The 122102-nt window shown below is 41.0% G+C and overlaps 8 protein-coding genes and 1 non-coding gene across 18 annotated transcripts; 5 read left to right on the top strand and 4 right to left on the bottom strand.

Moving 5' to 3' along the window:
- The first annotated feature begins 3589 nt into the window (after positions 1-3589).
- Positions 3590-5778, top strand: LOC133504572 (alpha-N-acetylgalactosamine-specific lectin-like). Its single transcript, XM_061826962.1, has 6 exons — positions 3590-3656; positions 3753-3771; positions 3907-3989; positions 4064-4201; positions 5025-5133; positions 5221-5778. Exons 1-6 carry the CDS (start codon positions 3594-3596, stop codon positions 5295-5297), a joined length of 489 nt encoding a protein of 162 aa, XP_061682946.1. The 5' UTR covers positions 3590-3593; the 3' UTR covers positions 5298-5778.
- A 2145-nt stretch (positions 5779-7923) lies between these two features.
- Positions 7924-9480, top strand: LOC133504569 (galactose-specific lectin nattectin-like). The gene is made up of 6 exons (XM_061826949.1): positions 7924-8027; positions 8120-8144; positions 8222-8307; positions 8444-8578; positions 8960-9071; positions 9238-9480. The coding sequence occupies exons 1-6, from the start codon at positions 7971-7973 to the stop codon at positions 9318-9320; spliced, it is 498 nt and encodes a 165-aa protein (XP_061682933.1). The 5' UTR covers positions 7924-7970; the 3' UTR covers positions 9321-9480.
- Positions 9481-20134: 10654 nt separating this feature from the next.
- Positions 20135-22983, top strand: LOC133494527 (galactose-specific lectin nattectin-like). The gene is made up of 6 exons (XM_061808449.1): positions 20135-20221; positions 20315-20333; positions 20399-20484; positions 22047-22181; positions 22494-22605; positions 22786-22983. The coding sequence occupies exons 1-6, from the start codon at positions 20135-20137 to the stop codon at positions 22866-22868; spliced, it is 522 nt and encodes a 173-aa protein (XP_061664433.1). The 3' UTR covers positions 22869-22983.
- Positions 22984-29394: 6411 nt separating this feature from the next.
- Positions 29395-46359, bottom strand: LOC133504552 (galactose-specific lectin nattectin-like). 4 transcript variants are annotated; one of them, XR_009796017.1, is made up of 11 exons: positions 46169-46359; positions 41216-41278; positions 41065-41092; positions 40860-40945; positions 40524-40658; positions 39630-39726; positions 39303-39462; positions 34840-34950; positions 30624-30738; positions 30160-30234; positions 29395-29690 (listed from the first exon to the last, which is right to left on the bottom strand). XR_009796017.1 is itself a non-coding variant. In XM_061826925.1 (8 exons), the coding sequence occupies exons 2-8, from the start codon at positions 41435-41437 to the stop codon at positions 39383-39385; spliced, it is 543 nt and encodes a 180-aa protein (XP_061682909.1). In that variant the 5' UTR covers positions 41438-41464; positions 46169-46308; the 3' UTR covers positions 39210-39382. The 4 variants fall into 4 exon arrangements, 2 of the variants coding, with proteins under 2 accessions (XP_061682909.1, XP_061682891.1); XR_009796016.1 differs by lacking the exon at positions 29395-29690 and having other exon boundaries at positions 30018-30234; XM_061826925.1 differs by lacking the exons at positions 29395-29690; positions 30160-30234; positions 30624-30738; positions 34840-34950 and adding an exon at positions 41384-41464 and having other exon boundaries at positions 39210-39462; positions 46169-46308.
- LOC133494520 (galactose-specific lectin nattectin-like) lies at positions 30600-31877 on the top strand. Its single transcript, XM_061808436.1, has 5 exons — positions 30600-30665; positions 30792-30908; positions 31047-31181; positions 31511-31622; positions 31795-31877. Exons 1-5 carry the CDS (start codon positions 30600-30602, stop codon positions 31875-31877), a joined length of 513 nt encoding a protein of 170 aa, XP_061664420.1.
- A 4599-nt stretch (positions 46360-50958) lies between the features above and the next one.
- Positions 50959-73573, bottom strand: acss2 (acyl-CoA synthetase short chain family member 2). 2 transcript variants are annotated; one of them, XM_061826885.1, is made up of 19 exons: positions 72974-73573; positions 72346-72541; positions 69220-69311; positions 69030-69133; positions 68887-68959; positions 68241-68316; positions 67897-68002; positions 66371-66418; positions 64449-64586; positions 62150-62320; positions 60095-60228; positions 59890-60022; positions 59771-59827; positions 57640-57720; positions 57449-57557; positions 57285-57353; positions 52623-52799; positions 51531-51605; positions 50959-51462 (listed from the first exon to the last, which is right to left on the bottom strand). In XM_061826885.1, the coding sequence occupies exons 1-19, from the start codon at positions 73098-73100 to the stop codon at positions 51335-51337; spliced, it is 2094 nt and encodes a 697-aa protein (XP_061682869.1). In that variant the 5' UTR covers positions 73101-73573; the 3' UTR covers positions 50959-51334. The 2 variants fall into 2 exon arrangements, with proteins under 2 accessions (XP_061682869.1, XP_061682878.1); XM_061826894.1 differs by lacking the exon at positions 66371-66418.
- Positions 73574-75923: 2350 nt separating this feature from the next.
- On the bottom strand, positions 75924-80651 carry LOC133504534 (microtubule-associated protein RP/EB family member 1-like). The gene is made up of 7 exons (XM_061826876.1): positions 80486-80651; positions 79201-79342; positions 78553-78698; positions 78248-78449; positions 78050-78159; positions 77799-77951; positions 75924-76803 (listed from the first exon to the last, which is right to left on the bottom strand). The coding sequence occupies exons 2-7, from the start codon at positions 79319-79321 to the stop codon at positions 76759-76761; spliced, it is 777 nt and encodes a 258-aa protein (XP_061682860.1). The 5' UTR covers positions 79322-79342; positions 80486-80651; the 3' UTR covers positions 75924-76758.
- A 1842-nt stretch (positions 80652-82493) lies between these two features.
- Positions 82494-120303, bottom strand: LOC133504520 (DNA (cytosine-5)-methyltransferase 3B-like). Of its 6 annotated transcripts, none has more exons than XM_061826836.1 (17): positions 119745-119839; positions 111929-112094; positions 111012-111074; positions 110011-110133; positions 108012-108347; positions 106710-106754; positions 106537-106616; positions 103909-104021; positions 103652-103835; positions 102431-102515; positions 100461-100606; positions 99324-99414; positions 99103-99251; positions 98937-99022; positions 98053-98122; positions 96502-96623; positions 82494-83486 (listed from the first exon to the last, which is right to left on the bottom strand). In XM_061826836.1, the coding sequence occupies exons 1-17, from the start codon at positions 119823-119825 to the stop codon at positions 83279-83281; spliced, it is 2148 nt and encodes a 715-aa protein (XP_061682820.1). In that variant the 5' UTR covers positions 119826-119839; the 3' UTR covers positions 82494-83278. The 6 variants fall into 6 exon arrangements, 5 of the variants coding, with proteins under 5 accessions (XP_061682820.1, XP_061682831.1, XP_061682803.1 ...); XM_061826819.1 differs by lacking the exon at positions 119745-119839 and adding an exon at positions 119840-120298 and having other exon boundaries at positions 82495-83486; XM_061826828.1 differs by lacking the exon at positions 119745-119839 and adding an exon at positions 119840-120291 and having other exon boundaries at positions 82496-83486; positions 110017-110133.
- On the top strand, positions 85879-85951 carry trnai-gau (transfer RNA isoleucine (anticodon GAU)). The gene has a single exon. It is a non-coding gene; the product is annotated as a tRNA-Ile (tRNA).
- Positions 120304-122102: the final 1799 nt, after the last annotated feature.

The raw sequence follows: 122102 nt of genomic DNA, 5'->3' as shown, positions 1-122102 counted from the left end.
TAGAGGCAATGTATACACATGCCTGTTAATAATAGAATAGTTTTGGGCGAAATTGCTGACGCGGGGATGGGAGGGATTTGTGTTCAGCCACGTCATGGGCCACACCCCTGCTCTCATTGGCAAGTGTGTTTCAGTGTCTTACTGCCTTCACAAGTGAAAATGCGAATGATTCTCAAGCTATGCTTGCTTTTCAAATTTGTGTTGTTGGTGGGGGAGAGGGGGAATAGGATTATAAAATGATGGCTTTGTGTAACTAAAGAATTGTGTCACTTACGTGATTGATGCGTAAAGATGTAGGCAGGAAGTTACATTATCTGTAATGTTCACTTTTTTTCCCCAAATTTTGGGGCAATAAGCAATTGCCACTGACAGAGAGCAGGAATATGTTGGTCCATCCAACCCACTGGTTGTCTTTCAAAAGCTGGGCTCACTATTGGCCCAGCAAAATCATGGGGGGAGATGAGGGCTGGCTCACTGCACGGGACAAATATGTATGCCCATATTTAATATCAGTAAACCTTTCTCCGGATAGTTTCACACAAGTGCCACAAACTTGAATAAAACACATTGGAACTGTTTTAAATTGTATTAGTTTCCTCTCTGCTCTTTAGCTTTCAGGTCATGAAATACGATGTAATGAATTAAAAAAACAAAAGAGAATTGTGGGGAAAAAAATGTCTCCTTTAAAACAAAATTTTGTTTGTGAATACAGCAACATGAAAACCTTAGTTGTATGCAAATGTGCAACATGAAAAAAGTTGCTGGATCACCTCAAGAGTGACGCAGGTCCCCTGCTGGACCAACTGCAGTTTGCCTACCGAGCAAACACGTCAGCGGATGATGCGGTCAACATGGGACTGTACTTCATCCATTACCACCTTGACAGCGTGGGGACCTATGCAAGACGAGACCAAAAGAGAGACCTTTGCAATTTAACAACAGCAAGATTGTGAAGTGACGGGATGTTCGCTGTGCTCCTTCAAACGTCAATGCGGTCATCCCTTTGTCCTTTTCATCACGAAACTATTACAATACATGTTAACGTGATTTTTTTCATATTATTAGTTTTTGCACACAGCAATGAGCGTGGTTTTGACACGTAGGATGTTGTTGGCTTCCAGAAACCAAATAAGTGACATATCAAACAATGAGCTGGTGCACGCCGATGGGAATGTCATAATTGTCAACCTCCACCCAGCTGTATTATCTTTGAAGGTGTGTTCTGCGTGGTGACGTTCGCGTAATTAACAGAGACGCAAAGAATATTTCCTGAAAGCCAGGAGCGCCGCTCTGTTTACTTCAAACACATCGCCAAATATACTTAAGACAACCGCAATGACTACTTCGTGCGTTTCTATCTGACCTTTTACAGATTTGGGCAACACCCACCAACAAACAGGGTTGACAAGAGGTCACTGTTTATGCTCTGATTGTGAATTTCAAGCAAAATTTTTAAGACAATTAAGAATAATGAAAATTTTTATATACCTTATCCCAGAGAGCTTCTTGGAATGGTGTCTGTCATAAATGAAGGCCATTTGGGGCGCCTTAGGATGCCGAAAAAGTCACAATTTTCTGCCCCAAAATCACTGTGGCCTCTTTGAAAGAAAGAAAAAAAAAGTCTGTCCACTGCATGAATAATTGTGAATATAATTATCATACATTTGCTTGCAATGAAGCAATGCTTTGCTCTGCTCTAGATAACATGACAGCCACTTAACAGGAGATAGCACAAGAACAAGAACATCTAATCATCTGAACTGTTAGAACCAGGAGCACCTGTTGTCTATTAAAGAAATGATTATAAACCTGACCACATATGAACTCAGTAATCTTCCACACACATGCACACACACACACATGAACAAACATAGGAGTTTCCCTGACAAACATTCAAATTGGTTGGACGTGTCGGTCATGGCTTTGACCAACTGCTGAGAAGGAATTCACCCAAATGAGCACCGATCGGAAGCAAGGAGACTAGACAGAATGGGGTCACATTTTGATCATAATTTCAAGACTCTGCTCAGAAAAACTTAATCACTTCTCAAGCTTTCGCATAGGCTACTGTATCTATTTCTCCTTGTCGCCATTGAGAACTTGTTTTATCTTTGAACAAGCCTAGAGTTAAATAAAATTCCCAATAAAATTTCAAAAGCATTACTGTTCCTCAGCATAAAGTACCCTAATAACAAAGTTGAATATCCAACTTTAACAACTCACGTCAACTGCAAAGATGACAGTGAAGGCTGAGCACTATATATCTGAATAAGCTCGAAATGAGTTTGACGACATACGGGACATGCAATTAACCCAAAACTTTTTTTTTTTGCAAGGTTCCCTTACCAGAAAGATATCCACCAACTTTGTACGGATCTTTGCTGCTTGAGAGGGATCCTGTTGGGGACCCTCACGTGTGTTTATGCAAAAACTAGTGATTTATTTGTCACGAAGCGCGATTCCAAGAGCGTCTCAGAGGTAAATATGAAATCTTTACATTTGTAGACAATAAATCTACTTCAAACTATGTTTACGGCTGAAAATTGGGCAATAAAAAAAAGAGACTTCTTTAGTCCTTCTTTACTGCCAATTTTGCCTAAATGCCTTTGCGATCTTACCAAATTCTGAAAGTAACCCTCAAAAGCTCATAAGGAAGAGGACAGTTGGCCCAAACCTGTGATGAAAGCTTGGAAAGGCAACATGTGTAAACTGTTGTGTTTTCAATCTGGTTTGAACCATGAAAAAGAAGCAAATTGGGTTTTTTTCTGAACATCAATAATCATAATGACGACAAACGATCAGAGTGGGCATTCGCCCCTGGCTTCTGTATGAGAAATTTCAGACTCTTTCAATGAACCCAACCCTCCATTCTCTCGCCTAAAGTTGTGTTTCTGAACAAAAACATACTTTTGAAATGATGACGGGTTCATTAAACTGGATTAGCAGCATACCAATCAACCATGCGCTTGGGTGTGTCATCAATTAAGGAGGGAAGGGTCTTAAATGCCTTCTATCGATTAAAGTGTTTTATACTTGATGAATAATACTGACGTGACGCAATTAAGTTGACCAATTAAGTCAGGAGAACATTTCCTTGTACCACCCGGCTTTTTATCTTGTGCTTCTTGTTTTATTAATGTCAATGTCACCTTTTCATTTGATGAAACAGGAAGTATAACCCGAAAAAAGAAACCTTGACAAACTCAACTCTCATTTAGACTTTAAGGATAATTGATCAGGTAGATATCATGTGAAAAACATGAAAAAAAAAACAGACAAAAAATGTGATGTTGTTGAACCAGAAATAAATCTGTACAGGTGCAGTTACTAACCTGAATGGCTTCCAGAGTGGAGGTTGAGAACTCGTCCGGTGTGTCATGTGACATGGTGACGATTCAGGTGTTTAACATTCCAGGGCTGTGTCAACCTACTGTATAAAAAGGACTGCTCGTTGTCATTCGAAGCATCAACCATCACCACTGCAAAGGTAATTTGACTCAACTTGACTGATTTTCAAAGACCACTTCACATGATGTGGATCAGACTGTAAATGATGTTCAAATGAAGAACTGCATTCTTCTGTCATTCCACAGATGGCTTCTTCTCTGCGCTCGTTGGTCCTCCTCTGCGGGATCTGTGGACTGTTGGCTGGAGTTGTAAGTCGAAAAACCTCACCTTAACCCAGAAATGTATCGTTGCTGTCGACTTTGATCATCATCACTGATTTGCTGTCTGGCTCTTCTTTTTCACAGTCGTGTCAAACCATAAAAGGTTGGTCGCTGTACCCTGATCATCACATTTGTATTCCTGCCTCACTTTTCTTCACCATTGAGTCCTGAGGCATCTGACGCCAGACCGAGTTTGATTTGACTTACATCTTCTAAAAGGGTTAAAATTGTGTTGCAGGTTTCTGTCCCAAAGGCTATACACGTTTGAATGATCGTTGCCTCATCTTCGAACATGAACCGAGAACCTTTGCTGATGCGGAGGTTTGGAAGACTGTCACATTTTTGCCGTGTCAGTTCCATCTGTTGATTGATCACTTTTTTCTTTCTCCCATCAGCGTGTCTGCAACATTCTGGGTGGGAATCTGGTTTCCATCCCCAACGGTGTGGAAAATGCAGTCATTATCGAACTGATACGGGATGGATCAGGAGATGACTTCAAAAACACTTGGAATGGATATCATGATACACTCTTGGTAAAATATTGATCAGTACCAGGGCCAAGTCTGCGTGACTATTTGGGGTGTGATGACTTGATTTTCAAAAGTCTCCTTCTAAAATTTGATGGAACTTTTTTGATCTTGAAAAACACCATTTGGTGAATGACCCAAAATAGAGCGAGCCTTCCCACAAATGGATACTTCAAGTTCGAGTTCAAGTAACTTTATGGTCAAATATGTAAAACATACATGGCATGCAACATACCTGAAATAGCATTCCTCTCAGACCTGCGGTGCCGTGATAAACTAAACAGATTCAATATATACATAAAAATAACTGAACAAATAAATAAACAGCTCTATAAATTATAGTGCATAATCATCTTATTAGCTAATAGCTACACAATATGCAACGTTACAAGCTCCTGCAGAGTCAGCACAGACACATAACATCATAACAATCGTATCACTTGTTTTCAGTAAAACAATTTTTGCCACATAGAAAATGAATGTCAATTCAACTCGATCTTGTCAGCAAATTAAAGGAGAAGGTTTGTAGAGTTGAATGTTAGGACTTTGTGAGAAACAAGAAATATCGCCCAGTAGCACCTACAGATGGATGCTTGTCAAATATCCATATACATGCAGATATGTATATCCAGATATATTTGGGAGTTCAACTTCACGTTTCTGATAACCTGACCTTGTCCTCCACACTCGTACCTTTGACTCTAGTATGACATCAAACATGAGTTTCATGATGATCTTGTACCATTAAGCTAATAATGTTGAAACATAATGAAGGGGTTAAAATGATCTCCAGACAAACAAAAATCCAAGCAGTCTTTTCCTTTACCAGGAGGGTAACTTCGTCTGGAGTGATGGCACGGCTGAAGATTTCACTGACTTTGCGCCCACACAGCCAGACGACACGGGAAATGAGGATTGTGTGGAGATTCGGGCCGATGGTAAAAAATTTATTTCTTGATTTTGTTGTTGCTATTTAGAAATTATTTCAATTTCCAGAGGGTTTAATGTATTTGTTTTTCTTGCAGATGAACAGTGGAATGATGTCGACTGCACAAATGAGAATTCATTTGTTTGTGCCATAGATGTGCTGAAGAAACACTAATCAGGCCATCACATCTTCTACCAAAATGTCTTTCCTACCATCTGGATGATAAAATACTTCAGGGAGAACCTTCTTATTTCCAGATCTACTTTCATAGCCCTTTTCCCATCACATTCTTCTTCTGCACCTTTCTGAGATAATTGGTTGTGGTTAGTCAAAAAAAATAATAATGAAAACTTACAAGTTGGGACTAATAAATGATGGAAGTTGTCTACGCATCATAAACGTGTCTGTGCATTTTGCTTTTCTTAAAAATCTTCAAACTTGGTTGACATGAAGTTAAGCTCAGCTTTACACCGCAGGTCCAAGTGCGCGGTTCTGATGTATGAAATGGCATTTTTTTGACTGTGTATGTCAATGTACAATACAAGTGACACAGATTGTGTCCCATATGACCGTCAGCAAAGGCACCTCTGCCTTCTCTGACTGCTTACACCGCGTATGACCTCAGCTTGAATAAAACTATGCCTAACATCATGTCCTTGTCCCGGAATCCTGCATTTGGGCCCAGTCCCGCACCAGAGGTTCTTGACAGGATGTAATATTGTCTCTATGGTGCCTCAGTAAACTCTGAATTCTAATGGTCCATGCATTCCATTTTTCTGCCAGGAGGCCTGAAATCAGCTCACTGCAATTTATCGAGCTTATCATCGTCAGAGCCTACCTCTCCGCTCCCAAACCAACCCTGTCAACAAAACAAAACAAACATGTGCGCTCACAAGTAGTGAAATTTGAGTGAAAATTTTAAGGGGGGGCGGGGGGGGGGGCTTTGAATGCATCTGTACCCACTGTATAGTGGGAGTAGACGGCCGAATCATGGCAGAGGCTCATGTGCATTTCTGTTTCTTTTTTTAGTCGTACTCAAAAAGTCAGGAAACTTCAGCTGGTGGACAAACGGGGAACTGTTCTAGCCCGTCCCAGTAGTGAGGTGAAAAAAGTGAACGTGACCCCCCCCCCCTCCCTCTCGCCTCCCATATTCACAAAAAGGAAAGACCACATTTGGGAAAAATTCAGGTGGGATAAGGCAATTCAGTCAATTTTTAAAAGCTAGAGGAAAATAATGAAATCTTTTGTCTCACCAGGTGAGCTAATCTGCTATTTGGGGAACATCAACTGACCAACACAGAAAATTGTCTATGCTATGCTAATGAGTATAACTTGGATTGATGACCTGATAGTGTGAAAACAAACTTGCTAAAAAAAAAAAAAATCTTTACGGGTGGTTTCTTCAGGCAAAATGCAAATACATTTCCATTTTTATTCAAATATGATACATGTAAACATGAAAGAAGGCTAAACAGGGTCTATTATCATCATCCTCGGTTGCTATGTGGTGACATCTTGTGTTTAAAAAGAGACGTCGATGACGAAAGTCCCGACAGGTTATTTGAAACACTGCCTTGCCGAATGTGGACGTTAAACCTTCACCGAATTGAGAACCGGCTCTCATTTACAATGCCACCATGCAGTAAGTGTAGGGCTGAGTGTTTTGCCCAAGGGGATATCAACAGGGATGGGCAAACAGATTTTTGTAAAAATCATATACTGTATGAGGCACAGTATATTAAAAAAAAAAATGGTTAACCCCCCACCAATACCACCCTCCACCCCTCGAATTTTTGCTTGCAAGTTATCGCTGGCAGTTGTTAAACTTGCCAACATTTAGTTCAGCTGCTGTCGGTTGGATTAAGTGAACACAGACGTTTTCTAGGTGTTCAGCTTTCTGTCTGTTTTATGCTAGCAATAAGGAAGTATATGAGGGATTAAAATGATTGGTGGTTAGTTCGAAGTCGGATCACAAGCCGTTCTGTTTTTTTTTCTTTTTTTTTGATGAACATTCCTGAGGTCAGCCTTTATGACTTTTTATCACAACAATGGCGTCAGCGATTGTTTTTAGCGTCCAAACAAATTAAAAGCCATCAATTTAAATTAATGGTTCAGACACTTGTTTAAGTTACAAGAATCATGACACAAGAATAAGTTGACGTCGAAAACAATAAAAGCACTCCTTAAACACGGAAATAAGGAATGGCATGTCTCTTTTTTTTTTTTTTTTTTTTTTGCTTTGGCAGACTATGAAGTGTGAAATAAATTCAACCGCTACTGTCATCTAGAATGCTAAAACATAACACACACAAAGTGCTCTACTTTTTCTGTAACATCTGCCATATTTTACAGTTGGGAAGTTCAGGGTTGAGGTCGGGGTTGGGGTTAAAAAAAAAAAAGAATCAATGATAGACCCAAGGAGTATAGCACATATGAACTCTCACCCAATTCTCTCATAAAGTACTTTCAGGACCAACTACATACTTAGCAACATTCAGAGCTAATGATACACGTTACTACCAAACCAACTTTGATGATGCCATTTTTAATTGTTTGGGTGTGGTATTGGAGAAGAGAGTCAACATTCCACTGCAATTGCTTGGAACATATCTTCCTTATCATGTGACCTGGGCCACAACATTCCGAATTCTCGAAAAGGTATAAAAAAGTCAGTCTTCGTCATACTCCTCAGAGATTGCAAAGGTAAGTGAACAATATTATATCTTACTTCTCTGAACACATCTTTTTCTTGCTTACATGGTCATGTTTAAACCTGAATTTTACGACACAAATCCAAACCAGTAGAAGCCAAGAATAAAAGGGATTCTTCTGACTATCAAGGCACAGATGGATCGTCTTCACCTGTTGTTCGTCTTTTGCGGGGTCTTCGCACTGGCCCAAGCAGTAAGTCCAAATATGGCGACTCTTTATAAAAGTTTTAAGTTTTGCTCTTTGAACTGATATTTCGCGCGTTTTATTCTTGTTATTATCCATAGGGATCGAGAAAGTCATCAAAATCATGTAGGTAGCTGTGATGAAGTCCTACTTAAATTTCACATCATTACAGAATTGTTTCATGCCCAATAATTATGTTGCAGTCAATGACTGCCCTAAAGGCTGGACTCAGCTGGACAATTACTGCTACATCTACCAAAATGATGCCAGGACCTTTTCAGATGCCGAGGTACGGAAGACCTCCACACAGCATTTGTGTACCGCAATAAAAAGGCCTTCTAACAATGTTCTTTTATTATTCAGTAAACCTAGTGCAGCTATTTCGATGCAGCTATTCATTAATGTGTTTTTTTTTCCCTTACCAGAGCGTCTGCAACGTTCTCGGCGGGAATCTGGTCTCGATCACCAGTCTCAAGGAACATGCGCTCGTAGTGGAGCTGATTCGGCATGAGGCCGGTGCTGTCGTTGACACCTGGATTGGAGCTCACGATGCCGTTGAGGTGAAACAGTGACTTGTACAAAAGTTTGGTTTGAATCAAGTCACTTGTGCTCACTAGAAGTGTTTTGTTTTATTTTTAACCAAATAGAAAAGGGAATGTGTAATCCAGACTCAATGTTGTCACCAACTGAAAGTGTAGAGTCAAGTGTCTTCATTAGAGCAGTTCTAGCACTTCTTGAGAGAAACCATTGCTCTGGAACATGTCCTCAATGTCCACCTAGAGGGTGACACCTGTTAAATACCGCCAACAAAGACTGAAACTGATTTAAATTTGTTCGGACACCATTATCCCACACTCCTAAAAACATTTGTCTCACGTTCTCCACACTGTTAGCTCATTTTGTAGGTGGACTCCTTTTACTGATGTGACTTTGTCTTACAGGAAGGCGAATTCTTCTGGACAGATGGTGAAGTTTTTAAGTTCACTAACTTTGGTCCTAACCAGCCTGACAATAACGGTGGAGTCGAAGACTGTTTTGAGATTGAGGGAGACGGTTAGTATTTAAGCCGTAATTTTTTGATTGAGGAATATAGCATGTGCAGCATGTGAATACGTTCATATTGGTTCATAGGTATTTGGATGATGAATACAAGAAGAAAATTTAAAAACTGCAGTCTGCGAAAGTGGCACACTTATCTCTTGTTTGGGTTTTGTTGCAGACTCCCTATGGGATGATGATGAATGCAGCGAAGAGAACCCTTTTGTTTGCAGCAGAGCTGTGGAGAAAAAAGATTGCCATTGATAAGGTGTCAAATCTTCAAAAATGTTGTCTTTCCTTCCTTAATCACTTAATCACTTATCTCTTTGGTGTCTTTCTTTTTTCATGATCAGGTTACTGATTAATGATTGCTTGCTGTTTAAACAATTTCCATGAGTATCTTTTCAATAAATTGTTGCATTCTTCTGAGCATGACATTGTGTTAGTGTATTACTGTATTCCTTTCCTCCACACCAACTGGGGGTTTACTCGAACTCAACTGAACAACATAAGTCTTCTAAATCAAAGCCCTAAAGGATCCCCCCAAAAAATAATAAGTGCTGGATTGATAGGCACAGGGTGTTATGTATGGCCATGCTGGCTGTTTATGTTTTCAAATCAATCAACCAATCATTCAATCAATCATTCAATCAATCAATCAATCAATCAATCAAAACTTCATTTATACAGCACTTTTCATACATGGAAAAAGGAGAGCAGAGATAGATAGATAGATAGATAGATAGATAGATAGATAGATAGATAGATAGATAGATAGATAGATAGATAGATAGATAGATAGATAGATAGATAGATAGATAGATAGATAGATAGATAGATAGATAGATAGATAGATAGATAGATAGATAGATAGATAGATAGATAGATATACAGGGAGTCCTCAGTCTACGACTGAGATCACAGGACACTACAGTAGCGACTTAACTCGAATTTCGGCTTAAGTCAGATTTCATTGTTAAAGTCAGAATTTACTATGACCGCTGGGATTGGTTTCAGCATTCTCGTGTCCATCGTAAGGATAAGCGTCTTAGAAATGGATGGGTGTTGGTACGTCATGTAAAAAAAACAAAATAGATTAAAGTTAAAACTATACGATACTTCACTTACTATTAGGGAAAGGAGGCTGGGATGGTGAAATGCAGCCCTAAGGGGGCACAAACCAGTGCAATCTGTATGCCGGTCCCAAGCCTGGATAAATGCAGAGGGTTGCGTCAGAAAGGGCAAACAAATATGAGCGTTCATCTAAAGAATCCCATACCAGATCGGTTGTTGCCCGGGTTAACAACGCCCGCCCCCGGCACTGCTAACCTGCAGGGCGTTGGTGGAAATTCAGCTACTGTGGGTCGAAGACAAAGAAGAGGAGGAAACCGGATCCATCGTCGTCAGAAAAAGCGGAATGCACAGAGCCTACAACTGAGTGTAGGGACTTTGAATGTTGGGACTATGACAGGAAAAGCTCAGGAGTTGGTTGACATGATGATTAGGAGAAAGATTGATATTCTGTGTATCCAAGAGAGCAGGTGGAAAGGTAGTAAGGCTAGAAGTTTAGGAGCAGGGTTTAAATTATTCTACCACGGAGTAGATAGGAAGAGAAATGGAGTAGGGGTTATTTTAAAGGAAGAGCTGGCTAAGAATGTCTTGGAGGTGAAAAGAGTATCAGATCGAGTGATGAGACTAAAATTTGAAATTGAGGGTGTTATGTAAAATGTGGTTAGCGGCTATGCCCCACAGGTAGGATGTGACCTAGAGTTGAAAGAGAAATTCTGGAAGGAACTAGATGAAGTAGTTCTGAGCATCCCAGACAGCGAGAGAGTTGTGATTGGTGCAGATTGTAATGGACATATTGGTAAAGAAAACAGGGGCGATGAAGAAGTGATGGGTAAGCACGGCATCCAGGAAAGGAACTTTGAGGAACAGATGGTGGTGGACTTTGCAAAAAGGATGGAGATGGCTGTAGTGAACACTTATTTCCAGAAGAGGGAGGAACATATAGTGACCTACAAGAGTGGAGGTAGAAGCACGCAAGTGGATTATATTTTGTTCAGACGATTTAATCTGAAGGAGATTACTGACTCTAAAGTAGTGGTAGGGAAGAGTGTAGCTCAACAGCATAAGATGATGGTGTGTAGGATGACTCTGGTGGTGGGTAGGAAGATTAAGAAGACAAAGGTAGAGCAGAGAACCATGTGGTGGAACCTGAGAAAGGGAGAATGTTGTGCGGCCTTTCGGAAAGAGGTGAGACGGGCTCTCGATGGACAGCAGAAGCTCCCGGAAGACTGGACTACGACAGCCAAGGTAATCAGAGAGACAGGCAGGAGAGTACTTGGTGTGTCTTTTGGTAGGAAAGGGGAGAAGGAGACTTGGTGGTGGAACCCCAAAATACAGGGAGTCATACAAGGAAAGAGATTAGCGAAGAAGTGGGACACTGAGAGGACTGAGGAGAGGTGAAAGGAGTATATCGAGATGCGACGTAGGGAAAAGGTAGAGGTGGCAAAGGCTAAACAAGAGGCATATGAAGACATGTACACCAGGTTGGACACGAAAGAAGGAGAAAAGCATTTAAACAGGTTGGCCAGACAGAGGGATAGAGATGGGAAGGATGTGCAGCAGGTAAGGGTGATAAAGGATAGAGATGGAAATGTGTTGACTGGTGCAAGTAGTGTGCTAAATAGATGGAAAGAATACTTTGAGAAGTTGATAAATGAAGAAAATGAGAGAGAAGGAAGAGTTGAAGAGGACAGTGTGAAGGACCAGGAAGTGGCAATGATTAGTAAGGGGGAAGTCAGAAAGGCACTGCAAAGGATGAAAAATGGAAGGGCAGTTGGTCCTGATGACATACCAGTGGAGGTATGGAAGCAATTTGGAGAAATGGCTGTGGAATTTTTGACCAACTTATTTAACAGAATACAAGTGGGCGAAAAGATGCCTGAAGAATGGAGGAAAAGTGTTCTAGTTCCCATTTTTTTAAGAAAAAAGGCGATCAGAGCTGTGGGAATGATAGAGGAATAAAGTTGATGAGCCACACAATGAAGTTATGGGAAAGAGTAGTGGAGGCTAGACTCAGGACAGAAGTAAGTATCTGCGAGCAACAGTATGGTTTCATGCCTAGAAAGTGTCCCATAGATGCATTATTTGCCTTGAGGATGCTAGTAGAAAAGTACAGAGAAGGTCAGAAGGAGCTACATTGTGTCTTTGTGGATCTAGAGAAAGCCTATGACAGAGTACCAAGAGAGGAACTGTGGTACTGCATGCGTAAGTCTGGTGTGGCAGAGAAGTATGTTAAAATAGTACAGGACATCTATGATGGCAGCAGAACAGCGGTGAGATGTGCCATTGGTGTGTCAGAAGAATTTAAGGTAGAGGTGGGACTGCATCGGGGATCAGCTCTGAACCCCTTCCTGTTTGCAGTGGTAATGGATAGGCTGACAGATGAGGTTAGACTGGAATCCCCTTGGACCATCATGTTCGCATATGATATTGTGATAGGCAGTGAAAGCAGGGAGCATGCAGAGGAACAATTGGAAAGATGGAGACACGCACTGGAAAGGAGAGGAATGAAGATTAGCCGAAGTAAAACAGAATATATGTGCGTGAATGAGAAAAGTGGAGGGGGAAGAGTGAGGCTACAGGGAGAAGAGATAGCGAGGGTGGACGACTTCAAATACTTGGGGTCAACAATACAGAGCAATGGAGAGTGTGGTCAGGAAGTGAAGAAACGGGTCCAAGCGGGCTGGAACAGTTGGCGGAAGGTGTCTGGTGTGTTATGTGACAGAAGAGTATCTGCCAGGATGAAGGGCAAAGTTTATAAAACAGTGGTGAGGCCGGCCATGATGTACGGATTAGAGACGGGTGGCACTGAAGAAACGACAGGAAGCAGAACTGGAGGTAGCAGAAATGAAGATGTTGAGGTTCTCGCTCGGAGTGACCAGGTTGGATAGGATTAGAAATGAGCTCATTCGAGGGACAGCCAAAGCTGGATGTTTTGGAGACAAGATTCGAGAGAGCAGACTTCGATGGTTTGGACATGTTCAGAGGCAAGAGAGTGAGTATATTGGTGGAAGGGTGCTGAGGATGGAGCTGCCAGGCAAAAGGGCAAGAGGAAGACCAAAGAGAAGGTTGGTGGATGTTGTGAGGGAAGACATGAGGGCAGTTGGGGTTAGAGAGGAAGATGCAGAAGATAGGCTAAGATGAAAAAAGATGACACACTGTGGCGACCCCCCTAACGGAAAGAAAAAGAAGAAGAGGCTGGGATGGTGAAGAATGAAGTCAGGCTGCACTCAGCTATTGCTACGCAAGCAAGTGCAGGTAGCCGTTGCTAGCAGTAAATTCCTTCTCGGCATCCTTGAATTTCTGTTCTTTCAAAGTTAAGAAAATACGCTGTGCCTTTTACCTTAATGAACATGAAGCTGATAGTAATCCTACATTGATTTGCATCCTCGATCCATTAAGTAAGTAATCTTTCCATTTCGGCAACGATCAAAGAACGTTACTTCGTTTTTTTTTCCTTCACAAAAAAAGCTTCGTGATATAACTCATTGGGGTGAAAATCCCCCCCCCCGATGTTAAGCTTTTCTTTCAAGTGAACCAGAAATGCTAAAACAGCTTTCTTCTTTGGGGCCATAATGTGTAAAAAGGTGGGCAAAAAGGGTAAATAAACACATAAGCAATATGCATCAGCAAAGCAGAAACACAATGGTGCTGGGGCCATTATGGCGGATAAGACAGGGGTGTCGTAAAGTTGAAACGTTTTAAGTCAAGACCGTCATAACCTGAGAACTCCCTGTATATCAGAAAATTCCACATAACTATGTAATTGCGTTTGTACATACACTACATTTGTGTCTGTCTTATGCAAACAATAAGGAAGTATATGAGGGATTAAAATGATTGGTGGTTAGTTCGAAGTGGGATCACAAGCTGTTCTGGGTTTTTTTTTTTTTTTTTTTTTGATGAACATTCCTGAGGTCAGCCTTTGTGACTTTTTACCACAACAATGTGCATTAACGTCAGCTATTGTTATATATATATATATATATATATATATATATATATATATATATATATATAGATATATATATATATAATATATATATATATATATATATATATATTTATTATTTATTTATATGTGTGTGTGTGTGTGTGTGTGGATATAGATTATATATATATTTTTAAGAATCTTAAAATATCCCATTATGACAAAGCAAAAACATTTTCAGACAGTTTGTGCAAATGTATAGAAAATATAAACATGTAAGCTTAATAAATCCATCAGTATTCACACAGTTGGCTTACTATCTGTGTCGGCGTGCCTTTGACAGCAATCCCAGTCCCAAGTATTCTGGGATGTAGGAGCTTGGCACACCCATTTTGGGGGCATTTTCTCCCACTCTCCTCTGCAAATCATTCAAGGACAGTCGGTGCACAGACATTTTAGCGTCTTTCGAGTTGGAGCGCTGGCTGGGTCACGCAAGAACATTCACCTGAATGCGGACCTTCCTGCAGCAGGGAAAAAAAAACAACAAAATAAAACACCAAGCATCACAGTAGGGATGGTGTTAGCCAGATGATGAGCAGTGTTTCTGGATGAGGATGGATGAGGATAAAGAGTTAAAAGGTAGAATGTTAACAATAGTAAAAGGACATAAGAATATGAGGTTAAGATCACTGCTGAATTAAATCATAAATATATTCACTGAATAAAAGCATACTCTAGCCATCCATTTTCTGTACCTGTAAGTTATTCCAATGAAAAATTGTTGCAGGTTTCGAAAAAAAATATCCATTTAAAGACTTTGCCTCACAGAATGATTTGTGACTTTATCACATAATAGTGAACACATATTACCAATAAATTAACCACAAAGGTCCACGTCACCACCTGCCAACACATCCACGATCGCCTCCGTAACTTTTCTTAAATAAGCAGTCCATCATTACACGTGCCTCCGCCTGTGACCCAAGTCCAGCTCCTCTCAATTCAATACAATACATGCAGTATAATTCTCAGTTCATCATCTGAATTTTGAGATGATGAACAATGGACATCTTTTGCGTGGAATGTAATCAGTCACGGGTACCACTAGTAGACAAGACAGTGATACTCAAAACATCAAAAGATACATGAACTGTGCAGACATTTGTTTAAGTGACAGTAATCGATTATTGTCATATAAGAATAAACAGATTCTTGAAACGGAATGAAGGTCTGTTATCATTTTTTGACAAACTGTGAAGTTTTAAATGAAACCAACCGAACAAACGTATATTGTAAAACACTAAAGCATTACACAAAAAAGTTTTTGATTACATTTTCCATAGGGTTGAATGTAACAATCTCTTTCGTCATTTTAAGTACTCGGACTTTGCTTTTACTTTTTGTTTTGTTTCATCTGCTGAGTGGTAACTGTGTCCAGAACTGATACATTTTGCTTTTACAATTATCAACAATAAAGTCACAGGGAGAGGGTAAAATGTTAGAACTGTGCCATAAAAAATGTTTAACATTTTCAGGAGTAACATTAATTGGACACGCTAAATTGCCCCGAGGTGTGGTTGTGAGTGCGACTGTTGTCTGTCTTTATGCGCCCTGCGTTTGGCTGGCAAACAGTTCAGGGTGGACCCTTGTGAGGATAAGCGGCAAAGAAAATGAATGGATGGATTTGCAGGAGGAAGACAGCACTTCCTCACAGTCCACTCTGAAATGTTTATTCGATTAAAACCTTGAGCTGAAAATAATCAAACAACAACTGAATACATACTGACAAAGCCATAAATTATGATTAAGTCTAGTCTGTATCCTTTCTTTTTGTGTAAGATGAGTAACATGTTCATTAAAATTGGTTATTAAGATATATGTTAAAATCACGTAAAATTGGAATTTTTTTCAAATTTGTCTGTGGAAGATTGACAGCAGGTCCGACAAATCTGAGTTGAATGATGGCAATCTTTTGGGTCGTTTCTATAGAGCTCGTGCACATTACATCACCATTTTCACGCCACCATACTGCCAGTCAAACCCGGCTGATCTCCAGCTGCAGTTAAACCGGAGCAGATTTTTCAAATTGCCCAAGACTCTTTGTGCTATTGGTTGTCATAATAGACGAGACAGATATTCAAAGAGATCTTTCTATAGAATACCAGCTGAAAAGACCAGAAAAGATCGATGGATTTTGGCAATTAAATGGGATGGATGGTGCCCAACGAAATACAGTGAAGAAAATAAGTATTTGAACACCCTGCTATATTGCAAGTTCTTCCACTTAGAAATCATGGAGGGGTCTGAAATTTTCATCGGAGGTGTACAGCTGCAAATAAGTATTTGAACACCTGAGAAAACCAATGTTAATATTTGGTACAGTAGCCTTTGCTTGCAATTACAGAGGTTAAACATTTCCTGTAGTTGTTCATCAGGTTTGCACACACTGCGGGTGGGATTTTGGCCCACTCCTCCACACAGATTTTCTCTAGATCAGACAGGTTTCTGGGCTGTCAGTGAGAAACACAGAGTTTCAGGTCCCTCCAAATATTTTCTACTGGGTTTAGGTCTGTAGACTGGCTAGGCCACGCCAGAACCTTGATATGCTTCTTACGGAGCCACTCCTTGGTTTTCCTGGCTGTGTGGTTTGGGTCATTGTCATGTTGAAAGACCCTGCCACGACCCATCTTCAATGATCTGACTGAGAGAAAGAGGTTGTTCCCCAAAATATCACAATACATGGCTGCGGTCATCCTCTCCTTAATACAATGCAGTCGTCCTGTCCCATGTGCAGAAAAACACCCCTAAAGGATGATCCGACCACGCCCATGCTTCGCAGTAGGGATGGTTTTCCTGGGATGGAGCTCATCATTCGTCTTCCTCCAAACACGGTTAGTGGAATTATGACCAAAAAGTGGAGGTGGACGTTTAAAGGCGGACTAACAGGTCTTTGAGGGTCAGAGTTCTAGCTGATGCACAGGTGTTCAAATACTTATTTGCAGCTGTATCACACGAATAAATCATTTAAAAAATCATACATTGTGATTTCTGGATTTTTCTTTTTAGATTATCTCTCGCACAGTGGACATGCACCTACGAAGAAAATTTCAGACCCCTCCATGATTCCTAAGTGGGAGAACTTGTAATATAGCAGGGTGTTCAAATAACTATTTTCTTCACTGTACATACCCCTGAGTAGCGATCATTTCATTTCAGATAGGAACTATTCTTCTCAATCTCAAATAACCAAGAAGTATTTATAATGCCAAATTGACTCATTTGAGAACAATGTATATTTAAAAAAAATGTCGGAGAGAGGTTTACGGAGGTCGCAATATGCTTCGGTGTACAGAGGAGACAACTTCCTGCCCTAATTTTTTCCAGTCATTGTTAATGAATGTGAGTTTGTGTAAAACCAGGGGTCATTTATCTAAATATTGGTATTTGTATTGAAAAAATCCAAGTGGGTCTATCATTATGTGGGATTTATTCTTGATTGGGCAGCACGGTGCCTCAGCTGGTAAAGCGTTAGCCTCACAGTTCTGAGGTCCCGGGTCCAATCCAGGCGGGTGTCTGTGTGGAGTTTGCATGTTCTCCCCGTGCCTGCGTGGGTTTCCTCCGGGCACACCGTTTTCCTCCCGCATCCCAAAAACATGCAACATTAATTGGACACTCTAAATTACCCCTAGGTGTGATTGTGAGTGCAACTGTTTGTCTCTATGTGCCCTACGATTGGCTGCCAACCAGTTCAGGGTGTACCCCGCCTCCTGCCTCCAGCACTCCCGTGACCCTTGTGTGATCTAAGAAAATGAATTAATGGATGGATTATTGATTGAGAATAGATCCATCAACAAAGTACAGTAAAGCCTCGGTTTTCGAACGTCCCCGTTTTTGAACAAATCGGTTTTTGAACGAAAATTTAGAGATTTTTTTGCTTGTTTACAAACGAAAATCGGTACTGTAACACCGCTGAAAAAACCCGGATATAACATATTGCGTGCGGCCAGACCAGCTGACCCACGACCCACTTTGTTGTGAGTTCCCACGGCGCCGAAAAAAAACAGAAATAAGATGCTGTGCGCGGCGCCTTTCACTTTTACCAGTTTGCTATGTGGATGAGAAATGCTCTGGACTTGGTGAGGCCTTCAGGTTGTGGAAATTCCCTTCAGATGTTTTCTGCTAATGTTTCTATAGTCATCGATTGGGTAAGACTGAAGAACAAAATGCACGTAATGTATATTGAGTAGTTAGGAAGGCGGTGCAAGCGGTGACAGACATGAGTTCTTGTACTGAATCCAGGTTTCGCAATGGTTGCTTGTCAAGTGTGTGACTGTGTGAAACGTAACATATGCACCCGGACAATACCTACTGTGCTATTTATGTGAAAGCCATCCACTGCCAGGGACTCATTTTGGTCCAAGACAAGTTTGTCAAAGATGATTGTAATTTTTGTTTGACTGGCTAATGGTTTGGGTGTGAAAATAGCCCGGAGTCAAATATTTTAGTGTGCACATATGGGAGGTGGGGGGACTCACTAAGCTACACACGTCCTTTTAGCTTTTAGTCATTATGTTCCATGTTTTCTTTCATTTCTATTTATTAACAACCGCTGATGGTCCAGTGCGAGGATCTCCAATTAAAATTTGAAGAGGTCCAGTGGAAAAGGACTTCTTAGGGCAACAGCTTGGATCTCAGTGTTTCGATTTGCATAACTTAACCAACCACCCGTCCGTCCGTCCGTCTGTCCATCCATCCATCCATCCATCCATCCATTTACTTATTCTATCTCAGCTGACTGGACGAACTGGTCACAAGCCAATCGCAGGGCAGGTACTGTAAAGAAAATAAGCATTCTTATCACATCGCATTCACATCCTCATCTGGGTACATCTTTTTGGTTTTCAATTAACCTCTCACACAGGGTGAAGAACATGCAAAGTCCACACAGGAAGGTCCCCGCAACCACCAACTCGTGGCCAATCGTCAGGGTGCCTCGGGCAGGTCTGTGGACCACCCTTGGTCCCTCGGCATGGGACGTGTCCTGTCCACAGGGTTTCTGTCGGGTGGACCCCTGGTCTCAGTTCTGTCCTCGATTGATTGGGTAGGGTCCTTAACCTTCACGTTGCTGGCACAGAAATTTTTCGACATTTCTGCCAGTCTATTTGCATGTTCAACGATGTGCATGCATTTGCATGTTTTGGTAGGTACACATGCTTGGTATTCTTTCAACGGGTGTGGGACTACTCACTTATTGGAACTTGTAATTCATGTACGTATCCGCAAAGTAGTTATGTATCCTCCTCACTTATACACTCGTTCAAAATTTTCCATAATCCTCTTAGTCAGTCCCACCACATTTCAGGTTTATAGTCTCTAGTGGTACAGTGGTACACACACCTGACTTTTGTGAGGGCAGTGTGGGTTCGATACCCGCTCAGTGATGGTTTTGATATGTGTCTTGCGTCTTCAGGGTGTAGTCTGCCTTTTTCCCAGAGCTAGCTGGGATAGGCTCCTGCTCTCCTGTGACCCTTGTGGGGATAATGGATGGAAACTCAATAACTGTTCCAGCATAAAGGAGATGCCAATTCTCCACTCTGCTTGATCTAACAATCAAACGGGACACAAATGGAAAATAAACAACATTTTTACTGATGTCAGTTGGGCTAGGCAGACAGACAAGACTCTGAACAGGATACATAGTTTAGAAAATGGATGAGTGGATGTTATTTTCCCAGCAATTGAGCACAGGTGGTTCCTTGCTTGGTAAGGAATGTACCACATCACTTGAATGTAGTGAGCTCGTTTAACGTGTTGTGTGACATTGGATACGACATTCCAAGACTGTCGACCCAAAGTATAAAACGTTTGCTGGTCGTCATCTACAGCATCAAACACCAAGGCAGCAAAGGTAAGATTAGTCCTACATTATATGTACATTTTTTCCCAGTCACATAGTATGTATATATGTGTATATATATATATATATATATATATATATATATATATATATATATATAATTCTGACACACGGTCTGGTGGAAAACTGCTTTTTAACCGCCTGATCTAGTAGAAACCAATGATGATAAAGAGTCATTCTGTTGTGGCGCAGATGGCTCATCTTCACTTGTTGTTGGCCCTTTGTGGGACCATCGCACTTGCCCAAGCGGTAAGTCCAAATATGACTCTTCATGTTTCCTGTTTTGCTCTCTCAATGATAACAATAACATTCAGACCCTTCTTCTTCTTTGTGTCTTTGCAGAGATCCAGCAGCAAAAAAGGTGGGTACTTGTGACTCATTCCTATGCATGTTAAACATTACTACAGTGCAAAAATTGTGTTGCAGACGGTAACTGTCCTAAAGGCTGGACTCAGTTGGACGAGTACTGTTACGTCTTCCAACATGATCCCAGGACCTTTTCAGATGCAGAGGTATGGAAGTATTTTTGCACAGCAGTTGTGCTTGTGAACACCAGTGCGTGCGTGCTCAATGTATGAAAGCTCACGAATACGTTCCAGTTTTTGGGAGAACGTGAACTGAATTTTGTTGGTTTCTGGCTGATGAACGTTATTGGGAACACGCTGATTCTGACATCTGTGAACGGTTTTCGAACAAAAGTTCAATTTCATTCAAGAGCGTCTATTTTGCCAGGGATCGATGTCATATTTTGCAACCGCCCTTCATGCGTACATTCGGCGGGCACGTCACGGCAGTCTGTGTGCGTGAGGTGCGTTCTGCGACAATTAGCGAAACGTAAACATTTTAAAAATTGACTACTAAGAAAATTATGATTAATATCAGAATGCATGAGTCACTGATAGTGTAGCGGTACACACGCCTGACTTTGCTGCGGGCAGTGTGGGTTCAATTTGCGCTCCGTGATGGTGTCCATATCTGCCCTGCAATTGACTGCCGACCAGTTAAGGCAGGGGTGCCCAGACTTGTTTACCCCAAGATCTACTTTCCAAGCAGCTACCCTATCACGATCTACAGCGAGGTTTGGGCATCGCCGCGACTGCCGTGGAAAAAGCAAAAGAAAGACCGTAAATAGGAGGCCATGTTAAAAATGTTATAGTGTTCCGTGCGCCCTCATTCATTGTGTCCTGCAGAGGGCAGTGTTACCCTGACCACGCCTTTGTGGGCGTGCGATCGACGTATTGCCCACACCCGAACCAAGTGACGAGACGGATGATGGGCTGATGTCTTTTTTTTTTTCTTTTTTGGCAAGCTGACAGGCGATCAACCAAAACTGCCTCGCGATCGAGATCCACACATTGCGCATCCCTGAGTTAAGGGTACAATTAGCCTTTTGCTCCAAGTTAGCTGGGATAATCTACAGCAGTCCCACAACCCTTGTGAGGATAAGCGACTTGCAAAACGGATGGATGGGTATCAGAATGTTTCAATTAAAAAAAACTGTGTGATTACACTGTCATAATATGGAGTTTATTTTGTTTTGTAATATAAAAATAGATGAGATCAAATATTTTGTCTATATAGTGGACAAGAATTGCGAGGAATGCAAAATTTTCAATGTCCTCCCAGCCGCGTTCCTGTCGCACTCTGTTGTGTGTTTTGTTTGCACATTGAGGACAGAAGTACTGCTTTTGTTTTAATTCCTCATTTTTAAAAACATAACTGAAACAAAAACGTTTCTTTTTTAAATTGTAGGTGAAAGCAGCAACTGGCAACAGTCTGGACTAAATTTTGAAAGAAATAGCCCATCAGCAATTTACAGTATATGAACTATGAAGTACTTCATTTTTTAACTTTGTTCAAAATTTTGAATTATGAACTATGAAGTGAATTAGTTCATTACTGCAACCGTGAAATGAACTTTTAACTTATTTGTGTAGAAAATGAACAATCCCAACGCTTGTGTATACAAGTTACTGCAATAAAAATCCCTGTTATCATGTACATATATTATCACGTAAACGCAGCGCAACTGTATTAAATGCTGCCATTTGTTATGCTTTTTACCACCTACCAGAGCGTCTGCAATATTCTTGGCGGAAATCTGGTATCGATCAACAGTCGCAAGGAAAACGCAATCATTGTGGAGCTGATTCGGGAGGGGGCCGGTGCTGTCGTCGACACCTGGATTGGATTCCACGATGCCATTGAGGTGAAACATTGATCAGTAGGAAAGTTGGGATTCACTCGAGTCACTTGTGGTCATTAGAAGTGTTTTTTTTTTTTTGGGGGGGGGGGGTTTGCCACGTAAAAAAGGGAATGTGTGCTCCAGACTTAATCTTGGCACAAATTGAAATCGAGGAAGTGTAGAGTTGAGTGTCTTCATCAAAGTAGCTTTAGCATTCTTGGGAACATGTCCTCTAGCTCCATGTGGACCCGCTGTTAAATACATGTCAATTATTAATGTCAATTAATTCATCCATCATCATGCCCTCAAATATTGCCGGACGTGAATGTCTTACAGGAAGATGACTTCGTATGGACCGATGGTGAAGTTGTTAATTTCAGAAACTTTGGTGCCAACCAGCCTGACAACGCAGATGGAGTCGAAGACTGTGTTGAGATTGAGGAAGACGGTTAGTTTGGGGAAGGAGTGTCCTGAAGGAGACTAACATTTATCTGGATATTTGATGGAATGTCTTTTTATAATGTTGAAATGTATAATAACACCATTATTTTAAAAAAACAAAAACAACATGCATATTTTTTGCTGTGAAAGTGGCACACTTATCCATTGTTTGTGTGTTTTGTTGCAGACTCCTTGTGGGATGATGATGAATGCAGCGAAACCAACCCATTTGTTTGCATCAGAGCTGTGGACAAAAAAGATTGCCACTGATTAGACTTGTTACCTTTCAGTCTTTTTTGATCATGTCTTTCAACTTCGAGACAGTATCTTTGCTATCTTTCAATGCTTACTATCCATCTGATCAGCCATTAAATCTTCCATCATATCCATGAAAACTTAGAAACAATGTCATAATCAGGCCATTGATTAATGATCGTTGTTTATTAAGTTAATTTCTGTGGGAAATTTCTGTTCAATAAACTGCTGAATTTTTCTGAGCGTGACAATATGTTGGAGTGCCATTCCTTCCCTGCGCACCAACGGGGGCTTGACTCGAAATCAAATCCACAACAGGAGTCATCCAAATCAAAGTCTTGACGGGGCAGAAAAGATCGATGCTGGACTGATAGATCCGCTTCTGTGTGGCCAGGTTGGCTGATTATTTTTGCAAATCAATCAGTCAAACAATCAATCAAAAGTGTATTTGTACAGTAGTTTTTATCCATCCATTTTCTTCACCGCTTATCCTCACGAGGGTCGCGAGGAGTGCTGGAGCCTATCCCAGCTGTCAACTAGCAGGAGGCAGGGTACACCCTGAACTGGTTGCCAGCCAATTGCAGGGCACATAGAGAGAAACAGCTACACTCACAATCACACTTAGGGGCAGGTTAGAGTATCCAATTAATGTTGCAAGTTTTTGGGATGTGGGAGGAAACCGGAGTGCCCGGAGAAAACCCACGCAGGCATGAGGAGAACATGCAAACTCCACACAGGCAGGGCCAGGATCGTACCCGGGTCCTCAGAACAGTGAGGCCAACGCTTTACCAGCAGAACCACCGTGCCGCCCAATAGTTTTTATTCAGCTCAAATTGCTGTACATCATGATAACAGAGAAAATTGCCAACTGCATGTATAGAAGCACATCCGCGCCACACTTGCTATTGCATTTTCACAAATACACACTCGCATCTGCACATGCTTTAGAGTAATAAAATAGAAGTAAAAAAAGTAAAACAACAAAGTAAAATAAGGAAAGGAGTTGTGGTTCTTAATGGTCCATATTTCAGTAATAATTTGACTGAATGTATTTTTTGCTCAACATAATAAAATTGGCAGTCATTTTCAATAATTATTGAAAATTAACCATTTTTTGTCAAGGTCCTGCCGGTCCAGCCCTGGCTGTGCGGGTTCCCACGCTGACGCGCTGATTGGGAGGTGCACACCTGGGCCACATGCTGGATGATTGGCTCTGGTGTATATAGGACCATGGGGACGACTGGTCCTGGGCCAGATCGTTGCAACTCATGCCCCGTTCCTGCACTCCCGTATCTCTGATCGACAACCTGTCTGTACCGACCTCCGCCGGTTCTCCGACCGGCCCAGTAAGCCTGACTCCTTTGACACTCCTGCTTTCTTTGATCGATCTCCCGTGTACCAACTCCTGCCTGCCCGCGGACCTTCTCTCTATGCCCGACGTCCTGACTACCACTGCTGCACCTGACTGCCTGCCCGATCCCCGACCATGGAACAATAAACATTTTTCCCGAATTACCTCTACGTCTCCCGACTCCTACATTTGGTTCCTACCTCCGAATCGATGGGTCGCGACATTTTTTGCACATACGGTCTCGGTAGATGTCAAGTGGGCCGGACCATTAAAATTATACCATACTCTGCTATAAATAACCAAAATATCATGTCTTTCCTTTTGGTTTTGGTTTTGGTTTAACGAAGCACGTGAGCATGAGGAAAATGTTGTAATTTAATGAACATTCCTTTTACAAAACATTTCATGAAACACGTCAGATTTCCTTCGGCAAATGTGCAATTTACTTTTATCATTCACATATATGCATTGCAACTGATCCCATTGATTGTACAAAGGCACAAAATTTTAACTAGTAATTGGTATTGAAAAATATAGGGATGCACTTTAAGATTAACCCAGATTTATAAAGAAAGGAATTTTTTAAACCATTTACATGTGCATATAAAATCTAAATTTAATCCCTGCCTACACCTTACAAACTAAGGAGAGTGCTCCTAAATGTGTAAAGAAGAAAGTATTCACACTTCCTGTAAATGTGTAAACTTCATACATGAAACATACATACACATACAATGTATACTGAAAATTCACAGAGTTGCATGAACAGGAGAAGTCCACCATACTTGTTTGTAGTGAAGTTGCTGACTAACATTCAATTGCATATTTTTTAATCACCACAGTAAGGATTCATCTCTACAAAGGTGTATTTTTTCAAAGCAAACAGCATTTTCAAGGAGTTAGTCTAGTCTGGACTTGTTTTTGTTCCTGATACTTGGCATCTTTTGGCCTGTACAAGTGCATCAATACCAGGTGCCATATCCTGACTAGCTGTCACTTTCAGAATGTCATTTAAGTGCTTGTTTGGGAGCCTTGAATGCATGTTTTGTTATATTGATATTCATTATTGAGAAAATGTGTTCATAAAGGTCGGTTGTCCCAAAGATGCACAAAACTTTTAGCAGCCAGGGCTGTTAATTTGGGGTACCCTGGTAGAACATACTGATAAAAATGTGTCCAGACCTACAGAGGCAAATTAGCCCTTCAAATCTGCATCACATTGCAAATCAGTTATTTCTAGCTGGATTTCGACTGGTAGATCAGAAGCTTTAACTGTGAAAGGTTGGCGGAAAACTGAAAATCCAGTCTCAAGTGGACTAAATACCTAAAAAACGTTTCTCAAAATCCCCAGTCATCCTGCAATCTTGTCTTTGTACCGTTTCACATCCGCATCAGGTCTGGTCACACACACGCATCTTTCAGACTGGGGAAATGAGCAGGGTCACCACTTGCCAGTTGTGTCTCCCAAAAAGTCAGCTTGTATGTTGTCAGAAAATTGCGTGACAACTTTTTTGCGGCCTTGCAACATTTTGTTCAGATTGTTCAAGTGTTCAGTAATATCCACCAAAAATGCAAGGTCCTGCAGCATGTGCAAGAGTGGTGTGGCAGAGAAATATGTTAAAATAGTACGTACATGTATGAGGGCAGCACAACAGCGGTGAGATGTGCCGTAGGTGTGTCAGAAGAATTTAAGGTGGAGGTTGGACTGCATCAGGGTTCCACGTTGAGCCCGTTCCTGTTTGCGGTAGTAATGGATAGGCTGACAGACGAGGTTAGACTGAATTCCCCTTGGACCATGATGTTCGCAGATGATATTGTGATCTGCAGTGAAAGCAGGGAACAGGCGGAGGAACAATTAGAAAGATGGAGACATGCACTGGAAAGGAGAGGAATGAAGATTAGCCGAAGTAAAACAGAATATATGTGCGTGAATGAGAGGGGCGCAGGAGGAAGAGTGAAGCTCCAGGGAGAAGAGATAGCAAAGGTGGAAGACTTCAAATACTTGGGGTCAACAATACAGAGCAATGGAAAGTGTGGTAAGGAAGTGAAGAAACAGGTCCAAGTGGAAGGTGTCTGGTGTTTTATGCGACAGAAGCGTCTCCGCTAGGATGAAAGGCAAAGTCCATAAAACAGTAGTGAAGCCGGCCATGATGTACGGATTAGAGACAGTGGCTCTGAAGAAAGAACGGGAAGCAGAACTTGAGGTGGCACAAATGAAGATGCTGAGGTTCTCGCTTGCAGTGAGCAGGTTGGATAGGATCAGAAATTAGCAGAATTAGCTCATTAGAGGGACAGCCACGCAAAAAAGCGAGATGAAGACCAAAGAAAAGGTTGATGGATGTTGTGAGGGAGGACATGAGGACAGTGGGTGTCTGAGAGGATGATGCACGGTATAGGCTTAGATGGAAAAAGCTGACACGCTGTGGCCACCCCTAACGGGACAAGCCAAAAGAAAAAGAAGAGGAAGACTGTCGGAATACGGCTTTGATGCTAATGCTATTTCGCTAGCAATTAGGTAGCTGGGTTTTACGCTGCTTCACTGACTTGTCGACTCTGAATGAAAGTTGACTGCTGTTTCCTCAGACCCGCCTGCAATTTGTTGATCTTATCTCTCCTCAGTTGTCCTTGCAAGCAGTCATATTTTTCCCTGTGAAGAATCTTGTAGTGGTGTTGAATATTATATTTCTTCTATGCCAAAACTTGCTTCAAACACACCAAGCACAAAGGTTTTCCGTGCATTTCTATAAATAAATGAGACGTGGTCCATTTTTCATTGAAAATTCTACAGTCTGTATCTACTTTTCTCTGTTTGGATAATGACATTTTGGCTAATTAGGCTGTCGGGGATGGGTAGAGACGAGGGTAAAAACAAAGTCGCAACAAGCAGCAGATGGCGCATTGATACAGTCTGCTGTGTTGGGTGTGACCAGTGACAGAATGAGAATGCTGTTGTCTTCTACTCTGATCAAAACAAGTGGATAATCCATGAATTGCATTTTATTAAAAATGTTTATTCTGTGTCTTTTCTGCATTTTTTCACTTTTAAATTATCCTGCAGGCCTGATCGAACTTCCTTGTGGGCCGGTTCCAGGCCGTGGGCCAGCATGTTTGATCCCCCCCCCCCCTCTTCACCCCACCCCTCGGTGTAGTGGTACAGACGCCTGACTTTTGCGTTGATTTTCACTCAATGATGGTGTTGATATGTGGCCGGCAACTGGCTGGTGAGCAATTCAGGGTGCAGTAGGCTCCAGCACTCCCGTGACCCTTGTGAGGATAAGCAGCTTGGAAAATGGACCACAATAGTCAGTCAGTAAAAGCTTTTAGAAAACCTTCTTTTCATCACCCAAATCACTTCCTAGTTCTTTCCTTGATTGATTGAGCGGGGTCCTTCGCTTCCAAGTTGCGGACACAGAAATTCTGTCAGTCTTTATGTTGTGTATTCACTTGCATGTATCGGCGGGTACACACCCCTAGGATTCTTTCACTAGGTGCGGGACGACTCACTTATTGCAACAAATAATTCATGTATACCTGAACTCCTTATGAATCAATACACATATAATCTCGTTCTAAAGACTTGTATAGAGTTGTATCACAGAAATCACAGAGGAAGCTCAAAAACTCTAGGGACACAGTAAAACTGTTCCATCATATCATGGATGGAGATTCTCCATTCTTCTTGATCTCCAATTATGTTCCGGAGAAAAAAGTGTTTGCAAACATTACCATGGAAGCCTCAAAAGTTCGGGCAAGCTTGCAGGCCGTGTCAACAATCCGCATACCTTCCAGTGCACATTTGAATGCACTAAGTATGCGTTGGGTATTGGCTATTTTCCTGAGGAGGAACCAGCCATCAGCTGTTTCCCTCATCAGGATTTAACAAGGAGCCTCAGTATTAAATTTCGATTCAGTCCCAGCTAACACAACGAGAGCGTTTAACTGATCCAGGAAATCGTCTTTGGCCTGTGGGTCCAAGGAGCAAGTGCACCAATGAGCCCCAAACTGTGCTCCAAAACGCGCTTCCATCTCTCCGTCTTCAGTTCACTTTGCAGAAGAGGATGCTCATTGAATTTTCAGCCACTTATGTAGATCCCGAATCAATAATCATCCAAAACACTTGTAGGTTTACTTCGAAAATGGTGTAGAACTGTTGCGCCAATATGTAGTATGTAATTAATTAACCTGCTTGTCTGCATTATAAATTACGAAATGTGGGAATTCAAGTCTCTTATCTTGATCAACAATTTCCCATGTCATTCGCTATCCTAATTGATGTTTTATTTTCTGTTTTTTTGAGTACCTTCTGTTTGTACTGCAACACTGAGTGGTTTGAAAGGCTCCTATGAATAAAATGAATTATCAATGATTATCATTATTAATTTGACCGTGGACATTAAGTCTGTTTTCCCCATTTTCTCTCTGCTCTGTGGCATTCTCTCTATGATTGTTAAACTTAAATTATCCACCTGTAGCCAAGCAAAACTGCCATGACGGGAAATTGAGTGGTTGCGTGTCAGGCGTGTTTAGCGACTGTGAAGCATAGCTCATGAACTAGTGAACTGCCACCTGCGCTCTTAAACAATTCTTTAAGGACTAATTATGGTACATACTAACGTCAAAGCATCTGCCGGCAGTGACTCACTTTGGTTCAAGACAAGTTTGTCAAAGATGATTGCAATTTTTGGTTGTTTTACTGGTTTGTGGTCTGGGTGTGAACTGCACATACAGGAAATAGTGAACTCATCAACTCAAGCAAGTCCTTGCATTTGTTTGTCATTATGTTTTGAACTTTTGCACATTTACAGTACTGTACATCCACTTGTGAGTTCTGGTCGCACTTGCTGACTGATCAAACATGAGTCTCAATGATTCTTTGTCTGTACTATATGTGCCCTGTGATTGACAGGCGAAAAGTCCAGCGTTAAGTCCGCATTTGGCAGTATAACGAGGCCTTTCACATCCAGATAGACTCAAGTACTGGACTTCAGTTCACATTTGACAAAAAAAAAGGCTGAGTACTCTTTTTCATTCAGGCCATGTTTTTCCTGTGTTTTAAAACAGTTGCAATTATCTGAAAGCTTAACGAAGTGTACGTAACATTTTCCCCCTGTCCACTCAATATTTGCCTCTGGAAATTTTAAGTATTGATGTTATTCACGATAAAGTCTGTTTTTGCAAAAATTCTCTCATTTCCTGAGCCTGTGTTACAACAGTCAAATCACATTCTTATTGCTGGGGGCCCACCAGTGAGGACAGGCAATGACTAAATGAGAGAAAAAGATAATAGAGGACAGAAAAATACAGGACAACGTGTGGGAAATCAGAAAGGCTGTCGAGGGGTGTAGTGGGATGTTTATCATGTCCAAACACCTGTAAAAACCTGTGAGTTGATATCTGAATATAACCTGGGGATTTTTTTGTGTGTGTGTTTTTTTTGTCCTCCCAGCACATGCAATTAAAGCCTATAGGGCGTCGATGGAACTTGTCTGTGAATAAAGAACATAACACAAGCAAATTAGTCGACTGGTGTACAGGGATGCTGAGCGCGGTCCCCTCCGCCTATAAGGCGGGGCAAAGCCAGGGAGACTCCACCCACGTCCCAGGACCCAGGGCAGTCCCCATCCCAACCAAAACACCCCAACACATCCCAAAATAAAGTCCATTGGCAACGAACCAGTGACCACCCCACCCAGATCAATTCCATCCCCAGGAATCACACCCCACCCAGCACCCCCACTGTTACCACCCCCAAGAGCACTGGGACCCCAGCCATAGACAGTGCTCAACAGCCGAGTCAGCCGGCAGCCGAAAATGGTCACAACCCCACAATCACAAACCCGCAATTCCCCACGACCTGACACCCGTCATTCACTCACCTGACGCTCCCGCAGTAACATTGGTTCATTTTTTACTCAGTGACTGTAAGGAATGGGAGTATAAAAGTTTGTCTGTCACCACATGTGCCTTGTGATTGGGGACTGCAGGGGAAGGTCTGCATGTTTTCGCCGAAGTCCAGCCGGGACAGGCTTCCTGAACAGATTAACAAATAGAAAATGATTTAATTGGTATTCACTTCCCCAATCGATGGAGCAAATGTGGTCCTTTGTCTGACTGAGGATGGATTAACTTAAACACACTGAACTGGTTTTACGTGTCATGTGATATGGAGGGCACAACATTCCAAAACTGTCAACCCAGCGTATAAAACGTTTGGGGGTTGTCATCCTCAGCTTTCAGCGTTGAGACTACAAAGGTAAGATGACACAATTTTACATCCCACTTTTTTCCCCAGTTATATAATTTTTTTAATTATCATTCTGACACATGATCAGGCATAAAGCTGATTTTCAACCACATTAGTTAGTAGAGAACATTGCTAAACGATTCATTCTGACATGGGACAGATGGCTGGTCTTCACCTGTTGCTCGCCCTTTGCGGGATCATCGCACTGCCCCAAGCGGTAAGTCCAAATAACATTTCACGACTCTTCACCCTCTGTATTAAACATGGTGCTCTTCGCCTTCACAGAAGTCCTGCGAAAAAACAAGTAGGTAGCTGTGATGACGAATATTTAGCATCGCTACAGAATTGTTTCATTTGCACCAATTATGTTGCAGTCAATGACTGCCCAAAAGGCTGGACTCAGCTGGACAAGTACTGCTACATCTACCAACACGATCCCAGGACCTTCTCAGATGCAGAAGTACGTAATACCTTCACACAGCAGTTGTGTATTGCAATTAAAAAAAAGACCTTTTACATGTTCTATTATTATTATTCCAAAAACCTAGTGCAACTAGGTCAAGGCAACCATTCGTAACCATTTGTTTTTTGCCATCAGAGCGTCTGCAACGTTCTCGGCGGGAATCTGGTTTCGATCACCAGTCTCAAGGAACATGCACTCGTTGTGGAGCTGATCCGGGAGGGGGCCGGCGATGTTGTTGACACCTGGATTGGATTCCACGATGCCATTGAGGTGAAACGTCGATCAGTGCAAAAGTTTGCGTTCGATCAAGTCCCTTGTGCTCATTAGAAGCGTTTTTTTTTTTTTGTCATGGAGAAAAGGGAACGTGTCTTCTAGACTCAATCTTGTCACAAGCTGTAGAGTTGAATTTCGTCATCAGAGCAGTTTTAGCACTTCTTGGGAGGAGAAACCGATGCCCTGGAACATGAATACATACAATGTCAATTTATTCAGACATCATCATCCCCTCAATTGTGACCAAACGTTTTTCTCACATGCTCAGCGCTGCGAGTGCAGTCTTTAGACGTTACTCGCTGTTCAAATGTGACTTTGCCTTACAGGAAGACGACTTCGTATGGACCGATGGCGAAATTGTTAATTTTAGAAACTTTGGGGTTGGCCAGCCTGACAACGTCAATGACCTCGAAGACTGTGTCGAAATTGAGGGAGACGGTGAGTATGCGCAACAATTTTTCTGAAGGAGGCACAGCGTTTGTGTATCTGATGAAATGTTTTTTCACATAATGGTTGAGCATGTTCTTGTATTTAAAATTAAAACTGCAACATGCATTGTCTTTTTGAGGAAGTGTCAGGCTTATCTGCTGTTTGTGCGTTTTTTTCGCAGACTCCTTGTGGGATGATGATGAATGCAGTGATGCCAACCCTTTTGTTTGCAGCAGAGACGTGGGCAAGAAAAAGTGCCATTGATCAGACCTTTTGCCATTACAGGAAATCTTTTTTGATAAGGTCTCGAGACAGTATCTGTGCTATCTTTCCATGTTTAATATCCGGCTTATTAGTTGCTGTACGTTAGGCAAGTTTCCATGAACATATTTTTCATTAATTCTATTTTTTGGAGCATGACAATATGTTGGAGTGTTATTTCTTTCGCCGGCAACACCATCACCACCTCCTCCTGGACAGCAACGTGAGAAGGTGGCGACACCATCGCCGCCTCCCCCTGGACAGGAACTTGAGAAGGTGGTGGCACCCTCGCCACCTCCTGGATGGGAACATGTGGACTTGCCCGTCGCCGCAGGAACAGGGGACGACCATGGACCGTTCGCCGACAGAGCAAGAACGGGGAGCGACCGCGGACCGGTCGCCACTGGTACTCCAGGGCACGGACGAGAAGCGGCTGTGGGGACGTCGCCCACTCCTGGACAGCAACGTGAGGCGGCATCGAGCCGGTCCCCACTGCCACGTGAGCTTGCAGTGCATTCGTTGAAACAGCAGTGTGGGCGTGGCACGTTGGCAAATCCGTTTCCAGGGCAACGTGAACGAGAGTCGGCAGACAGTCAGTCGAAACTGACACGTGGGCGTGTCTCGGGAGCGGGTCAGTTCCAACAGCATAATCAGGCTGCATGAGGCGCAGGTGTGCACCTCCCAATCAGCGCATCCGCGCGGGCACCCACCGCCGCTCCAGCACAGCTCGTGCTGGAGCGGCAGGATCATGACAATGAGAGAAACATTTTGAGGATTGATGAGAGTAAAATTGTTCTTTTTTTGGTCGCAGACAATTTGTGAGATGACCTCCAAACTCTTTGTTCCAAGCCACAGTACACAGTGAAGACAGTGAAGCATGGTGGTGCAAGTATCATGATATGGGCATGTTTCTCCTACTCTGGAGTTGGGCCTATTTATCACATACCAGGCACCACTTGTCAAAATGCTTCAAGAGGTCATGTTGCCTTATGCTGAAGAGGACATGCTCTTGAAATGGATGTTTCAACAAGACTACAAGACTGCAAAGTCTTGGTTCCAAACCAACAAAGTTAATGTCATGGAGTAGCCAGCCCAATCCCCTCCCCGGACCTTAATCCAATCGAGAACTTGTGGGGTGACATCAAAAATGCTGTTTCTGAAGCAAAACCAAGAAATGTAAATACATTGTAGAATTTCGTCAAGTAATCTTGGAGTGGAAAAACAGTTGAAAGGTGACACAAGTTTGTTAACTCACTTGTTTGATGTGGGAATAAAAAAATATATACTGAAAATGTGGATTACCGTAATTTCTCGTGTAATGCACAAAATTTTCCAAAAATATTTTCAAAGTCAATAGTGCATTATATTTAAGTATAGATTAAAAAGAAAAAGAAAATCACATTGTAGTCATATACAGGTAGATCGGGTGGTAAAAAAAAACAAAAAAAGGTATACAGTTACAAGTTACATTTCAATATGATATTCAATGTCTTATGTTACGCATTTAAACGTATGACGATAATTTGCGCTGCCAACCTGTGATTCCTGACCTGCACGCGAGAGTTTGCCATTTTACGATGAATAGTGTCACATAGTTCTTGCTAATGGACCAAACATCAGAAACGGCTGCCCGTGAGTTTGTTTTAACTTAAACTATGACCAAAAAATGTCAACTACAAGGGCTACCTATGCATCACTCCTGCCGAAGAAGTGGCAAACTGCAAAGAAGCACAACACTGCGCAGTGGCTGAAACGAATGGGAGATTGTGGACGAAGACGAAGGAGAAAATGATGTATCAAAAAGCATATTGAAGAATTTGGGGTTGTGGGAGGGTTGCAGTTATTGAAGGGCGTTATTGGCACTATTAAAGGGCCACTGCCATGAAATGCATGATTTTTAGTACGTTATTAATGGAAAAAAAAACCAGCAGCCGGTATGGACCCATCTGTTTTTTCACCAGAAAACATGATTTTGATATATATAGCTTTTTGTAACTCCCGCCATGAAAATCCTCTCGAGGGATTTGTTTTCAAGAAGAAGCAGGAAGTGGCATACGGGGCAGGCGCGCCCTCTAACGGACTCGTTTGTTTCTATTAGTTTTACCTGTGGGAAGGTAGCTCGCTATTCCTTCGTGTTAGCCAAAATGCCGCCTCGTTACATTACTGAACGTTGCTTGAATACTCGGGAAGATGGATTTACCCTTCATAAATTCCCAAGAGACCTGGTTCGTCGTGAAAAATGGATTGCACGGGTGCAAAGGACGAGAGCTTCGTGGGTTCCAAATGACAGGTAGGTGTGTATAGTTTCTTTCGGCTTGTCCCTTTCGGGGTCGCCACAGCGTGTCATCTCAGATGAACGCACATATGTTTGGCACAATTTTTACGCCCTTCCTGCCGCAACCCTTCTCAGGGAGTATACAGCTACAAAAAAAAAAAAACCATAAGTCAGGGGTGCGAAATGTGTCGATGTGCGCATGGGAAGGCTTCTGTGGCCGCCGGCCTCGTCGACAAGGCTGAGCCAGCCGGCGGCCTCATCGACAAGGCCAGGTGGCTCGTCGCCGCGGTGGCTCATCTCCGCTGCAGAACTAAGCGTTTATAACCGCTGCACGGAGGTGGATCGGGCAGGAAGGTGATTTGGCCATGATCCAAATATCATCTAAATATGGCTCAAAACAATAGGATAATAATAAATATGACATCCCACAAGTATGTTGTCAAAATCAGAATTTCGAAAAGTGACACACATGAACAAGGCCAGAGTATAATATAAATATAATAGTAATAGGTTTTGACTTACGGCTCCAGTCAAAAGTCCACAAAATCCGAAGAGAAGGAACAAGGAGCGAAGGGTAAATGCCATCAGCGCAATGACAGGAAGAGACAGTCAATATCAAAGTTAACCTTGTATTAGAATAAAAACCTTGAAAAAGGAGTTTGAGAAGTGTGTAATGTGTGCAAACGCTACCTTTGAACTCATGATCCTTAATGCTGAGGATGACTGTCCGCAAATGAGCACCATTCCTCTTTATATTAGCTTGTTACAGCTCTGGAATATAGTTCGAGGCAGTCATGTAATCTGTGAATTAAAAAACACATTGAACATGATGAATCGTTTCTCTGAAAGGTTGGAGGGTGGTGTTCGAATAAAATGTTCTCTTGGTGTTATAACCTTGTATTTCAGTCTCATTATTGTCCAATGTTTGATTTGACAACATCACCAAACCTAACCACCACAAGATTAAACGCAATTAGAGACTTGAACTCATTATCATCCTTTGCTGTTTGGAATCAGGGCTCAACATTAACGATTGCCCGACTTGCACGATAAGCATCTGCGGGTAAGTAAATGTTCGGCACGATTGCCTGACCGGGGCAAGGGGAAATTTTCACAGAAATATCATAATTTCACATTTTACGCTATTTACGCGAGTCAACGAGTTCCCCCCTATTTTAAGCCCTCACTTTTTTCTTAAAGTAAATAAATATTATCAAACATGAGTATGGATGCTGGAGCAAAGAAGAAGACAGAAACCTATCACTTTCACTCGTAGAGGGAGGCGGACTTTTTTTTTTACGATGTCATTTTCGAAGCACTTACCTCACCTGCCAGTATAGTGAAATGTGAAAGGGCATTTCCGAACTGTTTTTGGAAAATTTGAAGCAAACTGAGAATGAGAAAAGTGAACAAAGTATAATCGCACAGCAGTCACTTTTCACACAATATAGTTCAACGGCGAAAGCCGCAACCGAAGCCTCGTTCCGGGTTCGTCACATCATCGTTAATAACAAGAAGTCCTTCCAAGATGGAGAGATGGTAAAAGAAGCATAGTTGACTCATTGTTCCGATCTTATAAAAATAAGGCGGAAATATTATCTTCAATAAAATCTCTGCAGCTGTAAAGGAGTACAGTGACATGGCGCTGTGAAGCCATGGCTGATGTGTGGAAGGACATTGGAGATTGTGTTTCTCACTGCAGTTAGACGAATCCACTGACGTGAGTGACACAGCCCAGGTGTGCATTTTCATTCCTGTGGCGTTTAGTGACCATCAACGTGAACTCAGATAGTTACAAAAAAATGTTTAAAGTTAATTATGTTGTGTAGTATTGGCTCATACGGTAATGCAAGCCACGCAAACATACATTCATACATAAAGAAACTTCAAAATAATTTAAAATAAATATGTTTTGCATAAAAGTATCTGGAAAAGTTAATGTTGAGCCGTGTTGCTAATCAACCAGACAATCCAAACAGGACACAAGCAAAGACAACAAAAGCAAATAACACAATTGCACGCAAATTCAGGTGCAATTTTTCCCTTCATAATTCATGACAGACAGTCCATTGTCAATTGAATGCAAATTTGGTGTGCCACTCACCTTTGTCACTACAAGCAAAAATTACCAACCCTTGCAAGCAATCATCCCAAAAATACCTCCAACTTCCGGTCAGTTGTTGAACGGAAGCATTTTAGAGTAGCATGTGAGAACTAGAAGATTTGCAACGTGTCATCAGGGTTTCCATACATCCATCCATCCATCCACCCTTTTTCTTAGCCGCCACTTAGGCTCACAAGGGTCGCGGGGAGCGCTGGAGCCTATCCCAGCTGTCAAGGCGCCAGAGACAAAACAGCCACACTCACAATCACACTTAGGGGCAATTAAGAGTGTCCAATTAATGTTGCATGTTTTTGGGATGTGGGAGGAAACCGGAGTGTCCAGAGAAAACCCACGTAGGCACGGGGAGAACATGCAAACTACACACAGGCGGGTCCGGGATTGAACCCAAGACCTCAGAACTGTGAGGCCAGTGCTTTCCAGCTGTACCACCATGCCGCCTCATCCGGGATTATTTCAAGTCAAATTAATTTCAGTTCACAACAGAAGTGATCTCAAGGCACTTGACACATACAGCACGTCAAGAAGGTTAAAGTTGTGATTCCCAAAGTGTGCTGCGAGTCCCAGCCTGCAGTCAGAACTGCAGATAAAGACAGCATGGCCACGTTGCCTTGAGGGCTTTTTGCTTCACGACTGGTCAAATGTCACTCGCGTGACTATAGGACACCGTGTTAGGGACCAACAACTGCCCTTCTGCTCAAATAGTGTAAATAGTCGAAAGAGCAGGAAGCGTGTCCATGGCTACCGGCGCTACCCAGAAAGGAGGAAAATCTGGGAAGTTCAATTTCTACAGGAAGCCTGGAGAGCCAGCAACACTCGCCCTTCTTGTGTGAGGTAAGACAAAGTTTCAGGTGAGAACAAACACGCCTACGTGTACTTTAACTAAATACCAAAGTGTAAATACATACTGTATACTGTGTACATACAGTGGACGACTTTTTAATCATTTATTTATATGTTACTGCTGCAAATAAGTTTTTGAACACTTGGCAATCACCAAAAATCCTGGCTCTCAAAAAAATTCAACCTATAGTCCACTTCTCATTCTAAATTCGAATCACCTCTTTGAGATCATTACCTGTCCACACTACACAATCAGTAAGACTCCAAGTACTAACATGGCTAAGACCAAAGAGCTGTCCAAAGACATCAGAGAAAAAATTGTAGACCTCCTCAAGGCTGGAAAGGGCTGCGGGGTGAAGTAGGTCTTATGCCCATATTTAGTCACGACTCCATAATTTCCTCATGTCCTCAGCTCTTGCCAGATGTGTCCTTGAGCACGAGACAACTTTAAAACAATTCAGTGCAATTAATTCAATCAATGTCATATTCTCAGTGTTTGTGCCTTTAACTAATGTGTGAATACTTTTGTCTTAATTTTATAATTATCATTTTGTAATTACACATGAATAGTAATGGAAAATAGCACTTTCCCACAACTCCATTTTATGTTGCAAGCGGAGCAGGATTTGCATGACTTGAGTGGCGACTGTGACTTTCATTCCCACCTCCACCAAATAATTCCAGTCATGACAGCTTTAGAAAACACGCACAATGTTAATTACAGGGCACACCTTTGAAACAAGTGTGCAATGGAAATTTCTTTTCAATCTTGTTTGAAGCATCATTAGTGTCTTGGAGGCTGAGTGCCATAATTTTCTATCCTATTGTGTGTATGTGTGTCAATCACATGTTGGAATTTTTTCCTCTTCATTAAGGTCGGGTACCAACAATTTTTTCCCACATTTGCACTGATATGGCAGAACTAAAGCTCTGGAGATGTTGCATTGCATCTCTGGCAATCATGCTCCTTTGCCCACCACGTCTGCTCTTTTCTCCGACAAAAAATCCCACACATAATTGAGACTGACAATCTTTATTATTATAACAAATTAATTATAATCGTGGTACTAGGCCCACAAGACAATGATACTAGAATTTTCCATTGCACATGTGAAATAAAGGTGTGTCCTGTTATTTGCGTCACTGGTGTCTTCAAAGCATTTTGGGGGGTGTGAGAGGAAACCGGAGTGACCGGTGAAAATCCACGCAGGCACGGAGAGAAAATGCTAACTCCACACAGGCATGGTCGGGATTTGAACCCCGGTCCTCAGAACTGTGAGGCCAATGCTCAAACCAATTGCTCCACCGTGTATAAGTATTTTATTTTTCTGTTCATCGAAAGTATGTATTTGCTGTAGTATCCATGCCATCTTCATATAGTTTACATTCACATAATATACAATTGAATATATCTGGGAATGCCCTACTGCATATTTTGAACAGAGAATTTAAATTGAATTTTTAAACAGAGGGCCAGTCTCGCAAATACCAAACTTTTTCTATAATGAAGGCAGAAGATTCATCGAATTGCTAAGACTCAACTCATTTTCATGTGTTTCAAATTTTCGTGATGTTTCCCATTTTGTTATTAAATAGTTAAAACCCAGGACAGAATTACGACAAAAGTTATTCTTCAAAAAATAATTGAAGTAAAGTTTTTTGTTTGGTTTTTGCAAGTTTATTTATTTTTATTCACCATAGACCTCAAGAAAATTTTGTGGAATTAAGTATTGCGCATGAGTACATATGTTTTCTCTAAGCTGTCAAAAGTTTGGCTCCTCCTCCATCCCCCACGTTGCCTTTTGCTTGTCCCTCACCCTCGCCCAACGCCAAAGGTAAATGAGCATAATTTTTATTATCTTTACATTTTGTACTTTGAATGCTTATTTTTGGCAGGGGATTTGGAACGGATGAGGCTATTTACATGTAAAATGCGGTTCTAACGAAAAAATTCACAATAGGAAACGACTTCCGGAATGGATTAATTTCGTAAGTACCACTGCCCATTGGTGAAAATGAGTCAATAAAAATGACGGTCTTCGTGTCTTTGAAGTGGAATCAACTGAATATGACATCCACACCAAGAAGCTTTATTCCATAGTAGATATATAACAGCAATTAATAAATGACAATAAAGTGATCTGGGTTGCAAAAGTGGATATTTTGTCATAAACTAGAGAATACACACCATTATAAGGTTTGATGTTAGAGCAGCAGACGATACTTGAGAAGGAATTGTTGCGGATGAGATGACAGTCGGCCAGGCGATCAGTACTCGCATTGGTCAGCATCTCGGGCACAAACAAATCTGTTGGTGTCACTGCAGCTGTCATTGTCCCAGAGACCATCTAGAAGCAAACACAAAACAGTGAAAAGATCACCATGAAAATCCTCTTTTCAACAATGTGTGTCAATCTCATCCTTGTTAATTATCCCAACTGCCAAACTCATCGTTATATATTAAAATCAAATATGCCAGGAGCTGTTTGCCCTTTTAAAGTAATGACATATATACCGCTGAATTCAAGCTCAATGCAATCTCCATCATCGTCGTCATTGTTGAAGGCTGTGAAATCAACTTCTGAGCCATCAGTCCAGAAGAAGGAACCTTCCTGGAAGTCAGAACAACGCGTGAGTCCACTTTATTTGTCCAGCTCTTCATCGAAAGAGTCACCAAAGGCTGCCAAAGATCAACCACATCCCCTTCTCGAAACCTCCCCATTGGGAAAGAAATAACTCAAAGGCCCATTTGGGGAAAACAAAACTTTGAGATGAGACCTCAGATAACTGCAACCGAAAATGAAACACATGCTTATACGTTCATATCAACATAATACATCACACATTATCCTCATTGAATTTTAGTCATCTTGATGATGACAACAATAAACATCTTCTCTCACCAGCTGATGCTGAGATTGTTGTTCAAGCTCTTTTGTGACATTTATTATCACTCGGCCTGGTCTTCGTGAAGACTGTTCGAGTGCCGACTAGAACTATGAGAATCGGTCACCTTTCTTATTTACAATCTTCACTGCAAAGGGTACTTAAAAAAAACTACTCAATGGCCAGCAACCTTGCATTTTAAAGCACTTCTTTTGGCAATGTTCAAGATTTAGATGGAAGGTTTAGATTTTTTAACTATTTTTATAATCAAGCTTTTTATTTGCCAGTAGAAAAATTGTATGTGATTATTTCTAGTTTACAAACTTTAAGCGTAACAGCAGTGCTATCATCCGAGGAATGCGCAGCCCGAACACGATCAAATTGAAACTATGAGATCCCCATTCGTCCGTGTTTCAACAGCACAACATCTCAGCATTGACATGGTCGTGCAAATGTCTCTTAAAGCTGAAGCGTCATTAGTTATTGGGGGTTGTTAGTTACTTGCTTGAAGAATTTCTTTCACCTCTATCGCCTCGTGTAATCCCAACCAAACGTCATCAGTCGAATCAGAAGATGCCCGAACCAGTTCGAGAACGACAGCATATTCCAAAGCGCTGTGGACCGAGGCTAGATTCCCACCGAGAATGTTGCAGACGCTCTAAGAGAAGAAAACAACAACACAATAGAAAAAAAACACAAAAAAAGTCAATGTGACAGACAAAAGATTAAAATAGCTAAGGCTTCCAATTTCAACAGATTATGTACAAAATTCATACATATTGATCCATAACACTTAGACAATGAAGTGACAAACAGGTTTACAACTACATAAATGTTGTAATGTCAATGTTTTGTATACCTCTGCATCTGCCAACGCCCTGCGTCTATCTTGATAAATGAAACAACGGCAGTCCACCTGAGTCCAGCCTTTAGGACAGCAGTTTTCTGCAGTAAAATTGTTGTTTCAGGGAGAAAGTGAGCTGCGTTGATTAAATTTAGTATCAAATTCTGGAAAAAAAATAAATCACAAACTTGTCATTTTATTTATTGAGACAGTCACCAACCTTTTGCATGATCAGTTGGTTTCGACCACTGTCAAGAGGAAAAGTATGTTGTCAAAATCTGAATTTTGAAAGGTGACACACATGAACACGGCCAGAGTATAATATAAATATAATAGTCGTAGCAATAGTAGCGACTGAGGTTTTGACTTACGGCTCCAGTCAAAAGTCCACAAAATCCGAAGAGAAGGAACGAGGAGCGAAAGGAAAATGCCATCTGCGAAATGACAGGAAGAGACTGTCAATATCAAATTTAACCTTGTATTAGAATAAAAACCTTGAAAAAGGAGTTTGAGAAGTGTGTAATGTGTGCAAACGCTACCTTTGAACTCATGATCCTTAATGCTGAGGATGACTGTCCGCAAATGAGCACCATTCCTCTTTATATTAGCTTGTTACAGCTCTGGAATGTAGTTTGAGGCAGTCAGTTCATTTGTTAGTTAAGAAATTACAATGAACAATGACGAACTGTTTCTCTGAAGGTGTGGTTTTCAAAGAAATGTTCTCTTGGTGTTGCAATTATAGATTTCAATCTCATTAGTCTGAAGTATTTGCTTTGACAACAACAGCACACCTAACCACCACAAGAGTAAACGCAATTAGAGACGTGGTGATCATCCATTGTTGGGTGTTTTGAGATCAACTTGAAAATCCAACCAGGACACAAAGACAATAAAAGCAAAGAATACAATGGCACACAGATTCAGGTGCAAGTTTCTCTTCATGATTAATAACACAGTCCATCCTGATTGTAACAAAAAGTTGGTGTGCTACTTCCAGTCAGTAGTTGAACAGAAGCATTTCAGAGTAACATGAGAGAACTACATTTGACGATGCGACGTTAAGAGTTATCAGGGATTGTGTCAAGTCAAACTAATTTTTGCAGCACCAGTTCACAACAGAAATGATCTCAAGGCACTTGACACATGCAGCAGGTCAAGAAGGTTAAAGTTGTGATTCTCGAAATGTGCTGTGAGCACCAGCCTTCAGTCAGAGCTGCAGATAAAGAGAGCACAGTCAAGTAGGCATAAGGGCCATTTGGTTCACGATTTGTCAAAAGTTAGTCCCGTGACTATAGGACACCATGTTAGCGACCAACAACTGCCCTTGGCTCAAATAGTCTTTCTTTTGGCTTGTCCCGTGAGACGTCACCACAGCGTATCATCTCAGATGAACACTCATCTTTGTTCGCCACATTTTTTATGCCAGATACCCTTCCTGACGCAACCCATCTTGGAGAGCGGAGGCCCCAGTGAGAAACGAACTCATGACCCCTGCTTTACCAAAACAATGCTCTAACCACTGAGTTATGGGGCCTACTCAAATAGTCTAAATAGTAGAAAGAGCAGGAATCATGTCCATGGCTACCAACGCACCCCAGAAAAGAGGAAAATCTGGGAAGTTCAATTTCTACAGGAAGCCTGGAGAGCCAGCAACACTCGCCCTTCTTGTGTGAGGCAAGACAAAGTTTCAGGTGAGAACAAACACGCCTACGTGTACTTTAACTAAATACCAATGTATAAATCACTTTTGAGTCGAGGTAGCTGCTCTAAAATCTCCAGGTAAGACATTCCAGAGTCCTGGAGCCCAAAGACAAATTGCTCTATAGGGCGTAGACGTCAAATTCACAGCCTGCACGGCAATTTTGTCATGGCTGCAGGTCAACGTGACAATGGGCCACACAACAGCATCAACCAAACATTTGCAGGGAGTTTTGCAGCGTCCTCTAATTTCAATAAACTCCGTGTGAACTCAGTGTCTGTGTTGTGGGAATACAACAGGCGGCCAATCAGGGAACCATTTCAAAGGCGCCACTTGGCTTCTTAAGGACCTACTTGCTAGTATTAAAAACTGGTAACTGTTTCCGCAAACTGTCAAGCTCTGTTTATTGTTGTTTGAATGTATACGCCTTGCCGGAGAACTTGCAGTTGTGTCAATAGAAATGTGACGCAAAATGTGAAAATGACTACTGAACGACAACAACGAAAAGAACGTCAACGTAACACTCCTTTGATCAGAGGCAATGAGGTCTACTCGAATGCTTTTCAGATTCTTATGGAGCGAGTTTTCACGTACATGTTTTCTGTTACGTTACTGTTTAGTTGAAGTTTTGACAAAGATGAAAATGTTTCTTGTGGTTATGATAGCACAAATCTGACTGCAAAAACATCTTCAGCTTTGAAAATCACACATTTATAGGATTTGGACACAAGGGAAACTGTGGAGTCAATTCACTTTTATTATTCGTTTTCTATTAAATTTGAAGTAAAACGGACAACACGTTTGGTCTCATCGTGACCTGGAATATGAGATGGCTTGAGCACAGGCTGCCATTGTATGTTGTCTAAAGGTAGCTAGCTTAGTTAGCTTGGTGGCAACTATTGTGGTACGAACTCAAAATCGATGGATGTTTGCAATTTCAGTAAGTGCTGGCAATCATATCCTAAAATACTTTGGATGTTGGCTATACAGTATTTTGGTGAAAATGTCAAGGACTGTCCAAAGCAGCAGCCGCTGCCGACGTCCCCATTAACTTGTGCCGTAGCAGTTCACTAACCTTCCTGGGGGTCACGTATAATCACCAGTACAAATAATTGATTTGTACAGCACGTAGTACATCAATATAGTTGGCATGATTAATTTGTTGATACAATAGTAACTCAAAATACATGCCAGAGCCAAACATAATTATACTGTAATTTGATAAAGTATGAAACTAAGCAGTTACAACAACAAATGTATTTTAACCCTCAATCAAAGCAGATTTATTCGTATAGCGCATTTCATACAGAAGGTAACACAATGCGCTTTACATGATTAAAGCATTCAAATACATAAAAACATTTCAAAAAGTAAAATTAAAACAGTTTTTAGTGCAAGAAATATCACTGAGAAGTGGAAGTACTCTAAAACGCATGAGAAAAAAAAGAGTTTTTAATCTGGATTTGAAAACACTCACACTTGGGGCTGACATCACCTCTGTTGTCAATTTATTAATTTTTTTGCAGCATAATAGCTAAATGCTGCTTCACCATGTTTGCTTTGAACTCTGCACTCCATTACTAGAGCTGAGTCAGTCGATGTCGGAGCCCTACTGGGTTTGTATTCCATTTTGATTTCTTTCATGTATTCAGGACCTAAACCATTTAGTGATTTATAGACCAGTCGCAGAACTTTAAAATCTGTTCTAAACCTAACTGGAAGCTAGTGTAGAGACTTTAGAGTCGGAGTTATATGCTCTGACTACTTTGTTCTGGTAACAACCCAAGCTGCAGCATTCTGAACGAGCTGCAGCTGTTTAGCCCAGTCAGAAGACCATTACAATAGTCACGTCAACTTGAGATAAAAGCATGGATGAGCTTCTCCTGGTCTGCTTGACACATACAAGCCTTCACTCTATATACATTCTTCAGATACTGAAAGGCAGTTTTAGTAATTGATTTGATATGACTGTTGAAGGTCATGACGGAATTTATCAGAACACCAAGGTCTTTGCTTTTTACAGATAGTGACTCCAGGTATTTACAAACAGCAAACTTTTTTTCTTTCTCTTTCTCTGGCACAACACCTCAATTGAACTATAGTTATCTGGAGACACTGCTACATATAACTGTGTGTCATCTGCATAGTTATGATAGTCAAAACTAAAGTTCTGGAAAATTTTATCCAAGGCTAGCTATACAGGCTGAAGAGGAGGGGTCAGAGAACTGACCCTTGAGGGACCCTACATGTTATAGCCATTTGTTGAGATTGAGTACTTCAAACAGTTACAAAGTGGCTCTTTTCCTCCAGGTAGGACCTGAACCATTTAAGGACCGTTTCATTTAGTCCTACCCAGGTTTCCAACCTGTTAACCAGTATCTTGTGATCTACAGTATCAAAAGCCACACTGAGATCCAACTACACTAAAATCCACACAGTTCAGAGACCTGATTGAAATTTGTCAAAAAGTCAATTTAAATTCAAGAAAATGCTGAGTTGATTAAAATAACCTTATCAACAATCTTGGGGCGATTAGAGATGGGTCTATAGCTTGCTAACATGGAATCGTCCAGTGCTCTGTTTTTAGAAGAGGCTTAACAGCAGTTACTGTAAGAGCTTTGGGAAAGTCACCAGACTGAAGTGAGCCAGCCATTCATTATTTTCAGCAAATCATCGAGGACTGATTTCACTATAGTTTTGAAAAAGTCACATGATATTGAGTCAAGAAAGCTCGTTGATGGTTTCAATTGCTGAACCCTTTTTGCTACAGTTTTTTTTTTTTTTTTTTTTTGGTCAACCGTATCAAATCCTGATATGGAAATAGAGATTTTCCTGGCACACTTCAGATATAGTACTATTTTGCTGATTTGTGCTGATATCCTGATGGATTGTATTCTTTCACAAAAATAATAGGCAAACTCATTGCATTTGTCAGCTGTTACGCGTTCTGGATCTATTTGATTTGGGGAGTTGTAAGCTTGTCAACCACAGCAAATCGAGATTCTTACTAATGATTTCAAAAAAGTGTTGCTGTCTAGCCCTGACGAACTCTTGGTTAAAATTACAAAGGCATTGTCTGTAGAGGTCATAGTCAATTTGGAGTTTAGTTTTTTTTTTTTGCACTTGCATTCTGGTTTCCTACTAAACTAAATATATATATATTCAAAGAACCTAAAATCACCAAGTAAAATTTCTTTACACTGAAATAATGACTTAAAAATAACTGGAATACCAACATTTTTTTTCCCTATTTGACACCTTTTCATAAAATTTATTTTTGGTGGTGTTACCGCATTTAAAATGCAACTACAGCTACTTTCTGTTAACCATGTTTCATTTAACAACAAAAAGTCCAGTCCATAGGTTGTAATTATGTCATTAATCAACATTGCTTTATTACCCAGTGACCTGACATTAAAAACGGCTAGTGTCGCAGAGATAACTGGAGACAACTGTTTGATAGATTCACATTTTACGCTCACTAAGTTCGAACTGCATCCTTTTTCATACTATATCTCTTTGACGAACATTCTGTCCCTGGAAAGCTCAGGGATGAAAAATAGCTGATCTCTATAAGGATCTGAGTTATTCTGGAAAATACCCTATGTATGTCAGTCATACTCACAGATAAGACTTTTGAGTGGAGAAGGGGCTTTCGGATCACAGTGGGCGGTGGTTTTAGGCGAGGGGGGATAGGAAGAGAATCTTGGCGCGGTGTGGCCTGGAGTCCAACATTGACAATAGATTTCACCCTATCCGTCAGAGCTAACATTGCATTTAGGCTAGTAGAGAGTAAGTTTTGCGTTGGGCTTGGCTCTAAATCAAAGTGCTGGCCCTTCTCATTTGTCATTTTCTTCTCTGATTGCTTTGATGATCCTGTGGTTGTTTGTCTCTATGTGCCCTGCAATTGGCTGGTGACCGGGTCAGGGTGTACCCCGCCTCCTGCCCGTTGACAGCTGGGATAGGCTCCACCACTCCTCGTGACCCTCGTGAGGATAAGCGGCAAACAAAATGGACCTGGAATGATAGCTACACAGGCGTGTATTTGGTTGAGCACCATCAATCACGTTTAATTGCCGAAATCCAATCTTTTTTTATCTTTTCAGATGGTATTTAATACAAATACCAATATTTAAATAAAAGACCCCTGGTTTTAAACAAACTCGCATTCATTAACTATGATTGGAAAAAAATAAATCAAGGACAGGGAGTCATCTCCTCTGTACATGGAAGCGTATTGCTGCCACACGCTTATCTCCGTAAACCTCTTTGCGACAGACAGTTTATTTTCTTTTTTTAAATACGCATTGTTCTCAAATGAGTCAACTTGGCATTATAAATACTTATTGGTAATTTGAGATAAAGAATAATTCCTACCTGAAATGAAGTGATCGCTACACAGTCATGTGTATTTCATTGGGCACCATCCATCCCATTTAATTGCTGAAATCCATCGATCTTTTCTGGTCTTTTGAGCTTTTCAGATCTCTTTGAGTATCTGTCTCCTGTGTTGTAACCACAAACTGCACAGCAGGTCTCGGCCATTATAAATATTCTCCTCTGTTTCAATGTCTCCCAAAATGTCGAGCAGCTCTGTTTGACTGGCAATATGGTGCCGAGAAAATGGTGACGTCACGTGCACCAGGTTTATATAGGTGGATAAATGCTATATTTGGTGATTGACTTTGGCGCCGGGACAATAGAAACCAGGTGAAGGACCGGTGAGCTCGCCAAAACATCCCGTGTACCTTCCCCCGTCCAACAATCCCCAAAAAACGTGCTGAAATTGAACTAGCACAAGAAACAGTCCAAAAATGGCACAAGGATAAACAAATATTCATATCTCGAAAAATAAACCCTTTATTTAGCAATCAATTTAGTGTTGGCAGGCATGTCGCCCGCATTAAAACGCAAGGTGCATTTAGGGACCCCGATGAAGTCTCAAAAACAAAGCTACTGTAGACTCAAAAACTGAAACAAAGATAAGAGATATCTCAGATGAAGAAATTATAAAATCTTTTTCTTATTTTCCTTTCGGATTGTCCTGTTAGGGGTCGCCACCGCGTGTCATCTTTTTCCATCTTCTTAGCCTATCTCCTGCATCTTCCTCTCTCACCCCAACTGCCCTCATGTCCTCCCTCACAACATCCATCAACCTTTTCTTTGGTCTTCCTCTCGCTCTTTTGCCTGGCAGCTCCATCCTCAGCACCCTTCCACCAATATACTCACTCTCTCGCCTCTGAACATGTCCAAACCATCGAAGTCTGCTCTCTCGAATCTTGTCTCCAAAACATCCAACTTTGGCTGTTCCTCTAATGAGCTCATTTCTAATCCTATCCAACCTGCTCACTCTGAGCAAGAACCTCAACATCTTCATTTCTGCTACCTTGAGTTCTGCTTCCTGTTGTTTCTTCAGTGCCACCGTCTCTAATCCGTACATCATGGCTGTCCTCACCACTGTTTTGTAAACTTTGCCCTTCATCCTGGCGGATACTCTTCTGTCACATAACACACCACACACCTTCTGCCAGCTGTTCCAACCTGCTTGGACCCGTTTCTTCACTTCCTTACCACACTCACCGTTGCTCTGGATTGTTGACCCTAAATATTTGAAGTCATCCACTCTCGCTATCTCTTCTCCCTGGAGCTTCACTCTTGCTCCTCCGCCCCTCTCATTCATGCATATATACTCTGTTTTACTTGGGCTAATCTTCATTCCTCTCCTTTCCAGTGCGTACCTCCATCTTTCTAACGGTTCCTCCGCCTGTTCCCTGCTTTCACTGGAGATCACAATATCATCTGGGAACATCATGGTCCAAGGGGAATCAACTCTAACCTCGTCCGTCAGCCTATCCATTACTACCGCAAACGGGAAGGGGCTCAGCGTGGAACCCTGATGCAGTCCCACCTCCACCTTAAATTCTTCTGACACACCAACGGCACATCTCACCGCTGTTCTGATACCCTCATACGTGTCCTGTATTATTCTAACATATTTCTCCACCACACCAGACTTGCACATGCAGTACCACAGTTCCTCTCTTGGTATTCTGTCATAGGCTTTCTCTAGGTCTACAAAGACACAATGTAGCTCCTTTTGACCTTCTCTGTACTTTTCCACGAGCATCCTCAAGGCAAATAATGCATCTGTGGTACTCTTTCGAGGCATGAAACCATACTGTTACGCGCAGATACTTACTTCTGTCTTGAGTCTACCCTCCACTACTCTTCCCCATAACGTCATTGTGTGGCTCATCATCTTAATTCCTCTATCATTCCCACAGATCTTTGTTTGTAAAATGGGAACTAGCACACTTTTCCTCAGTTCTTCAGGCATCTTCTCGCCAGCTAGTATTCTGTTGAATAAGTTGGTCAAAAACACCACAGCCACCTCTCCAAATTGCTTCCATACCCCCACCGGTATGTCATTAGGACCAACTGCCTTTCCATTTTTCATCCTTTGTAGTGCCTTTCGAATTTCCCCCTTGCTAATTATTGCCACTTCCTAGTCCTTCACACTTGCCTCTTCTACTCTTTCTTCTCTATTATTTTCTTCATTCATCAACTTCTTAAAGTATTCTTTCCATCTATTCAGCACAGTAGTGGCACCAGTCAACATATTTCCATCGGTATCCTTAATCATCCTTTCCTGCTGCACACCCTTCCCATTTCCACCCCTCTGTCTGGCCAACCTGTTTAAATGCTTTTCTCCTTCTTTCCTGTCCAACCTGGTGTACATGTCGTCATATGCCTTTTGTTTAGCTTTCGCCACCTCTACCTCTGCCCTACGACGCATCTCAATGTATTCTTTACGCCTCTCCTCAGTCCTCTCCGTGTCCCACTACTTCTTCGTTAATCTCTTTCCTTACATGACTTCCTGTATTTTGGGGTTCCACCACCAAGTCTCCTTCTCCCCTTTCCTACCAGAAGTACTTTCCTGCCTGCCTCTCCGAATACCTTGGCAGTAGTATTCCACTCTTCTGGGAGCTCTTCCTGTCCATCTCGAGCCTGTCTCACCTCTTTCCGAAAGGCCACACAACATTCTTCCTTTCTCAGGTTCCACCACCTGATTCTCTGCTCTACCTTTGTCTTCTTAATTTTCCTATCCACCAACAGAGCCATCCAACACACCACCATCCTGTGTTGTCGAGCTACCTACCACTATTTTGCAGTCAGTAACCTCCTTCAGATTACATCGCCTGCACAGAATATAATCCACCTGTATGCTTCTACCTCCGCTCTTGTAGGTCACTATATGTTCCTGCCTATTCTGGAAAAAAAGTGTTCATTACTGCCATTTCCATCCTTTTTGTAATGTCCACCACCAACTCCTGACCTTTTCCTGTCATAGCCCCAAAATTCAAAGTCCCTACGATCACAGTTGTAGGCTGTGTGCCTTCCTTTTCAACTCCTCCCGATTAAGCCGCTTTCCTCGTCTTTGTCTTTGACCCACAGTAGTTGAATTTCCATTGATGCCCTGCAGGTTAACAGTGCCGGGGGTAGATGTTGTTAACCCGGGCCACGACTGATCCAGTATGGGATTCATTTGATGTACGCTCATTGTGTTTAGCACAGTTTTACGCTGGATGCCCTTCCTGACGCAACCTTCTGCATTTATCCGGCCTTGGGACCGGCGTACAGATTGCACTTGCTTGTGCCACCATAGGGCTGCAAATAAGTCAAATAAAGACAATGAAATCAACAAAATCAACACACAAGGTACACATTTCACATACTACCTCGGCGTTAAAGTTAGGGTCCGAACCCTTATGAAGATAGAAGAAAAAGAGATAGAGATTCAAACCACAGTCCCTGCAGTGTTTCACCCAGTAGAACAAGTTGAAGTTGAGGGTTGTGTCCACTTGTCCAGCATCCTCTAAATCATCATGGTCCTCATTGTAGTCTTCTTCTTTGTGTCTATGTAGTGGCTTCAATATGCATTTAACACGTCGCTATTTTTCTTATTAAATATATTTCCCAAAGTGTTATTGACCTAAAAATTTCTCCAGATGTTGGGAACAACTCAAGGGGATGCATACACAAAGTGTATAGAAAGCAGAACAAATCCTTTAGAAATTAAATTGTTTGCAATAATGTGAATTGACACAAGGAAAAAAAAAAAGTTTGGAACACACCTACTAGTATTTAATTATTTCTACTACTCCAAAAAAGGTGGGTAATCTAAACTGCTGTTTGGTACAAAGGAACAAACAATATTCATTCCTCCACCCCCATCCCCTTACATGAGTTGACATGGGAAGTTGAAACATTGATGGATCAGAGTATGTTGTCATCTTTGTCACCTGTTGACCTGTTAAATCCTTTGAAACTCTTACAATAAAGGGTGAAACACATCAACTTGACTTGAAACATTTTTGTAAAAGTGCGACACTTAAAATGGACAACAAAGCCGACCAGAGTGCAAAATTCATGTTTTTAATCCAAAACATGCCTTTGTTTAAAAACCCAAGACAAAACAAATGAATACAAAGAGCAGACTTACGACAAATCATCTTGAAGAAAAACTTGCAAAACAAATTAAAGTGAGCTAACTGGAGGATTGGAATTAATTTGAATCATTATAATGAATAAATGTGCATGTGTGTGTGAAAAAGTGCTGAAAATAAACGTTTTTATTTTTCACACACACACACACACACACCACACACACACACACACACACACACACACACACACACACACACACACACAGACCACTCCTATTATTGATGTTTGTTATCAGATGACAAGTTGATGAGCGGGTCCGTGGACGAGGTGCGCCAGGATGTTGTCACATGGCCGGGCAGCACCTGCTGCGGAAAAGCTGCTCCACCACCGACGAGTCGGCCAGCGTGGAGACATCGCCCAGATCCCGCTCACCGCTGGCAATCTTGCGGAGCACGCGTCGCATGATCTTGCCTGCAAGAGAAGAAGATTCCCAAAGAGAGTTTGCAAATTCAAAAATTCTAAGAATTTCAGATTTGTACCTGATCTGGTCTTGGGGAGCGCTGGAGCTTCCTGAATGAAGTCAGGTGTTGCGATGGCGCCGATCTTCTCACGCACTGTTGACCAAAAAGCACACACACATCAATTGAGAAGTCATATTTACCAAGGAGGAGACTATTTTTTCTGTCCAAAAATATAACTATAGTGGACCTTCACTAGTCACAGATAATTGTCACCCATTGCAATTGCAGACTTTTTTTTTTTTTTTTTAACGTAAACAATGCTTGAAAAAGTGGGGACAGACAGTCAATAGGTGTGTTTGGGGGCAGAAGAATAAAGTCCATTGATGCAATATTACTCACTTTTTTTCCTGGCAATTTTTATTTTCCCTTCAGATATTATTTTTCTATGAAATTAACACTGTGAGCTATTTTTTTTTCTTTTCCTTGTGAAAATATGTATTATGATATCCACCCAGAAAAAGATTGGAGAAAGTATATTTTTGTAAAAATACAAGTTTTCTGTGTGAATATTTTATTTTTATTCTTGTGAAGTTCATTTTTTCCCCACATTTTTTCTGTTAAAAAAAGGCTTTTCGGGTGGGATTATTATTATTTTCTTGTTACTTAAAATATATGCTCTCCTTGAGCTGGGACTTTATCCTTTATTTGTGTGTCCCAATGATCCAAGGAGCAAAGTGTCTGGGGTTGTATGATTCATATATGAAGCCAGAAAAATGATGGCTCAAAGATCCCCTTCGATGAGAAACAATTTGGATTACTTTGGCTTTCACCCAGACGTGGGTCACTGGGGCACCCCCTCTGGAGCCAGACCTGAAGCCTGCAGCCCGTTGGTGGGGCTCGCCATTGAGCCATGGGCACAGGCCGAAGAGACCACCTGGGTACCCCACCACCTTTTCGTCATGGCCGTGGAACAGTCGAACACCTAGCTCTTCACCCTAAGCAAGTTTCTAGAAGCACCTGGGAGTTCTGCCAACCAGAACAATCTAGAATGTCCCTTGGTAGAAAGCGGATCTCCCTACCCCAAGTTGTAAGAGTCAAAAAAGTGTTCTAACTTAAGTATTTGAACAAACTATTATCCTTGCATCCTTGGGAGCATTTTACTGAAGCCACCTTGTTTTTTGAGCTGGGCTTCTAGCGTGTGATTGAAGATGGTTCCATCGCGTAGCGTCACAAAGCAATAGAGACTCTCTCCTTTGACGGGATGAGGCCGACCCACCACGGCGGCCTCGGCGACAGCCTCGTGCCCCACTAATGCCGACTCCACCTCTGCTGTGCTCAGCAAGTGACCTGCAAAGATGCATTAAAATATGTTGGGCAAGAGCTGGGCCATATGAACCTTGAGTGAGTCTTTATTGGCAGAGTACGTTAAAACACAAAAAATGTATCGATCGTAGTTGGAGCCAATCTACGAGTACTGCAGCAAACATGCCGTAGCAGGGGTAGAGAAACTTTTCGACTGAGAGAGCCATAAAGGCCAATTATTTTAAAATGTCATTTCAAAGGAGCCATACAATATATTAAAAACTAAGTACAGGTGTATTTGCACATTTACATAAGACCAACACTTTCAGAGTACAATAAGTCTCTGAATTATTTTATATAACATTGTTACACTGTTGCTCACCAATGAAGACAAAAGTACTTCTAATCATCAACGCAACATCTGGTGCTGCACGGTTTTGCTGATGGCTTTGGAGTTCATATATTGTCAGATTAAGCTTCACGCAGGCGTTGAGACTTCCATCCGCTCATCGTGAACGTAATTCAATTTGATTTGCCATCATGATGGTACGATGGTGAACGGTTGTTGCCAAGAAGGGCATGTCTTTTATTCGTTTGATTATCTTGTCTTTATGCGGAAGTTGGCAAAATGTTTATTGGCAACATCAAGTGCAAATGCTTTGGCATACTGCCCCCCATCTGTGAATTTAAAAACACAACAGAACCCTCCCTCTCCACAAAGGCTGTCCATTCTTGACAAAAACAAAAATCAGTGGTACTCATTTTTGTCTTTAAGCGACCTTTGTCAAAAGCGTTTCCATAATTAGTTCTTCTGACATGATCAGCGTTCGACCCTTCTGCGCCTCCAAGACCTACAACAACTACAGCAACCCCACTAGAACAAACTGTCTCTGCGTCATTTGCGTTGCCTCCCACATCAAACTACGTCAACCCCACTAGGTCAAACCTTCTTTGCACGACAGAAATCACATGTACAGTATGTCGTTATGAGGGCTCCGTGAGCCATTTGCAACCACCAAAAGAGCCAGGTACGGCTCGCGAGCCATAGGTTCCCGGCCCCTGCGCTATAGTAATAAAACATACATTGAAGAGTTGTGAAGCAATATAAAGTCGCATCCCATAGTATTGGTAATATGGTTGAAGCAACAAGTGTGCAAATGATGCAGAGCCTCATGAAATGGCCTTAAAAATTTTAACTTCTAAGACTATTTACTCTTGAGAACCCCCCCCCCCCAAACACACACAAACCATTGCTCCCACCATAATAATTTTGATGTGACGAGCAATAAAAGGCGAAAAGATTATGCAACTAGCAAAGCTGTGTGTGATTGACAGCGGAAAAAGCACTGACATGACAACCATGACGTGGGTTAAACCAGCTCAAAGTCTGGCCTACAGACAAAGTTGAATCTTCTCTATTCATTGTAAATATTATAAGTCCTTCAGTGAGTCAGTAATCACCATGACCGATTTATGACCACATACTTCACTATGAATAATTATCCTACAATGAACTGCACAATTAACAGTAACACAATCACACTATTACACAATCTAAGGGCAATTTAGAGTCTTTGGAATGTGGGAGGAAAACCGAGCGCCCAGAGAAAATCCACACAGGCAACACCATGGAGGGGTCTGAAATTGTCCACTATAAGAGACAGTCTAAAACAAAGGTTTGTACACAATGCAGCTGGGATTTTGGTCCATTTCCATTAGGATTGAGGGTTAATTAAGATGAAAAAGTTCTATTTTGATCTAATCTGACAACAATTTTATGGCCCGTAGCCCTTTCCCGCCTTGAAGTGTCTCTGATGTCTTTGGACAGCTCTTTGGACTTAGCCATGTTAGTACTTGGAGTCTTCCTGAAGCTAATCTCAAAGAGGTGATTCTAATTAAGAACAAGATGTGGAGTGTAGGTTGACTTTTTAGAGCCACTGATTCCAAGGTGTACAAAAACTTCTTAAATTACTTGTGAAAGTATTTGGTCCCCTTCAACTTTTCACCACATTTCAGGCTTCCAAACACAAGAATGAACAACAAGTGGGAGACAATCGTGAAGTGGAACGGAATTTATTGGATATTTGACACTTTTTTTTTTATAACAAATAAAAACATGAAAAGTGGGTCGTGCAATATTATTCAGCCCCTTTGCATTAATACTGTGTAGCGCTACCTTTTGCTGCAATTACAGCTGCAAGTCGCTTGGGGTATGTATCAGTTTTGTACATCGAGAGACTGTAATTCTTGCCCATCCGTCTTTGCAAAACAGATCGAGCTCATTGAGGTTGGATGGAGAGCGTTTGTGAACGGCAGTCTTCAGCTCTCCCCACAGATTCTCGATTGGATTCAGGTCTGGACTTTGACTTGGCCATTCTAACGCCTGGATACGTTTATATTTGAACCATTCCATTGTAGATTTAGCTTTATGTTTTGGATCATTGTCCTGTTGGAAGATAAATCTCCGTCACAGTGTCAGGTCTTTTGCAGACTCCAACAGTTTTTCTTCCGGAATGGTCCTGTATTTGGCTCCATTCATCTTCCCATCAATTGGAACCATGTTCCCTGTCCCTGCTGAAAAAAAGCAGGCCCAATCCATGAGGCTGCCACCGCCATGTTTGACAGTGGGAATGGTGTGTTCAGGGTGATGAGCTGTGTAGCTTTTACGCCAAACCTATTGTTTTGCATTTTGGCAAAGGAGTTCGATTTTGGTTTCATCAAAACAAGAGTTTTTAATGGATATCTTTGAGAAATGGCTTTCTTCAAGTCACTCTTCCATAAAAGCCAGATTTGTGCAGTGTACGACTGTTGTTGTCCTGTGGACAGACTCTCTCAACTCAGCTGTAGATCTCTGCAGTTCATCCAGAGTGATCATGGACCTCTTGGCTGCATCTCTGATCAGTCTTCTCCTTTTTCAAGGTGAAAGTGTAGAGGGATGGCCGGGTCTTGGTAGATTTGCAGTGGTCAGATACTCCTTCCATTTCAATATGATTGCTTGCACAGTGCTCCTTGAGATGTTTAAAGCTTGGGAAATCTTTTTGCAACCAAATCCAGCTTTAAACTTCCCCACAATAGTATCTCGGACCTGCCTGGTGTGTTCCTTGGTCTTCATGATGCTCTCTGGACTTTAAACAGAACTCTGAGGCTATCACAGAGAAGGTGCATTTCTACGGAGACGTGTTTACACACAGGTGGATTCTATTTCTCATCATCAGTCAACATTGGATAATTCAGAGATCCTCACGGAACTTCTGGACTGAGTTTGCTGCCCCAATTTTATTTTTTTTATTTGCTAAAAAAGTATAAAATGTGCAATAAATTTCATTCCACTTCACGATTGTGTCCCACTTGTTGAATTTTAAAATTTTAATTCTATATCTTTATGTTTGAAGCCTGAAATGTGGCAAAAGGCTGAAAAGTTCAAGGTGGCCGAATACTTTCACAAGGCACTGTAAAATACAAATACATTAAAAAGTCATACAGATGTTTACGTACACTGTGCAAAGGCACAGATTTCATTTTTTGTCTCACTGTCTGAAGTCAAATCAGACTAACCTGTCCTGTTTCAGGACAGTCAGGATCACAAAAATTATTTAATTTTGCTAAATGCCTCAATAATGAGAGAGAGAGAGAAATTCTGAAAGAATGTCATAATATTTTCTTTAAGGTCAAAAGTTTACAGACACAAATAGGACTATGTCATGGCTTTGTTAACTGACAATATGGAAGTTAATTGATGCCACACCTGGGGATGTATTTAAGGCCACACCTCAAACACACTCTTTTCTTGTTTGAAATCATGAGAAAAATCAAAAGAAATCGACCTGGATATCAGAGAAAGAATCGTGGCGCTCCACAAATCTGGCTCATACTTGGATGCAATCGATAGATGGTTAAAGATGCCATGTTCATCTGTTCAAACAATTATACGCAAGCATAAACATCATGGGAAAGTCCTGCAAATACACCTTTCAGGAAAGAGATGGGCTCTGTTTCCCAGAGATTAACATGTTTTGGTCACAAATGTGCAAATCAACCCCAGAATAAAAGCTAAAGACCGTGAGAAGATGCTGGCTGAAGCATGTAAGAAAGTGTCATTATCCACAGTGAGTCCTGAACTGACATGGGCTGAAACATAAAAAAAAAAAAAAAAAAAAAAAGAGATTACACTTTGCAAAAAAAAAACACCAAGACAAGTATGTTAACTTCTGGAGACATGTCCTGTGGTTTGATGAAACTCAAATGGAGCTGTTTGGCCATGATGACCAACGTTACATATGGAGAAAAAAGGGGGAAGCTTATTGACGTGAGGGTCCAGCACTACTGCGAGTGACCCTTGTGAGGATAAGTATCTCAGAATATGTATGAATATATAAAAATCACAATTCTTGATATTTTTATATAACTGCCCCCTGCCCGACTCCATCCCCAAAGTATACAATTGCAATATTTTGCAATCAATCGTTTTTCTTCTTCTAATATTGCAAGTTTTGTAGTGGATATGGCCCAAGACTGACACGTTGTTCTTACCTGAAACGTTGAGCATGTCATCTATCCTTCCGGTAATCCAGTAATAACCGTCCTTGTCTCTACGGCAGCCTACATATTGGTGGGGGTGGGGGCAAAAAAAAATAAATCTCCATCATTAGTATGCTGATACATGGTTGAGACGAATTTCTACTGCAACCTCTCACCATCTCCAGTCACGTAGTACCCCGGGAACTTCTTGAAGTAGGTGCTTTCAAACCTGCCGTGGTTTCCGTACACCGTTCTCATCACACCGGGCCACGGCTGCTTGAACACCTGTTCAGATTGACCGGTCAGACACGTCGCCATTCCTTCTACCACAGAGTCTAGTTAAGATGTCAACTGAAGTGTTTCCTACCAGGTAACCTTCACTCGTGCCCTCCAACTCCTCACCCGACTCGTTCAAGATGGCTGGCACCACTCCGAAGAAGGGAAATGTCTGAAAAATAAGTCTGTTAGTGCATAACAGCAGGACGTGCAAAAAAGTCTCAAGGATCCAACCTCAAAATCGAATACGAAACCAGCCATTTGTCATTTCAGAAGCCATTTTGGGTAAATTCCTGGGCTTGTACTTTGGCCAAGTCAAACTCGGAATTTGGCACAAATGGATGCCAATCAGAGGCAGGTATGCAACACGGATGGGTAACACTAAATTTAGATTTTTTTTTGGGCCTATGCCATCCAATGTGGTTGCAGCATAGCGAAACGTTTACCGATCATCTTTACCATTCTCAGAAAGTCTATTAACCTCTCCCCTTACACACACACACACGCTAATTTTATTAATCAAAAGTATATTAGGTGGACATGTCTCTCAGAACAGAAACATCTACAATTTATAATGATACAACCTTTAACTAATTCAACCAGTTCTCTTGCACATCAGGCATATAAAACTGAAAATACAAGTTAGATTTGAGTAAGTTTTTTTTCTTTTAATATCATGGTATTACTGATAATGATAAAGTCATGCTAAATGTGAAATGTTCAGAAATATTCATCCTTCTAATGAAAACATGAGTTGTTTGTAGGGCAATATGACCTTAAAATAAACATAAAAAATACATTTATAGGATTATTTTTCCCTTTACTTTTAGAAAAACGAGCAAGCGGTTTTTCACAACATTAACAGTCAACTTACGCAAAAATAATTGGATTGGATGGACACCGCAAAAATGTCCCTTTTCAAAAAATGCAAATAAACAAAAACCTCAATAAATCAACATTTTTAAAATTGTTATTTTTCAGGTCAGAAAACTGAAGGACGCTTGAGTGCTGTCAGAAAAGTAACACTCCCTCAAACGTTTCTCATGCACAGGTGAGGCATTAAATATTTCTTGCTGAGAAGCACAAACCTCAGGTCAAATGTTTTTAAAACATGCAACAAAACGATATACACAACAATAATTACAACAACGTACAAAAAAAATTTGAACACTTCCGCCAAAGATACAGAGGCACTGCACAAGTGTTTCCACTGTCCGGTTTTCAAAAGATATAGGATAATCAATTCTAAAAAGATTCAATGAAGACAGCCCAAAACTGCAGTGATCGCATTCATCTTACAAATAAAATGAGTATACTGTTTAGGGACATACAATGTTGTATTATGCTGCACTGATCAATAATGTTGTTTTCAGTCTCGCTTGGCAATTTGATTGACAGCTACGGGCTTTGGCTCATCCTTTGTCCGTTTATCTAATGATATCTAATGATGTTCCTTAAGCAAAACTTCAATTAATGATGTGGTTGCATTTCATCTAGGGAGAGTAGAGTAGCGCACTTTTGTACATTTGAGTACTCATTTGGCATATCAAGTGCAGGAGGCAAAAGATTATTGAAGGGAAAACCTACAAACAAAAAAATAATACTTGCAATATCACAAGTTTTTTGCAAATTTTTGTACAGATTTTAGCAAAAATCATGGAAACTGGCACATGACTTCCTATTGCAGGCCACTTAAAATGATGTAGTGAGCCAGATAAAGTACGTAGGCCTTGAATTTGATACCCATGTTCTACAGTACAAATGGGAATGAAAAAAAATATATTTTAACTTCAAATCTGGCTGGACTGTTGCTCAATATTACAGTCCATTTAAAACCAGGTAGATTTCATCTAAATACCTCGGTACACTTGAATGAACATACATTTTAACAAGAAGGAAAATGTGAAATGAGTGCTAATTTTCACATTATATGTATGTTATTCTGTACTGTTAACATCACAATCTATATGGCAGGATTAAAGAAAATCGTATTGTCATGTTTTTCCCAATATCGTAACGAGTTACTTTGCTGGCAGCGACATTAGTTTAAGCAGACCAAGCGACGCACCTTTAACGACAGTAGACATGGAAAGTCTTTACTAATTAATTGCCCAGCCCTCGTTTGTAGCATTTACAATACAGCGTTATATTGGAGTATAACGCAGCGTAGTGTATTTTCCAGTTGTCTGAAGGTGGCTTTCTGCACACTATGTTTGACTTACAGCGGAGCCTGGCTTCATGGGGGTGGCTGCTGGCAGAGGCGTAATCACGTGTCCACCCTGGAAGACACAAAGCACAGTGATAGAGATGAGCCCGGCAGGTGGGCGCCCAACGAACTCACCGTCTCAGTCTGCCAGAACGTGTCAACGATGGGACATCTGCCGTCTCCCACCACCGTGAAGTACCACTGCCAGGCCTCGGGGTTGATGGGTTCTCCGACCGTGCCAAGAACCTTCAGGGAGTCTCGCTTGTACCTATGCATAACACACATTCAAAAATGTCCAACTAAAGTGGCGGCATGATGCCGCGGACGGTCAGTCGCTTACTTGTGCACCGGCTCGCTGCCATACTTCATCAACAGCCTGATCGCGGTGGGTGCTGTGTAGAACTTGCTAACGTGGTATTTGTCTACAATCTCCCACATGCGGCTAACATCTGGGTATGTGGGAAGACCCTCAAACTGAAACATACACAGTAAATGTCTCAGATCCATGGTATCCAACTAAAGTTAATTCTGCAGTTTTGCCACTAGAGCACTGATTTACAGTCAGAATTAAAGACAGCTTTGCAATCTACCCGTTTGATTTCTGTGACAATGGATGATACAGTTTGATACACAATTCTATCTCAATGGTTGGCTATGCTCTAGTTTGATATCTGTGATGATGACAACTATGACAAATTTAAAACAACCCTCCTTTATAAAGCAGCTGTATTTGGGAAGATGGCCCAATATAACTTTTTTTTTGGAACGCTTTAGACATTTAGTGATATGTATGCTTGTTCTTTTTGTTTTATCTCTGAGATGGACGTATTTTTTTCCCTGTAACAGGTAATCCTGCTTCCTGTGCAGCAGACAACAGCAACATGTTGCAAACTTCTAGATTTTTTTCATTTGCTCAATTTTTTAACCTATCTTTATTCAGATAAGGCAACTGAGGACATATTCTCAATGCCGACCTGGGTGCAGAGAGCATTTGTGCAGAGCACAGCAGCTCCTTAGCAACAATCTATAATATCCAAGCTTTTTCTTTTTTTCCCTACAAGCTTCAACAGACACCTCAAAAAATTGAGCAGCCCCAGCTATGTTCCCTCTCTTCATGGTTCTGCTGTTCAATTCCTCACTTGTGACCAATATCGAGGAATCTGGGTCAATAGTTCACCTACAATTGAAACGTACATATTGACAACACATAATGACTCTTGTAGTAGAACACTTGTAACCACCAGAGAAAAATGATTGCCAATATAATTAATGGCTCACACATTACCTGTATTTCAGAATCTACCACAGCACACAAAAATGTGAAGAAAAAAAAAAAAAACAAATGAAATATTGATGGTCTTGTTGCGATTTACCCACAAATTTACGAACACAGTGTGAACTCCGGGCAGGTTAGGTGAACACAAGGCTATAATTCTGCGGCTTGCAAGAAAACAAGCGGCTGCTGGGCTTTGTTGTACCTTCTGCCATCTTGTGGAAGACCATTTAATTGTTCTGCCTGGTGTTTATAAACTCGTTGCCTTTATTCCTGCAGAGGTTCACTTGGCCAAACTTTGATTGTATTGCAAGATAATTTTGCTTCATGTCTGTTTATGATTAGATTTCTTTTATCTTATTGTGAATGAGTGCATCGACAGGACCCTAAGGGTGGCTCAAAACTATAGATTATTTTGGAATTAATCATATTGGTTCATTCAAACAATAAGATGATCACAAAACATGATAAAATATAAATATTTAATATAAAATGTTTGTTGGAGTGTACCACATGTATGAAACCAGCATTCCATAACACACTGACCTAATGACAAACATGGACAATGACAAACCAGTTAAGTGAATGTTCCATAAAAAAAGTTCATAGGAACAAACTTTTCCAACGCCAATGTTTCTTTCATGCATTTCAAAATCTCATATAGACATAGTATTACAAGGTGGTGTTTTGGGCTCATATTGTATTTGGAATAATAAGTTATGACTGAGACAATAGCAAAATGGCACGTGACCAGAGAGAGTCAATCACAAGCACTGGCAAAAGAATAAGGAAGTGAAAATCTGAGCTTTTCCGGCAAATTTTCAAATCTTACTAAATTTGTAATGAAATTTCCAAAAGCAATTGTAACTTAATGACGTTTTCAACCAGTGTAAGGAACCGATTACAACTACGTTAAGTTTCGTAATTCTATTATGCAAAGGGAAGACATAATTCGTTCCTCTCAAATGCTGTATATACGTAAAGAGACACAGAGATCCGGCAACACCAAACGCCTTCAGTACAAACTGATTTGAGTTAAGTACTACTGCATGGCCACCTGTTCCCACATGACTGCAGCCAAAACTGAAAGTTCAGGTCATCTCGGGCCCACCCTGTCCTTACCAAGACGCTAGTGGCACCATTAGCCAGTGGGCCGTAGGTGATGTACGAGTGTCCGGTGATCCAGCCGATGTCAGCCGTGCACCAGTAGACGTCGTCCGCCCGGTGATCAAACACCAGCTTAAAGGTGGTGGCGGTATAGAGCATGTAACCGCTGGCAGTGTGAAGGACGCCCTGTAGAGGAGCGTGACATTAACGAGAGGGGATTAGGACAGTTCCAAATGTTTTTTTTCTTCCCCTTGGGGCTTGCATAATAATTAAGATATCAAAAGAAAACTGGCTTTGACAAACATTGCAGTATGTTAAAAGAGTGAAACCCCATAGATATACAACCAAGGGTGACAGTGCCGTGAAAAAGGATTACCCCCCTTTTCAAATTCTATTTTTGCATGATTTCCCCACTTTAATGTTTAAGATCATCAAAAAAATAGAACTAGACAGATATCACCCAAGTGAACTTAAAACGTTTTTAAATTATCATTTCATGCATTAAAGAATATGTTTCTGTCAATAGGGGAAGCCTATGAAGTTCGTTCAAGCGCAGAATTATCATGTAATACTACTATTTTTTTTTTTTACACTTTTTCATGTACAGTATATGGTATAAGTCAGTCACATGTATCCTATAGGTTGTCAGATTACATGAAACAACTCATACGTACAAATAATTTTGTCAAGGATGGTTTGAAGGAGACCAAATTTCACATTACAACAGATCAATGAACATTTAGCAAACCTATTGTAACATATACACATGTTTAAAGTTCTATAGACCTCTACTCTATCATACATCAAATTTAATGGGAGAGGCTTTTTGTCCAGTTTAGATTAATAGCAAATGTTTTTATTGTGTGCACAGATGTGGGTGTGTGCATATGGTTCACCAATGGGCAATCAATCATTGATCTCAAGATGGAATTGGACTGTGTGGTTTTACATTTCACTCAAATTGGCAGATATTACACACAGAATTTTTCACCCACATTTATAAATTGGCCAGGTTACCTTTTTTAAACTACCGGAGAAGTCTTGAATTGGCAAAACAAATTGACAGTATAAGTGTTTTTTTTTTTTTTTTAAATCCTCACAAACAGGGTTTGGGCTGGCACCCACTTTGTGATGATGGCTACAAGTTTGTGTTTCAACATGCTCTGCTATGACTGAATAACGAAAATCATATTGTTTTCTTCAGGAGGCCTTTCATGGACATCACAATATAATGTAACAGATCAATTATTGCTTTGTCGCATTTCGTTGGTTAAAGTTCATGTGTAACTTTCTCCGTCATTCCTGCCAGCAGTTTTTCCAAAAAGGAATGGATGGATCCGTGAGAATGATTGACAGCTCCCTTTTGACCAATCAGTGAGCGTCATTCACTGAACTCCGCCCATGCTGCCCACAGCCGTGATCTTTGACCCACCAACAAAGAATAGTCCTGCTTATATCCGATTCGAAAATATTGTGCTTCAATGTGGCTGGGGAACGTGTCAAGGAGACGAGCGCTATCCAGAGATTACTGGGAGGATATCTGGTGCGCTTTCACACCCCAAAGCGTAATTTCGCTAAATTCAAACGGTGGATTAAGGCTTGTGGCCGACCTTACGACCAGCTGAACGTATTGAAGATAAATCAGCACAAAGCAGTCTGTTCCAAGGTAAGTTAATTAAATCAGTCGGTATAACACCTTTAAAGAAAGGAGGAAGCTCTACCTGAGCCAGGCCAAACTCAACGCTTCCAGCCGCACCTCTAGAAGTGTTCTTATCCATGGTTAAACACATCATGTGAATACAAATATTTTGGGCCTACATTTACCCGTACAGTACATAAGTCCAGACCGATAGAGGTCATGGATACTGCCATAATTTATGTAAATTAATTATCCACTATGAACGTAGATATAATTCCCAATCGACATGTTGATGTAGTGTAAAAATGCAAACTTGCCCTGCTTTCCATTAACAATAGGCATCAGAAATTATCGCATTCGATGTCCAACATTAGTTTATGAGGTGCTTGATTCTTTCACATAGACTGACAACACATTGCAGAAACTTTAACTGGTGCTCCGTTTGTGAAACTTGACATTATGAATATATCCCTGTTGAAAGTCATTCAGGCCTTTCTGTACACTCTGTCGATATTTCTGATACCATGGGCAGAAAGGAAAAAGAAATACTATCGGGGATTCGCTCTAATGAATCAGTCTTAACATCCTTCGGCCGCACTGCGTCCACCATTTCGATCGGTAGCTTGGGGTGCATAACAACAGTATCTAAGTAGGCATGATCTTGGCTCATTCTACCTTGGGCTTCCCAGTGGACCCGCTGGTGTAGAGGATGAAGAGAGGGTCTTCAGACACGCACCACTCTGGTTCGCACTCGTCCGACACGTTGCACATCAGAGTATGCCAACATTTGTCCACTTCCGGGTTCCACGGCACCTTGCGAGGGGTGTGAGGATTCCAATGTCACAAAAATTGAACAACAATACTCATCAGCTCATGTCTTTGACCATCAATATCTCAACAGAAGCCGAAAGAAAATGTTAGTCAGACAAATAAGCCTCAAAAACTGAGGAAACGGATCGTCAGGTCAGTGGAAAGAATAAGTTTGTCTAATGCATCAAAATGAAAAATGCATTCTATTGGTTTCAGTTATGAGACAGCCAAATTCAGATATTATGCATACGTTAATTGGACATAAAGAGGCATCAATCCATTGGTAGTTTCGTAGATTATAAACTACAGGAGGACACATGGTAGAGTAGTAGATTAAGTCAGAAAGCCAAATTATGTTGAAGCTAAAACGAGCAAATAGTTCATTCTCACGCATCTTAATCAAGAAATGTCTTCAACTCTTCACACTTCAGTGTGTTGACCAATTTTTTGATAATTTTTTTTTTCATTATTACACCCTCTAGCATTCTTTGGGCTATAATGACTCCCATTCACAGCCTGAAAAGATAAAAATAATTAATTTTTACAATCATAAATATCCATCCATTGTCTGAGCCGCTTATCTTCACAAGGGTTGCGGGCGTGCTGGAGCCTAACACAGCTACCTTGAGGCAGGAGGTTCCCAGCCAATCGCAGGGCACATAGAAAAAAAAACATTTTCACTCACAATCACACCAAACAACAATTTAGAGTCTTCAATTAATGTAGGTTTTTGGGGATGCTGAGGAGACCGGAGTGCCTGGAGAAAACCCACGCAGGCATATGAGAAAAAAACTCCGCACAGCTGGGGCCGGGATTTGAACTACGGTCCTCAGAACTGAGGCACACACACACTAACCACACTTCACTGTGCCGCCAATCAATCATAAATGTAATACGTTTTAAAAGATGGTGAAATTATCAATTGCGGCATTTGATTGTGGTCATAGCAAAAACATGCAACAAAGGTTTTATGTACACAATATTATTTGGTAACAAAAAAAAAAGTAGTGTTATTTTCATGCTCATATGAACAAATTTGGATGTGTGATGTGAACAAGTGTTGAGAGACAACAAGGACATAAAGAGTGTTAGTTTATTCCAAACATCAGCAAACATCTGAGAACATGGACAACCTTTTCTTTTTAATTAGTAATGGCCAGTTGACTCCAGCAAATAATCAAGCAATACATTTTTCTATACTGTGTAAGGTACACTACCGTTTACAAGTTTTGGATCACTTAGATATGGCCTTATTTTTAAAAGACCAGGACAAATTTTTGAACAACATTAAATATTGATATATATATTTTTTTTTAAGTGTTTTTCTTTCATTTTGAATTATGCCAATCTCTATTTCCAATCATTTCGGTGAGATTCCTTATGTGATCAAGGAGAATTTTTCGTGTTTTCGGATGTTTGCCCTTGTTTGCAGAAATAATATACTACTCTCAGTGGGTAGAAACAAACTTTGTATGTGGATGGTAATCAAGGCTGCAAGCTTGAGGATATAGTTTTGTCATTGAAAGGTTTCTATTTATCTACATTTCCAAGTGGTGCGACTGAATGTCTTTTGAGAGGTCAAGCTGAGTATTCCACTAGAATTTTTGCAACTTCACTTTAATATTGTAACTTTGTATCAATGCTAAATATGCTACAAAAAAGCAGGAAAATCACGAGATTGTTTTTACCCATCAGCAGTTTTTTTTTCCTTTTTAAAGCTGAATGTGGTGGATGTGAAGCAAAAAGAAAAAGTGGGGAAGGATTTTGGCCTGAGGGATGACAAGTACCTGTGGAACAAGACGAGTTTTTCTTACTCTGACTGTTTCCATCTCCTTCTGGAGTGAGGAAACACAGCAAGCGGGGGATGACCATGAAGATGGGTTATTTACAAAATGAAAAGGGAAAACAACAACACAATGAAGCCTGTCTAAAGAAGTCCAAAGCCCATTAGGTCGTAAAAGTTGCAAATCTCAGGTGGTGCAAAATTATCACTTATCCTCACAAGGGTTGCATTTTGAAAAATTACCAATTCTAAGGGCAGATCTCACTTGCAGAGACGTTGCTGCGCCCGCTGAGGATCAGTCATTGCACTCAATGTTGATTGATTGTACACAAACTTAACAGATTGCAGTTCAGAAGAAGCAGTTCATACATTTCACACCTGAGCAAGTCATGGATAATTAATTTGTGATTTAAATTTTGCCTTCTCCCAATTATAAAAACATAACCAGAAAAAACAGGTTACGCGCCCCACAGCGCTGCGCTCGCTGCATGCCAGGTGACACGCAGGGCTCAAAAGCCCAATACTAGAGCCGCTGTTGATAAATATCATTACATTTTTATCTAGGTATTTACTGTTGCTAATTTCAAAATTAAATTAAATTCTTACAACTCAATAAATATGCCAAGATTTTAAATGTAACAATGTTATTAATCATGATTTGAATCTCAATCAAAATAAATGTGATTCATTATTTTTGGCCTGTAATCAGCCAGCCAAAATTATTAGTGACATTCGTATTATTTTAGTATTATTTTCTAGGGAAATCCCAATCACATTTTTTTTGCACCCGAGGTTGAGCCTCTACTTTATTTTAAATATCTACTGAGTCCTGATCAGAGATGGAGAGAAAGAGAGAGAAGAACTGACATCAAGCATCACTTCTCAGCAATGCCACAGCCTGATGGCGTCAACGCTACAGCACATCCAGGCAGTGATTCAAGCATAGAGATTCCAAAACAAGTATTGAAGATTAACATAAAGTACCATATTTTCATTGATCTAATGTGACCCCATTTTTTTTTTCTTCAAAAACAGATGTAAATGGTGATTCCTTCAGTTTCTAATTCATAATTTCATGGGTCTTATGAGCTGGAAACCCAAATTATGTAAAAATAAAATAAATAAATTGTGCACCCTAAATCTATCTTACATGAAAGTGTACCTTTTTGAATGAATTTATGATAGTCTAGTTTTTAGGAAAGGGTCTGTAGATATGCTCCACCCTTGAACGAAAAAATTTGAATTTACCATGAGTCCTTGGTAGTGGTAATTTATTTTAATACAGTATGTTTGACAACAGAGGCAATTCAAAGCAACCAAATAAACGTTGCAAATGGGAGAATACGGCGAGTATCGTTAACTTAAGGTAGCGATGCATTCTGCAACCATGGATAGCAACTTGAGCTTTTTAGGAAAAATATGCATCAGAAATGTAAAGATCGCGGTTTTGGTATTAGACTAGTTGGGAGTGCAATTCTCTTTGTAGGCGTGGCAGTTTCGCAAAGGAAAAGATGTGAAAAATGAGTTTACCTGGAGGTCAGGACACGGTCGTTTGGCGGGAGGAGAGCTGAGAGAAGTCTCTTGTGCTTCCTTGGATAAATGTTTCAGTACGATGCACCGACCGACTGAGAATCCTCTGAACGCAAAAAAAAAAAAAAAAAAAAAGACACTGCATCATTTCCGCTGTTTATTATTCTTAAAATGTAATATAGGATGAAGGTGGTGAGGCAGACATCCACATGAGCACAAGTTGAAGTGGCCTGCAAGAAAATCATGACCAATGCATTTTCTCAATGTTTATAGTAAAAATACATAATGGCTCTAATACTTGTACATGTACTATAGTCCGAATTGTGTGGATGCGTGCAGAGTACTTGTCTGTGCATTTTTGCAGGGCTTCATCTGCGATGAGTTTCAGGTTGATCAGCTTATCTCCTCGGTAAAAGCCATCTGAAGGAAGAGATCAATAATAGAAGGGGGAGGGAAAAAAAATAAAAAAATAATCACACCAACTAATAAGTATTTGTCACAAGAAGCTTATGGCAAACGGTTGTTCATTGCACTTTATTTTCCTCCGCCTTAGTCTATTTATGGTTGACTTTTCATTTGTATAATTTGTATCGGTATAAGCAATTTTTCATCTTGCACCATTCGACCAAGAAACAGTTACATTTGGTGGAATTACGGGGCTGCGAATCCAGCGCCTTTTCCCCCCATTTCGTATCCTGAATTTTCCTTCACAACCAGAGATAATTTTTTTTCTGAGGAGACGTTTTGTAATCTGAACTTTTCGTTACTAGAGACATTCGTAAGTAAATGTACCACTGTGTATGTATATAAATTACACATGTATAGTTGTCAGGTGTGGTGCTGTCATTGGCTGAATAAAGTAAATATGCAAATAATGTATTTGACTGACATTCTTACATGCATCTGATATTCATGTGTGAGCGTTGCTTATTCTGCTCTATTGTATGCCATTTATTAATCTCCCATTGACAATAAACCGTGTGAACTCACCCGCAGTGATGAGCAGTGAACACTGAGAATCCACAATCCTCTCACACAGCGACTCGGCAGAGAAACCTGCAAACTAGCAAAGGGCATTCCAACATCATTTCCCATCCACGCGGGATAACCCCTACCGTCCGTTCCCGACATACCACGACAGAGTGAACGGCTCCGATGCGAGCGCAGGCCAACATCGCCACCACCAGCTCCACCACCATCGGCATGTAAATGGCAACACGGTCCCCTTTTGCCACACCTGTTACACACACACACATCCAATTAAATGACCATCACACTCTCTTGCAGCAGAAGGGCCGTTAAAAGTGGGTGCTCCAAAGGTACCCTGTGACTTCAGGACGTTGGCAAAGCGACACACGCAATTCAGCAGCTCTCTGTAAGTCACTGTCAGCTCATCGCCAGGCTCATTGCCTTCCCTGCAAAGACAAGCACGTTTTTTTTTTTGTTTTGGGTAGTATGCTCAGTTGACGGGCAGCGGAGTAGATGAGAGGTTGCCAGGTCTTCCTCGCATCTCTGGAGATGTGACATTAGAATCTCCACTCAGGCATACCCGCCAAATTTATTGTTTGAATTTTTTTTTTTTTTTAAAAGGAGATGTAGCTGATGACAATCCTGCTGCCACAACTCATGACACAGAGCCTTCATCTCCACACTGGCTGGGGGGAAAACGGGCTTTGGCTTTCCCACTGGCAATAGGAACAAAAAAATTTATTGATCAGAGTTTGAGAATCGTGCGCATCTGCCTGTGCCTCTGTAAAAATGCTCGTCAATTATGTGACACAGGAAAACATACAAGGACATTTAAAAAAAAAAAAAAAAAAAAGTTAGGACAACTTCTTTAAAAAGGAGACCAGGCCAAGTAATAAAATAAAAAAAATAAAGGTTACGGCAGCACAGTGATTCAGATGGAAAGCGTTGGCCTCATAGTTCTGAAGACCCAGGTTCAATCCTGGCCCCGCCTGTGTGGAGTTTGCATGTTCTCCCCGTGCCTGTGTGGGTTTTCTCCAGGCACTCCGGTTTCCTTCCACATTCCAAAAAACATGCATGATTAATTGGACACTAAATTCTACTTGGCGTGATTGTGAGTGTGGCTTTTTTCTCTATGTGCGCTGCGATTGGGTGGCAACCAGTTTAGGGTGTACTCTGCCTCCTGCCCGTTGACAGCCGGGATAGGCTGCAGCACTTCCGCGACCCTTGTGAGGATAAGCGGCTAAGAAAATGGATGGATGAAACAAGGTTACCCAGAATTTGGACTATCTTGTTTTAGAGACACAATCTCAGAGCTCCCACTAATTACAACTACATTCAGCATGATGCAAAGCTGCATTTTGCTAAGTAGTGTGGTTGCAAATACAGTAAAAGCTATTTATTTTTCCAATGTGAATTAAAAAAAAAAAAAAAAAAAAAAAAAAAAAAAGCATTCAGGTTGTAAAACGCCAATAAAACGCATGTGTCAACCTGCTGTACTCTGTTATCAGATGCAATGTCTGAAGAGAAATCACCTCACCCATACTGGCAATAATGCTGAAAGGTCACTTCAAACGGCGACATTGATTACAAGGTCAATTATGGACTTTTTGCTATATTTGCACTTGAAAGAATAAATGAAGCCGCTTTGCTTTGACTAGGCAGCCAATAAGGTCGGCTTTGTGGACAGCGCTGCAGTGTTTGTTTTTTTTTAAATACACTGGCCGTGCTCATCCGTGAATTTACCAACACGCGGTTTAACTCAACACATTACGCTGATCCCAGTGGTGAACTTGTGCTCGTAACAAAAATATAACCTTCCTTATTGAGTTTGCTGTTAAAAAAAAAAAAAAAAAAAACATTATTAGGCTGACAATTTTTAGAGAAGCTCCATCAGACCATTTCTTGGGGTAGAAGTTATAGTCTTGAATTGGTGATGTGGGTTTCACAACGTCTCCCCTTTTTCGGTATTCACACTTTTTACGCTAACAAAAAGAACAAACCAAAAATACTATATTGATGCGGGACCTGTTAAATGTTACACTGAGTCTCCGCCACGGGCCACTAAAAAGTGGCAGACCCCAAGTCATGTTTATGTCCACAGACACATGAAAGTATAATTATTTACATGTAGTAGTTTAAGAAGAGAGTGGTAGCTCAGTGGTTAGAGCACTGGTTTGGTAAACCAGGGGTTGTGGGTTCGTATCCCACTGGGGCCTTCACTCCCTGAGAAGGGTTGCGTCAGGAAGGGCATCCGGTGTTTTTTAAAAAAAAAAAAAATCGTGCCAAACATATATATGCGTTCATCTGAGATGATACGCTGTAGCCGAAAGAAACACATCACACAGTTTAAGAAGAGAGTGGTTGTTCAGTGGAAGTCTGATGAAGTTCAGACCCTCTTTTAGGACAGTAATCCAGGTCCTTACAAAGACTTCACATACTTTTTGTTGCAACTGATTGTAGATGTACATGTTTTTCCTTTACAAAGTCCTGTTTACACACAATAACCTTGTCACAAAATGTTCGACTTTGAAACTTGTTTTCAGACATCTGCACTTTGAGACTTTGTTGTTGGGCAAACAAATGGCAAGAGGAAATATTCTTCTGTCAACTGCAGTGGTTATTTAAAGTGCTCTGTAAAAAAAGATTGAGTTGTATGTTTACACTTTACAAACAAGGAAGCAAGAGAGAGCCAAGTGGACTTGAACTTGAAGCCTATTCCTCCCTATTCTAGAGTTGAGCATATGACATTTATCATTTCTTAATATTGTTTTGATAATTTTATTTATCGATCATGAGTTAGCCAAGGCTTAGCTGATGTCCTCTTTAATCCTTTATATGGTGCTGAACATGGCTAAGACCAAAGAGCTATCCAAAAACACCAGAGAAAACATTGTAGACCTCTTCAAGCTGAAAAGCGCTACGGGGCAATAGCTAAACTGCTTGGTGGAAAAAGATCAACTATTGCAACAATTATTAGAAAATGGAAGAAGCTAAACATGCCTGTCAGTCTCCCTTGGACTTGGGGCTCCAAGATAGATGTCACCTCGTGGTGTATCAATAATCCTAAGAAAGGTGAGGAATCACCACAGAACTACATGGGAGGATCTTATCAATGACACCGCCGTTACCAAGTTTACTGTGGGAATACAATAAGACATCATGGTTTAAAAATCATGCATGGCACGGAAGTGTCCCCTGTTTGAATCAGCACACGTCCAGGTCTGTCTTAAGTTTCCCCATGACTGTTTAGATGAGACCAAAAAATAACTTTCTGGACTTATTTGCAATCACCTTGTTTGGAGGAGGAAGAACATCCCAAAAACACCATCCCTAATGTGAAGCATGGGGGTCGTAGCATTATGCTTCGGGGGTGGTGGTGAATTGATAACTTGTTGACAAATTGTTGCACCTCTATTAACGCAACTTCTCCACCCTTTGTCGGACGGGAGTAAAGAGGCGGGTTAGGAGCATCATACTGACCAGTAGAAGGCCACTTTGTCACCCAGCTTCCTGTCGTGAACGTTGCGGTCGAGCACGTTGTAGCAGACATTGGTGGACGCCCCCTCCATGCACTTGATGAAGATCTCTCCTTTGGTCACGTCAAAGTTGTAGTCCAAGAAGCGACCCGTGTGTTTGCTCTTCCAGAAGAAGTCCTTCGCCATGTCCCCCCAGAACTCTGCAGGACAAAAACAAAAAGATATTGCGCTTCTTGTGATTGTTGCCAAACAATAAGTAAAATTATTTCAGTTGACACTTGTATTGAAAAAGAGGTATCACTTAGTTGTGTACTGCATATACAATACTACGATGAGGACCTTGCACCTTCATAAGGCTTGCAATCAAAACGACCCTCTGAGGGAAAACACAAGTAAAATTCGTTGTATGAGACCCGTGGACGAACCAATAGAATAATTCATTCTAAAATTATTCCCAAGTGAGAATATCGCTTTGTTCTTCCAGTATTTTCCTGTCGTCATTCACACTTCCGTATGTTTTAACATCACCAACAGTGGCATTACAATAAGAAGTAGAGGTCGTAGTAAGAGTTGTGCACGCTTGAAGACATCATTAATCCATTTTATACAATCGATGGCTAGAAAACACTTACTGTCAGGGTCCTCGATGGACTGCATGTACATTTCTTTATACTTATCAAAGGTGGGCACGTGGGCCCCCCTACGCATCTCCTCAGCCCCGTGAAATACGTCCTCCTCGGGCGCCTTGTCGGGAATCATGGTCGGATGATGCGTTGAACGCTCACAAGCAACACAATCAATCCCAGCGAAGGTGCTATTTTGCTGCACTCAAGATCGCCCTCCTTTCTGTGTTTCTCTCCCCCCCCCCCCCCTTGATTGTTATATTAGCAAAAAAAAAAAAAAGGTCCTTGGTTGACTGATTTGGGTTCCCTCCGGTTTTCCGTGATGCAGGACGGAAAGGGAACACGAGGTCCGAAATGAAATCTGACGTGGAGGAGGCTGGGGCTGCTAAGCTAACGTGCTATGAGAGCGGAAACACCTATTTACGCGCTGAAGAAGACCAGTTCCAGTCTTCTCTTGTCACCAAACTAGTCGACCTTGTTTTGAAAGACACACAGGGATTCCAAGTGAGCCTCTGGTTCCCGGGGGCCGAGGGGAGGAGGAGTGCTCGAGTCCTTGAGGGTGCCTTCCTGGTGGCAAAGTCTACTCCCGCCCCTTTTGACAAGCCCGATGACCTGACCTCTGTTAACCCCCAACCTGCAGCCAATCACAGGCGCGATGCGTTCGTCAATGCACGGACTTTACAAAACTCTCTAAGGATGGCAGCAGCCAATCACAGGCGCGAGGCGTTCAATGACTCAAGGATACCAAGATGAGAGATTTTAAGGTGTTCTTACACTAAGCATTTCTGACAATGCGTGGACTGTCACATTCACATACACCAGCAATTTATTTTTCAATCAACCTAATCTGCATGTTTTTGGGACGTGGGAGGAAACTGCAGTGGCTGAAAAAAACTCACAGGTACAGGGAGAACATCAAACTCCACATAGGCAGGGCTGGGATTTGAACCCAAGTCCTCAGAACTGTGAGGCATACGCTCTGTGTCACGGCAGTATAACTATCCATCGATTATCTGAGCTGCTTAGCCCCACAAGGGTCGCAGGAGTGCTGGAGCACTGGATTGCAGTAAAACTAAACTTTCTTCAGTAAAGGTCCCATATTTTGGCTATTTTAGAGTGAATTTATGGCATTTATTTAGTATAAAAGTGTTAATTTAATTTAGAAAACCATCTTTGTTTTGTTATGAATGTCCACAAAATGTCCCTCAGACAGCTACTTCTGTTTGACCCACTTTTGTATCTACTTTGTCCATATTTGGCTAAGACCACCCTCCCTTCCCTCTGATTGGCTGCCTCCATTTGGAAGACTCCCTTGTGAGAACACATTGACAGTTCTGGCTCAGGAGCGGACAGCCAGATGGAGCTCTTTGTTAGTGAAGTAGTAAGTTCGAGAAATTCCAGTGACCTGATTTCAGGCCTCCCAGCAGAAAAACCTATGGAACTCATGAAGGCATGAATGATTTTAATTCAGATTAAATATTTACTGAAGTACCACAGACAATATTACATCTCAAATAGTTCCGTAAAATATGGGACCTTAAAGTCCTAGTGACACGTATGGCATGATTTTTAGTATATTTTTAATTAAAAAAAAAAAAAGGAATGGACCCGTCCGTTTTTTCACCACACGTAATGATGTTGTCGTATATGGATTTTTGTATCTCCCACCATGAAAATCCCCTTGAGGCATTCGTTTTGGAGAAGAAGCAGGAAGTGACCTTTTTTACAGAAGTCCACACTCCCGGTTTCATGTGTTTATACCTGTTTTACCGGCGCGAAAGTAGCTGTTTTTTTTTGCATGTTAGCCAAAATGTCAGCTCGTTGTATTGCTGGATATTGCTGGAACACTCAGGATGGATTTATTCTTCATATGTTTTCAAGATTCGGTTCGTCGTGAAAAATGGATTGTACAAGTGTAAAGGACGAGAGCTTTGTGGGTTCCAAATGACAGGTATGTGTATAGAGCTATTAAAAAAAAATAATTGTTGGGGGTGGGGGGCGTAATCCTTCTCTCAGAACGTAACAAAAGATCCGCATCATAATAGCTTAATAAGTTACGTATATGTCAGGGGTGTTAAATGTGTCGATGTGTGCAGCTATGGCGTTCGTTGTCATCACTCTCGGCCGTGGTGTCAGTTGTCTTCGCTCGTCGGCGGCATTGTTCATCACCGCCGTGGAGGTGGATTGGGCGGGGAGGTGGTTTGGCGCGTGCAGGAGAAAGGAGCTCTCCCCCCTACCGGCCACTGGTGTTTCACCCTGCATGGGTCCTCCTGTGTACGCTACATACTGTCGGCGAGTCTGTTGTTAATTAGAAGGAATCCGCATACCATCTAAATATGGCCCCGGTCACTTCACTAGATTGTGAGATGTTCTCTTCTTGGAAAAAAGCTTCCATGTCAGAAGGGGCATCGGAAAAATCCAAAAATCTCTGTTGTTCGTCTCCCATAGGTGGCACAGCGTCTTCTCAAAGGTAACTGTCGCGGTGCAACAGCTGTAAATGACGGAGCAGGCAATATGGCTACCACTTGGATGTCGAGTGAGACTTCCGCAACTTTGCGCATGAATGACACGCTCTCCGCTCATATTTATTTTTTCATATGGGCATTGAAGAGAATAATGTGTAATTTTTACAACAATATCTATTTTACAATGTATAGAGGGATGTCAGTGGCACTTTTTGCGTAATTTGTCTTAATATTCAGAAGGTTGTTGGTTAATTTCAGATATACAGTACTAAAATAGGGGGGGGGGGAGTGGGACCTATGATACGCTTCACGTCCACAATACTTCTTTTAACAATTGGCACCTTTAGCCGGGGCTTTGGGACATTTGTAAATAGTGAACAGTGTATACACAAGGGATCACTTTGGGTTCGCGCAAGTAACCCGCAAGGCATCAAGTTCAGACTGTTGAGTCAGTTTCCCCGTTCCAAGAAAACAAAAACATGGAATGAAAAACATGATTTTAAAACAGTCCATTTATTGGTAAGAAGGCAATAGAACACGCAGGCACCGTCTGATTGTGTGTTAACATTCACTCAGTTAAAGGCTGTCAAAGCACGAGGCTGCTCCATGTCTCGAGGATTTGGCAGGACCGACTGATGCTAGCGTTTAAACCTTTGCGCCTTTTCATTACCCAATCACTGAAGGGAGGGCGCCCGAAGAATTATCCCAAAAGATACAAACATCTTTACATACACACACAAACACACATAGTACAATGACCACACAACACTGATTCCTGGTTGGACTTATCGCGATCAGTTTATGACTTTTGAGTTACAAGTGTAGACTGAGAGTCCCCCACATGACAAAGGGGAAAGGTCCTTCCAAAACCAACAGAATTTGGTGAGAGTAAAATTCCAATCAAATATGACCGACGTGGTGTGACACAGGTGGCTTGTTTCGAAATAACTGGACCGATTGCGAATGTCAAAACGAGAGTGAGTGAGAGGCACACAGTGGCTGCGGCTGCCTAACTGGATGAAAATGACAGCGAAACAACTGGGGCAACCCGGTTGTGAGTCAGAATGTTGGAGGACGTCATCGAGATTGGATTATTAATGTACAGTACATACAAGTAAACGGCAGAATATTTTCCTACACTCAAGTGTGATACAAACATCAGTTACTTCCTGGCGTGGAGGAAGAGAATTTCGTTGCCAGAGGAGTTGCAAGTCTGGCGCCGGCAGCGGAGGTCCGCTCATGCAGGACGCGAGCGAAGACGTCGAGGATCGTTCACGACGTCCGCGTTGGATGGGGGGAGGGGGAAAAACTGCTTCCGATCTAGCGGTGCTAAAACTCCTCTGGCTCGTCGGCATCTGGGATCTCGAAGCCTTCCTGGAGAAATGATGAGAGAAAACAAAAATATCTATGGCTCATCTTTAAAGATACTCAAAGTTGGAGGGATGGGGCTTTCAACGGAAATTTCAGCATGAAGCTATATTGCACTAGAACCTCACAGGTGAACAGGTAAAGTATTTAGGGCGGGTGACCGTGCCAAAAAAAAAACAAACAAAAAAAAAAGGGAGTCTGTACAGGTGCCTAGTGATTCAAAAAAATAAATTCCAAGACGTAAAAGCATTCATGAAACCCATCATGGTCTTTTAATGCAATTATTCCCAAACAGTGTGCCAGGTTACATTAGTGTGCCGTGAGCGCTCTTCAGGTGTGCCGTGGGAAGTTATCCAATTTTATGTAATTGCTAAAAAAAAAAAAAAAAAAAATCCAAGAAATAATGTGTCTTTATTTATCTATTTATGCCAGTGAGTCACAATGACAGACAGAAAAAAAAATTCTCTTCTACTAGATGGCAGGAAGCACATACAGTAATTAATCGATCCATTTTTGGTGAAATTTACTTTTATTGGTGTGCCATGACATTTTTCAATTGTAAAAAAATGTGCCTTGGCTTTATAAAGGTTGAAAAGTTTTAATGTTTACATGAGCGAAATGTGAGAAAATGTTAATAGCCGTCGAAGAAAAAAATTAGAAAGTGTGTGGCTAAGGGTTTACCAGCATTAGAACATATAACAAAAACACTATTAAAAAGCACTGTGAATGAAAATACAACATCCTGTAAATGAAAAAAACAAACAAAAAAAAGAAATCAACCTCTACCACACAGATTTCAATTAAGGGATATTTTTTGGAACGTGAACACGGCCAAAAAAACACTGCAGCTTGAAAACGCATATTTCTCTTACATTAAATGAAATAACCTATTATTCCTCAATGCCACTGTTGTGTTTGTCTTTTATTTTGTGGTTGTTTGTGAAAAGTATTGTATACATGTGAAATCGCACTGCTGTAATGACTAATCTATCGAGACTTACATCTGTAGCGTAGAGGATTTCCACAATCCTCTGCAGCGCAGGATCGCCCTGACCTTCGTTCTCCTGGCAAATCAGCTCAATGTTCCGCAGCTTGCCAAAGTAAAAGTCTCTCTCCTTCTCGATGTCCTGAACAGTACACCTCAGGTCCTCCAGCTGCACAAAAGTACACAAGGGCAACCTCAGTGACAGACCAACAAACGTGTACACGCCTAACACTGACATATATTGTTTTCATTTTCATATTTATTTACTTCTGAGAGGACCTCCGCCCCATCCTTGTTGGCGGCGGCACCCCCGGACTTCCTGGCGGCGACGGTAACCACCTTGGGGGCGACTGCGGCAACTGGCGGCCTCTGGCCAGCTGAAGAGAACAGCGAGAAATGACATTTGGACGGTGAGCGACAAGAGGGCAAAAAGCTCTTTGGGTGTTTGACGAGCGGCGCGCCGACCCCGATTGATGGCCTTCTTTGGGGTCTTGTTCAGCGCAGATGTGGTGGCGTTGGGCGTAGGCGCCAAGTCCTGGCCTTTCCTGGCCTCCACTGGGTCATACCCGATATCAGAGTAGTTGGCGTCAAAGAACTTCTTAAACCACTGCACAAACTCAAAGTTGTCTTGGAACTTCCCCTTCACCAGCTTGTCAACTGGAATGATCTGGAAGGGGAACATTTCTACAGCACAGCTTTGCACAAATATTGACCATACCGAGTAGATGACGTACTGGGAACTGCCTGGCTGCTTGGAAAGTGTCACTCACTTTGTCGATGCTCATCTTTTTGAAGGCAATCTGGAGTAGCTTGAAGTTGTGGATGTATTCGTGCTCCAGCTTGGCGCCGAATTTCACTCTCTTCAAAGGCAGAGAGCCCGGGAACAACATGTCCATGAACTGACAGTAGGCAGCACCTACACAAACAAAAACAATGAAAGCAGATTGCAAATGGCTTGGGTTCTATCGGTCTCAGATACAATACAATATAATACAGTAAAGTCCCACACTACAGGCCATTTTTTTTCAAAGACAAGGTTGAAAAAAAATTTAGACACAGACAGGGCTAAAAATAAAGTAGCTTTAGGATTTGAACATTCACAACAAGTCCCGCCCAGTAAACAACATTGCGTTTACTATAATGTCTTAATTTGCGACCCCCGAATTCAAACATTATACTCTGAAGTTTACTTATATTGGCTTTGAAGCTGTTTTGAAGGAATTTAAATAGACATATCTTGATATTTTGAGTTCAATGTTGTATATATTTAAAGGGGGAAAGGCACAACAAGGTACAAAATATCTAAGAAATCGCGGACAGATGAATTTGCCCGTGTTTTTGTCTTTTTTTTTTTTTTTTTGAGGGTTAGGGGTCCGTTGCACCCCTAAACTACGACGAATGCTTTGAACGAATCTCACCCGAACACAACATCTCAATCTTGGTGAGGTTCATCTGAAGAGAGTCGTTGATCCACACGAGCATATCGTGGCGACTCAAGTTGTCGCTGGTCACTGAGGTGGAGTAGACGTTCACAGCCATTGTCGGTCCGTAAGGCAATCCCTGCAGGGTACAGTCACGTTTAAAATAAGGATTTAAAAAAAATAATAATACAACTGATAACACTGTTCCTCCTTAAATGCACAAGAACCGATCCACCTCAGAAATTATTGTTGAATTTGTCCCGATCAATCACGTGATGCGAACCACAATTTTGAGGTAAGAGTCTTAAATGAACCTAAACACCACAGTTATCGAGAATGAGCAAACAAAGGCAAGATGGGGAAAACATGCAAACTTCACACAATAATGTCAGCGCCGAGATTCAAACCCTAACCGTCAAAAATGTAAGATGTGATAGCCACTTGAATAGCTGAAATTTGGCCAAACCTGACGTTTTGGGGAAAGTTTACATACCCTGGCAGAATTTGTAAGATTTGAGTATATTCAAGAAAACAAGGCAAAACATTTCATATTTAATGGGATTCAAATTCAACTCCAGGGCGTTAGGGAATAACCCATAATAACGAAAAGCATAAAAATAAAGAAATAAATCTATTTTCCAATCGTAATAAACACAACAAAATATCGTTATTTCACAAATATTGTGTCAAGGTGTAGCTAAAATATGCACTGACAATATTCCAGACGTCTGTACAGTTAGTACAGCAACTACTACGCAATGCAACAAAACTGGAGCTGGAGTACCACACGCTGACGTCCAGCTTACGTTCAGGGCCCGCTCGCCAATAAAAGCTCAGTGAAGAAAAAATATTCGGTTATTGTTATGATAGTAAGAGGTAGCAGGAAGAACGTTTCACTATAACGGCATAGTTGCGAATGTGAAGAGTAAAGGTGAAACTGAAGGCTATCGATTGCGTGATTGGCACAAGAGGGCCGCCCGCGGTTACTTGTCAGTTAGCTTGCTTATGCTAACCCAGCGCGAGACGACGTTTCCCCGCCCGAAACTTTTGTCTTGATGCCCGGGACGAAAATCACACACTCGAAAATCATTTCCACCTACTACAACCGATCCTTGTTCGTTTGATGTGTGTGTGAGTGGGGAGTTGGTACGTTTGGTTTGCTGTTTTTTCAAGCAAAAAGGGAAGTGAAACTGACGCTGGAGTCTTCGCCCCCTAAAGCCGGCCGCTGTCGGCTTCAACACAGGCTTGACAGCAAACTAACCGCCGCCGATGAAGAACCCACCTCGACGTCCAAAGCTCTTATTTGTTCTTTTGTGCTGTGAGCAGTTGGGTCCAACACAAGTCGACCGATAGGAAAAGAAAAAAACTCCGACGTATTTTTTCCCCTTCCTTTATTTCTACTCCGTTTTCTTCTTGAGTGGTCACGTCAAAGGGCGACTCAGAGTGATGGCGCGTTATCGCCACATAGTGCCGGGGAGGAGCCAATGGAAACGCACAAAATAATAAGGGAAAGAACACATACATTGGATTTAAAAAAATACAAAAACTTTCTTTTTCAGTCAGTAATCGACGAAAATTGCTCACACCAGCATCACCACTTGCAGTGTGTTTTATAATAATGTCCATTTGTTCATTTTCTGTTGTTGTTCCAAAGTCATGAGTCATCCTTTTACAGTTGTGCTTTATTTTAATTTCAAGATGTTCTATTTCTTATGGGTCTGTTGGGGATCAGACCACTCTGCAGACTCGGCTCATACAGGATTTTTCCAAACACAGGTGAAAAAAAAAAAAGAATATGGACATCTTCAAACAATAACACCTACGACACTTGTGAGGATAAGCAGCTCAGAAAGTAGATGGCTCGATTAAACAAAAACAGAAGTACAAATTAGAAAAGACATTGAACAAACAAAATACCCTAATTGAAAAATTACACAATGCCACAATTTTTATAGTCTACCTCAATTTTTCATAAAAGGCTTTTGTACATTAGCGTAAACAAATTTTACCAACCACATTTTCTGTAAACACCAACAACACAGTTTTCTAAATTCAGCATTACTAAGAAATATTTTAAATAAAAATTAAGGTTTGATGTCCAACACGTCATGACATTCAAGATTTAAATGTTTAAAATATAACAGCACAAAGGACAAAAGAAAATCAACAACCAAATGACTACAACTACATCCACTTTCTTTGGGAGCAAAACCAGAGTCCTGACCTCAACACACTAGAGATTTTGTGGCATGGCCAGACATCACAAGAATATTGTTCATTTGAAAAAATGTACTAAAGAGGAGTAATCTAAAATTCCTCTCAATTGTGCACATTAAAGTTGCAGTTATTGCTCCCAAAGGAGCCACAAGCACTGATTAAATCAAAAAGTCCACAAACTGGAACCACACTGCACTATGTTCACTTGTTCAATTTTGTGCAATATTGACGCATGCTCAGTTGGTAAAAGCATTGCCCTCAAGGTTCTGAGGACCCGGGTTCGATCCCGGCCCCGCCTGTGTGGAGTTTGCATGTTCTCCTCGTGCCTCCGTGGGTTTTTCGCCGGGCATTCCAGTTTCCTTCCACATTCCAAAAATATGCAACATTAATTGGACACTCTAAATTGCCCCTAGGTGTGATTGTGACAGTCTGTCTCCACGTGCCCTGGGAATGGCTAGCAACCAGTTCAGGGTGTACCCTGCGTCCTGCCCGTTGACAGCTGGGATAGGCTTCAGTTCGGCCTGTGACCGTCGTGAGAATAAGCAGCAAAGAAAATGGATGGATGGATTAACGCAGGCTGTTAGATAGATTTTTGATGTTACAGTATACTTCATAGGACATCCCCAAAAATGTACTCTCATTGACTGGCAATTGCTCATATTCCTTATTAACTGAGGTGTTTAATAAAATAAATAAAATGTAATTAATAAAAACCATCACAATAAGCAGTCACATAGTATATTTTGGGGGGGATGTTTACAGTTGTAGGAAGAAGTATATGAACCTTGAGATATGATAACCAGTTGAGCCTCCTATAGCAAGAAGCGGCAATAACCTCAATCAAATGTTTCTTGGACTTACAGAACAAGCTCAAAATTGTTTAAAAAAAAATATATATATATATATATATATATATATATATATATATATATTTGGGGTGGGGTGGCCTTGAACACCTCCAATCTTGTCATATTGAATTGACTCCAGGTTGGCTAACTCCTGACAACAATTAGGTTGTGGAGAGTGAGATATTTACATTATAGTCTAGGTTTAAAAAAAAAAAAAAAAAAAAAAAAAAGTGAACCACTGGTTAGAGCATTGGCCTCACAGTTCTGAGGACCTGGGTTCAAATCCCAGCCCCGCCTGTATGGAGCTTGCATGTTCGCCCTGTGCCTGCCTGGGTTTTCTCCGGGCACTCCGGTTTCCTCCCACATCCCAAAAACATGCATTCATTATAGACTCTAAATTACCCCTCGGTGTGATTGTGAGTGTGAATGATTGCTAGTTTGTCAGTGCCCAGCAATTGACTGGCAACCAGTTCAGTTTATCTCGCCTCCTACCTGATGACAGCTGGGATAGGCTCCGGCACTCCCACGACCCTTGTGAGGATAAGCAGTTCATAAAATGGATGGATGACATTGCTAAAGAATGCTGATAGTTGCATTATGAGATTTTTTTTATTTTTTTTTTTAAAGCTGTGCTGCTTGTTGCCTGTCCTGACCAGGATACTCTTGTAAAAGAGATTTTTAAGGTCATTGGGGTTTTCCTGGCTAAGTAAACCTTAAAAAAAAAAAAAAAATTATGACTTTTTATGCAGGAATCCTGGTCATTCCCAAGGGTTCACACTTTCCCTTGTACCTGTGTATATAAATATATATATTTCTGTATTAAAAAATTACTTCTTCCCTGAGTTAGAACATTTAAAAACATACAAAATCTGTTAACAGTGGACTTAAGTCAATGGTCTGTTTTAAACCTATGAGTAAGTTCATACTAAAGATGCATTTAAAGAGAATTAAACCAACATGGTTCCCTTAAAAAGAATAACAATAATAATAAGAATCATCGTTCCCTCTCCCTAGTTGAGGTGCTTCACTGGTTGGGGGACGTAGGCTGTTGCAGCGGCTGGGCTGGACGGGCTGAGCTCCTCGCAGGCAAAGTAGTCCTTGAGCGGGGCGAAGAGGTGCCGGATGACGGGAACACTCCACGCCTTGCCCAGCACCTTCTGCCTCTGCAGTCGATTCATGTTCCTCACGTCCGTGTAATGTTTAGGAAAACCAAAGATCCTGGTCAGGGGTCACAAGCCAGGAAAAATTTAGTTGGAATGGTGCCCGCAAATGTCCGCAACATCGGGGGGGAACTGAAATCGTAAGCATAGCAATGACAATTACAATGATAATATAGTAGTTCTTTTCAACAACAACAAAAAGATTAAACTGGTATTTCTTCGCAAAAAAAGAATAAAGCTTGGAGTACAAAATGGACGGACACAATCATTTTCCCATGAAAAAAGTCAATTTGTGTAGGTCTTAAATCTAAACCCAGTAGAGCTCTGAGATCGACTGACTCAGGTCAAATAGTGGAGCACAGAGTCCTGAGCAAACATGGTGAAGCAGCATTTAGCTATTATGCTGCACACAAATGGAATAAGTTGCCAACAGAGGTGAGGTCAGCTCCAAGTGTGAATGGCTTTAAATCCAGGTTGAAAACTCGTCTTTTTTTTTCCTCATGCTTTTGAGAGTATATCCACTTTTTAGTCATATTACTTGCACTGCATGTGGCCTCTGATATATATATATATATTGATAATGTATATTTTGTTGTCATTTCTATTGTTTTTTATCCTGTTTTAAAAATGTTTTATCTCTTTGTTTTCAAAGGCTTTTAATAAAGCACACTGAGTTACCTCGTGGATGCAATGTGCTATACAATTAAATTTGCTTTGCCTAGGTTTAATTTTCATGAGGATAAAGTTTTGAGAAGAAAGTCATATTCTCTAATGGAAAGAAGTGCTAATTTTCAAGACTCATGATTTTTTTTCACGATCAAATTCATAATGTTACAAGTACAGTTATTTTAAAGAAAAAAAAAGGTGCAAGATTAAAAGGTTCAACTTGTTATTTTTTGCAACAAAAAAATGCTACACCGTGAGATTAAAAACGAAACACACGCACACACACACACACACACACACACGCACACACACACACACATACATACATTTTTTTGCTACTTTGTGTGGACCATGACTGTGAGTTCATTGTGAGGACCACCACTTCCACTATAGCTGGAATGATGCAACTCACATAGGCATCACTAGAGGGGTTTAGAGAGCCAGAATATCACTTTAGATTGCAAAACACTCCAACTAAAAGATCAATGTTTTTATTTATGTAGTTGTGTGGACCGGCCCCTTGTTGCTAGGCAGATTTGATGACACACACGTTTGATTTTAAAATTTCGCTCTCAATATTATTCAAACAAAAGACACTGGATTCCTTATATTTTAGAGACTTATTTCAGCAACATATAGTGCAGCTAAATTAAACACCATGTGTTTTTTTTTTTAAATTCACCATTGTAAGGTTCCCCTATTTTAAAATGAAAGTGAGATGTAAGACTTGATGGCAGAATACTTTTTTTTAAATACTACTGTAGTATTTAGTATCCTTTGTTGATTCAAAACGAAAAAAAACTCATGTCTACATTCCCCTTTTTTGTGACATAATTGAATTGTGAACTTGATTTTGAATATCCCTCCAATCATGATTGAAGAGAATTGGTTCTGCATCTACAGTGCCGTGAAAAACTATTTGCCCCTCAAGGTTTCAGTTTTTTGGGTTTTTTTTTTTTGGGGGGGGGGGGGCAATAAATCTCAAACACAAAGGTTTAAAATCATGAAACCCAAGAGACAACCCGAAGAAATACAAAATGCATTTTTCAAATGACATTTTAACTTATTATAACTCTATGCTCCTAGTTGTCACAATAGTGCTCCATTTTCTTCATAACTACAAGGCTTCTAATGACATTTCTTTCTGGGGAAAAAAATGTGATCCGGGTCTGAAACAAAAATAAAAAAATGAAGAAATGTACTGGCATCCTCACTGAAAATTGTTTTGTGTTATGTACACAGTAAAAGTACGGCAATTCTGCTGTGCTATATACACAGCAAAAACAATCTTATAAAGTGAATTTATCCTAATTCTAGTGAAAATATTTTACTCCACTTACTTTTAATCATTTTACCATTTTACACCTAAGTTTTCTGAATAGAAAGATCTTAGTCTTTCTCTTCTGTTTTATGTAGAGAAGTTAAACCTTTCTTAAAATGAGTACAGAAACTATTTTTCCAACAAGAAATAATAAACAATTCATTGAGTAAGGTTTTTTTGTTTTTTCAGTTAATTTAAATCATGGTTTTTGACACAAATTATTTTCAGAGAGGTTCTAAAGAGACATGGTAAAAGAACTATAGAAACACTACTGGGATATTCTCTTGACAGTAGTACAGAACTGCCAACCTCAAAGTTCAATACAAATCACAAAAATAAATTTAAAAAAAAAAAAAAAAAAAAAGATAAATTTAATTTAAGAAAATTGCTGGGAAAAAAAAACATCTAAATGTCCAGATTTTTAAAATTATGGCAAGATGTATTCGATCAAGGGATCTAGGGAGGCCCTGTAGCTCAGTGGTTAGAGCACTGGTTTGATAAACCAGGGGTTGTGGGTTCGTATCCCACTGGGGCCTCCACTCCCTGAGAAGGGTTGCGTCAGGAAGGGCATCCGGCGTAAAAATTGTGCGTTCATCTGAGATGACACGCTGTGGCAACCCCGAAAGGGACAAGCCGAAAGAAACTTTTTTATTCGATCAAAAATAAGTCTAAATACTCTTCAATTGCACAAAACTATTACAGTAAACCCTCTCTACTTTGCCCATCACCTATAGAGGATTCAGTGCATCGCGAATTTCTGAGCCCCCCCCCAAAAAAAGAAAAAAAAAATATCCGGATCACTGTGTACCAATGCGCCATGACATGGACCAATGAAGCGAAAAATAAATAAATGAAACCGCTTGCATACATTAGTTCAGTACTGTAGCGGGAAGCCGCATTGAGGGTATAATGCAGCATCCCCATTGAAACAACATGAAGCAAATAAATAAATAAACCCATTTACCCCTACTTGGGTTTTTTTTTTTTTTACTTTTCACGGGTGGGTCTCTAACTAACCACGAAAAACGAGGGATTACTGTACTGTAAAATCAGTCGTTCAGTTATGCCTTTATCCTTTTAGGCCTCCTTCTCAAATTACTTTTTTAAAGCCTAGTTTGCTAATGTTAATGTTTAAGAAAATGTAAATATTGGGAAAATATAACCCAAGTGGATGTTAAAATACTGTTGGTCCAAATTCTGTACTTGAAATGTATACTTCTATTGTATAGACTGTGATATCTACTAAGGATGACAGCTTTGAATGATCCCACCTTTTGCATGATTCCTTATGCACATAAGAATTGCTGACCACATATCATTGGTATTTTCCCAGACATTGTTGTCAAAGATTCCAAAAGAATACATTTTAGGGGTAGGTCTTACAAATTCACTGAATTTACTGTGCAGCCCCAAACATCACATTTTCTGCATTATTATTTTCAGCCAAATCCATCCAGGAGTTCCTGAGATACAGTATACCATCACTTGTGAAATTTTACAGGGTTCATACTCAGTCTGACCAAAAAAATTTAAGGGCTTTTTAGGGGCATTCTTAGGAGCTGACACGGAAAAATTTTAGGGCCGACATGAAAAATTTAGGGCCATTGTGGGAAATCAAGAGTAAGGAAAAAAGATTCACCCAATGGTGCCATCAGCTGTTCTTGGTTCATCAAAGGTTCCAGTACCTCAGTACCTGTGACAGTGATCACCAGTCGCCCCTTGTGCTAGTTCTCCTTGATATGACCATTGTCAATGTCTTCACATAACAGTCTACAGAAAAACAGATTCTAACTACAATTGCAACTATACACACAAATGTCTTCTACTGATGCCTTGTCTCAGCACCCCTACTCTAGCTCCTTGAGCCTACCCAGTGCCTCCTCTATTTGTTGCTGCAGGGGTGCCAAAGTGGCTCTCTTGTTCTTTGCTCTGGGTCTGAGTGCTTTGGCCTCGGTGATAAACCTCAGATTCCTCTTTTCTTCTGCCTCCTCACACAGCCAGTCAGCGTTTTCAATAAGCGTAGATATGTCAGTCTCTATTCTGGCTTTTTTGGTTTTGAGGCTGTCTATCTCTGCTTTAGCTGCCTTCCTCTTCTCTGCCTGTTTTGATGCATCCTTCTTCTTTTCCTCCTCTAGATGCTGGACGTAAATACTTCTGGCAGAAGACGGAGCGACCATCAGCTCCCTCGTGATAGGCACCATGTCAGGCCCTCCATATTGCTGGACCACATCCACTATTTGCCTCCGAGCAATCAGTGACTCCTTGCTTAGGTTCTCCTCGGTGAACTCGTTTGTGTAAAAGCCTTTTTCCACAGATGCCTGTCCATGGGACAGAAGCAGCAGCTGCTTTATGACGCCCCACAGCTCCTGGAACTGCTGGCTTTCCTGCTGATGCAGAGTGGAGTGGAGTGGAAGAGCGTGTCCAGCCTGTCCTTAGAGATGTTGAAGTCAGAGAAAGCGACCCTAATCTCCTCATCTTCTTGGATCTTTTCACTCAGTCTGGAATACTGGAATAGATTCCTGTCGCAATTGTTTTCCTCCACCCTTCTGTGATCCACCAAGATGTTTAAGGTTTTTTGGATTTTTTTGTTGTTGTTCTCCTTTGCATCTTTCATGGCAATCTGCCAAGGGTCCATCCAGCTTAATAGGCGGACTAAACTGTATATGATTGAGGCCTTCTCCAGCAACTTTTCTGTCATATTTACCAGAAAAGTTTGGCAGCACATTCTAAATTCCTGCTTTACACGGTCGGTTGCAATGCCAGATTTCAGAACCAGTCTCTCAGCAGCAAAGCCTATGCCTACTTTCAATAAATCCACCCAGTGTGACTTGTCACCCACATTAATCTTGACAAGGTTGGTGAGGGAGGCTGCCTTTTCTTTAAGGACTTCAGGCTTGATGAACTTTTTCCATCAGAGTCTTAATGAGGGTGCCCATGTCCTTTGCAATGAAGGGAAGCATAGGCTTGTCAATCTGGTACAATTTCAGGAATGGTTCCACCAGCTTGGCGGACATGAGAAAGAAGTGAAGCTTGGCAACAAAGATGGGGTCCTGTGCTGCTTTCTAAACAACAGTGAAGGAGCTGTTGGTTGGGCAGGTCACTTTCTTCGTCCCTGCTCCCTCGCAATAATCTTGCACGTGTGGCATCAGGGTGATGGCTCTCTCTGACACATTAATGTTTCAAGCCATCTGTGCTAGCAGAACATGAGAGGGAGAGTGTCGGATCCAGTGACTTGTCCTCGCGCCTGGCAGGTGCATCACGAAACAAGTTGTAGAGGCTGGACAGAAAATCTTCCACCCCCCATCCAGCTCCCTCGCAAGCTATTCGAAATGCGTTATGGAGGATATGTAGACCGCCGCATCCAGTCTGCAGCATACGGCGGGTGGTCATCTTTTCTATTTGTTCTTGAATTGATTTGTACAGCTTCCAATTAACATTGGGGCCATCCATCGAGAGCTGGAGCAGCTTTTGGTGACCGAAGTCACACACGACAGGATCCAGATGCTCCTGAAGATCAGTTGCTGCTGAATGTCCCAGGAACTCAGAGGTGAGGTAGCAAGTGCGGACTCTGTCATAAATCCACAATCGCATATGAATGTCCAGCTGCTTCTCTTGCATCTCATGATTTAGAGACTCATCAAAGAGGAGGACATACTCTGATTCAGCCTTCACTTTCTGCCTCAGTATAGATGAAAAGTGGACAGCGATGACAAATGTAGCCAGGTACGAAGTCTTCCTTTCACTACAGTGGTAGTTTTTAGCAATGTCACTGTCTGGGAACACTTTCAAATTATTTTCACAAGATTTGTAACTGTAATGGCTGCAGATAACTTTTAAAGTCCACACAATCTCTGCCTTTAACGAGGCTGTCTTCGTGTATTGAAATACGTTCATAAAGAATGACTTCTGGCTGGTTGAAGTCGATGACTGGACAACTCTAGGTGCACATGCACTGCCAATACCACTGCCTGAAGTTAATGCTTCACTATCTTGATATTTTAGAAACATATTCATATCAACAGAAGATGAGAGTGTCTTCGCCAAATTAGCGTGTCTCCTATTTTTCCGGTGCAACTCCAGCGCTTTGACGCCCATCTTTCCAAGCTGGTAACTCTGCTTGCACAGATGGCAGTAAAACATGTGCCGATCTTTTGGATCTCGACGAACCCAGCTCCCAAACTCCTTACTTTCAACCCAAGCATCTTGAAAAATGCACTTCCCCATGATACAAGTTGGATCGATGAAAGAACTACGCTACGTCGTAACGAAGACGAAGTGAAATGCCTACTCACGGAAACGAACAATGGAATATATCGACGACAAGATGGCGACTAGTTGTGAACACGGTGACTTCCGTTGACAATTTCCGTCTGTTTTGGACGCCAGACGGATCGCTATTTTTTTTTTTTAAATAGATGCATTTTTTTAGGGAGAATTTTGGCGGTAGTTTAAGGCCTTTTTTAGGGGCTTGACCGGTTTTCGCGGATTTTTAAGGACTTTTAGGGCCGCGTGCGAACCCTGTTTGTAATTGTGTTACAAAATGTCCATTAACATGGCAACCAACCTGATGTTTTCAAGTTTTTTATTTTTTAAAGAACATTATGGGTTCTTATATATGTAAAAATTTCAATGTCAGCTTTATTATGTCCCAGTTGAAATGTACCTGCTACTCTGGTCTCGTCTTCTTTTTCTTCATCTGTAGAGTAGAGTAATATAAAAAGGACGAATTTCAAACTGCTGAGAATAAGGCAAAGATATAATTCTCAAAATCTCTCTTTACGTTTATTGACACACCAACTTCTCTATTTTCTGACACTGATTTATTTTTTGTGATGCATCTAAGGACACGTTTAATTAATAATTGAAAAATTATTAAATAGCCTCCCATATCTTAAAAAATAGAATTCTGTTTGGTACCATTACTCTGTATGAGATGCTTTGTTCCAAAAAGTCACAGAAAATAAAATGTTCACACATTTAGCGTGTTTCACGTCCTCACAATGAAAGTGGGAAAAAAATACAAAGGTTTGCTGACGTTAGCAACAGTTTCATTCTGCCAGAAAATCCCACGGACAATTAAAAACTAACCCTAGTATGATGAAATATCAAATATGTCTTACCTCGATTAGTTGTAACTTGTTTTCATTTGTTTTTTCTTCCAGATAGCCACATAAATAGCTTTTCACAAGCCTCGTCGGTTCTGCACCAAGCTAGATTGTGTTTTAGATTGATGCATTCACTCCTACCAAGGAAATTCAGAGCACCGCAAACCTCATGTTGAAGGGAAATTTAGATAACTCGCAAATTCGACGGTTGAGATTAAAAAATATTACCTGAGGCAAAACAAACATATATAGTTCACACCAACATCACCAACTTGAACAATCGTTCATTTTAGTATAAATAAACATGGTCACTTACATGTCAATCCATGTAGATCTGCACCTTCTGTACTAATTAAAAGCAACGTCTTATGCAGGTGCATTCCCCTCCCCCACAAGTGTCTACCAACTTCCAAAAGCAGTCACAGCAACTCTCCCCTCCCCCACTTTGGTTTGATGACTGCACAGAAACTAACCAACAGGTTGCATGTAACAGAAATATAGTTTGAGCAATGTACTGAACCTCACAGTTTAGTGTCACCCTCAGGTGATAAAAAAAATAAAAATAACTCTTAAAGAAGTCATATGAATTCCCTAGAATTTTAGTTCAACATTTGAAATCACTCTGCATCATTTAATTAAAACCAGGATTGTTAACTGTATGGGATACATCCACTGTGGTATGTCTGATTGTTGTGTTTAGTACCTTTTTTTTTTATTTATTTCCAACATTCTACAGTCCTAGAGTCTGAGCTGAAAAGGGTAAAATATTGTTTGGTCAATCTGCTGCGTCGACCGCATCATAAATTATTGCCCCCACTTCCCACCCCCACCGCACAGTATACCTTTGTATTCCATACCATTTAAATAAATAAAACCTTTTTGCTTTGGATCAATGTTAAGCTTAAAATATATTAAAGTGAACACTGTTTATGTATATAAAGTCACTCTTTACAGCATATCACAGATCTCAAGATAATCTATTCTAACTACAAAGGTAAAACTGCGATATTTAGCTTGCTACTAAGTAGTTATATTTTAAGTATGAGTATTTATGCTACAGGTGGAGCAGCGGTAAAGCGCTGGCCTCACAGTTCTGAGAACCGTGGTTCAGATCCTGGAGTCGCCCTGTGTGGAGTCTGCATGTTCTCTCCGTGCCTGCGTGGCTTTTCTCTGGGTGTTCCAGTTTCCTCACACATCCCAAAAACATGCATTATAGTAATTGGACAGGTGTGATTATGAGTGCGATTGTTGCGTGTCTCGATGTGCCCTGCGTTTGGCTGGAAATCAATTCAGCGTGTACCCTGCCTCCTGCCCAATGGCAGCTGGGATAGGCTCCAGCACTCCCGTGACCCTTGTAAGGATAAGTGGTGAGGAAAATGGATGGATGGATATTGCTACATAGCATTAGCTGTTCAGCCAACAGACAACCTAAGATGGAATTATTTAATTAATCTATAATGATTTTAAATATTGACCATGAGTAGTGTTATTTCCAATTTCAGTCTGCATCAGTTAGTTTGCAAGGGTCTTGAGAGAGCCATATTCTCTTACATATGAAATGTGTCTTGACTTACACCTTGGCAATGGGACCTTTTTGGAGGCCATCATTTAGGACTGAACCAACTAATATTCAGGACTGCCTCATCTACACACACGAGGCTTTTGGGTTGATAATCAGCTGTAAGAAAACGCAAGTCATGGGGTAGGATATAGGCTCTCCACCCAAAATTAGACTCTCTAACCAAGCACTGTTGTTCACGACTTTGAGTACCTGGGTCCTACCATCTCTGACTCTCTCTCTAGACCCACGGCTAGACTCAACAAGAGAGCTTGGAGAAACACCAAGTTGACAGAGCACACTCAAGTCCAAGCCTGTGTTGTGAGCACTCTCCTCTATGGAAGTGAGGCAGACAATGACAACCAAACAGGAGCACAAGCTTAGCGCCTTCCACATGTCCTGTCTCCAAAGACATCCTGCGCATCACCTGCCAAGACAAGGTGACAAACACCAGTGTACTGGATGTAGCCATGGTTCCCAGCATGTACGATCTGCTTAAGCAGAAGCGCATGGAGGACAGAGGAATTCTAAAGGACCTACTCCATAGAGAGCTGGCACAAGAACCCGCCCCTCAGCCAGACCCAAACTCTGCTTCAAGGACGTCTACAAGAGAGACCTGAAAGCCCTTGAAATTAATTTAGACACCTGGGAGGCCACTGCCACTGACCTTTTAGACTTAGGAATGTCACACACAACCGAAATTCAGAACACTAACCAAGCATAATGTGTTGATGAACATTCTCACATTTAAACCCTCTTTCGAAATACGTTAATGAGATATTGGAAATTAATTCTCAAAATTGGGCCTTTAGGGTGACCTTTCACACGCAGGAAGGTCATACATCTTTGAAATTTGGAACACTCACTGCGCGTGACATGTCAATGCACAGCATCAAATTTCAGTCCCTAAATGCGTTCATCAAAATTGGGCCCGGCTGAGATGACCTTTCATACTTGGGAAGGTCACAGGCATTTGAAATCCAAACCACTGGCCACGTATGATATGTCGATGCAGTCTCAAATTACAACCCTCTAACTCAATGTGTTCATGAGATATTGGGAATTAAGTGTAAAAATAGGGACTAGTGGCTAGTTAGCGGCGATCTTTTAGAAGGTCTCAGACATTCAAAGCTCGCCACACTCAGCGTCCCTGTTGTTTCAATGGAAACTCTCCAATTTCAACCCTCAAACTCAATGTCTTTGTGAGATATGAGGAGTTAAGCATGAAAATGTGGCCTGGTGCTTATTGGGGGTACCTTCCAAACTCAGGAAGGTTGCATGAGTTTGAAAAACACCACACTTGGTGTGCATGGTGTGTGGATGTGCAGTCTCAAATTCCAGCCATCTTGCTCAATCCATTCATGAGCTACTGGGAATTACATGTCAAAATAGGGCATAGTGTCAGTGACCTTTTATAATTGGCAAGGTCACACGCGTTCGCAATTCGGAACACTCATTGCACACGATGTGTCGATGCACCATATCCATTTTCATGCCTCTAGCTCAACATGTTCATGAGATATTCAGAATTACGCTGACAAATCGGGCCTAATGACGTTGACCTTCATACTCAGGAAGGTCACACGCATTCGCAATTCGGAAAACTAATTGGGCATGATGTGTCAATGCACAATTTCAAATTTCAGGCCTCTATATCTATACGTTCATGAGATATTGAGAATTAAGCTTAAAAAACAGACCTAGTGACATTGACCTTCATACTCAGGAAGGTCACACGTGTTCACAATTCGGAACACTCATCGCACAATCTCAATTTTCAGGCCTCTAACTCAATACGTTCACAAAATATTGAGAATTACCTTGAGAAAACAGGCCTAGTGACGTTGACCTTCATACTTAGGCAGGTCACACGCGTTCGCAATTCGGAATGGTAATCGCGCATGATGTGTCGATGGACAATCTCCATTTTCAGGCCTCTCAATCAATACGTTCATCAGATATTGAGAATTACGATTAAAAATAGGGCCTAGTGATGTTGACCTTCCTACTCAGGAAGGTCACATGCGTTTGCAATTCGGAACACTCATCGCGCATGATGTGTTGATGCACAATCTCAATTTTCTGGCCTGTAGCTCAAACCGTTCATGAGATATTCAGAATTACACTAAAAAACGGGCCAAGTGATGTTGACCTTCATACTCTGCAAGGTCACACGCGTTCGCAATTCGGAACACTCATTGCGCATGATGTCTTGATGCACCATGTCCATTTTCAGGCCTCTAGCTCAATACGCTCAAGAGATATTAAGAATTACACTTAAAATACGGGCATAGTGACGTTAAAGTTCATACTTGGCAAGGTTACACTCATTTGCAATTCAGAATTGCCCATGATGTGTCGATGCACAATCTCAAATTTTAGGCCTCTATTTCAAAACGTTCATGAGATATTGAGAATTACTCTTAAAAAACAGGCCTAGTGACGTTGACCTTCATACTTAGGAAGGTCACACGCATTTGCAATTCGGAACACTCAACGTGCCTGATGTGTCGATGGACAATCTCAATTTTATGGCGAAACTCGCGCCAAAATTATCCAGCTCCGAATGGATAATTTTGGCGCGAGTTTCGTAAATCTGAAAAAAATGCCTATGTCTCGTTTTGAAAACAAACTCTTCATTTCCTAGTTTGTGATACAGCTGTGGTCTGCATAAATGTATCTATCTAGTATTTGACTAACATTTGCAATATTATATTATATAGTAATATTATATTAAGTAATAATAAGTAATGACTAATTTATAAGTTATATTAGTTGACAAATGCTTTATTTACAGCTTTTATTCAGTTCAAATGTGCTGTCTGCCTTATTTCCTCGTTGTGCAGCCTCAATTGACCCCTCCGTACGGGGCACTTAACCACGCCTCCTGAAGTGACGTCACGCCACGTGCGCTGACGTCAGACAAACAATTAGGAAAAATGGTGGCGCAGCAAGAAAAGAATAGAGCGAAACTGTCCAATTTACCGGCTGATTTCTCACTCGCATTCTTAGCTAACAGTGAAATATCATTGAAAAGCAGACAGCAGGGCTTCAAGTATTTCAGCGAGGGGTATTTCAATGGTATTTACATGCATATCGACGGAGAAACCATTGATATTAGCGCAAGATCTTTCCGGAGTCAGAGGAAGACCGAGAAGCCACGTAATATAATATATTATAACCCAAAGACGAATTCGTCATTGACAGTTTCCTATTTTCGTGTTACCGATCACACTTGTGTGCAGAATCTGGATGTGTATCTGTATAGCTGTTTGTGAACCGCCGTATGAAGGAAAAGAAGAAGGCGAGGCTTGATTTACGAATTGTTTCTCTCGTTTTCTTTGTGTAACGTCACGCGCTCCCCTCAATAATTATTCTTGAATTAGTGCCAAACCTATATAAGTCCTGACCAAGTACGACAATCACTACTTTAGTGTCCTCAAACATCCTTCCTTCAGTCTTGGTGTCTCGGTGCACGTCAAAGGCTTTTAGGACTGCTAGTCCGGTTTAGCTTAGCTCATTAGCCGCAAACAAAGGGACACATTTGTGGAGTCAGATCATCGCAAAATATCGCTCAACACAGGTCAAGTGTGTCAATCATTCACACTTAGCTATGTTATGCAAGCGAAGAACTGCTAATTCATTTATATGAGACATGTATTGAAAATCAAATATAGGGCTTACCTTCGTGCAAACATATCTGTTCCGGTTGATTTTAGATGGATTCAATTGATCATGCGATCTTCCACAAAGTTTGATACATCGAAGACATTTTTCGTACTCGGTCTTCTGTTCCGGTTGATTTCAGATGGATTCAGTTGATCATGCAGTCTTCCACAAAGTTTGATCCATCGAAGACATTTTTCGTACTGGGTCTTCGGTTTTGGAAAGGGTACGAATTGAACTCCACTAACTAGCCTTTCAGGATACCTGTCGTCACTATTATAAAGTCTGTGACTACACCTCTTAACCATATCTATTGTTAAAGAACCCAAATACGCAATAAAACGCTAACAAAAGCTATACTGGACCATGCAACGCAATTTCTACGGAGGGGTCAATTCTATGGGGCTAACCCTAACCGAAACAGCCAAGCAGAAAATTCCCTGGCCTTGACCAATGAGAAAATTGGATTGAATTTCGCCTGGAGTACCCAAAAGTGCCACAGGGGACATGTGCGTACTCATTGGTTCTGACGTTTCTAGCTCTCTGAGGACATTATTTGAAACTTTTACAGAACATTTATTCAGCCTAATGTAGCTCATTTAAGCATTATCTTTGTGAGGACCAGCCGAAATGTCCTCACATCAAAGGTGTTTTGCCAAGGGTTTGTCCACACAAGGATAGCAATACAAGTGCGCGCACACACGCACACACACCACACACACACACACACACACACACACACAAATAGAATGTGTACTTTTCAAGTTCGGTGATCCAGAGGTTGTCTTCTTTGCCTTGATCAAAGACTGGAAGTAGCGAGACGTTTTTTCCCTGTTTCAGTGAGTTTGGGTTTGTGGTGATGGTTCTCACTTTGGTAACCTGGAAAGGGGCCCAAAAACGACAGCTATATCAACTTCACAGGTTAGTTTACCGATTGCTTGTCAAATATTGACTGAGCTTCATTTCAATAAATCCATTCAAATAAAAAACTGAAAAGTGGGGCGTGCAATATTATTCGGCCCCCTTGCATTAATACTTTGTAGCGCCAACATTCGCTGCAATTACAGCTGCAAGTAGCTTGAGGTATGTCTATCAGTTTTGCACATCGAGAGACTGAGACTTCCCCATTCTTCCTTGCAAAACAGCTCGAGCTCAGTGAGGTTGGATGGAGAGCATTTTTGAACAGCAGTCTTCAGCTCTGCCCACAGATTCTCGATTGGATTCAGGTCTGGACTTTGACTTAGCCATTCTAACGCCTGGATACGTTTATTTGTGAACCATTCCATTGTAGATTTGGCTTTACGTTTTGGATCATTGTCCTGTTGAAAGATATATCTCAGTCACAGTCTGAGGTCTTTTGCAGACTCCAACAACTTTTCTTCCAGAATGGTCCTGTATTTGGCTCCATTCATCTTCCCTGTCCCTGCTGAAGAAAAGCAGGCCCAAAACATGAGGCTGCCACCACCATGTTTGACAGTGGGGATGGTGTGTTCGGGTGATGACCTGTGTAGCTTTTACGCCAAAGATATCGTTTTGCATTGTGGCCAAAAAGTTAAATTGTAGTTTCATCTGACCAGACCACCTTCTTCTTTTTTTCTTTATCATCATCAGTCAACATTGGATCATTCAGAGATCCTTACTGAACTTCTGGAGTGAGTTTGCTGCACTGAAAGTAAAGGAGACGAATAATATTGCACGCCCTACTTTTCAGGTTTTTATTTGTTAACAAAGTACAAAATATCCAATAAATTTCATTCCACTTCACAATTTTGTCCCACTTGTTGTTGATCCTTAACAAAAAATGAAAATTTATCTTTGTTTGAAGCCTGAAATGTGGCAAAAGGTTGAAAAGTCCGAGGGGGCCGAATACTGAACAATGCGTGTGTGTGTGTTGGTGTATATATTACTAATACCAATTGGGCCAGCAGGATGTGAGTGAGTGTCCCAACATGGCACAAGGCTGAAATATAGTCGGTTCGCTGATCAAGAATTTAATGACTTAATTATCAGAGTGAAAAAAATGTTCGAATGGTTGCTACTAAGTGAGAAGTTGCTGCGCGAGATTGATTGATTGTCATGACTCAGTTAGCCCAAGTCATGACCTGACTTACCTTTTTTAATTTTTTGCCACAGTAACTTAGAAGTTGCTCGAAATCTGAGAGTTTTGCTTATGACTGGCACACACGTGACTTACTCCCATCTCTGCCATGTGCCACCCATCTACATCATTTTCTCCAGTTACTTTAGTCACAACACAACTGACGAGACGATACACCAAAGCTGCAATTTGACATGTGGAGTTACTCACCCTGGCTTGCCGGCCGACCTCCAAACAGTCCTGCAGACTCAATTTATCACTCTGCGAGGCCGTGATGGGCCTAAAGAAACAAAGCGACAATCCAATGTAACAAAATAAGATGAAATGATGTGTAGAAATGTGATTATGCTCTTCCCAGTAGATAAAAACCTGCACACACCCTCATCGAAGTTATGTAACTCTTATCCTGACAGTCCTTTTCAAAACTGAGATCCTAGATCAAGATCAAAGGTTCTATATAAGTCAAAAGAATAAAGAGAAAAATGTTTTTTTTTTCCACCCCACATGCATTTCATTTTGACACAATTTTCCCAGGAGAATTGACACACTGATACAAGAATAAAAGGTGTAATAATTTAAGGGGGGGGGGTGTAATCATAGTAGAATAATGTATATTTTTCCACCCAAAAACCTGAAATTTTAGAAGTTATCATGTTTGTGTGAAAAGTCATTCTGATATTGTGATACTTTCTTTTGTAGAAAATAAGTAACGTGGTTTAAAGTAATTTTTTGCAGATTAAAGTCATAACATGATGAAAACCTTTTTACTTTAAAAATATAAATAGGAATTATCACTATGTTCTCAGTATCTATTTTTTTTAGAGAAATGTCAAACATTCAGGGAAAAATATTTAAAGAAAATGTATATTACTAGATCAGTTTTATTATTCAAAGAAGAAAAAAAGTTATAACACAAAAGGAATTTGTATCCCCCCCTCCCAAAAAAATGGAATAATATATGATTCAAGCTGGATTGTTTTTGAGAAGTCATACAAGTATAAGATTGAAGCTGTATTCACTTCTAACAATTTTTGGGAGAAAAAAAAAAAATTTCAATATTACTAATTTCCCCAACCCTAGCATGTGGGAGTCACCTGCTCATTCCCGGAATGTTCCCCCAGAAGTAACGCGCTCTGTGGGCAGGGCTCACTTTGACAGCGTCCACCAGAACTGGGTTGCACTGTCAACCAAGAGAGTGGCAGTGAGCCAACGTGGTGGAGAGTGAGAGAATGGGCGACACGAAGCGTTGGGAAGAGAAACCTCAAGGAAGCGGCAGATGTTGACTTTGTCGTGTATGTTCATGAAGACGACGTTCTCAAAGAGCCAGAAGAACGGCCGGTGGTCTTCTTCTTTGGGCTTGAGCATCTGCAGGATGCGGTAGAAATCAAAGAAGAGCCTGCCCGAACCCTCTGAGGAAGGAAGAACATGCAGTTCAAATGCCAAAAGAAACAATCAATAACTCTGATCAATCAATAACAGACCGTAAAGTCCTTTTCGGATGGGGTTCACAATGGAGAGGTCATTACAGGGGCTTCCACCAATCAGCAGGTCAAAAGGACCCCACTTCCCCACCTACAAGGCAAAACAAAACAAAACAAAAAAAAAACGATTTGAAGACTCAAGGGAAAGGATTGCAGTGGTTCAGTTCCTGGATCACCCCAGTGAGATCTACGAAACAGCGACCACATTTTCATAGTCATTCTGTGAGCACGTTTGTAACCCAAAACAATTTCACATCATCCATTGAACTGAATGAAAATGCCACTGATCTGTTCTAGCCTTCTCATAAAACAAAAAAAATGGTAATGTTTGAGAAAAAAATAGTAATGTTGTACTTTATTACATAGCATACTGCAATGACAAAATTAAATAAAGAGTAAAAAATTCAATTGTCTTGTTCTCTATTCAATACTTATTACGCTGCTTCCGGTGTGAATATTTTGGCCACCTGGTGGCAGTATAATGCAGACATACAAAAAATACAGTGGACTCCACTATTTGCTGGGGCTTTATTATCCCAAATCTGCAGCTAATTGACAGCCATTATAATAGCATTGAATTTATTGTGTGTGTGTATATATATATATATATATATTTATTTATTTATTTAAAAGTGAGTTTCTTTCTTTCCAACCTTCACCTAAGGTCCCGAGTTGTGGGTTAGAACAAGATCCCAGATACAAACAGCCTAAATGAGTTTCCGCCACAGGCTTTCCAGGCTCTCCCTTAGTGATAGGGTGAGAAGCTTGGTCATTTGGGAGGTACTCAGAGTATTTAGCTTGTGACATTCTGTGCGTATGACTGTATTTCTGCATTACACTGCCAAGTTGAAGATACCAGAAGAAGCTGCACAGTCAAAAGGTTTTATGACGAATAAAACATTTATTTCTCTAAATTCTACTTAATCATGCTTCTACCATGTTTTTATCAATTACAATATTAGAGTCCCTTTTATGAAAAAAAAATTACAGAATGTTTTTAATTTTGGGGGAAGCGGGAACTTACTTCTGTTCATGTTCATTTCTGTACATATAGTATCCATTGTACATATTCAATTTCCACAATGGTGAAGAATACAGCATCAACTAAAATGTGTGTGTGTGTGTGTGTACTCGTACAAATTCCTTGGTGATGTCACGGGTGTCACCAACGTGACTTATCTTCCCATCGTGGTTGACGACCCCGACCGCGATGGAATCCTCACAAATCTCAGAGGCCACGTACGTGTGGATCTTAAAGCCGAGGTCCTTCAACACCTGGTATCCTGTGACAGGACGGGAACACGTTAAGCTTGCGGCCTTGCTCGTAATTCGCTGGGTGTGTCTGTTAACGCATCCACAGTACACCTGGTGCACATGTTGTGTTCACGTGTCGATAGAGCTTGTGCTCCTATGTCATCAAATCACGTCACTGGCCGTAAGCGCCAGTCAAACAAAGCATTGTTCAAAGCTAAGTCGGTTGGACACGACGCGAAAATACGTCCTATAGCACGACGGCCAGAGTTTTTTTCCGATACCGTTAAACATTTAGAAGGTGACAATAAACGAAGGTACGTGGAAAAATGAAAGACACTTGGCATAGAGGACCCATATTTAATGCCGAAGTCGATGTTTTCACAGATAAGAAATTGGACGTTAATCCGCCTCCGCTTGTCTTGGACAACTGGATCTACACATGAATCTGGTGAGTAAGTCTTCCAGATTTACACAGAAGAGTTTGAAAGCGTTGAAAATTCTGGACGCATACAAATACTTCGTTGCTGCATCTGTTCTCAATCAAGAATAAATCCCACATAGTGATGGACCCACTCAGATTTTTTCAATACAAATACGAATATTTAAATTAATGACCCCTGGTTTTACACACACACTCGCATTCATTAAACTATGATTGAAAAAAAAAAAAGACCCAGTCGGCTCCTCGTACACGGAAGCGCGTTACGGCCACACGAACTTAAGTAAACCTCTCTGTGACAACTTTTTTTTTTCTTTTTTTAAATATGCATTGTTCTCAAATGAGTCCAATGCGTATCTAAAAAAAGAAAAACCGCTGGGATGGGCTTCATGTTGCGGCCACATGTTAACCTATGGAAACCTCTGTGTGACCGATGGTTTATTTTCTTTTTTTTTTAATACGCATTGGACTCATTTGAGAACAATGCATATAAAAAAAAAAAAGGCTGGCGGAGAAGAGGTTTATCGAAGATTAGTGTGTGGCCGTAACACGCTTCCGTGTATGTTGGTGACAATTCAATGTCTTTTTTTTTTTTTAACACGCATTGTTCTCAAATGAGCCAACTTGGCATTACAAATACTTCCTTGGAATTTGAGATTGAGAAGAATAATTCCTCTCTGAAATGAAGTGATCGCTACACAGTTGTGTGCGTATTTTAGTTGGGCACCATCCATCATGTTTAATTGTCAAAATCCATCGATCTTTTCTGGTCTTCTGAGATGGTATTCTATGGAATGACCTCTTTGAATATCTGTCTTGTCTGTTGTAACAACCAACACCACAAGTCTCGGGCATTGTGAATATTCTTCTCCAGTTCAATGTCCCCCACACTGTCAAGCAGCTCTTTTTGACCGGCAATATGGCACCATGAAAATGGTGACGTCATATGCATGACCTCTATACCAGGCGTGAACTTCTTCATGTTCAAAACAGTTGGAAACTGTGAGCTTGTCGATTCGCGATTATTGTTGTTGCTATTGTTGAAGTGGATTCATTTTTTTTTTTTTTTTCATTCCAAAAGAATGATACAAAATGTGATATGGTGAGTGGCTCCATCTTGTAACTTGAATAGTTGAGTTTTTCCCACAGCAACTCAAGCTAGCGGTTCTAACTAGGCCTTGTGATGTAAACTGATGAACCCTCCTTGGATAACAGGCCAAACATCTAAGGCAACCATAACAGTTCAATGAATTACTGTAAGTGCTCTAAGAATGAAATGACCTGGATGAGTGAGAAGATTCACTGATTAATTCACTTGATACTCAAACATATTCATTTCTGACACGTGAACATATCTACACATGCATGTGTGTGTGTGTGTGTGTGTGTGTGCACACGACGTGTACGTGTTTACCTGTTGCGATGCCATCAAAAAGTGAGAGAACTCTGATGGGTCTTCGTAGGTGAGTGGGGATGGACGGGTAAACACGATGAGCCTCCTACGGGAAGAAGATCAGATGACAACAAAATGTAAACATGCCTTAAAAACTGCACTTTACATGTGATGAGATAAATTTTTCAAAAGAAATAATTATAAAATGTGTGTAAAGCTGTAAGGAGCTGTAAAGCGTTGGCCTCACAGTTCTGAGGACCAGGGTTCAATTCCGGCCCTCCCTGTGTGGAGTTTGTGTGTTCTCCCCGTGCTTGCGTGTGGGTTTTCTCTGGGCACTCCGGTTTTTCCTCCCGCATTCCCAAGACATGGATTCATTGGAGACTCTAAACGACCCCCAGGTGTGATTGTGAGTGTAAATGCTTGTTTGTTTCTTTGTGCCCTGCGATTGGCTGGCAACCAGTTCAGGGTGTACCCCGCCTCCTGCCCGTTGACAGCTGGGATAGGCTCCAGCACTCCCGTGACCCTTGTGAGGATAAGCAGGTAAGAAAAAGGATTCATGTATGTAATTATAATCTATTATCCCCATTTCTAGGGATAAAATGTGTCATTAAATGACACAATGACACACATACAATATCACTTCCTCCTTCTTAGGTTGAAAAAATGACTTGTCTGGGTTAACATCTGAAGCATTATTGTCTAAATTATGCACATTTGTCATTAGGTCAACATGGTATGGTGGTCTTATAATTAGTGTAAACATAATACAAACATTTTTGATTTAACATTTCATCACTCCCGCGACCCTTGTCGGGATAAACAGCTAATAAAATGGATGGTTGGATGGATGGATGGTTAGTTACAAAATAATGATTTATGCCATAAATCAAGGGATGGATGGGTGGATGGATGGTTAGTTACAAAATAATGATTTATGCCATAAATCAAGGGTGGGCAACCTGCGGCTCTTGAGCCGCATGCAGCTGTTTGCCTACTTTTGTGCAGGTCTCGTGAAGGTACAAAAGCATACCAAAGTTCTGCTTACAGTATGTGCATGCACTTGAGTTCATTAAAGTAGTTGCGAGTCAGCGTTACTTCATTTTATTACGGGATTTGCGTACCCGTTTTGCCTGAGTTTATTATGGTTGGTACAGGTATTTTGACTACAAGCTCAGTGTGTGTGTGTGGCAAGAACTCCAAAATGGATGAAGCTAAAAACAAAGGACAAAGGTGACTACTCACAAACTCCATAGCACTGTTGTTGACAAAAAACTGCTGCACGCGAATGCTCCAGTCCTCTCTGGGAAGGAGGGCACGGTGGGCTCGGTGGTCCTGACACAGGTAGCAAATCCAAGGGTCCAGATCCTTGAGTGCGTCAAAGGTTCCGCGGCCCACCAGAATATTGAGGCAGTCATTGCAGTAGGATCTTGGAAAGGAGACAAAATTGTTGGCAGGGAAAGTGGCCTGGAACGGCGGCCAAAAAGGACGAGAGACCAGACCTGCAGCAGCCGTCGTTCCCGCACAGGATGACCTCCAGGCCGTAGCAGCAGATAGTGCAGTAGGACTGATATCCGTCATCGTCATACTGATACAAGGTCTCAGTGAAGTTGTCCTGCAGCAAAGAGTTGTGGGTTTTGATCATTAAATTGTGATGGGGAAGCCAGAAAGATTTAGGTTCTGACTTTCAGGTCATTCCAAGTACGGTCTCTGCATGTTGTACCCGTGCTTGCGTTGGATCCTAAATCCCACATTAACTTCACTGAATACCATTCCATAGTTTCTTTCAATGTGTGCCCTGACATTGGCTCTCATTTACTAATAAATAACTAGCCACAAGTTGAGTGTATACGCCAAATTCATGACACATGCGTACTAGCCAGTTTTCATTTCACCACGGAGCGTTTGTAATTACATGTAATCAGAAAACATTCTAAATGACGAGTTTGTGCCAGTGAGTGCCAATCTGGAAGAACAGAGTCACTAGTTCCATAGAAATGGACGTCTGCTTGATGCACCACAGCGGGATCTGAGGAGGTTTTAAGTTGCAACAGCTGCACACAGAGCAGCCACAACATTCTTCATCATATTTTAAAAAGGCAGAGAAGGTCAGAAGGAGCTACATTGTATCTTTGTAGACCTGGAGAAAGCCTATGACCAAGAGAGGAACTGTGGTACTGCATGGGCAAGCCTGGTGTGGCAGAGAAATATGCTAGAATAGTACAGGACATGTATGAGGGTAGCAGAACAGCGGTGAGATGTGCCGTTGGTGTGTCAGAAGAATTTAAGGTGGAGGTGGGACTGCATCAGGGATCCACGCTGAGCCCCTTCCTGTTTGCGGTAGTAATGGATAGGCTGACAGACGAGGTTAGACTGAATTCCCCTTGGACCATGATGGTCGCAGATGATATTGTGATCTGCAGTGAAAGCAGGGAACAGGCGGAGGAACAGTTGGAAAGATGGAGGTATGCACTGGAAAAGAGAGGAATGAAGATTAGCCGATGTAAAACAGAATATATGTGCGTGAATGAGAGGGGCGCAGGAGGAAGAGTGAAGCTCCAGGGAGAAGAGATAGCAAAGGTGGAAGACTTCAAATACTTGGGGTCAACAATACAGAGCAATGGAAAGTGTGGTAAGGAAGTAAAGAAACGGGTCCAGGCGGAGTGGAACAGTTGGCGGAAGGTGTCTGGTGTTCTATGTGACAGAAGAGTGTCTGCTAGGATGAAGGGCAAAGTTTACAAAACAGTGGTGAGGCCGGCCATGATGTACGGATTAGAGATGGTGGCTCTGAAGAAACAACAGGAAGCAGAACTGGAGGTAGCAGAAATGAAGATGCTAAGGTTCTCGCTTCAAGTGAACAGGTTGGATAGGATTAGAAATGAGCTCATTAGAGGGACAGCCAAAGTTGGATGTTTTGGAGACAAAGTTCAAGTAAGCAGACTTGGAGCTGCCACGCAAAAAAGCGAGAGGAAGACCAAAGAAAAGGTTGATGGATGTTGTGAGGGAGGACATGAGGACAGTGGGTGTTAGAGAGGAGGATGCACGAGATAGGCTTGAATGGAAAAAGATGACATGCTGTGGCGACCCCTAACGGGACAAGCCGAAAGTAAAAGAAGATTACTTGTAGTTAGTGACTTTCAAAAGGTTAGCATCATGGGAAAGCATAATGAGCAGAAAAAAATGACAACATATAACCATGCCAGAAGAGTGAAAGGATTTTGTTCAGACATCTATATATGACACCCCTTTGGGTGCCAATATTTTTCGCAGGACTGAATATGAGGCGTCCATTATGGAGGTCAGAGTCAAGTTGCACACAACCACACTCGTGGCGAGTCCAAAATCAATGCCAATCAATCAATTTTCATCACATTTTGCAGAATCACAGAAAAAAATATGTATACTAATTCAGATCATCACTGTGGTTTTTCAAAACAATTACTTACACACCTTTGGTCTTTTTGATCTTTGGTCATTTATCAGCTGCAAATTTAGGGAAATCTTTGCGATTTCTAGTGTGTACTTGGTCAATACAAAAACTTTTAAGACTGGCTTAATTAAGAAATGCGAGCGCTTCGATTGCATTGTTGAGTTTGCGCGATCAAAACACACACTTAGGCAATCCGCTTGTTGAGTAACAAATGCAGACATATATATATATATATATATATATATATATATATATATATATATATATATATATATACATACACACACACACACACACACATACACACACATACACATTCACACACACACACACACACACACACACACACACAGCCAGTTTAACGGAATGAGGGCAAAAGTGACAAGGAGCATGCTTTTCACAATTATTTAGGTGAGTCAACTCATGAGGAAATTCCCAGATATCATCATTTGAACAATGTCTTTATAATGACTTGTGGTTACATGAGATTTATGCGCAAATTTGTGCTGACGCACTGAGTGACTGAGACCCATTCACTTGTAACCAGAAGAGTGCAAAGTCTGCTGGCTAACCAAATTTACGATTCCAGCTCACCTGAAACCCTAGGTAGAATATACGGCATAGAAAACAGGTGGACGGATGGACTTTTTGTCCCTGTACATACAAAAACAACCATTCCCACATGGTAAAATGTTCTTACTTTGCACCGCAAGCAGAGACCTCCTTCGAAGAGCGGGTGGAAGATATCCACGTTGTCACTCCCGCAACACAAACAGAATCCTGTGGATCCAATGAGAAATTGCAATGCACGACAGAGCACCTACAATGGATACCCATGAGTCCTGGAAGAATTTCTTTATACAATAAACAAACCTTCAATGTCCAATTTCATTTTCACAATCCTCTCAATGGTCTTCTCTGCACATACAAAAACAGACACGTAAAGGTTACTTCAGTATGTAAATCAGATGACAAAAGACACAAAATTACTAATCTTAAAAAAGGTAAAAGAAAAGAGGCACACTATTTTAAGTACTCAAATTTTAAAATTAAAATTTTAAAGCAAAAGCATTTTTTTCTATACCACTGGGCAACACCAGTTTCTCTAAATATATTTTTTCTGTTTAATAATTGAAATTCAAAATAAACTTAACATTTACTAAACTTGTAATAAAAGTATTCAAAGGCTTGTAATTATTTTTTTAAGGGAAGATATGGCTTGGTCATGATAGAACGAGTTATTGAAGTATTATACTTATGGTTAAAAATTAAAAAGATCAAACAAAATAAATTATTTAAAAATATATACAACTGGATACCTTCCAATTGTGGATACATTTAATTTTTGTTTTTAAGGTTATTCACATTATATATTATTATATATAATTAAATAAAATCACTAAAAAGCTAAAGTGTTAAATGAAAGTTTGTAATTAATATGATACATCAAATATATTTATCTTTCTGGGCACCAAAAGAATGTCAAATTGGATTATTTTTAAATTTAACAATAAATGGTTTTTTTTAACAAATGCAAAAGTGCATCCTAAAAAAAAAAAAAAAAAAATTGACAATACTGGAAGCAGAATACCTGTACTATTAAAACTGTTCACCATAGTTAACTTTTTAATACACTTCTTCATATCTACTTGTCAAATATAATTATCAAGTAAGTATCAAAAAGTCACTTTTGTTTGACACGATTAATGAAGTATTTCATCATTGTTTTAGGACAGTGGTTTTAAAACTGTGGGGCGTGTGGCATCATGACAGACATTGGGGGAGGGGGGAATGACAATTTGTCACCCCAGTTTGAAATCCACTGGTTTAGGAAGACAGTGACAGCTGGTCCTGAAGTTGTGAAATATAATTGTTTGGGTAATATTTGTACTGATCGCATGGTGGGCAACTGGTTAGCACAAAGTTCTGAGGACCCAGGTTCAAATCTGATATTACCTGTCTGGACTTTGCACTTTCTCCTGTTTCCTCGCACATCCCAAAAAACATCCATGGTAGGTTAACTCAAGACTAAATTACTGCATAGGTGTGAATGTGAGTGCGAATAGTTGTTTGTAAACAGTGTATGTGCCCTGTGATTGCGTCTGACCCAAAGATACAGTTGGGATAAGCGGTACGGAAAATGGATGGATGATCTGAGAATGAGAAAGAACTTACCGCGATGGATCTGGTCGGGTTGAGTGTAGGTTGCGCCATTGGTCAACGTGACCTTTTTGGTCTTCCTTTTCTGCGTGTCATCGAGCGAGTTGTTGCCATCCTGTAGAGCACCCCACGGAACATTTCCTCCCTTTGACCTCCTTCGCCCGCCTTTGCCTTTGTCACCCTCATCTGTCTCTTCCTCCTGCAAACCTGCCACCTCGGTTGTGGATTCTTTCCTGCAGCAGAGTTTTTTGCGTCTCCTGTATTTACGCTTCGGGGTGGTCTGCTGCGCTGGGAACACATCTATGCAGGTGGCTTCCTCCTTTGTTTCTTTGTTGTTTGATTCTGTCCCACCTACATGAGAAGCATCATGACAGCACCGAGTATAGGTGACAAGCCCACAATTGGTTCATGTACAAGTGACTTTTCAATTGCAAGCAGGGCAAATAACAAGCAACGAGAACATCTGTCTCACACTCGTTCGGCGTTCCTGTGTGGAGTTTGCGTGTTCTCCCCAAGCTTTTTTTTTTTTGCAGCACTATTTATCCTCTTACATTCCCCCCAAAAATTGCTTCTCATCTTATCTGAATACACCAATACCACCACCAAGGGTCTCAAAAAGCTTGTGGAGCAAACCTGACCTACTGAAGTGTACAATCTTTCCTGCAAAAGGAGTATGAAAGTGAAAAAATGCATAACACACTCTGGTGGTTGGGATAATGGATAAATTTTAGATTATGCTCATATGGAAAATGGAGTGGTAATAGTTTCTAGGTCTTCATAAATGATTTAAAGCGCAATGCTATGTTTTTCAATTCTGAATACCTGAACTTAGGTGTCAAACTCAAGGCTCAAGGGACAGATCCAGCACACCACAGCATTTTATGTGGCCCGCAAAAGAATAAGTATCATATGATTTTAAAGGAGTAGCACAGTGACTCAGCTTACAGTGTTGGCCTCACAGTTCTAAGGTCCTGGGTTCGATCCCGGCCCCGCCTGTGCGGCGTTTGCATGTTCTCCCCATGCCTACGTGGGTTTTCTCCGGACACTCCGGGCACTCCACATCCCAAAAACATGGAACATTAATTGGACGCTCTAAATTTCCCATAGGTTTTATTGTGAGTGCGGCTGCTTGTCTTGGTGTACCCTGTGATTGGCTGGCAACCAGTTCAGGGTGTACCCTGCCTCCTGCCCGTTGACAGCCGGGATAGGCTCCAGCACTCCCACGAACCTCGTGAGTGTAAGCGACTAAGAAAATGGATGGATGGATGGATGGATGATTTTAGTGGGTAGCTGTAAACCGTTGGCCTCATAGTGCTGAGGATTGGGGTTCAATTCCCGCCCCTGGCTGTGTGGCGTTTGCATGTTCTCCTCGTGCCTGCATGGGTTTTCTCCATTTTTTTCCTCTCATATCACAAAAACATGCATTAATTGGAGACTATAAATTGCCCCTAGGTGTGACTGTGACTGTTGTCTCTCTCCATGTGTCCTGTAATTGGCTGGCAATCAGTTCAGTAACCCTGGCTCTTGCCCAGAGACTTGGGATAGGCTCCAGCATGCCTGCAACCCAAGTGAGGATAAGCAGTAAACAAAATAGATGGATGGATTAAAAAAAATAATAATAATCTGACGATAGGTAAACCTGTGGCTCCCAAAGTGAAAGTATGTGGGGGTCTACTATAGACCCACTCAGGCATAAATAGAGGGACTCAACACTGGCAATTTAGAGATGAAAAGCATTTTGGATTAAACTTCCACAAACAAGAACAGTCCACATGCCTTGATTCAACCAATGCGGAATATGCAAATTGATCCTATGGTGTGAATGTGAGGATTCAGGCTTGCTTGTCTATCCTGCCATTGAATGGCCACAAGTATATTTCATTTAAACATTGTCTAGCATCCAAATTTAATGTGAAAATTACCGTAATTGTTAATCTTGTCTTTTTTTGGTCAAAATATTAGCATTAAATTGGAGCCTGTGGGCTCTAAGTCCAGACAAGAGCTCAAAGCATACATGTACCGTTACCACAGGCCACAACGTCAGAGGATATGAAGTCAAGTTCGTCATCGGCTTTCTCATCTTCACTGTCCAATACGTATACAAACTCCGCTAGAGAGTCATTTGTAGTCGGAAGACCTACAAGAAAAGACAAATGAGCTGGAGTACCATTCTTAACCTCTAGATAATGATATTCAGAATTAAAAAGTCAAACATTTGATATCCCACAGACAAGCCCTCAACATTTGAATGAAAAAAAAAGTAGGTGTATGCTGTACATGTATGCTGCTATCACCCCCCCCCAGTGAAACTTTGTTTTGTTTTTTGCAAAAGCTTGCTTTTTTTATTACCAAAACCTCTAGCCAACCCTCACTCCCAGATATCCTGGTTACAAAAGTTATACTTGTAAGTAGCCCGCAAGAAAGGGATGAGCAGTGGCTCATTTGCATGAGAATAAAACAATAACTTAAGGCTTCTTTAAACTCGCAGGCGGCGACCGCGCTAACATCACTGGGACTATCCCACATGCAGTTTGCCTTTATAGTCGAGCGTAACACACGTGTGCAGTTTTGAAAATCTCATGCATTTCTCCTCCAAGCCATAAGTGTTGGCTGGTATTGTCTCGGATGGAGTTTCCTCTGCATTTTTTGGGGCATTTTCGGAAGCCATTTTCCTTTCCTTTCCGTAACAGGGAAAAAAAATGAAGACCATGGAACAGTGTTTGGTAGAACAAATGGATCTAGATGACCGGATACGTTTAATTGTGCTGCAAAATTGATCGTGACAGCAGTGGCATGTGGAACCAAGAGGAACAGTCGGTAAGTCATCACAGCATATGACTAAAACAGACGAATCGCGAGAGATTATCTCCACGGTATTCGACACGAAGCAACATTTGTTGTCGTGTGCACGTCACGTGATGCAGAGGGGCCGAGTGTCAAAGGGGCAATGCGTCAGTCATGTGATGCAATGTGGCCGGGAGTATAAAGAGGCCTTTAGGTTATACTTGGTCTTACTTTCCGGCTGGAAACATTCCCCAATCCGAAACTTTATCACTTCTTCTGTGATGTCAATTACATCTGAGAAAAAAAAAAAAGACATTAGTGTTAGAATAATTCCACAGAGTATTAGTACCACACTGGAACAATAATAAATAGCATGAGAAAAAAAAAAAAGAGAAAATCACAATATTATGAAAGAAAACAAATCCAGAAAAAAAGATTTCTTTAGATGTTTTACTCTTACAAGGTTGTAATTTTTTTTCAGGATTTTTTTTTTCCTATAAGCTTAAAGTCGTGTTATTTTTTTGAATGTCTTAATACTGCACAAGATTTTCAATCGAAAAAAGTTTACTACTGTGACAATATTTCTAAAAAATAAATAAATAAAAGTTGCACCCCCCCAAAAAAAGAGTAAAACGTATTTTTTCATGAAAAATAATTGATTAATCTCATGTTACCAAGCTCCCCCCAAATGTACTGTATTATTTTTAAGATTACAATTTATTTCACAAAATACTGCACTATATTTTACTATTTTTACAATACTGTACTTTAGAATCAGAATGAAGAATGTTCATTGGCCAAGTATATAGAAAACACCCAATGTGTTTCTGGAAGTTGGAGCCAGCCTCTAGCATTTAGGCCAGTTGTTTCTTATTATCATATTTAATTATCGCACAAGTAGTAACTTTAAAAACTGAATACATTCCTTGAAGTCTTTACAACCTTTGCACAATGGTCATTGCACTGGACTATTGCTCTAATGGGCACTGTAACTGTCCTAAATGCTAGAGGACTCTGCATCCTTTACACAATTGTTAATTAAAAAATTTACTTTTATCTGGGAGCATAATTGTTTGTTTATGTTCCAGTGTGGTCCCTAAAACTTCTCTGAATACAGTAATCAATAAATAAATTAACATAAATCCCACCAGATGAATGGTCTGTGTAACCAGAAGAGTCCGAATCACACAAGTCGCAAATATCGTCTTCGAGCATATTTTGCTTGGCTTTGTCTGGCAGTTTGTGTGTTGGAGGCAACGTTCTAGATGTTTCCTCTTCTTCAGTGGCTGACAGAGTCCAGTCATTTATTAAAACCTTCAATAGGGAAAACATCAAATTAAAGGCAATGACAAGGAGGCACTCGCCCCCACATTTTCATTTCAAACGTCTTCGCCAGCATTACCCAAACTTCATTGAGGCCAGGAACATACCGGTGATACATGCGAAAAATCTTACATCACAACCTCCCAAAAACAATTAACATCAAACAAAGATTTGGGTAATAATCTTGTATGGTTGACAAAAATATATAGTGTGGAATCTAGGACTTTTTAGTTGAACACAAAAATGGATGTACTCAGAGGAAGCCATGATTTATTCCGTCATTGAAGAGCAACAAGTGGATATAAAAGATAGGAATCTTCTGGTCTAGGGTACCTGCTTCCAACTGAGCTAACTACAATAAATTCCAGAGCTAACGTCTCTGAGGAGTCACAAATGAGCACAGATGGGAAATAAGTTACAAATGAACAAGTCATAACCAAACCAAGTCTAAACCTTGGGGTTCAAGCAAGTTTTGAGTCACAGTACTGGGAAAAAGTCATGCACGTAAGTCGAATTCAGACAAAAATTCAAGCGCTCACTTTTGTTTAGAAAGTCATGAATCAAGTCATTCAATCTTAATCATTCAAGAGTCAAGACGATCAATTGTGGAAATAATTATTATTGATACTCGGCCAAACAAATCAAGCAAGTGAAAAATCACAGTGCTAAAAAAAGTAGAGGAAAGTTACACTTACAAAAGTATATTTGGAACATTACATAAGAGTATTGTTAAGAAACCTGCCAAATTTGAGTAAATAGTCAAATATACAAAATAAGACTCCAAAATCAATCAAAGAATAAATAAAAATTCATTTTGCCCTCTTGCTGCAAGACTGGGTGGGCACGTCTGCAAAAGGCACTGGAAGCACGACCTGCTCGACCTTCACCTATCAAATACCCCCCTTTCCAAAGTATGTGCTTAAGCACAGACACACGACTAGCAGACAATGCAATAACTTATTTCCTCTAGCAATTAACATCTAAACAGCTAACTTAGAACTCAATTGCAACATGATGCCAATTTTTTGTCTTGAGTTTGTTGTCACATTTCTGGCAGGACAATTTGTATTATACATTAAACATTACTAGTGCGCTCACTGCATGACTCTAACCACACTGTACCGTTTGCACATCTGTGGAGTAGCTGCAACATTTGCACAATCGACATTGTCCCAATTGACCCCTCCGTACAGGGCACTTAACCACGCCTCCTGAAGTGACGTCACGCCACGTGCGCTGACGTCAGACAAACAATTAGCAAAAATATCGGCGCTGCAAGAAAAGAATAGAACGAAACTGTCCGATTTACCGGCTGATTTCTCACTGGCATTCTTAGCTAACAGTGAAATATCGTTGAAAAGCAGACAGCAGGGCTTCAAGTATTTCAGCAAGCGGTATTTCAATGGTATTTACATGCATATCAACGGAGAAACCATTGATATTAGCGTGAGATCTTTCCAGAGTCAGAGGAAGAATGAGAAGCCACATAATATAATATATTATAACCCAAAAACGAATTCGTCATTGACAGTTTCCTATTTTTGTGTTACATATCACACTTGTGTGCAGAATCTGCATATGTATAGCCGTTTGTGAAGGCGAGGCTTGATTTACGAGTTGTTTCTCTCGTTTTCTTTGTGTAACGTCACGCGCTCCCCTCAATAATTATTCTTGAATTAGTCCCGAACCTACGTAAGTCCCGACCGAGTACGACAATCACTACTTTAGTGTCCTCAAACATCCTTCCTTCAGTCTTTTGTTGTCTCGGTGCACATCGAAGGCTTTTAGGACTGCTAGTCCGGTTTAGCTTAGCTAATTAGCCGCGAACAAAAGGGACACGTTTGTGCAGTCAGATCATCGCAAAATATCGCTCAACACAGATCAAGTGTGACAATCATTCACACGTAGCTATATTATGCAAGCGAAGAACGGCTAATTTATTTATATGAGACGTATTGAAAATCAAATATAGGGCTTACCTTCGTGCAAACATATCTGTTCCGGTTGATTTTAGATGGATTCAGTTGATCATGAGATGGAGGCCCCGTATCTGAGATCTTCCACAAAGTTTGATCCATCGAAGACATTTTTCGTACTCGGTCTTCTGTTCCGGTTGATTTTAGATGGATTCAGTTGATCATGCAGTCTTCCACAAAGTTTGATCCATCGAAGACATTTTTCGTACTGGGTCTTCGGTTTTGGAAAGGGTACGAATTGAACTCCACTAACTAGCCTTTCAGGATACCTGTCGTCACTATTATAAAGTCCGTGACTACACCTCTTAACCATATCTACTGTTAAAGAACCCAAATACGCAATGAAACGCCAACAGAAGCTATACTGGACCATCCAGCGTTGTCTGAGAAAACTGCGGGTCAAAACAGGGCGTGGTTTATGCAGATCTCTGGCCTCTGATTGGTCAGTGACGCGGATTACGCAATTTCTACGGAGGGGTCAATTATTGCACTCCTTCCCAATTTAAACTGCATACATTTCTTGTAGTCCCAGTTCTGCATTGGGCTATTGCTCTTTTAGGCATTCGAAGGACTCTGCATCTTTTGCACAAAGGTTTGAAAAAAAAAAACACTACTTGTCAAATTAATATTTTCTTGCTCTGTGACTGTTCTCACAAGGTTTTTACGTCTGAAAGGTATTCTGTTAAATAACTGTTTGCTGTCGTACTAGAGAGGGTCCAACTACAGGAGACAAATTCCTTGAGTGTTTTCTGACATACTTGGCAAAATACAGATTATTGGGATTCTGGAAAAAGAAAAAGAAAAAAGGGTTCTGGGATGACTTCTAGTCAGCTATAGAACAGACGTTTAAGGTTCTGCTACTGGTCTACAAATTACCAACTGGTTTCAGTCCAAGACATATACAAGAAATGCCAAAGGGATGTAAACTTTGTGGGGCTCTAAGGTCGGCAGACTCAGCTCAGATAGTGGAGCACAGAGTCCAAAGCAAGCACGGTGACATAGCATACAGCTGTTATGCTACTCGCATATGGAACATGCTACGTTGCAAACAGAAGTCAAGTCAGCCCATCTTTGCTTGCAAATGTCTTCAGAATTCAGGTGAGTTCCCTTTATACCTAATCATGGCATCCAGCTGTTCCCAATTAGCCAGTTCACCTGTAGGATGTTCCAAACAGGCGTTAGCTGAGCCTTCTTCAACTTTCTCAGCCTTTTTCTTTTTTTGCAGCCATAAAATTCAAAGTTAATTAATTTTTGCTAAAAACTGTTTTTCTGCCTGAACATTAAATATCCTGTTTGTGTAGTGTATTCAATTAAATATAGGTTGAACACGATTTGCATATCACTGAATTCTGTTTTTCTTTAACCCAACATCCCAACTTTGTTGAAATTGCCTTTGTAAATGCTTTGAATCATAAAAAGTTACCTTGTATAAGAAATACATTATATAATTACATTTTCCTTGCCAAAAGTGTCTACTGTATGCTTGTCCCGCTGTGTTGAAAGAAAAACAGTTCTGGAGACCTCGGCCAACACAGAGTGAGAACTTGACATATACAGCGGTTGACCTGAAAATTTCACTAGATGTTGCGAACAACTAAAGTAATCCGTATATACAAAGAAAGTAGAACAAATAAGATCTGAAATTAAGTTGTGTGTAATAATGTGAAACAAGGAAAAAGTATTGAACATGCAAACTCGTATCGAGTTAATACTTTGTACACAAGACTTTGTTTGCAATGACAGCTTCAAGACGTCTCCTTTAGGAAGAAACTAATCGCATGCATTCCTCTGGTGTGATTTTGACCCAGCCGTTCACACAAGCAATCTTCAAATCTTGAAGGTTTCGTGGGATTTAGGGATATAGAGTTTCAGTTCTTTCCATCGATTTTCCATTGGATTTAATACAGATGATTGGCTGGGCCATTATAGCAGTTTTCCTTGAAACCAATGGAGTTTCCTTGGTAATATGTTTCGGATCATTATCCTACTGAAATGCCTTGTTTCATTTCATCATCGTAGATGGCAGCAGATTTTTGTCAAGAATGTCTCAGTACATTTTCCCATTCATCCTTCAATAATGACAAGTTTACAACACCATTTGATAAAAGCCAGCCCCCATGCCATTGTGTTCCCACCAGGGATCTTCATTGTATGTAAGTTGTTGTTCTTAGGGTGATGTGGAGCGCCATTTTTCCTCTAAAAACACATTATGCATTATATGCTCCAAACAGTTCAATTCAACTTTCATCAGGCCAGACTATATTTTCCCTATATTTACCTGGGTCCTCCAAATGTTGTTCAGCAAACTTTCAACAAGCTTTGAAATGTTTTCTTTTCTTTTTTTTTTTCCATTAATGGGGTCTTGTGTAGTGAGCGTACATACAGGCCGTGGTGGCAGGGTACATTACTCAGTTTTCCTTTGGACAACAGTACCTGCTAATTCCAGGTCTTCTTGAAGGTTTCCACGTTCCAGGTTTATCCTTGGCTCTTGACCTTTCTGATTATTCTTTGCACTCCTCTTTCAGATATCTTGTGAGAAGCACCCAATCAAAGCAAAATTATGATAACATGATTTGGTTTCCACTTGCATATCAGAAACTTTCATATGGGCCTGTAACCAATGCCATCATCATGTTTTACAACACTTAGTTTGGAATTGTCTTTGCTCTTATCTGGTGATGTTACGAGACTTCGAAGCATGTGTCGAGTAATGAGTGGGCTACTCTTAAGGGTACTTTATACTCCCGCTGCAGCGCAACCGGCTACGCCCACATTGCATCACTTGACCTACACATTTCTCTGTGCATCACCTTTGCAAGGCTGGTGTGTAGCCTGCTGCGCACACGTAAAAAAAAAATTTGCTGCGTGGTGAGAGAACAGAGCACGCCGCAGAGCTCAACTCTAATGATTGGCCTGTTTAGTCATATGCTGCGATGACGTAGTCCACATAGCACATACTGTACGTCACCACCTTCTCAATCGATTTTTCAGCAGAATTAAACATGTCATCTGGTCATTTAGGTCAATTTGTTCAAGCAGACATGCTTCCAGCGTCGCCATTGTTATTGCTTTGTTCCTTGTTACGGAGTACACTTTCACAACTGAGTGTGTGGATTGCACTCGAGTATAATTGCAAACTACACCCAAGAGACCCGCAGTGATGTGAGGGCGGTCGCTGCAAACGCGAGTATAGACAAACCTTTAGCCGTCACTACTCTTCGTCATCATCTTAGCCAACCTTTTGCATAGGGAGCAGAGTTACACAAATGTTCATACAACTGTTAAAAGTGACGCATGATGGCTAAAAAGACTTTGGAAAGTTATCGGGGGTCATTAGATGTTGTTTCAAGAAACCATTAGGACAAAAACTGTGCTTTTATCAACAATATCAACACATTAGCCTGGGAGAAACACAAATGGAGCAAGAATTTCGAACTGTGGGCGTCAGTAACCTATCCAGACATCGTCAACTATCTCCTCTTCTCGACAAGTGCCTATACCATGGACCAACTAAAGAATTACAAAGGTCTGGAGGCCGAAAACCAATTCTTCAGTGGCTGGGTTTCTAATGCAGCAGTATCCATTGCAAGCAACCTGTGTCTCCACGCTGCTAAGGTTGGTGTACCCATCAATGCAATTTAAATACGTACTTAGTGTCTGAGTGAATGCTGCTGAAATATTCATTTGCGTGATTACAGTCACCGTTGTTAAATTATGTTGATTATACCAACGAAAGAGGTGTAGGTTGTTATTATTTTCTTTTTTGCAAACATGTTCACATAACCATCACTTTGGGGGGATGAGAAAAGCAAGTGCAAACCGAATATGTGAAACAATGAAATAAAGATTAAGACGGATTCATTATAGAGTACTGGGGGGGGGGGGGGTGCGATTCAGTTCAGTTTTAGTTGCTTTCGTGGGCTGACAGAAAATACAGATTTTAAGAGACATGCATTGCATTCACACACAAGTATTATGGAGCCCCTTGGCCCTAAAGAATACTTCTCCTTCACAGAACTTAGCTAATGCTAAGTAGGTGTGAAATCCTAAAAAGGTATCCAATACCTTACAAGAACAAAATTCTCCGAGCAAACTCTGACATAGGGTAACTATTTGGCTGTAAGATCGGCGGTGCTGATATGAGACAGCCACAGTTGTCGCCATTTGGTTGATAACTCCTCATTTTTCTTGCACTAGTTCTTGATCACAGCTGACAGTCGAAAGAAAAACGCTTTACAACGCCCACTCTTATTTGAGCAACCGATAACATAGCAGTACACCCCCATTCATACGCCTTTCTGAAATGATTTCTGCTTAGTTGCGGTTTGTCGACTCGAATTCACCCATCCAGAATGGCCCGCGTTCTCTAAACCTGAAGGTGTGTGACGTCAGTCGAAAACTACCGATAACAGCCGAGCTTACGGATATGCCTGTGTGGCGGGCATTTTGGGAAAGTCGATGTTCCCACTGAAGACAATACACAGGCATTAAAATTAAGTTGTAACTTGGTCATTTTCAACCGATTTCACGAGCTTAACTTTTTGCAGAAAATATTTTTACATGCGATAAATTCCTCTCCCAGGTCTCTTGTAGTAATGGAGAGGTTTCCAATGACGTAATCAACACCTCAGACCAATTGGATAAATTGACGAGAGAAAAAAACTTCATCCTTCACCTATCACCTGTGTTCTCTGACTTCTATGACACACAAGATGGCGCGATTGGAAATGTATCCATTGTTCGGCATTGGATGCAACCATATGCAGCACAATGTGCCAGCATACTTGTTCTTTCGTTTTGTTTTGTTTTTTTTGCAGTCCTCAATCCTAGAATGACGACTTTGACTAGTTTAGCGTCCTCCGCAAAGACCTCAAAAGGGGCGTGGCCTATATACCAATACGTACAATCTGTTTTTGGCGTTGTCACATTGCAATGCACCGTGGGATGGATAGTAAGGAGCCAAGACGTTCATTGCAAATTAAACACTTAAAAGAATAAATATGTAGAGCATATATTTACAGACTTTATTCTTGTATTGTTCTTAATTAAGCGCAGGAAAGCACAAGTACGCACACCATAGTATTCTCGGAACTCGAGAAAGTTCATACCGGAAGTGAGAGTCTCTTGACCAATTACATTAGCGCGGGCAGCATTGTAACCAATAGAATCAATAAGATTCTCGCTTCTTTTGTAAACTGATTTGGGATCAGGTTACCTTCACATTTTCAAGCAGTATGAACATACTCTATCTGAACCCAGGTCAGCTAACTAGAGCTATTGGTCCACGCCGTAGCACAACATGGCGAAAAGCACACGAGTGAAAACAATAGCGTTTCAATCTAATCAACGGCGTGAAACAAACTTCAAAAGTACTTAATTCAGAAAAAAGACGTGAGGAACCAGGACTCGAGATGCGTAACAACGGAACGTTGCACTTTCGCTCCTGAAATCGGATTACAAGCAAACGCTCCAAACTGTTTGATCAACAATACCAGTAATTTGTAGAATATAAAGTAAATACGCGAACTTAATGCCGTAAAAATATCGCCCGCCACTCAAATGAAATAGTCACGTCCATCCTCGTGAAGTTTACCTTCGGAATAAAGTAGCCGAGTTGTGCAACACAAATGCAATTAAGAAGGTGCCTATGTTGTGATTTATTTACCTTAACAGCTGTTTTGTAGTGCGCTACAAGAAGTGGGAGTGGCGACATGATCAAGTTTGAAGTAATTTTAAGAAAATACATGTGGGTGAACTCACCATGGCTGCTTCCCTTCGTGTGGTCGGTCTCTGGACATTTAAACCGGCACACCACAAAGATGAGGCACCCAGGCGCCCCTCCCTTAAAACCATGACACCACCCCTCGACCCCCGGAAGCCGCATGCACCCCTTTTTGCGCCATTTCCAAAATTTCGACCAAAAACTAACTTACTATTTCGTTATGAAATGACATAAATAACGTGACTGTTCTAGCATCAAAGGAGGTCTCCAAAAGACGACGTAACTCAGCAAAAAGCTCGCGATAAGGATGCTACAATAGTAGCGGCTAGCTTCTAAATTGCTAACCGCATGCGAACATGGAACGCAGTTCCAAGCAAAAGTATGAGAACCTTTGCAAATACCTCAATCTCTGCATAAATTGGCCACAAAATCTGATCCGACATTTGTCTCACCCGAAATCACATGACTAGACAAATGCATTTCTAATCTCAGATGATTATAGTTGTATAACTGACGCCATTTAAACAGCGTGGGGTGGAGAAAGGCTGATTTAAGTTGGTCCCATACGGTATGTGCAAGATCATTAAGTCTCAAGTCTTAACCTTCAAGTTTCAAGCAAGTAACTGTGGAAAAAAACTGTCAAAAGTACAGTAATTAGTCATACATAATCTTTCACAGCCATAACCTAAAGTTGCAAGAACAACTACATCCTTGGAAGTACTAACATTTCTGAATAAATTCTTGAAATTAGATCTGATTGTCATACAGGTCACAACAGTGGAAAAATACAGCCTATCGAGTCCAATCTCCTACCACATGAGCAATTATTGTCAAATTTTCGATGATTTCAATGGACAGACACATTATGTAGACCAGGGGTGTCAAACTCATTCTTGTCGCGGGCCACATTATAGTTACGGTTTCCCTCAGAGGGCCGTTATAACTGTGAAACCATAAATGTGTTTAATCGTCTCATCATATACACACATGAAATTTATGAACTAGTTTTAGAATCAGAAATCAAGGGTAATGGGTTTTTCAACTACTGTTCGTGATTGGTAAATGTTTGCAATATCTCAGTGTTATCATTTATGCTCTCACAGTTTGAAATTTTAGCGCAGATATTTACAAGAATCACGGAATTTGACACACTTGATTTGCCTTCGCGGGCCACATAAAATCACGACGCGGACCGGATCTGGTCCCCGGCCTTGAATTTGACACCTGTGATGTAGACATTCACAGTCAAGCATATGAATGGTTGGATTACACAAATGGTTCATTGAGCTTTCCTTGGAGCAATAATCTCAATCAAATGTTTCCTACAGATGCAGATCAGACCTCCACAACAGTCAAGAGGGATTTTAGACCACACCTATTTACAAAACCGTTGCAGTTCAGCAATACTCTTGGGATGTCTGGTTGAATGGCTTGCTCGAACGCATGCTTTGTTGTCTCAATCTGGTTTATGTTGCGGCGCATCCAACTTCATCGCAACTAAACAAGACAAATGTTCTTCTGTTGGAGTCGTTCTTTTGTCGATTTACTCCAGATGAATTCATCCTATCCCATTAAGATTCATTTGTCAGTTCTCCAAATTTCTGTCTTTTCTCGACAGCCCGACATGCGACAATTATTTTTCGCCTCACTGAGCATGCTATGCTCGTGCTGTTGGAATTTCTTTAACATCTGCACGGGATGGTCACAAAATTTGGTCTGCTATAGCAGACTCAGATGTAGCCCAACTTGGAGTCAAATCAATGAGGTCAGGCTTAAAAGTGCTCCAACCACTAAGACAACACACCAGGTTAGAATTGTCCATGTCCATCCTCCAAGCTGCTTATCCTCACAGGTTGAGGTATTGCCAGAGCCTATCCCAGCTAACATTTGGCAAAAGCTAGACTACACCCTAAACTGGTTGCCAGTCAGTGACATCACTGACCAGGAAATGACCTCACACGGCCTGCACCAAAGTCAGGCATGTGTACCACTACCATCAATGACTTAGGTTAGAATTGTTTCCTGTCAAGTAGCATTGGCTGCTGTGCACCAGACTTCACTCTAAAGAGCTGTCAGAAGTGCTTACAATTAAAAATCCATCCAATTAAAAATCCATCCATTATCCAGGCCACTTATCCTCACTAGGGTCACGGGAGAGGCAGAGTCTATCCCAGTTAGCTTTGGGCGAAAGCCGGACTATGACCATGACTAAGTAATTCTAGTCATACCAGATCACGAACTCTGGCCCTGATTCTCATCCAAAAGTACGTGAATATAGTCCCCACACAGACATGATGGCAT

The sequence above is a fragment of the Syngnathoides biaculeatus genome, chromosome 2 (assembly GCF_019802595.1).
Source record: "Syngnathoides biaculeatus isolate LvHL_M chromosome 2, ASM1980259v1, whole genome shotgun sequence".
Lineage (NCBI taxonomy): Eukaryota > Metazoa > Chordata > Actinopteri > Syngnathiformes > Syngnathidae > Syngnathoides > Syngnathoides biaculeatus.
Note: the sequence above shows the minus strand (reverse complement) of the source record. Positions and strands in the feature narration are given on the sequence as shown.

What these genes read in the sequence shown, in the direction of transcription:
- LOC133504572 (XM_061826962.1), top strand. Translation starts at nt 3,594, where the DNA reads ATGGCTTCTTCTCTGCGCTCGTTGGTCCTCCTCTGCGGGATCTGTGGA. An exon ending in GAACCTTTGCTGATGCGGAG is followed by an intron (nt 3,990 to 4,063) that starts GTTTGGAAGACT and finishes TTCTCCCATCAG; the next exon opens with CGTGTCTGCAACATTCTGGG. An exon ending in TGTGGAGATTCGGGCCGATG is followed by an intron (nt 5,134 to 5,220) that starts GTAAAAAATTTA and finishes TTTTTCTTGCAG; the next exon opens with ATGAACAGTGGAATGATGTC.
- LOC133504569 (XM_061826949.1), top strand. Translation starts at nt 7,971, where the DNA reads ATGGATCGTCTTCACCTGTTGTTCGTCTTTTGCGGGGTCTTCGCACTG. An exon ending in GAGAAAGTCATCAAAATCAT is followed by an intron (nt 8,145 to 8,221) that starts GTAGGTAGCTGT and finishes ATTATGTTGCAG; the next exon opens with TCAATGACTGCCCTAAAGGC. An exon ending in TTTTGAGATTGAGGGAGACG is followed by an intron (nt 9,072 to 9,237) that starts GTTAGTATTTAA and finishes GTTTTGTTGCAG; the next exon opens with ACTCCCTATGGGATGATGAT.
- LOC133494527 (XM_061808449.1), top strand. Translation starts at nt 20,135, where the DNA reads ATGATAAAGAGTCATTCTGTTGTGGCGCAGATGGCTCATCTTCACTTG. An exon ending in GATTCCACGATGCCATTGAG is followed by an intron (nt 22,182 to 22,493) that starts GTGAAACATTGA and finishes AATGTCTTACAG; the next exon opens with GAAGATGACTTCGTATGGAC. An exon ending in TGTTGAGATTGAGGAAGACG is followed by an intron (nt 22,606 to 22,785) that starts GTTAGTTTGGGG and finishes GTTTTGTTGCAG; the next exon opens with ACTCCTTGTGGGATGATGAT.
- LOC133494520 (XM_061808436.1), top strand. Translation starts at nt 30,600, where the DNA reads ATGGGACAGATGGCTGGTCTTCACCTGTTGCTCGCCCTTTGCGGGATC. An exon ending in GGACCTTCTCAGATGCAGAA is followed by an intron (nt 30,909 to 31,046) that starts GTACGTAATACC and finishes TTTTGCCATCAG; the next exon opens with AGCGTCTGCAACGTTCTCGG. An exon ending in GATTCCACGATGCCATTGAG is followed by an intron (nt 31,182 to 31,510) that starts GTGAAACGTCGA and finishes TTTGCCTTACAG; the next exon opens with GAAGACGACTTCGTATGGAC.
- LOC133504552 (XM_061826907.1), bottom strand. Translation starts at nt 46,315, where the DNA reads ATGTTAGCTCTGACGGATAGGGTGAAATCTATTGTCAATGTTGGACTC. An exon ending in TCCACTCAAAAGTCTTATCT is followed by an intron (nt 41,279 to 46,168) that starts GTGAGTATGACT and finishes GTCATTTCGCAG; the next exon opens with ATGGCATTTTCCTTTCGCTC. An exon ending in GATTACACGAGGCGATAGAG is followed by an intron (nt 39,727 to 40,523) that starts GTGAAAGAAATT and finishes TCTGACTTCCAG; the next exon opens with GAAGGTTCCTTCTTCTGGAC.
- acss2 (XM_061826885.1), bottom strand. Translation starts at nt 73,100, where the DNA reads ATGATTCCCGACAAGGCGCCCGAGGAGGACGTATTTCACGGGGCTGAG. An exon ending in TTCACTGCTCATCACTGCGG is followed by an intron (nt 68,317 to 68,886) that starts GTGAGTTCACAC and finishes CTCTTCCTTCAG; the next exon opens with ATGGCTTTTACCGAGGAGAT. An exon ending in GACCGTGTCCTGACCTCCAG is followed by an intron (nt 66,419 to 67,896) that starts GTAAACTCATTT and finishes TCCTCACTCCAG; the next exon opens with AAGGAGATGGAAACAGTCAG.
- LOC133504534 (XM_061826876.1), bottom strand. Translation starts at nt 79,321, where the DNA reads ATGGCTGTGAACGTCTACTCCACCTCAGTGACCAGCGACAACTTGAGT. An exon ending in GATTGAGATGTTGTGTTCGG is followed by an intron (nt 78,699 to 79,200) that starts GTGAGATTCGTT and finishes TTGTTTGTGTAG; the next exon opens with GTGCTGCCTACTGTCAGTTC. An exon ending in AAAAGATGAGCATCGACAAA is followed by an intron (nt 78,450 to 78,552) that starts GTGAGTGACACT and finishes TTCCCCTTCCAG; the next exon opens with ATCATTCCAGTTGACAAGCT.
- LOC133504520 (XM_061826819.1), bottom strand. Translation starts at nt 119,932, where the DNA reads ATGGTTTTAAGGGAGGGGCGCCTGGGTGCCTCATCTTTGTGGTGTGCC. An exon ending in TTACACAGACCATTCATCTG is followed by an intron (nt 111,075 to 111,928) that starts GTGGGATTTATG and finishes TTTTTTTCTCAG; the next exon opens with ATGTAATTGACATCACAGAA. An exon ending in GTCTCTGCTTGCGGTGCAAA is followed by an intron (nt 104,022 to 106,536) that starts GTAAGAACATTT and finishes TCTTTGCTGCAG; the next exon opens with GACAACTTCACTGAGACCTT.